We start from the raw sequence: 144,179 nt of genomic DNA, 5'->3' as shown, positions 1-144,179 counted from the left end.
TAAAACTCTTATTTTGAAATACATTTAGGTCCACAGAAAAGTTAAAAATAATATTCAATGTTCACGTGTATCCTTCATTCTTCTCCCCAAACACTTAGCCTTTTACCTCACTATGACACATTTGTCAAAACTAAGAAATTAACTTTGATTCAAAGGATTAGCTAAACTAAAAGCGTCATTCACATTTCACCAGTTTTTTACAATAGCATCCTTTTCTTCAGTTACAACATGTAGTCCAGAATATCATGGTGCATTTAGTTGTCACACCTAATTTTTATACTTATAAGTATAATATAATAATAATAAGTATAATAAGTATAAATATAATTTTATACTTATATTTGTAGCTTTTTCTCTCTTTTTTCTTTTTTTTCCTTTCTCTCTCATGCTCTTGAAACTTTTGAAGATACTGGTCAGGTATTTCCTAGCATGTCTTTAATTTGGATTTGTCTATTTTTTTCTTATGATAACACTGATGCTATGAATTTTAGAGACAATGCTCTTTAAGTGAATGCCCTAATAATCCCATCCTATCAGAAGGTAGGTGGCATTCACATGTGTATAATTGAAAATATTAAGCTCCCTTACTTGGTTACAGCAGTGTCTACCAGGTTTATCTACTATAAAATTATATTTTTCTAAAAAAATTGCTTACTTTGTTCATTAGAAAGGATTTACTAAATTCAATCAACACTCGAAGGGAAAACAAATCAACCTTCTGAAGTGAAGAGTAGCAAAGAATTTGTGATATGTTAAAATCGCCACAGTGACTAAAATATTTTTTGGTGGAATATTTTAGGGGATTTTTATCGGTACTTTGTATTCTTCATATCAAAATAAATTGGTGTGACTGAAACCCTTGTAACTCAAGGTTTTGTAAAGGCAAATGATGATTGTAATTGTTGAGCTTACCTCAAACAATTGAGGTTCTGTTACCTCAAATTTGCAATGTTAATAAGTAGACAAAAATAACAATAGTAAATAAAACAACCGCAAATTTGAATGCCCTGATTAAGACAGAAATTACTCCAATAATATATGAGTAAACATAAAATTCTGTGGGTATGAGTTTCTTTTGTATTGCAAAAGAAAATTGTGTTACAAAAATGGTGAACCTTGATGAAGTTAAAGGTTGTAGTCATTATTTTTATCTATGTGATCTAAAAGTTGTCAAAATGTTGAGTGAAAGAAAGAATGCAAAAAAAATGATTGATACAGAAATGAGACTCAACACATTTAGGTTAAATAGAGAAAATGGGTAATCAAAAATAAAAGAAAATGCAGAGAGGATGAACATTGTCCAGATTATTAAAATTTTAAAAAAATTAATTTTCTTAATTAGGATGCTATGTATTTTCAAATCAAATCAAGTTTTATCAATGGATTAAGGCAGCTGTAGATAATTTATGCAAAAGATGTGTGAATCTATGTGTGTATGTGGGGGTAAGTGTAGGGAGTAGTTAAGAATCCTCAAATGTCAATGAAGAGGAGGTTTTCAAATATCCCCTCACCATTCATATTTATTGAGAATTTATGATGTAAAATATTCTACATGTTAAGGACACAATAGTAAGTAAAAGAGGTGTGGCCTAGACCTGGATTTCATTGAGCTTCATTTCTCATCTGTTGAATATATTTGGTCACTCAAGTAACATCTAAGATATGTTACAAATACAAGCAATATATGTCATCGCATTGAGAGCACAACACTACATTCTTATACACCAGTAATACTTCAGCTAAAATTAGTTTTGTGAATAATCTTCAAAGATTCCTGCATTTATTCTTCTTCTTGTGATTTTCTACCAGAGCTATGTTAAAAAGACAGAATTTTTAATAATACCTGTGTCCTCATTTCCATAAAAGAGCAATGACCATTTGGGAAACAGTAAAAGCTGATGTTCCATATTGCTCTCCCTATGCTCAAGCCTTCCCCTGGGGGCTAAATAGATTTGCTAAACCACATGCTGTTTACCTAATTTTTGAGCCAAAGCATTAATGAGATTCCTATGGGTAATGATGCTTTGCCAAAATATTGGTTCTTCAGTTCAATATCACCTTTATTCTTGGCAATACATTTATTTTTGATCTATATTTAAAAAACAAGGTATAACAGCATAAAAATAATACTCAGAAGTTCTTGCTGAATTGCACTATTTTACATAGAATTTAAGTAAAAGTCTATTTCAGATACACATACTGAAAAAGAAAAAATAAACAATAGTAAACTTTGACCTATTCCATTCAGTGACAATGAGTAAAATATCCTGACACATTTGTCTCAATTCTAAATTTGTAATGTAAAAGCAAAAGAATAAAGACTTTTAAATTGCCTATATATTTGGATTACAAAGAATATTTAGGTTTGAATGATAAACACCAAATTTAATAACAAAAAAAGGAAATTTAATAAAGCTTAAATCTCATTTTTAATAATACATTTCTCTATATGCTAGTCACAATTCCAAAACCCCAACAGCTTTAAAACCAAGAGGTTTTTGTTGGTGGTGTTGGTATTATTGTTGTTGAAAGTTTTGTACAAGTTCATTTGGCAATTAAACTATTCCTCCATGGAACTGAGCCTTCTACTAGTAATTATTCAGCCCACATGGTATAACTATTCACATGTTATCAGCAATAGAAGAGAGTTCATTTCAGAGTGCAGACCTGGATCTTAATGTGTTTATGATATATATGCTATTTATTAACATGTTAAAATCTAAAAACATTCAGTATTATGAAACATCTGTGGCTTCAAGAGTTCTTAGAAGGGATTGTTAAGAGATTCTTAAAATGGATTAGAGATATACTTGATAAAAGACATTAAACAAACAAAAACAAACAATCAAAAAGTAATAATCTCCAGGGATTTCTTCGGTCTCCATAAAATTAATTCTGTAAGGTTACCTTTCAGTGAAGAGACGCCAAGAGGAAAGGAGTCTTGCCAGAGGATATCATCTTGTTGACTGTGGTGGGCTGTTCTGTAAACTCCATTCATAATTGCTAAACCCTTCTCATTTGGAAGCGAGTCATACTGAAAATGATTTGAAAATATATCTCTATAAATTCCCAGGGATATTATAATAATATTATTATATCTATGTGAAAAAAACAAAATAAAAAATATCATCTAAATAACAGCTCCCCAAATATCCCAAATGTTTTTGTTTTGACACAGAAAGCAAGTCACTTAACAAGACATTTATTCTTTAAAAGAGAGGGGGTGGAGACCCTGAAACTCAGTGATGAGTAGTGTAGATCGGATGCAATTAAGAGGTTGCACGAAGTGCTATACCACATGGGCAGTTCTGATGTCACGCTCAGACTCCACAAGAAGGAAGGTGAGCATCTATTAGAGCCCGAGTGGAGACCAACAGCACTTACTTAAGTCATCACAGACACAATTGTTTCATGATTACATCTAATTCTTTTCATTTTCTTTATGGATTTTTAAAACTGCTGGTCCACTTACAAGGTAGAAAGCGGAATACAACAGAAGATCAAAGGCATCATCATGAATGTGTTGTTTTTACAAATAAGGAAAGCTATTTTGATATCCTTGAGCATATATATTTCTAAAGACAACTCAAAGCTGACTTACTGTACCACCCCCTTAGAAGAAGCTTTTTTTCTTCATGATTGGAGTTTACTTTAAGACTATCCAAAATTGTTTCCTTTGTCTACAAATTCTTCAGAAAATTTTAAATAGCAGTTCTATTTGGCATAGTTTATATGCATACGCAAAAGGCCAAATATCAATTCTGTGTCTCTTTGATTACTTACATTCTAAATAAAACTCATTAGCTTTTTTGTTCTTTGTACAAATATAAAAAACTGATGTGTGATTCTATTCATGTCACTAAAAATAATATTGCCCTTTCCTTTAGTCCTAACAGAGAAAAAAAGGATTTAAATGATGAAAAATAGCAGAGAGTTAAAAGAATATTGTATTTCTTTTGGACAGAGAAACATATTGTAGCAATATAACATTGGTTTATATGATACTGAGTCAAAATTAGATCCAGAACTATGTTGTTTCTAAATGAATGATTACAAGTTACAACACTGTGTGTTCTTACATCAATGTGCATTTTAAGGATTGTTTGTTGAGATCACTAGGATACTATGAATCGAGTAAATATATCCTAGTGATTGAAAACCCTGCCATAGATGTTCCATAGACCAATTTCTGCTATTCAAAATGTTACATTGTGCATTCTCTGCATCTCCTCTGTGACATTATTCTTGACAATTAGCAAATCTGATAATGAAGGTTCACATCATGAATTGTATTTGAGTAACTATTGTTGAAATATTTTATTTGGCAGGTAACCCAGAGACTTCTTAGTTTATGGGCAACTAGATTCATAAAATCAAAGCCTGTGTCAAATGTTTTATTATTTCTAAAGAATAAACATTTTATAAATACCCTTAAAGGTCAAGGCTATAAAACCAAAAAATTATAAAATTCAAGGAAATAACATAAATGTGTGCTTTGGATCAAGCATACAACAATAATATATGATTGACTTTTCAGTTAATTGGAATACTCATGCTTTTCTAAGGACATTCATTCAAATGACATTTTATTTTAATTATGCTGCTCAAAAAACAATAAACAAACAAACAAAAATAACCTCTTGTACTTCTGTATCAGTTGTCTACTAATGCAATCATGCTGCGCAGAAAACAAACTCAAACCCTTCAGTGGCATGTGTCTTTAAGCATTTATTTAACTCACATATCTGGGGGATTTTATTAATTTCAGTTGGACATGTACCTTTGATCTGCTGATTTGGGTAGGGCTAGCACACATATCTATGGATTACGTGGCTCTCAAATGACCTAAAAGAGCCTTGCTCCAGCAGACAATTGTTGCCATACTTTATGTCATCCCAAGAGAAACAAGAAAGAAGATGGAAACACGTGGGTATTCAATTTTCTACACGCATCACATATCCATCCCATTGGCCTAAGTGAGTCACATGCCTGAACACAGAATTTGGGACTGGGGAAATAGACGCAGCATGTTTAGTGAGATAAACTGTAAAGTCATTTGGCAGAAAACATGGATACGAGGGCCGAGGGTAGAGAATGGTAGCCATGATTCCAATCAACCTCCTTTACTTTGCATGCTATCTTTAATAAAAGAGCGTCCATCCTTGGCCTCTACTATAGACTATAATTTTATACATTGAATAGTCATTTCTATCTGCTATCAGTGCTATGTAATCAAGGACACTTGAAGGCTATGAATACCACATAAACAGTTGCGGATTAAATTATAAAGATTGCACAGATATGAGTTATAATAGAATCTGTTCCTTTTATTTATGAACCATATTCTGTGTATAATGACACTTATGTCCCTATTTTTTTATCTTTGGAATTGGTACATAGAGTTCTCCTGATACATTTTATCTTTAAAAATAAGTCTGTTTTCATCTTAGGGATGGGAGGTGAAAATTAGCCCTAAGATGAAAACAGATTTATTTTAAGGAAAGTTAGCCAAATAGGAAAATTAGCCAAATTTATTTATTTTTCATAAACAAATGATTATGAGTTCCTAATCACTTGCTGATATAAATAAACCAGCAAACAATTAAAAACTGTGAAGTCAGTGTGACATTTAAGCTCATCTAATATTAATTTTAGGTCACCCACAAAGGATTTCTATATAAGACTGTCTCACTACCTTACCTCCTGTAAACAAGAATTGCACTTTTATACTTCTCCTTAACACAGAGAAGTTGCCATTAGTTTTTCAATAAGTGTTTGCTGACTGAATGGGATGAAATTAAGACCACGTAAGTCAATCAGAAATTCTCTGGTGCTTTACGTTTTTCTAAAGCATTATCTGAAGGAAGAGGGCAGCATGCCTACTCTCTTCCTTTCAATGTGCCATGGTTTGGTTTGGCAGTTTCTTCCCAGATCTTACCAAAGATGTTGGTGAAGATAAGATAAAAGACAAAAGCTAAGATGATAAGTTCTTTTTGGCTTTCCAAAGTGAAAGAGAATTGACTGGGACTAAGTTTCAGGGGTTCATATGTATGTTCCTACACACAGGCTGGCTATGGCTTATATGTGTTTGTATGTGTTTAAAATATTTTTAATCAGTATTGTGACTGCCATGTGAGGGTTCTATGTAAATCTGAGTGTAGATAATTCTACTCTCAGGCTAGTCTAGACTTCTCTCAAAATATATTCAACCAAAAGATACATTGTCTCTTTCAGAATGACTATTAAAATTAAATTACTTTCATGAATTTAATATTCTGGTTACCATAATATTGTTGTCACTAATAAACATGTAGGAGAAGTGAAAAATAATTAATGTGATAAAATATGCAACACAGATAGGTATTATTTATCATTCAAAATATATTTAGTTCTTAAAATTCTGCAAGATCATCATTACTAAAAATCTGCATTAATAAAACATGATAAACTAAGCAAAGTTTACATTACTACTGTCACATGAATGGTTAAATACCTGTCAAGATATATCTCTATTACCTTATTTTTAATAATAGTATTATCATCACAAATATAAGGAGTTTATATGTTAAGATTTGAAATATGACAAATCCACAAAGGAAGGAAAATTTAAGAATGACTTTTTGCACTAATTGTATGTTTAAGAATAATATTCTTACTAATAATTCAGTACACAAAACTATTTAGTAGGTTTTCAAATATAGTTAAATCCTGAGGAGTTTTTTATTTTAGATAGGGTTCCAGGTCCATCATGTTCAAATCTTACCACCATCTCTATAGGGTAAAGAAACTCTTTGCTAAAACAAATAATTTGTATTCAGAAGAAAAGGAGTAAGAAAGAGGTTAAATGCTATCCACTGTTGAGAGCCTTGGCCTGTTATTATTATTAATACGGATAAACCATTGCACACTTGACCTTTAGTACTTGATACATCATTTCTGTGAGTATTAATATCTATACAACAGGTGAATGCGTGTATCAGTTTATTGAATTACATATATTCACTGTTATAGTTATATTTCTGCAGAGCAATAGTTGCAGAACAAAAAAGTTTTACCTGTTTAGGAACACACTGTAGAATTTAAACAAATCACTGACTAGATAATAGATTAGCATTATATCACCCAATAGATTGCGCAAGTGAAGTTCCTGACCTGATGGATTTTTTTCACAGCATACCCACTGGAGAGTCATCAACTATTCTCCTTCCAAACTATGTGAATAAACTTAAGGCTTTTTCAAGGACCTGTCTGCTTCCTTACCCTGACTGTATTTATACTTAAGTCTGCTTTTGTGATGGCCACAAGTAACATTGAAATATTGAGGATGGTTACATTCTTCAAAAGAAAGGTATCTCTGTGGCATCCATTCTGATGCATTGTTTCACAGGGGATGTATTTTGAGAAAGGGCAGATGGTAGCATTTCCCAGAACATCTGTTACCCATCATTCTTTCACAGAGCAACCCAGATGCTGTTGACAACTTGTATGTAAATCATGCTGACAATTTGTTCAGTGTCTTTCCTGCTGAGACTGAGGTTGTCTTGGTCATACCATTTATCAGATATAGGAGATACTGCAATCCCACAAGAGCAGCTCCAACTGTGTTTTGGCCAGGAAGCTATAACAGCCATTAAATCAATGGAACAATTTATCTGCCTTACGGTTATCTTCATATTACAGCAAGGATTTCCTACCCCACCTTTTGCAGTTTTATCTGAAAGTACGCATTAGATACTAAACACCCTACAGATAGGAAAATGCCACATTGCTTTCTGATACCTGTCCTTAACTTCTACTATTATTTGTTAGGGGTAATCATTTCTTTGACCTTGCATTTTAAGATTACCTTCATCTCACAGAAATGACATAAGAGGGAAATTACGCATGCATAATTTCTATATAAATGTCAGATATTTTAGTTTGTAAATGCCTGCTATAAAATATTCACAGTACCAAAGTTGATTTATAATCCATTCCAGACTGAAATCTATCTTATTCTAATACGTACCTTGTATCAAAATGCATTTTTCACATTGTTAAAAAGAAAACAAAAAAATAATCATTTCTTTCATTAGCCTACCTGTACAAAGGATAAACTAAAACCACTGGCATTTATTAAATGATTATAGCTTTTATAAACAAATTTAATTAAACCATAAGACAGGGAGTAAAGAGGGAATATACATAATTAAATTTTAAAATACCTAAACTTATGAAGGCATTATACATAATGTTTCTTGTTAAAATAATGAAGATAAAAATTAAAAATTTGGTCAAGTAAGTTTAATACAAATTTTCACATCAAAATACCCATTTAATTTGTAACATAAATAAATGTTACATTGCAATGTTGATTTTCTGGATTTGATAGTAATTGATATCATCTCAATAATTTTTGTTAGATAATTACAGGTTGACTGAGGTAACTGGAAAAATATGTTGGACTATAAAATATTGCAAATGTATTTTATATTTACCTTTTAAAATAATAATATACATTGTATATTATATTATACATGTGTATATATATACAATTACAAAATGAAAACAATAACCATTAGGTTGGTGTTATTAAAATGAGCTCTGAACAGAAACAGTCATTCTTGCACTATAAAAGTAAGTAAAGAAAATTTCATGTGAGTTCTTTTACAGTCAGCCAGCTTATTAAATTATAATTGCTTTAGACTAAAAGCAATGTTATTTTTTCTTAGAATTTGAAATTACAGAATTTATTTTGTACAAGACACTGGCAACATTTTCTACCCAGTTCTTACAAATATATCTTACAAGGAATGGGTATTTATTGTATAGTCTATAATAAGTGGGACATGACCTCAAGACAGCCCTCAATCCCAGGGGTATTTTGGGTAAACAATTACCTTTTATGCAGGGATGTGGCTTGAATGCATTATTTGAAATGAGAAAGATGAAGGAGTACCATAATTGACTATAATGTGGCCAGTTACAATATAACATATGTCTCCTTCACCAGGAGATTTTTAATTAAGAAAATAACAACACATCTTTAAATTATACTAGCCAAAAAAAAATGTTTATCTTAACGTCTATCAGATATTTAAAGAGACTTAAAAGCATTTCGTTATATAAGAAAATTCTAAAGTAGAAGCTCAACACTATTAAGAAGAATCCCAGGCACCCTAATTTTTCTTTGTTTCTCAATTATCTGAGTGACCGAAATAAACTATGTATTGAATGATAAGATACAAAAGTAAGAGTTTATGACTCAGGCAACCTGGGTTTGAATGTTGGTTTTGCCATTTCATAACTGGGAGATATTGAGCTATTTACTTATTATTACTTCTACTAATTTGTAAATTGTAAATAATAATTGTCTACCGCATCAGATCCTTATGAGGATTGAAATAACTAATATAAATGGCCCCTTGTTCAGCAGATTTTATTCATTTGATGACTTTTTAGCATTCTTTTGCAATTACAGCAATGTAATGTACACATGCATCATTGCTCTAAATTGGAAACACACTGAATGGCCATCAGCTGCTGATACATCCATAGAATGGACTACTACTTAATAATACAAGAAAAAACTGATCAAAGTAACTGCATCGTTGGATCTCAAAACGTTGCAATGACAGTCAGAAGCCAGACTCAAAAGATTACACACTGTGATTCCACTCATGATGACCACATCTGGAAAAGGAAAAAGCATGACATAAATCACATCGATGTTATCTCAGTGGCCGTCAGAGGCTGGGGCACAGTATGGAGATGTTTGTAAGGGCACGTTAGAATTTGTTAGGCTGGATGAAGTAAGTATTCTGTCTTGGTGGCGGTGGTTACAAGACAGTATGTGTTTGCCAAAACTCACCAAACTATACATCTAAAAAGAGTGATAATTTACTGTGAAACACCAGTGGCACAATAACCCTGACTAAAAAACTGAGTTTCCAACTTATTATGTCACCATATTTTTTAATTTAAATGTTTTATTTATTATTCTTTCTGCTTTTTCATGAAAGAAATTTTTTCCAAGATTTTCAATTATAATACCTTGTTCAGTAAATTCAATCTCCTTTTTTGGTCTTTGTTTTATTTATATTTATATATTTGTTAATAATATTAATCTCTTCTTTTTTTGTAACATTCTCTCCTTCCTCTGCTATGATAACTCCCTATGCTGATTCTTTCTTTCTATTGTTGTTAGTACTGTTGTCCTGCCTTTTACCCCATTCCTCTCCCCTGTCCCACAGTCCATCCCTCCCGTTGTCCATGCCCATGAGTCCCCTATTCATGTTCCCTGACTTGCTCCTTCCCCTTCTTTCTTCTATTATCCCCCGCTCCTCTCTGGTCACTGTTGTCTGTTCTTTATTTCCATGCCTTTGGTTCTAATTTGCTCATTTGTTTGTTCTGTTGATTAGGTTCCACTTATAGGTGAGATCATATGGTATTTGTCTCTCACTGCCTGACTTATTTCACTCAGCATAATGCCCTCCAGTCCCATCCATGCTGTCATGATGGGTAGCAGCTCCTTCTTTTTTCTGCTGTGCAGTATTCCATTGAGGAAATGTACTACAGTTTTTTGATCCACTCACTTACCGATGGGCACTTAGGCTGTTTCCAGCACTTGGCTGTGGTAAATAACACTACTATGAACACTGGGGTGCATAAGTTCTCCTGCATTGGTGATTCGGGATTCTTAGTGTATAATCCCAGCAGCAGGAGAGCTAGACCAAAAGGAAATTCCATCTAAAGCACTGTTAAATCTTAATTGTACCTAAAATTGAGCCCATAACTCAGGGATGTTACCTATGTAACTACCTGACTCCATAACTGAGGGATAGCTAATCAGTGTAAAATATCATAGAATTTTAACCAGCTTCTTGGGTGGGTTTTTAAAAAAATAAAAGCTTTTATCAATGAAGAGTAGGAGTGAAAATAGTTTTATCTATAATTAATATTTAATATATACTACAATTTGTACATATGTAGAGCATCTGAAAGAATATTCATCATACAATATGTGCCACTTGCTTAAATATGTTATATAATAAAATTAAATTTTAAAAATCAGTATTTATTTTATATTCTATAATATTATATTTGTAATTATAGAAATATTCCACCAAAACATCTCAAATGTGATGGCACCATAACAAAGTATTTATTAAATAATTTTTATGTATGTTCATCATACAAGTCAATTAGTGAAATTAATTGGATCATAGAATTAAGAAGAGCCATGCTCCAGGGATTTATTTTCTTGCTAGTCAGGTAACCTCAAACCAACAATCTCTGCACAATTGTGCATATGTATCTATTAATTAATACACACACATGTGAGTACATACACAATTTTCAAACTATTGAATGAACTCAATTAGATCCAAGAAGAAGCCAGTGGTACTAGCATCATTCATTTGAATTTTGTGTAGCAAAGTCGATCTGTATTGAATAGGTCCTACAGTATACCTGTAGATCATATTGTAAAAAACAAACAAAAAAAAGTTTAACCTGAAAATCTTGATCTGATAAATATTTCTTCAAGACCTTATGGCTCTGTCTGTTGAAATGCAAAACATACCGGATCTTTCTTGCTATTGGCAGAATTCATGAAGTCGCAAATTAGATGACCACACATTTAGATATCCCAAGGTATTTCTACTGAGGCTGTTTTCCTGCACAATTAATAATGTTCCCATTCACTACAAAATGTGCAAGTTTGGATGAAAATTATATGGCCACACCATTTACTAACCACTCAAATGCATCATGGTGTTGGAACAACTCTTAGTGTCAGTCTGTATCTGGGAATCTTTTGCAGCAACTTAGTTTGTGATAGATGACTTGTACCTCTGGAGTGTTTAGGTCAATTTCCACAAACAGATTTCTGTGGCTCCTTCTTAGATATCTTTTAAAAGAACTACAGTAAACTCCAGTTAATATCAACTGTCACACTGTGATTCTAAAAGAAAACTGTAGCTGCCTCCTTATATACTGGCGAGCAGGGAGGCTTACTATTTTTAGGGTCATAGAAATAACTTTATAAAAGGAAGTCTGTTTTCATCAACCTGACTAGACTCAAAGACAAGAAAAAGATAATAGATGTGAAAAGTGTTTAAGTTCAAGGTGCTGCTCCACATCCTGATTTGTCAGGAGCTTTTACTAGTAAAAATGTAATATTCTAGTAACTCAAGTGGACAAGTTATTGTTCAAAGTTGGCCTACAAATGTATCCTGACATGAATAGAAAATCACCTTCTTAAAATTTGGTCATTTATACATCTTCTGCCTGAGGCAGATATTAGAGCAACTGATTTTATTTTGTTCCATATAGAAATTATTTTGCTTTTTTGGTTCAAATATAGAAAATATATCTGTTATATTGTGCATAAAAGTTCAAGATTCCTTGAAAAGCATCCATGTCAAAAATGAAGTCAATACACTATTAAATAATAAACTCTTCTTATCTAATTATTTCTCTGTTCTTGGCTAATGTTAAATCCATGGACATTACGTGTTACAGAAAATTCAAGTACATCACTTTGTACTTCAAAACTACACCTCCACTGATGCAAGTAGAGTGTGTTTTGAAATACCAAGAAATGGAGTGAAAACAAGGTGCTTCTGAAATGCTAGGGTCAGAGACTAGATTAAAAATGGTTTTAATCCCAATCCAGGTAGTTTTGGTTTATGACATTTATCAATTATTTAAATTAAAACTTTCTAGGGTTTATCAGTTTAAAGATGGTGAGCTGAGTACATATCATTTTTTCTTGTATATCAAATACATTTTTGAAATGATTTGAAAAAATAATAAATATGAACTATATATCTACAAAAGCAAGAAAAATAAAATTTGGTTCATCAGGAGCTATGAAAAATGTCTCAAAACTTAAATATAAAGGACAACAGAATAAAGATCAAAATTATAATTTGAGTTATGTGCAAATGTGTACCATAAAGTACCATACTAAATAGCTTACCATTCTAGGCATTGTGAGAGCTTTCTTCTGCCTTAGCAATGGCATTATATCAATGGTGACAAGTTAATCTAATTAAAAGTTTTAAAATAACTGTATCTTTTCATTTTATTGTGTCCCTTAGACGTAAAGGTATTATGAAAATTAATTCTTCCTTGGTAAATTGTAGTAAAGAGTTTCAATAATTAAGACTCTGATTTGTTAACTTTTCTTTTATGATGGACAATGACTTATGTACTAATGATAAAGCAGAAATATATAGGTATGTATATTTCCTTCCTAATCCTTTATGTTCTCTCCCCGTGTATCAGGTCTAAATATATTTTTGTCTGAAGTAAATGGAGTAAATCACAACAACATCCTTGAATATCTGAGATTGTTCACAAACAGTACAGTACAAGCTATTTCTCAAAATTGTGGATAAATTTCTAATGAGATAGAGATCAAAGTGTTCTAATATTCATATTTCCCTCAAAACTTGTCTGAAATCATTGCAGTTGCTTGACTTTACATCAGAAATCTTTCAAGATCTGAAGAGCCTAGTCACTCAACAACTAACGAATAAGCAACAAGACCCTGGATGTATATAGCTTTTCCAGAGCTCCACCCATATATGACCCAAAATAACAGGATCATTCCCCTATGGGGCACTGCTCTAACACTTTCTGATCAGACTCATGAGTCAAATTTAGAGGTGAATTTCCTTACATTTCCAAACTAAGGGTGATGCTATTATTGACTTAATACTTGGTACCTTTTAACCTATGGGCATTCTTGACATGAACTGTACTAGAATGATTCAATTATAAGCACTGTTTCTCTCTCTAAACACATTTTCTTTTATATAAGTACATGGTAAAATCAGAAGCAGAACAAAATTATTTATATATCCCAAACAATATTCTAGTACCCAAAAAGCAGAAAATGCCTTCATCTGAATCTTTTACTTTGTACTTTATAAAAGCAAACATATTGAGAACAATTTCATTAATACTTATTGTTATTATTTGTTTTGCCTATATTCATATTTTAATTCAATCTTATATTTACCAAAAAATGAATAAGGGCCTAATAATTAATATAAATTTTATTTAAATAAATCAAACAATAAACTACAATGAACTAATATTTGTCACTGACTGAACAGAAATAATTTGTAGGTAGACAGACCATTTCAGATATGACAAATTTATCTGCTCTTTATATTAGCCTAAGAATAAGTATAACAGAAATATCTTCTTGACAAAGAATGTAATGACCTGAAATATTTTAAAGAACGTTGTGTTTTGTTTTTGCAATTTCATGTAAGTAAGCTAATTCAGGTATTTTAAATACTTTATTAACATACAAACATCATCAAAAAAGGGAGACATACATCCTATATCCTGCATATGTGCATTTATTATGAAACAGGAATCAATACAAAAAGCAATTTTTTCTAGGAATGTAACTCATAAAATATAATAGCTTAGCATTGATTTTAATTAAGTAAATATTTTCTTAGTCAAGTTGATTAGTTTCTTAGGGATGCCATAACAAAGCACCAGAAACTAAGTGGCTTAAAACAACATAAATGTATATACACACAGTTTTGGAGGTTGGGAGCTTGAAATTTAGAGTCAGTAGGGCCATGCTCCCTCTGAAATCTTTAAGGCCACCTTCAGTGCCTCTTCTAGCTTCTTGTGTTTTGTTAGCAATCTGTGGTGCTCCTTGGCTGGAAGCTGCATAACTCCTGTCTCTGTGTTTATTATTACAGGGCATTCTCCCAGGTTTATCAGTCTTGGCAAGGCCATCTTCTTAAAAGACATCAGTCATATTGGATTAAGGGGCCACTCCTCTTCTAGTATGGCCTCACCTTAAGCAATTACATCAGTAACAGCCATATTCCAAAACAAGACCATGTTCTGAGAGGTATTTGGGATTAGGACTTCAATGTATCTTTGTGTGGGGGCGGGGGAGGGGGGAATCCAGTCCAGCCTATAACACCTAGTATTCTTTATTATTTTAAAAGTCAACATAAACAAACTCAATTTATCATGGAAAGTTGGATACATTCACCTGCACACTTTTTTGCTGGGGAATCAATCAAGCATTTCTGCCGCCCAGGGATATTACTCAATTGTTAAAATGGTAAAGAGAGGAATGCTCTGAAAACTTCTAAATTAAAATGTTTGCCATAGGCAATGTTTTACAGTTTTGATGTCTCAATCAGAATTTGCCCAAGGTAGAAGGTACACATAGCCACTTTTTGAAGAAAACCCAGATGAGCTCTATTAATGCGAACTCCTCTCTGGGTAGCAGAAATGACACTGTTCAACTGGAAGAAAGCACTTTTTTCTCATTCTAAACTTCAAAATACATTTTTTTCCCCCTCATTCCTTCTTGTAAGCATGAGATAAACAGTGGCCTCTATTTATCCTCTAGGTTGGTGTTTATACATTACAGTGGTTCTGGAGTGTTCAGTGCTATTCTAATGGAGTTGGAGGCATCACAAAGTTCCTACACCAGGCCGGACAGTGGTTTGTTCTCAAAGTTTTAGGCATGGTTAGTACATGTAATTTTATTTAATCCACTGCAGCACATAAGAAAATGTGAGATTTATGTAAATATTTTATAGAATAAATATTTATTGAGTAACTCCTCCTTGGGTGTTTTATTGTGTTTCTGCTCTGGTTGTTGCTGGTACTGCTTTTGCTTCCCATTCTAGCCCTTTAAAATGAGCTGTAGTCAGTTCAGAGGGGGCACTCGGGTCTTCCTGGTCAAGGTTAGCAGGACATCTGAGCTCCCATCCTCCTTCTTTTGTCTCTGAGGACAGCCATGTCAACAAAGGTAGGTTTAAATGAGAGTACAAGGTATTTTTCTCTATGATTTTTTAAAATATGCTTGTATATGTTGATATGTTTACAAACTTCCTGGCTAATGCAATTTGATTTCTCCAAATATTTTGTGTTTTATTTACTTATTTATTTTTGATTCAGAAGATGAATAATTTCAGTAGTTCATTCGTTAAAAAAATAGTTTTAAAGGCTATAAGGAATATTCTTTTGTTTACAAAAGACAGCTCAATGTACTTTTAGTGTGTTCTTTCAAGGTGATAATTAACAGAATTGATTGTCTCACTTAAGGCAATTATTCATTCTTAAATGACTTAAGGAGATCAGCACTGACCTCCCCCATGACCTTGCCTGGGAGTCCTAATGTCATCGAAGTGCGAAGACTGACATTACCTTAGAAAAAAATCCCCTCTACATCTCTGCCACCTGTTTTTGTGTCTTGTTATCCACTTTACCGTTCTACCATCTGTCACACCACTGAAGTGACCTATAATTAAGAACTTTGAAGAAAATCCACTCTAAATTATGATTGGACACAGTTTTGTTATGACTCTCAAAATATAATGTCGTTCCCCTGCTTAGGGTCATGGTGAAGACTTGAATGTGCACGGAATAACCTTGCTGTCTCATGACCTTTAATTATGCATTTGGTTTTCAAAAGGCAGTTACATGACAGCCACAGAGTTGTTTTGTTTTTTTTAAACAAGAAAAAGATTTTAAATTATATTTAATTATATTTTCCCTCTCAACATATAATACTTTCTTTTTATTTTTCCCAAATAATCTCCATGTACTGTACCATGAAGTTACTTTTCATTTTCTTTAAAAGCACATAATATAGTGATTCTCTTATTAGTATATTTTTAATGTAATATGAAACATTTTGGTCATATAAAATGTGTTTTGAAAAGAAAACAAGAATGGTTAATTTGGAAAAAAAATCTGCTAAAATGATCAATCATACATTGTGAGTAGTAATGTAAAATTTCATGAATTTTATTTTAATATCTGTATTCCAAATGCCAGATGGTCCCATAATGATAAATCTTATGAGAGGAGGAACATTTCTCACTTTATTTTTAATGATTTCAAAATTTATTCAACTCACAGATTTGTTAAAAACACTGCAGATATCTTCTTGATTTCCATATTTTCTAATTCTTAAGACAACACATTGCCATTTGGAGTAATTTTAGGGCAAATTAAACTATCATTTGGAAGTTTAATGTCAAACATCACTAAGTAAAAGGGAGCTAGAAATAAAATGTTTAGGTGAATAAAATCAAATTGAGAGTGAATTCTCAGTCTTATAAAGTCTTCTCTACTTTAGGAACAACATACTACCTATTTTAATAGATTGTTACCTAAACACATCCAACTTCTTACATGGGTGTTGCTTCAAGCCCCAGCGCAATCCCCAGCCCTGTCCTTCCATCCCTCTATAATCTATGTCCCAAGGCCTCAAATCTATTTTTGAATCGTTATTGTTATCATTGATAGAATGATCTTACTTAACAGTGAATCAAAAGCTGTTTTCCAACTCTCATTTTTTGTGTTGAAGTGTTAAACTCTTGGGAGATATATCTCAAAGCAAGCCCTCCTTCACCTAACAGTACACCAATCCTGTGAACACAAGTCAACCTCTCAGACGAAACATTTCTAACTCTTCACAACTCCTGATGTGACAAGAAAGTTTTAATCCCTTTAACATCCTGGTGGTATTCAAAGACATAATTTTTATTTTAATATGTTGCATAATTTTCATACTATATAAAATAAATTAATTTTGACCCACTATCAGTCATTTCTTTTGAACATCTGAGTGAATGATGGAGAATCTTATAATGAATAAGGCATACAGGATATGGAGAAATAACCTGAGTGGAAGCATTTCATTCCTCAGTGCCATTCAAAAAACATATAGGGTATTAAAATCACATTGACAGCCAGCTACCACAGTTATATATCAGCATCTGTGCATATAGTTAAGCTATATACTCTTGATATATACTCGAGAGGGACTGTAAATTAAACATGTAATACTATAGCTCTACTTTTCAAATTAATTGTAACTCTTTATGATATATACATGTGTTTACATATGTATATACATACATACATACATTCATGTAGTGAATTATTTATGTAGTCTGTTGTATGAGGAAGTTTCTGAGATATGGTCCAAAATATTCACTATCATGTTTAAATGTATTGATCTTTCAATGACAAAAACAATTAAATCTGTTGATCCCATTACTGTGAAAACAACATGAAGACACTTGTGTCCTCCTTTCCTTATTGTTTATTTTTCCTCACTTATTTTAGATAAATCAATGAGCAGAATTGAAATGATCATGTGAGACTTTAAAAGACCAGCTGCTGCAGTTGGCATGTAGCTGCAGCTAATGGCTAATCTTCAACTGCAGTGCCAGTTTTGTTAAAACCTGAATCCTCTTTCATCCTGACAGTCTATGTTTCTGAGCCAAAATCAGGGGACAGTTCTTGGATTCCTGAATCTTCTATTTAAGAGCAATGTAGGATAAACAGATGCAATGGAAGGAAGAAGAAAATGTTGTTTATCCTCATTTAATTCTGAATGATGCTTTATCTTTAATGTTATTATTTTAAGAGAAAAATGTAGAAAACATTTCCTATATATTATCAAAGATATGCTCTATATTTAGATGTTATATATATTTTACTTTATTTTATACATGAACCAAAAATATTTGAAATTACATATTAACAGCATTCCAAAACATTTTACTGATATGTACAATGTATTTGCTTGTTAATATGACTTGGCATTCTGGTAATTCACTAATTGATGTTGTGTTATTTTTCATTAGTTTTAAAATGGCATAACTCAGAAACTATAACATGGAGCCTTATTTTATGATAGTGAAGATATTTTCCCAGTTATAAAACTAGTGTTTTTTATTTGTTATAATTATAATTTGACCATGGTTTCCAGTTTTTCTGAATTTTAGAAAACATCCATCTAACAGTGTTCAAATGAGCATATTGAAGTAACGAATAATAAATTCTGAAATAAACAAATTGGGCAATTTAGTGAAATAAACTGCTCAAAGTATGGCTTTTTAATTGACCAGACATCAATTTGGTGAATTATGTTATGCAGGCTCTTTGACCTCAAGCTAATCTTCATTTTACTTGAAGACTAATATTAGTTGCCAAAACATTAAGAAATGTAGGTTTTGTATTAATGATTTAAGTATATATTATATATATTTATATCTTACATATATGTAAGATATATATGTACATTTGCATATTGATATCCTCATGTTTATATATGTACATGTCAGCATGTGTATTTATGTAATTGTTCCACACTTAAAACGAGATAACACTGAAGCAAAGAAGAAGGACAGAATGCATAGGTCACATGCATAATATGTCTATATATAAATTACATATATAATTTTATATGGTGAGCATATGTAAATACTATTCTCATTTTTTAAATCAAGTCCTCAAACCCTTCTATTTTAAAATCTTTACTGAATATTTATTTCTCTATATGAATAATATATGAATATATTATTCATATAGTAACTTATTAAATAATTCTCCATAAGTTAGTATAAATGTTTCTTATTAAAAATAATTTTAAAAACAATAAAATATTATTGGAATACTCCAGTCTTATTAAAGATTAAGTTGAAGTATTTTTATTAAAAACCCAAGTACATAATTATGTTAATAATGATGATGATGATTTTTCAGTAATATTAGCCCAGAGAATATAGATGTTATATAAATAGAAAGATGCAGAAATATATTTTTACAAGATTTACCTTGATGTCTGTAAAACCTGTGAGAATGATCAGGAAAACAGACAATTAGAATCTTCTCATGAAATGGCCATCTTCCCATCTTTGGTCTCCCACGGCCTGCTACCATGCCTCATAACTTCTCTATCCAAAGGGATTAATCTAACAAACTCCTGGACAATCAGAACCCTGACAGAAGAGTTCCAGTGTATATTGATTGTAGGAACATCAATCGTATTCTTAGCCTTTATATCTAAGCAATACACAATTAAAACGTCTGCTGAAAAATTACTCCTTCATATAATATATAGAAATATTTCTAACATAAGCATATTGATGAGATAAACTAGGAACCAGATGTTAACAGGTTGTATAATTGGAACAGATTAAAGCAGATAGGACTTTTTTATGTATAGGTAGATAACAGGCAATTTAGGATGTGATTATATGTAACTTGGGTTTATGTAGAGTGAGTAAATCAAGTTTATTCAAAAAAGAAACCAACGTAGGGTTGGAAAGTAGAAATTTACATGAGTCAGTTCATAAGTGGCTTATTATATCATATTATAGAAATAATCCATCCTCCTGTCAATGCTGAAGGAAATCGAACTAATGAAATTTGGAAAACTGATTTAATACAATCAAAGCTATATTCTAGGAAGAGGAAGACTAAAACAGAGGGCATCTGAAGACAGGGAAATCACTTCAGTATACTATATTTTTAAGTACATCATCTTATCTTTATGTTTAACAGACATTAAAACTTTCCAGTGAAGTTACTTTTGTAATCCACAGCCATTCAAGCAATGCTACCCTTAGATATGCATCGTGATAGTGTTTTCCTTCCGCATATTTATTTTTTGTAGCCTATAAACTTCTTCATACATCTTCTTGAAGTGGCAATCACCACTACAAAAATTCTCTTCATGTCTTATTAATATTGCAATAACCATTAAGACTATGCAACGTATATCTCAGTAATATAGCAATAACCATTAGCTTATTTTAATGCTAATAAAATATATAAACATATCACTGTGATACATACCGCTAAGTTCATATGCATTCATTGGTTGACGGCTTTAATAGTATAATGGAAAAGGAGATCCGTCTTAGAGTGGAAAGGCAGGGCCTTTGGAGTCAGAGAGACTGAACTTCATTCCTGGCTCAACAATTTTCTGAGAACCTAAATGAGTTTTTTTCCCCCCCCTCAGATTTAGTTTTTAATCTCTTTACAAACATGGATGGTAATGCCAACCACACAGGTGTTGAGAATATTAAATGACATATGTGAGAGCCCTAGCCCACTTACCAGCATATTATAGCCCTAAATAAAATGAGTTTCTTTTAAGTATCCCTTAACTCTACATAACACAGTAAGAGGAAAAAGAAAGTACCATAGAATGGCTCTGCTTTTGCATGTGTGCATGTCGTGGGTGGAGATGGAAACTTTCTGCTGGCTGAATAATGAAAAATATCAAAATGAGAACTGAAAATTAATTATTCATGCCCCATATATTCAAATAATTGAAAGCATGCCAATGATTGACTAAAAATTTTAGCACTTATTATAGGTCATCATTAATATCATGGTGGGTTCCTAAATGAAGTTCCTAAAAATAAACTCTGCAAAATGATACAAATATTGAGAGAAGTTAGCATTTTTCATGCTTATATTGGTCACATAGTAATATATAATCAATAAGGTATGTATCCAATTTTAGGTAACATCTGCTTTTTTATGGTAAATATAATATATATCTTTAGAATGACCTATATTTAAATCCCACAGAAACTTTAAGGAAATCCACACTGTGGCTCTTAAAAGAGGATGTGTGAGTCCATTTGTCTGTGTTTGCAGGGCACATGTGTGTGCATATTCCATTCAGAAGAGATGCAGAAATCAGGAAGACCACTGTAATTGACACAGCAAGATAATAGTATGGAATAGTGGCAATATGGATAATAATAATAGCCACACTAATGATTTTTGTTTTAACCAGGCCTGCAGGATAGGGACCAGTGGGAGCTAGAATGAAGTACTTCGTGGTCACCAAGCTCATGCCCTGCTGGGAACAGTAACTGCATCAGTCTGGATCAAGTTTTTATTCTGATGAGGCATTTATGTGCCATCAGGCTTGCTGATATTCTTACATACTACATGGCAGACCATATTTCAAGTGAACTACTGAGTTTATTCATGACACAGATACATGTAGTATTGTGTTGTTTTAGTTTGGGTCCACTAACAAGAGAAGACTCACTGGAGGGATGTATGTTGAAAAGATTTGCTGATTGAGGGGAGAGTGTGAGGAGCAATGAAGGGCGAAGGGTTCGGGAAGACGACCAAAGTGGCCTTGACATTCCCCCTCAGCTGGACTAAGCGTTAGACAGTTTACTTCCTGCTCTAGGTGTCTGATGCTTCTCTCACCCTGGCCCTCCCAGACTCCAAATGACAGGTCCACACAGGCCCTGCTGCATTCCCTTTTCTCAGAGCGTTCGCTTTCGAAAACCTGTCATTGTAATCCCTTTGCTGCTTTGAGCTGTAAATCCTTTAAATTGTTTCTTGCCTAATTACAACCCAGGACTGTCTTTCTCAAGGGCCTAGCACGCACCCCTTTGAAATGTAATCACAAAGGAAGGTAGCGCCCCTCTCTCTCAGGCTCCAAAGGAGGACAGGACCTAACTTCCACAGGCCCCTTGCCCCAAGCTGTAAAACTAGCTCCTGTCCTGAAGATAGGAGAAAGTTTACTTTTCTTAAATAACATCAATTAGCGTACACAAATGACTTCAATTCCCCCACCAAGGTGGCCATAAGAGGTGTCCTGCTTCACAACAGGCCGACCTTAATACTCTTGCCCTTTGTGATCACGGTAGTTAACAGGCAGGGTGGCCATGACCCAATGGTAGTTTTGGAGACGGATGGTCAGCCGTCATTTAGGATTCCACAGCCGGGGTTGAGCGGTGCCTTTTCATGTCTACCGTTGTCCATACCGTGTTCTTGTCTATACAGGTTCAGGGAGCACCCCCTTCGTGGTTCCTGTGGGCCTTTCTTCCAGGGGGACATGTGGAACGGTGGGGGGAGCTTCCTTCTGTTGGCCTCAATACTGTAACTGATATTTATTCTTACCTTCCTCCTCTGTTCATCCAAATCCTTCCTCATCTGCAGCTATCACCTCCTCTGGTCTTAACGGCTGAACTGATAGTATAGCCCACGTTTCCACTCCTGAGGGACCTGCACCCACAACAATCATACCCTTCTCGGGCCAGGGTGGCCGCACACACCGTTCACCGTTTCAACAGAACGAAGAGCTACCAGGAAGCAGGGAGTAGTTCCACTGGGTTCTAAATACGTTGCTCATGCATCTCCATTTTTTTTTTTTTTTTTTTTTTTTTTTTTTTGGCAGGAGCCGGGGACGGGGAAGGGGTGGGCCGCTGTAACAGATACAATATTCGAAGGTTAAGAAACAGTCTTAGCAGGACAGCTGGCTGAGAATAACGTCTCTGCATTTTACTGTTGAAAACTGTGTGGCTGGAAGAAAGAAGCAGACGAGAGAGTTCACCACCCTGATCTGAAGCTGCCCCACCCAACTTTGGAAGGTGCCTGCGGCTCCACCCTAACCGCAACCCGCCCCCCGCCCCCGCCGCCCCGGGCCCTCGGCCCAAAAGGGACCAAAGACTTGTTCATAGACCTCATCCAAGCTCAGGGATCTAAGTGTCGGGTCACAGGTGAGGTGCTCCCTAGGAAAGCGAGGTTTCTTGACCATTCCTGAGAGAACAAGGCAGAATGGCTCCTAAGCTCACACAGGTTTTCCTTGTCCCACCACCATTGGGTCCTGGTCCCGTTACCTTGAGGGTAAGAAATATCATTATTTTACCTCAGACACCAGTGCCAAGATGTGGCTTAATCATAGAGTGGTAATAGATGATGTTTGGAAATAGATCAACATGTAAAATAACAGCAAATGCCACCTTACTTGGAACTGACTTACAGGAAGATTTAGTGACGTATGTTTACACCTAAATCACACATATAAAAATAACTGTGAAGGATGAAACCTATGAGAGAACTCTTTAAATTTGAGATTAATTAGTATTTGGTTTGCTGTAGTGGATATTAGGCTAATCTAATTCTTACTAAAACAACAAGTAATGATAATTTAGATGCACGACAATATTTTGTATATTCTTTTTAGATCTTTTCATAGCAGTACTGGAATTTATTTAAAAACAGACAATTTAAAAATAACTTATTTTGCTTCTATCTAGTTTAAATCAGAATCTATAATTATTTCACAGACCACTGAGAGTATTATGTGGTGGAAACATCTGTGTATAAGGAAGAATTTGACAAATTTAAATTTGCTATTGTTACTTTGTCAAAAATGCTGCCAGGCTGCTGTGACAATATTAATCCATACTCTTGTTAAGGTGAAAACTATTTGTGACATTCACATTTACATTTCACACATAGAAATTAATTTGTTATTTGAAGAGAATTCTGGTCATTATTTATTTTGTTCATTCTCTGCCTTATATTTTTATAGATAAAATTAAATATATACATTACATTGGTCAGCTGCAATTGAAGAACAGGAAAAGTTGATTAGCGGAAAGAAAAAAAGCCATTTGATACTTAAGGAAATAATGTCTGCTCGAACACCTTTTCTTTAAAAGTATATATTAGCTTTCATTTGTATAACAGATTCTCAGTATTTCATTTTTCCTTTCCCAAGTCTTCAAATTTTGACCCTCGACTATAATTTCTTTATCCAATCTTGTGAGGGGAAGGCAGCAGGGTTAGGTTAATACAGTAACTCAAGACAAATGCCAAGTGCATGTCTTATGAGACTTATATTCTCCATTGAGAGAATCGCAGAGGCATGGAGCATAGTGATATATATGAGTGTGGTACCGAAGTTCTACAGATGGATGTAGATATATTGAGTTAAGCACTTAAAGCAATTGCTTTCAGTCACCTCAATGATAAGCAGTCACAGATGAGATGTGTGCATTTGAGATGAAAGAGCTTGGTGTAAATTTAAATCAAATCCAAAGTCTGACATTTACCTCATTTTAGTTGGAGAGGAAAGGGATATATTTAAAGTTGAGAAACGTATTTAAATACTCAAGATGAGTTAAAGAGAGCTGGAAATTCTGTAATAGAATCTTCACTTAGATTCACTGCAGAAACATGAGTTGATAACTACCTCATATATTTGTATTTACAAAAATAGAAGACTTCTTTGATTATGTACTGAAATAAGATTAATGTGTGAAGGCAAATTAGAGGGCAATCATTTGATTGTTTAATTATGAGAGAAAATCAAGAAAAAAAGACCATGATCATAAAAAATATACATAATATTCTAGGTTCACTCGATATGAATCACACTTCACAGAGAGTAGACAGAATGCTGTGAGGCATAAACTAGTCACTGAAGCCCACTGACTGTAACACACAGCAAAACATAAGCTGCTCCTCATCATAAATCACTGTGACTTTAGACTTTGCAAAAGAATTTATATTTTTTAATTATAGTATGGCCCTTTCAATGTAAAAGTCCTGAGTATCTTTTAATAGGTAAATCAGAAAAGAAAGCAGGTCAACGAGAGAGAAGAAATAAAAATATTGATGCAATATTTTAATTGCCTGTTAAATAGTACTGAGCTTTTCCCTCAACCCCTAAAATGGGTCATTTTTGTGCATATTAATATGTGCAGTGATTAAAGAAAGAATTACAGATGATATCCAAATCTATGATAACCAGTTTTGGGGGACAGGAGGCTTTCATGGTCTTTTTGCTTCCATGATGCATGTGGTTGGGGACAGAAGAGGTGGTGATGTCCCACACTTAACTTAGATTGTTTTGACCAATGATGGAAACCCTTTCTGGTTGCTTGTTCAAAATGTGGAGATAAAGAAGAAACTTTTATTTTATGTTCTTATCTAAAACAAAAAAAATCTGCAGGATGGTCACATTTTAATCTTAGCTTAGGTTTCCCAAGAACACCCTTCACTTTCTTACAGAAACAGAGGTCTTTTTATCTTTGGCCATTGACTAGTACTTTTTCCCAGGAAAAAGTAGATACTTTTTAACTTGTTTATCCAAAATAACTTCTTACTTAAAAACAAAGACTTTTCTTACTCAAGGAGGAAAGTCTTGAAATATTTAAAATAAATTTATTCTTCTAATCACACTTAAAGTCTTCAGACACATTACTTGTTTTTATTGGCTTGAACTTTCTATAGATTTGTAGCCTCAACTAAAATATATGCCTTTTCAGGTAATCAATATACTCTGTATGTGTTCTGTTTGTGCCATTCTTCTACATAGGAGAATTTGTCACTACAAATGTAAATAACTGTGAAGTTAAGCTGCCACAGTTTCACAGGTTCTGGCAAAGCACAGGAGATTCCTGGGCCACAGATAAGGAGTTTATTATTCACTAAACAGTAGGCAGCATGGCTTCCATTTGACACTCCCAGCCTTTACTGGGAGGCAACCTGGAAGTAAACCCAATCTGGAAGTAACCTCCCTGCACCTATAGGGAATTTGTACTACAGGTGAGGAGCTCCAAGCCTACAAAATGCCCTTTTTGAAGAGGTGGTTGCTTGCAAACCCACCCAACTTTTGCCTCATGTAGAGACATTATCTTTCTCAAACTCATCGTCTGTCCTCTGCTGCAAAGGGGGACACCGTTTCTATCCTCCAAGGCTCTTTGTCATACAAACATCCTTGAAAATAGACTTGGGAACAAAAGTTATCACAAGCCATGTAAAAATATTCTGGCAGATTATCTTAAAAAATTTAAAACAAAATATTTGAGAATCGGGTAACAGAGAGAAAGTAGAGTAAAGGTACATCCCAAACAAATATATGGAATCAAATAAAATAGGAAAGCTAATCCCTCTTAGCATTATATGTGCCAATTAACACATAACATAAATCAGTATTTTCTCTGAGGCAGGGCTTTTCCTATCATGTACTTTTTTAATAGTAATCTTCCTTCTTCTCTATTACCAGAATATCGGAGGAAAGTTTCTTCTGTTGACTTTCTATTTAATTGTTAATAATATTTTTTAACAGACACTAATTATAATAATTGATATACTTTGTGACTACTACATGTAAGGCAGAAATGGTATAGATGTAGTAAGCTAAGGAAATACTAAGCTCAATCATTTTTAAGAACTTTATTTTCCTTACAAAAATAAAACACAGTTACAGGTAGTTAAACATAAACTTAAAAGAATACTCAAAGAATGAAACTGATAAACTACAATATATGCCACAGAAAATAAGTTCTCATTAAATCACAGATTTCATCACTTTTTTAAAGGATTTTATTTTTTACAATAATTCTAAACTGGCTTTTTAAAAATTTTGCAATCAGACACATTATTTGTTTTTATTGGCTTGAACTTTCTATAGATTTGTTGCCTCAACTAAAATATATGGTCTGTTTAACCTTCATCAGCCTTATTGTAACTTTTTTCCCATGGTTCCCCAGAATAGATTTTCTGAAATTTACAGCTACTCTGCTATCAGTATATTGGAATAGACACAGTGTACAATATCTCAAACAGTAGTTCCCCATTACCTAATAACAGTAGAGGCCTAAAGTGTAACAAACCCATTGTCCCAATCAAGCAAAATCTCTCAGGCATCTCATGACTAATTGAAAGTCCTTACTTCAGTGTTTCCCCACAGCATAATCAAGAAATTTTTTTAACTGAACATACAATCAGAAAAAAATAAAATATTTGCTTTGTATTTTCTTAATAGGCTCTGATAGATAATTTATGGTTCTCCTTTTTTTTTTTAAACATTTGGCACAAGTATTTTTCAGCCTTACAGAGCAATCTATCACATTCAGAGACTTCCACTTACCACTCATTACTCTTAAGTGTACTTGTTTTTTCTTTCTTTTTCTCTTTCTTTCTTTCTTTTTCTTTCTTTCTTTCTTTCTCTCTTTCTTTCTTTCTTTCTTTCTTTCTTTCTTTCTTTCTTTCTTTTTTTTTTCCTGTGACTAGTTTGTATATCCTCTTGTTGTCCTGTTTTTTGCTCTCTTGATTATCATCCGGAAAGTTGAGTACAAAATAATTTTATGTTTAAACTTCTAAAAATAAATACTGATAGAACTGTAGATGGAGGGACATCTATATTGCTTCAATAACTAATTATATTATCTTCATGGCAAAAATTTACAAGATATAGATTTCATTTCTGCTGTCTCATTTTGATTTTGAGAAACTCTATTAAAAACCCTGAATATTTTTAAAGATTTTGTTAAGTACCTATATCTATACCAAACAAAAATACTGCTTAACATAAAATACAAAAGAGAATAATAAAACTGTTCACATCATTAATGAGCAGTTTTATTTAAAAACAATGTCAACTACTTTGATCTTTTTTCTTTTTCTTTTATTCCTCTTTCTCCCTATTTCATGTTGGCTTGATTGCTTATTCTTCTTCAATAATTAATTTTAAAATCTTGATTGATTATTTCCAGTGTATCACTCAGGGTGCTGCATGGTGAGCATGCAATCTGGGCCATGGGACAAGAGCTTTTCCTTCTTGCATCTAACACTATAGTGGAGAGAACAGACAATAAAAAAATAAACAAATACAATGCAGTGAAACCTGTACTAAGCGTTATATAGTAGCATGCCCCAATTTTTAAAAGATCAGGAAAGAGAAGTCTAGGCTGAGTCTTGAACACTGAAGAACTAACTTTCTTCCTCATCTTCTCATTCTTCTATATCATCACATTATCTTATTATGATAATATTTGTTATTATTAACATAATGTGTGCATCTTGACCTCTACAATTCAAGTAAGAGCTTAGCCTTATTTTTAACTTTATTTAAATACTATATCCATTCATGTGTCACTTTATAATCTGTGAATTCCTGAGACTTTCAGCAAAGTACAAATTATGAAATTCTTAAATTGTGATTTGTGTGTAATAAAAATAACCTAATTTTTACATAGGAGCATTTGCTAAGAAAGATACTACAAACATAATTTCATGTATCCAAATTAGATATAACTACTACAAGCAATGCATAGTGTTTCAACATTTATGCAGTGCAAGAATTCTTTACCATAAACTGGCTTTCCTTTTGATGATAATTCATTGTCATGTAGCACCTCTCTCCATATAACTTCATGTATAAAAATAATATTTTTATTATGCAAGTGCTAGGACTTATTTCAAAGGTATTGAAATTGGAGGGTATTTTTATTTTTTTAATATTTTATTTATTTTTAGAGAGAAGGGAAGGGAGGGAGAATGAGAGGGAAAGAAACATCAATGTGTGGTTGCCTCTCACGTGCCCCCTACTGGGAACCTGACCTGCAACCCAGGCACGTGCCCTGACTGGAAATCGAACTGGTGACCTTTTGGTTTGCAGGCAGGCACTCAATTCACTGAGCCACATCAGCCAGGGCTAGAGGGTGTTTTTAAAAATCACACAAGATTAATCTTCCCCAAAATAACTATAAACAATGTGTGATCTATTTCAGTTGTACTTAGTTTATGATGCATACATATACACATTATATATGTGTATGTTTATATATGTACATATGTAAACTTTTTTTACTTAAAGCTAATTCTAAATGGTTACATACTATAAGATTCCATTTATTTTATTTTTTTCCTTTTTATTGAATTTATTGGACGAGACACTGGTTAACAAAATTATACAGGTTTCAGGTGCACAATTCTCCAGCACATCACCTATACACTGGATTGTTGTTCACCTCCACCCCCCCGTCTAGTCTACGCCCATCACCATTTATCCCCCATACCCTCCTCCATATCCACCCACTCCTCCTTCCCCCAGCAATCACCACACTATGTGACCATGTTTATGAGCTTTTTCTCTTTTTTCCTCAAACCCTCTACCCTCAACACCCAGTGCCCTGCCACTGACAGCTGTCAGCCTACTCCCTATCTAAAGAGTCCATCTCTATTTTGCTTTTTAGTTCTATTGTGTTCATTAGATCCCACGAGTAAAATCATATACATACAAATATATGAACGTATACATTTAATTGACATGTCCCTTTTTATGAAGCTTCCCCATAAAGAAAATAATAGTGGAATGGTATGATATTACACTTAAGAAATTTTATATAAAATTAGGAAATAATTTTATCTTCAAACATTATTGTTATTTATGATTGTTTTCTTTTTCAATCAATATTTTTATTTTATTTTTTTACTGGAAAATTTTTATTTATAATTTTCATTCCCATTTAGCCCCCTTATACACTCCCCACCCCCGAGCAGTCCCCACACTGTTGCCCATGTCCACGAGTCCTTTTTCCTTTTTGCTCAATCCCTCCCTCCAGCCCTCCCCCCTCCCCAGTTTAGCTGTCAATATGATTTCACTTATATGTAGGATCTAACGAACAAACTGAACTAATAAGCAAAATAGAGCCATACTCATAGATAGCAGAATCTAATTATTTTCTTTAAAAATATGACCACAATGAATATGTTTTACATAATTCCTTCCTTCCTTTTGTGATGGTATATTCTTCACATTGGTGAATGAAATGAAGAAAAGAAACTTACACTAATGATGGAAAGTTCCCATTTTAAACATTCTACTTTTGTTCCCATTTTGCTAAGTTTTTATTTATGTAGATTAGTATTTCCACTAATACCAAGATTCTTGTTTCTGATGAGTTAGAATTATAGTTGAATAAGAGTGAATCCCCTATTTCTTAAAGCAATAACCTTAAAGAAAAAAGATTAATAATATTATCTCCGGTCTGAGATCTCTGGTCAGAAACACTACTCTGAAGGTTCCAAATCCTAGAACCTGTCTGAGACTTCACTGGTTGTCCCATGTCATAAATTTGGAATGCTGTAACAAAATGTCAAAAGCTGGGTGGCTTAAACAACAGACATTTATTTCTAACACTTCTAGAGGCTAGGAATTCAAGAGCAAGGTACCAGCATGATTGAGTTCTGGTAAGGACCCTCTTCTTGCCTTACGGAGAGCCACCTTTTGCTGACTTCTCACACAGCAGAGATTAAGAACAGGCTTCTGGTCTCTTCTTACAAGAATACTAATCCCACCATAAGGACTTCACCCTTATCCTCTCATCTAAAACAAACTACCTCCCAAAAGTCCCACCTCCAAATGCCATCACATTGAGTAAGGGCCTCCACATGTGAACTGGGGCAGGGATGACACAATTGATTCCATGACATCCTGACTCTTCAGATCTTTCACGGAAAATTACATCTCCCTCCCAGATGCCTGTAGGGGTAGCAGAGTGGCATTCACACTACAGCACAGGAGGAACCACCACCATGAGCCACATGGGCCCCAAGGCTGTGCAGACTGTTCTTAGACTCTATTGTCTCAAGAACAAATGTGGAGAAATGAGCAGAAGGTTACTTGAAGGCATTTCTTCTTTCATTATTTCCTCATCTTTAGTAAACAAATCTTGCTTTAAGGGCCTGAATGGAAAGGTTAGGAGAAGCAGTTTCTCTGTGTTCCTTGTTCAGCTTTATTCAAGAATCATCTATAATATCAAATCCAATCCTACCTCTTGTTTTTGAAGTTGACAGGAAGACTCAATTAGACCTTGTCTTTCTCTAATACAAAAGGTTTGCATACTCTAAGTGTTGTTACTTTATCATGACTCTAAAGTGTACTCCTTCAGCCTCAGCTTACTGCAGAGTCATTTAGTCATATTTGGATTAAATCAGCCAATTTGAGGAATTTATGACTTGTTCGCTTTCTAAAACAAGTCATCCCTCCAAGCATACATTTCACACTACTGTTCTAAAAATCAAGCATAAAGTATATTTCTAAACCCAAGAGTGAAAAAACACATTTCCCAGGAGCATTCATTAAATGTTCCTCTCATGATTTTTTCAATCCTTATTCTTCACTTTGTACTCTGAGATAATCTCCCATTTTTGTCAAAAATCATAAAAATAACAATGTTAATAACATTAACAATATAAACGTTGTATTTTATTATTTCCAAAGCAATTTCATAGGGATTAATACATTTGACATTCATGCCAGCTCTGTGAGATTTGGAAAAAAAAAGCAACAACATTCTATCCTCATACCACCTATTAGAAAGCAGAGGTATATTAAAAACATAGTATGTACCTAAGTCCAGAAATAACTAAAAGAAAGGGTCAGAAACTAAACCTGAAACTTTTCATGATAAGTTTTTTAAAAAATATGTTCTTAATATTACCCCATAGAGCTTTCTTTTATTATTTCTTGTTCCATGGACTGATGCTCTGACTAATCAATTGGAGTTAAAAGGAAATTTAACAGTTTATTTGTCTGAAGAATCTCAAATCATTATGCACTTCCATAATGAAAAATCATGTGTTTCTCACATGGAAGAGTGTTTTAATTTGTATCACATGAAGAAATAAGCAAAACAGTCAGACTTTATATGCTGATGTTCTGTTTGATAACAACTTGTATTTCAGACTTTCTTTTACAACTTCTCTGGAGTCCTTGCATTTGCACAAATCCATTTTCATTTTTTGGAATAATTAGGCATACATAAAATAGTTCATTAGTGGAAGAATTTTATGCTTCTATATTATAAATGACTCACAGCAATTAGTGAGATGCTTAGTTTTGCCTCAAGATAGAAAGTTTCCTTTTTCTTTCTTTTTGACTTTTGGGTCAAAGATATAAAGCTATGTAGAAATTTGTATAATTATCTTATGGATTTCAAAAGTTCTAGATTGTCTAATCAATTTAAGTCATGAATTAACTTCTTTCTTTTCTGTTCAAAATCTGTACATTCAGAAAAATATCAAGCTCTTCAGATGTAATTCAATCAAGAAATCATACTTTATCTCATTTTGCCTAACCTAATTCTTATTATCAACATTCTTAGCTAATATGCTAAAATTAATTTTCTTATTAATCTCTATATTGCTGGCATTTTAAAAAGCAAGACTTTTTACAAAAACTTACACTATTTTTCCTCAAACTTACTCCATTCATGCATTCATTTATCAAATATTCATTCTATGTGTCAGATATTGAATAAAATCAGTCAGAAACTGAATAAAAATAAAAATATGGCATGTCTTTATTTTGACTTTCTATATTACAGTTTCCTAAGAAGCAGCTGAAAGAGCTGAAGCTGAATGCAACAACTGGGGTAACAAAGGCACCTGCATGCGCTGCTTTGGTCACAGAGGAGGAGATGCACAGTGTCTTCTGGCAGGCTGGCTGCCAGGGGAGATTTCCCTGAGAAAGGTGCTTTTAATCAGGACCCTATAGTGTCTCAGACAGTTTGCCAGATGCACCAGGGAGGAAATAGGGAAAAGACACAAAGAATCTTAAAGTGCATGAATTTTTCAAGCAGAATGAACAAAGTGTTTTTGAGGGAGAGGAAAGTGAAGGGTATGAGCCAGGTACTTAGCTAGAGAAAGACTTTAATGTTAAACTTGAAGGGGGCCTGAAGTGTGGTTGAATTTAAAGTCTGCTTCGACGGTAATGACTGTTTCACCTTGGACAAATTTCTTGATATCTGTAAGACTTGGTTTTCACACTTAAAATATGGGGATAAATACATATACATTTTATGGGATTATCACGTTTAAATAACAAAATTTAAGTAATGAAAGTAGTACCTAATATTAGTCAAATTTCAGTTATCATTGTCGCTGTTGTTATTGTTGTTGTTGTTGTTGTTGTTGTTAGGGTTTCCTTCCATTGGAAGTTCATTCCAGAAGCTGTGTGGAGGACTCAGTGCTGCAGAGAGAGATTTTAAGAAATTGGCTCTCATGATTTTGGGGACTAGAAAGTCTGAATTCCCTAAAGTAGGTATCAGGTGAGAAATGCAGGCAGAATTTCTATGTCACAGTCTTCTGGCAGAATCCTTTCTCCTTCAGGAAACCTCAGTTTTTGCTCATAAGGCCTTTAACTGCTTTAACTGATAGATAGTCACGTGATAAAAGATATGCTGCTTTACTTAAAATGTACTGATTGTAAATGTTAATCACATAGTTTTTTTAAAGAACTTTGTAACACCATCAAGACTGGTATTTGAGCAGACAAGGGAGCACACAGCCTAGTCAAGTTGACCCGTGGAATCACCATGACAGTAAGGCCTGCGTAACTTAGACTTATTAGGCATCAGTGATAATTTGTGAAAGGTCCCAGAGGCAGTGAAAGGTGAAGCTGGCACCCTAGCACTGGATATCTGACCCTGTACTCAGAACATGTCGCCCACGTGCTCTGCCATCTCCTAACAGGAGCACATATGGAGGAGAGAGGGCCCCTGTCAGAGCTAAGTCTATTTGTGGGGAATGAGAAAGATGAGGGTAAGTAAAACCATTTCCTATAGTTTATTTTGAACGAATAAGTAGCCGGTAGATTCTGAAAAAGAATGGCTGTGGAGGATTAAGAAATGGTTCACTATGGAACAGGTAAGTTTAATTCTGCAAGACATTCAGCAAAGATCAACATGGTACCTACCACCCTGAGTGAAGATCTCATAAGAAAAAAATAATCCTTTCTTGCTTCCTTCCTTTTTGAGTGTTATCCTTGCTGTGGGAAGTCTCTCCACATTTATCCCTTCACAATACCCAACTTTCCCCTTCAAGTTTTAGATGGTCTAGTGTCTGTCTTTGAAGACTTCTATGAGTTTCCACACACACTGACTCATCTTTCCCTGCACATCTGTGAGACACAGCTCTGTAACTGCTGTCACCCACTCCAGAGTGACTCCCTTCAGCTGAGGGTGCATGTCTGACCTAGCTTTGTCTGTTCAGCAGCTAACGAAGTGCCTAGTTCCCGGCACTGGGCAATATGTTATTGAGAAATAAATAAAGATCAGTCTCCCTCATTTTATTTATGTAAATATGCATGTGGTTGCTCAGGAGTGTGAACTATTATGACAGATTTATGGATCCATTTAAATAGCCAGCTTAAGTATGAAATGATAGGTGGACTGCCCTGTAAAGTACAACTGACTTTGTAAAATTTTGTTCCGGGACTCATTTATATCTTTTCAGTTTGGTTTGTCCCATTGACTCCAAATTACATCTCTTTCTTATGCCTATATATTCATGGGGTTAGATAGGCTAGATTAAAAATGCTATTAATACATGGTAGTCCTTTTGAAGAAGGCTTTATCTTATTGAAATAGACAAACGAATTAGCCTTTTGTATTTCTCTTTTTTTTTGCATCTATCTTCACATGTGTCTTTGTTTTATTTCTTCAATTCAGAAAAATCAGGTGACTTTTTATTATGTTCATATAATTATATAACATTGTATATAACTCAAAATTTTATAATTAATTCCAATGAATAACTAAAATTTAGTTGATGGTGGAAACTTTAGAAGTCCATACTCTGTTCAAACTGTAAGGCACATGATTTTTTTTTCTTTTTTTTGAAGGAAGAGAAAGTTCACATGAAAACTGATGCCTGTGTTAACTTGTGAGGCCCTGGAATTCCATCTGCCTTTGTGGCATCAGGCCACATCATGAGGAGGTCACAATCTTTCAGGGGCATGTGGGTGTCCAGCAAAATTGCGGTTGGCAGCTAGCACACCCAGTAAATACATCTATGACCGAATGCAAGATCTCTCCTCTCAGTAAGAGCCACTTTCTTATTCATATTTGCATTTGTAAATGGTTTCAGGCCAAAAATGAGTGGCTGTGCAGTCATTCTGAGTAATAAAGAAACATTGGGCATATGCGTAGGATTATCTCTTGTAAAAACCTTAAATTTAAATAACATAAGCATACAAATTTCAAGAAAGAAAAATTAGAATACCTACTAACTTTCATTAAAAAATTCTGTTGTAAATAATAAAAATACACAGATACGCATTTATTGAACTAGTTACTAATTGGTTCCAGATAAAATGTTTATTTGTTTATCTTCCTCTGCTTTTACTACTTCATTGTGTAATATGAGTATTCATGATTTTAAGCCTCTAATTAAACATAGAACTACTAACACAATAACAGTCTGGGAAATATAAAATATAAAATATAATCTATGCAGATCAAAACCTCATATTTTCCCTACTACATTTTTTCAATTTACATTAATCAGTTACAATTTATAATTAGGTTATTTTACCCATTTAATCCTAAACATGTTTCGTTTATTAATCCTATTCTTAAAATGTTTCTGCATATTTGAATTAGTTTGCCTTATTCTGAATCTCCTGTTAGTCTTAAAAATTCAATAGATTTGTATTAGTTTCCCAAATCCAGCCCCTTCTCCCTATCTTACCCATAGTCTTAAGCATTTTAAGATACTTTACATACTTTACTGACATTGCCCTCATTTCTTTCTCTCTTGTATTTTCATAACATAATTCAACAAGCATTTAGTGAGTGCCCACTAGGTGTCAGACAATCTCCTAATAATTAAAAAAAATCGTCCCTGATATTTTCACAAATATGGAAAGACCAGGACAAGAAAGAGCACAATGTGAGAGAAAAGTAATTCTCTATTTTCTCCTTGAAAATCATACTGAAGTAGCTAACTTACTGAACATTTCCAAATTAAAGCTGATTTTACTATTGATTTGATTTTAATATTATATCTTTAAATGTGATTTTTGAGAAACAAGTTAACACAGTAGGTAATTGTTTTCTTAAAGACTCATTTGTCAATATTGTATTGTTCCCACAGAAGACTCTATTTTAAAATTTATAAATAATATTTTAATTCATTAATTTATAAAACATTTTTGGAATGCCTACTACATGGTAATCCCATGCACAATTTTTGTGACGAAAACACAAATAAAAATGGTGTTTATCTCCAAGGAATTTACATTTAATGAGATAAATTAATATCAAAATAATTCAGAAATGTAATTTGGAATGTGAATTCTACTTACTCAATGAGCAGAGACAGAATTTAGGTGACAATAAAAAACATAATATTCCATTATTATACCTTTTGGCAATTTTCACATTAAAAATCAATGGCATGAACTAGACTTTATTAATTTTAATTGAGGACATATAGTCTTAAAACAGAATAAAATTTCAAATTCAAGAAAATTTTGTTGAGTGTCTTAATATTATGTTGCAAAGAAAGTTCATTTATTTCTCTTATTCAACCAACAATATTTTGAAAATACTTAGGCATACTTTTAACTGAAAAGGCACTTCAAGAAACTGTAAGGTAAAGGCAACTACTTTATAAAGAAATAAATAAATTTTCACCATTAAAAGAAGACAGTTATTTTAACTGATATGATACACATAATAGAAATTTACATTATTTTGAAAATAAAAATTTAATCTCCCAGTTTACTGGTTATTTTTTTATATATGTAATATCCAAAGATGTTTCTCTAAAGATTTTTTTATTGAACTTTTATTGTATTTTTTTCCATTCCCATTTAGTGCCCTTATACTCCCTTCCCTCCAGCAATCACTGCACTGTTGTCTGTAGACATGAAGATTATATTAATTATATTAATAATATTAATTCTAACATTTTCTATTTAATATGTTCATAATGTTTAATTCTATTGGTTTAATTTGTTGCTTTAGTCTCATTATAAAAGCAGGTCCCAATATTTTGGTGACTTTTATAAAATGGACAGAATGTACTGCAGCTACTGAGAAGTATGTACCAGGGCCAATCTTCCAGATATGAGCTGTTCCCTCTCTCCTGGTTATAATTAGCTCCCAAGAACCTTTCTCTTTCTTCCTTCTCAGGGCTGACACTGCTCCAGCTCAAGATTAAGCACCGCTACTGCAAATTCTGAGAAGAAATTCTAGGAACTCAAATGGTCTAACTGTTTCAAATCTATGTTCCCCATTAGTCTCCTTGACAACAAATGTTTCCAAGTTCAATACTGCATCTTTCACGCATTGACTCAGCCTGGCACGCTCTACTGTTCTTCCCACTTTTGCAGAAATTATCTGCTGTCTATGTTCTGGAAGTGGTTTCTTCACACTTGAGATCTGAGTATGTCTACTTTATACATTTTAGAGATCTCTTTAGTATTTTTGTCAAGTGACATCGCTTTTCCTTGTTTTGTTAGACAGCTACAGATTTATCCTGATTTTTAAAATACTTTTTGGCCTATTCTTGGGATGTTAAGTGAGAGATATAGTATGTGTATTTCTGACTTTATTATTTTGTTGCAATATTTTAATCATCTTCACCTTTTTATTGTTCATGTTGTAAGTTCATATTTATCTTTTGATACTCTGAACATTATACTTTTTTTCACATAATTTGTTGTATAATGAGATTTTCATTTGAAAATGGGCTTGTTTTCTTTATTCTTTGTTTCTTTTCACCAGGAAATGGCAACAATATTTCCCCAATATCCTCATACAAAACTTCAAAGTTTTCTTTCTTGTCTCTTTTATTCCTTTTCCCTCCATTTGAACTATACACCGAGGTTTCCTTAATATAATTGTTTTACTAAATTTTTTCCAATTTTTTAGTTTCCCAACTTTTTAAATTTACTTATATATTGTTATTTCCCCCATACTTTCTTCCACCTCCACCCACTCCCACTTACAATCACCACACTGTTTTCCGTGTCTATCAGTTCTCTCTCTCTTTTTTTTCTCCTCTGTCCTTCCACCTTCCAAGAGCTGTCAGCCTGCTATCGATGAGTCTGTCTCTATTTTGCTTGTTAGTTCAGTTTGTTCATTAGATTCCACATATGAGTGAAATCATATGGTAATTTCCTTTTTTCTGACTGGCTTATTTCACTTAGCATAATATTCTCCAGTCCATCCATACTGTCACAAAGTGCCAACTTTTCTTCTTTTTTTATGGTGAATAGCATTCCATTGTGTAAATGTACCACGGTTTTCTGATCCACTCATTTACTGATGGGCACTTAGGCTGTTTTCAGCACTTGGCTATTGTAAATAATGGCACTATGAACATAGGAGTATATTAGTTATTTTGAATTGGTGATTTGGAATTTTTAGGGTATATTCCCAGGAGTGGAATTACTGGGTCAAAAGGCAGTTTCAGTTTTAGATTTTTAAGGAAATTCCGTACTGTTTTTCACAGTGGCTGCACTAGCCTTCATCCTTATCACCAGTGCAATACTTTAATTAGATTGTTTCTTTTCTTGGTGTTAAGTGTTCAAAGTTCTTTTTTTAAAAAACAAAAATATTTTTTTTTTATTTATTTTTAGAGAGAAGGGAAGGGAGAGAGAAAGAGAGGGAGAGAAAAATCAATGTGTGGTTGCCTCTTACACACCCCCAACTGGGCCTGCAACCCAGGCATGTTGCTCTGACTGGGAATCAAACCAGTGACCCTTTAGTTCTCAGGCCGTCACTCAGTCCACTGAGCCACACCAGCCAGGGCTAAAAGTTCTTTATAAATTTTAGATATTGACCTTTTATCAGTTGTATCAGTGAATATATTCTCCCATTCAGTGGGTTGTCTTTTCATTTTGTTGATGATTTCCTTTGCTGTGCAAAAACTTTTTAGTTTGATGTAGTCCCATTTATTTATTTTTTTTCTTTGGATTCCCTTGCTCAAGGAGATGTATCAGAAAAAAAAATGTTGCTACAAGAAATGTCTGAGATATTACTGCTTATATTTTCTATTAGGATTTCTATAGTTCTGAGTCTAACATTTAATCTTAAATTTATTCCAATACTGTATATAAAGAACCCTAAAGAATCTATCAAAAAACTACTGTCAGTGATAAATAAACTAATAAAGTAGGAGGCTACAAAATTAATTTCCAGAAATCAGTTATCTTTTATAAGACACTGAAGACAAAAATTGAAGAAGATGTAAATAAGTGGAAACATATACCATGTTCATGGATAGAAAGAATTAACATCATTACAATATCTACATACTCAAAGCAATCTACTGAGTCAACAAAATTCTTGTCAAGGTACCAATGGCATATTTCACAGAACTAAAACAAATATTCAAAATTTTGACCTGACTGGTGTGGCTTAGTGGGTTGGGAGTCGTCCTGCAAGCTGAAAGTTCACTAGTTCAATTCCCTTCAATTCCCAGTGAGGGCACATACCCAGGCTGTGGGCCAGGTCCCACCTTGGTGGGTATGTGAGAAGCAACCAATCGGTATTGCTCTCATGCATCAATGTTTCTCTCCCTCCCTCCTTACACTTTTCTCTAAAAATAAATAAAATCTTTCATGAAATTATATGTAACCTCAAAAGACCCCAAATAGCTACAGTGATCTTGAGAAAAAAGAACACATTTGGATGAATCATGCTACCTAATAAACTATACTCCAAGGCCATAGTAATCAAAATAGCATGGTATTGGCATAAAAAGAGACATATAGATCAATGGGCCAGAATAGAGAACCCCGAAATAAACCCACACCTTTATAGTCAATTCATATCTGACAAAGGAAGAAACAACATATAATGGGCTGAAGATAGCTTATTCATAAATAGTGTTTGGAAAATTAGATATGTGCAAAAATGAGATTTGTCTACTTTTTATTAAATATTTTCAAAATTTTCCTCTATTTCTACTACCACTCTTAGGCTCCATAGTTGTTACTTTTTAAATATTTCTTTATCCTCACTCAAGAACATTTTTTTCATTGTTTTAGAGAGAGAAGTGAGAGAGTGAGAGAATAAAAGAGAGAGAGAGAGCAACATGAGAGAGAAATATTGATTGGCTCCCTTCCCACACATACCCCAAATAGAGATTGAACCTGCAACCTAGGTATGTGCCCTGACCTGGAGTCAAACCTGTGGTGTTTTGGTCTATGGAACAATGCTCCAATCAACTGAGTTCCCCTGGCCAAGGCCATAGGTATCATTTCTTGACTGTCTTATTGCATTCACCTCAGTGGCTCTCTGTAACATGCCCAATTAATTGATTTATTTCAAAGCAGACACAAGTATTTAAAAACTGTAAATAAGATCTCATTTCTCCATGAATTACCAGTGACTCTGAAGAATGACCTCTCCTTTCAGGGGTGTACAGCTTGCAGCCTGTGGGCTGCATGCACACAGAATCGTAAATTTATTTAAAACATTATGAGATTGTGTGTGTGTGTGTGTGTGTGTGTGTGTGTGTGTGTGTGTGTGAGATTATGTGTTGCAATGTATCTTCTGTATGGCCCAAGACAACCCTTCTTTTTCCAGTGTGTCACAGAGACACCAAGTATTTGGAAACCCCTGTTAGATGGAGCACAAGATTCCTCATGGTTTTCAGTTCTTCTCTCTCTGACTGGTTCCCAGAACCATTAAATTTGGAGTTCTCCTTTCCTCTGGTTTCCCATGCTCATTCTTGTATCACTGAGCATGCATAGCTCTCAACTGAGCCATCAAACCACCCTCCTGCAAAAATGAAGCCTCTTCAGAAAAATATTCTGTAAGTATTTCTTGAATAGATAATTACAGAAACCAAACACTGGACAGGTGGATTCTTGATGCTATTATCTGTACTCTTACCTTCTCTTTTGTTTTCCAGCTATTTCACTTGTGGCCCCAGTCTTCCAGACACTTCTCAGTAACCACCCAAAAATAAAAATAAAATAAAATAAACAAACAAACAAAACCTTTTCCAGCAAAGCACAGATACTCTCCTGGACTAACTTTCTTTTGAGCCATTTTACTGACAAACAACCACAAGGAATTACACTGGTCCCCCACCCTTTTATAGAAATCACAAATTAGTGTTAAATTTCCAATATTAGATTGAGCCATATAGCATTAACATTTTTTTGGTCATGAAAGTCAGATTTTGACAATTTTGTATGATTTAATCTAACATGCACAGTATACCACTCTAAAAACTAGTGCTAAAATGATTTTCTCTACTTTGTTACATTTCCAGTGATAATGATACTGTTCAGAGTTTGTTCTATCAGGCATCTCATATGCTGATCCACTCGTTAAAGTGTATTTGATCCAGGTAAGATATGCTCTCGAGCAGAAATAGTTTTAACACTTTAAAAATAGACTTTATTTTAAGTCCACAACAAAATGGAGCAGAAATTACAGTTTCTACATATACATGGAGGATAGGTTCTGCCACTATCAACATCCCATGGCCATTGACAGAAATATACTCACTCAAAGTCTGTAGTTTACCTGAGCATTCACTCTTGGTGTCGTCCATTCTATTGGTTTTGACAAGTGTATAGTGACATGCATCCACCAGTATGGTATTATACAGAATAGCTTTACTGCCCTCAATCTTCTGCTCCACCTGTTCACCCTTCCTTCTGTCACCCCAGCACTTAGCAACCAGTGATGGGAACCACTGAACATGGTTTTGCCTTTTCCAGAATGCCTTAGAGTTAATATCATACAGTATGTAGCCTTTCCCAATTGGCTTCTTTCACTTAGCAGCATGCATTTGAAGCTGCTCTGTGTCTTTTCATGACCTGATAGCTTTTATTCCGCCCCCCCGCACCCCGGATAAGAGTCTATTGTTTGGATATACCACAGTCTATTTATCCATTCACTTACTGGAAAACATCTTGGTTGTCTCCAAGTTTTGGCAATTATCAACAAAGCTGCTATAAACATACATATGCAGGTTTTCTTATGGACATAAATTTTCAGCTTACTTGGATAAATACCAAGGTCGTGATTGCAGGATCATGTGATAAGAGTATATTTAGTTTTGTAAGAAAATGCCCAACTGGGCCCTGTCTGTAGAGGTTCAGTTGGCTGGGTGTTTGTTGTACCATAGAGAGGGAGGTCACCTTTAGGATCCTGGTCAGGGCACATGCCTGGTTGGGGCACGTGAGAGAGTCAGCAGACTGATGTTTCTCTCTCACATCATTGTATCTCTCCCTCTCTTTCTCCCGCCCTTCCCTTCTCTCTGAAGAGGAAGGGAGGGAGAGTATGATGGGGCACCCTCACCCGGGAAGGTACTGCATTGGTTCAGGCAAGAGTGACTGGGCCCCAGATCCTTCTGTGGCTGCGCACTTTACTGGATGTGCCTTTGGGCTCCATATTTCAAAAAATTGCTACTGTCTTCTACAGCAGTGGTTCCTTTCTGCATTCCCAGCAGGATTTACAGGGTTTGATTGCTGGGCCACTCCTTGTATGCTATTCAATTGGAGTCTGATTATTTTCTTTAGGAAACCCTCATCATCTTCAGGTAAAACTAGGCATTTTGTTCTCCATTCTACCCTAAGTCTTACATTATTTTAATATTTCTTCCCCTCAACACTGCAGTAGCAGTTGGCAGATTGGGAACAGCAGAATGACCCCACACATAGTGTTTCCTGTTAGGGACAAAGCTCAGAAATGGTAGAAATGGAAGGGGTTGAGATTTTCACTCGAGGAAGGGATTGTTTAGTCTTAGTTTCATCCTGTCTTAAAAACCATGACCTTTAAGCAAAATTTTTAAGGAAATTAAGACCAGCACTTAGTAATGTCCAGAAATCAGTTGATTTGTAAATCATGTTTAAGGATTAAGGGCTAACAAAAATTACTCAGGGAAAGGAATCATTAGGGGAATAAACACCTTAAAATTAGTAGCAGGCCAGTACCATCTTAATGAGGTTAATAAGATAAATATGAAAAAGAATCTACTAGTTAAAGGAATTATTAGTGATCAAATGAAATGATGCATATTATTATATTTTGAAATAACATGCTATACAAGTTAAAATATTGTTTATTATAAAAATAAGTGTCTTTAAACTTTACTTTGAAAATAATTAAAATAACTACATTCTAACACAGTTAATTTTGGGGGGGTGAGATTGATATAGGAAAAAGGCTCAAAAATGATTTTATTTAATATGAAAATACAAAAGTACTCATTCATTTCAATTTTATATTTTCTGTAATAGTATGGTATTTTATCATTGCCATTACCAAAGAAAATAAAATGTGTTCACATACTGCAGTAGATAACTGGCCAGAAGAACCAAAAATCATTCAACGATAGTCCTCAAGAGCTGACCTATTACAATTCTTAACTTTCCACATTAAAAAAAATGATCATCATTTGATCATCATCATATTTTTAAAGTATATTCGCTGTTTAGATGCTTGCCAAACCGATAGTCTTTAAATATTCTTGTTTTTCTCATCATTAAACCAATTGAAATTGATAGGAATGAGGATCTCTGCCAAGAAGAGACACTTGTTATTTCTTGCATAAGAAGGTAATTGATATTGGCTGCCTCAGTTCCCCAAATGCTCAGACTTAGCGATGATTTTAGAAAGAGCTTGGCCTTTGGTAAATTGTATCATTTGAAAATTTTAAAGTGCTTATGTAATTTAATTTGTAACCTAGATTTTTATTGTATGTGTTTTCTATGAGAGTGATAAATGATTGTGTGCTTGTGATTGATTAGAAAAAAAATATTGTGAAATATAGGAGTGGTTAAGAGCATAGATTTGGGCATTAAGTTTACAATATCAAATCTTATTTTACAAATATCTGTGTGACCTTGGGTACTCGCTCAATGAGATGTTTGTTAATGGAATTAAACAAGTTGACATGTATAAAAGATTTAGATAATGTGTTCAACATTTAAAATCAATTAATGTGACTTACTGCATCAACAGAATAAAGAGTAAAATCAATATGATCATCTTAATGAATGTAGGAGAAACATTTGCCAAATTCAAAACCTATTCATGATAAACACCTTCAGTGACCTAGGTCTAGAAGGTAACATCCTTAATATGATCTATGATATGCATGAAAAACATAGGCACCATAATACTTAGTCGATGAAGCAGGAGCTGAGAAACAGGGCATTGACGAGAATGTTCTGTAAGTTAATTGTGGCGGGTATTATACTTTCCATATATTTGTCAAAACCCCCAAAATGGGAGCAGACAAGAAGCCACACATTAATGATAGAAGACAGGCTGGAGAAATGATATTATTTGTGTCTTTGCTCCTTTGCAAATTGACAAGAATTATCTTAGCCTGCTTGTTGGCTCAGTGAGAACAAGAAGAATAGTCAATGCCATAGAACAAAGAATAGAAAATCTCTGCAGTGCATATGGATAACAAAATACCAGCAATGTGTAACACAAATTATGTCTGTATGTTCCATCTCATTAATCCCAATCTAGCTGCCAGCATGCACCAATTGCAGGGTGCTTGTCAATTACAACGGACAGTTGCAGGGTATGAGTTATATAGTGCCTGGAACAAAGGTGATGAGAAATTATTCGGAGTTAGAGGAACACCTTTGGAAGAGAAACCAGATTAAGCCCTTTCTCCCTCACTGAAAAGGAGGTTTCCAGAATGCTAGACATAATTTACTTGTAATGAATGGAAACATCAATGTATCACATGATGTACCACTTGACTGGTGTAAAATGTTAACCACGTAAGAACATAGATGTTGGTCTCTTTTGCTCAGTCCTGATACCCAGAAAGTCAGACTGCATCAACACTTGATATTTTATAGGCACTCCATAAACATTTTTTAGTAAATACAAGTATTGCTACTTTAATAAAATATTTTATAAAAATATGTTTTCATGGTAAATTGCAATAAAACAAAAGTTCAAAGAAAGAACACAAGATAAGTCTTACATTTTTATTCCTCTTCTAACCCCACTTAGGTATTATTAGACTAAAATAAAAATCCATAAGCATTAAAAAAATGAGCACATGAGTATAAGGAAAACAATCACAGTAAAAGATGATGAGGAATGTAAACCACCAATTGAAAAAAAAAAACAAGTAATGTGAATATGTGTGCATGCATCCATGTGTAATATTGGAATAAAATAAAAAGATTAATTCAAGACATGACACAAGAACAAAAAGCAATTTTAGAAATAAGAAGCAATTAATGATATTAGGCATATAACTACAGTTGTTGAAGAGCGATCATCTAGTTCAAAGCCCTCTAATTCAAAGTGGAAATTGTGACTGGAAACTGAGGTAAGAAATAATTGTGTCATGTTTGCATGATCTTTTGATTAATATATAAAAAGAAGAATTTGCATATGATATTTTGTTTTGCTTTTTTGCTGCATCTGATATATTCTAATGATAGGAATTCTATTTAGTTTTAAAGAAACAGTTTTGTTTTTCTAAATAATTTTATTTTAGCCGGTTTCAACAAGTACTTAGAAGTTAAAGAAATAAAAAGTGACTGTACAGTAGGGTTTGTCTCTTAGAAAACATTAAAAACCCTGTTACAATCCATCTTCACTAGCCCTCTGCTTTACTAAGCAGTAGGAAAGTTTTAGCTCTTTAGTTGTGAAGAATGATACACAAGAGAACCTTGGCTCTCAAGGAAACTGTTTGCTTGAATCTGATTCTCTCTCCATATTCTTCCCCCAAAAGTATAATAGCAACGAGTGTGAAACACACACACATTCCATTCCTTCAGTATAACTAAGAAACAGTGAGTACTACAGAACTGTTACTACCTGTAAGTAGAAATATACTGAGTTCTTAAAACAGAATGAATATATAAAGCTATAATGCAAAAACTACTTTAGACATTTTTTTATAAACCTTCAATATATCTATTGAACTTGCCCACCATGTACCAGAATGGGTTGAGTCTTGCTTGCAGTGGACCACAGGAAAATGGCATTAAGCTGGAAGCAGCTTACTCCCTCTCTCCCTGGTGGGAACCCTGCACGGGAGGGGTCCGCCGCTTGCTGGTGTTCAGCTGCGCAAGCCGTGAGAAAAACAACTGGAGGCCTTCTAACCCGCGGAGCGTTGCTCAGTGGGGCTGGTTTCAGGGGCACGGGTGTGTTTCCCAACAGTGAGCACCCTACAGGGGTTAAGTCCCCGAGGGGGTGATGGGCTTTGAGTGTGTTTCCCTACTGTAAGCCAAGATCCGGCTGCCGAGTGTTAGGAACATTGGCTACGATTTTCGCAGGGTTTGTTCGGTCATTCAGTGGCCTGGACACACGAGTGGCAGTCTCTGCCCAGCTGTGGACAGCTGCGGGGAGGCTCCCGGCCGTGCGGAGGGACACTGCCCTGCCCTGCCCTGCCCTGCCCTGCCCTGACGGCCGTGTCTCCAGCAGCAGCAGGGCTCTGGCTCTCACCAGTACGACGGGGCACCCGCACTCGGGAAGGCACTGCATTGGTTCGGGCCAGATCCTTCCGTGGCCGCGCACTTTGCTGGATGTGCCCGTGGACTCCGTGTTTCTAAAACGGCTGCCAGTGGAAATGTTCCCCAGCTTCTTTTTTCTTATTATAGGTATGGATGCTTTTGCCCAGCTACATGCTTGGTGGAACAAACCCAAATTCTTGGCCTTTTGTGTGTGGCGGAGCGGGGGTGCTGTGAAATGGGAGCCTGTCTGACTGTTTACTCCAGTGAACACAGTACAACTGAATGGCATTAAATCAAACAAAGTATAGAGGGTCTTCAGACCACCGGTAGAGATAATGCCGACACGGGGGTCTTCCGGCTCACATCTAACCTTTCAATAGCCTTATGTGGCCAGTGTTGAACCTGGCATCAATAAATGAAGATTAACAGTTACTATCCAAACGTAAATGCACAGGTTCCTGCTGTGATATTATTGAGATGATAGCTGAATCCAGGAAGCTCAGGGCCCCTACTTTGCTGTCCTAGGTCTAGACAATATGTTTCACTCAGTCCCAGTATCTGAAGACTCACAACCTCAGTTTGTTTTAGTTTCAGGGGCACCCAGGACACATGCAGCTGGCTGGCTGTGGATTATCTAAAAGCGCTTAATCTAAATTCACTCACACTAAACCACTGCTGCCTTTGCCATTGTACAGGTGATATCCTACCATGGGGCTTTCTGAGGATGCTGTTCAGGAATATTGCGTTACACCTCCTAACACAACATCCACAACAGAGAGGGTGGGCCATTGTCCCCAATAAGATCCAAGACCCAGCCACGGAGCTCAGCTGACATCAAGGCGTGGTCAGCTGAGGTCTCGGGGGGCAGAGGGCTCCCTGGCTTGGCTCAATGAGCAGAACTGGCAGCAGTACACCTGGCCCTACAGCAGGCCTTGAATACGTCCTCCCAAGGGCATGCATTTTTACTGTCTCCTGGGTCACAGCCAATGGGCTCGCAGTACAGTACGGACAATGGCAGAGGATAATTTCATGATTTAAGGAAAGTGTCGCTGGGGAACCTCCGTTTTGAAAGAGATAGCAAACTTACATGTGCTGATGGCCGGTTACAAACACCAGAAGCAAATTATAGTAACATGGCAGCCTCCCTATGCAAATTGCATGTCTGTTTGAGGCCCCACATGAGCCACCTCCTAGAGTTCCAGACACAACTATTCCCCCAGAGATGCCATACCTGCTAGCAGAGCAGTCCCATGTTACATCAGAACATAAGGCAGTGACCGCACTCGCTGACTGGGAATACAGGCACGGAGACACCCGGCTGTAGCCAAAGCAGTGGTAGGTAATTGCCCTCTTTGCTCCGAAACAAGAACCCTGGAAGGCTCCCAGGTGGGAACCTGAGCCGTAGGTGTGACAGACCCTATTCACAAAGGCAAATAGATTTTATCAGACCGCTGCTGCCCTCTGCTGGAGCCGGTAGGTATACAACCACTATTATTGATAACTTTCCCTGGACTCCTGGTAGCTGCTCCGCCAGAAACGCTGCATCCTATCTCGTAACCTTCTTAACCAGATGTGCACTCATCCCCTTTGGCCCACCAGACATTACAGATTTAAATCAAGATACACTTTTCACCTCCTAAACTGTTTATTCTTGGGCTTTAGAATGTGGAATCTGGTCGAACTTCCTGCTTGCTTACCAGCCCCAAGAAGCCAGACTCACCTGTCTACCGAAATATATTGTCCTCAAACTTTTACACAATAAGTTGTCCCCACAAATGGACAGATATTGTACTCCAAGCTCCAATGCTACTTAACTTCTGGGTCCGCAAATCCACCACACCAACTACCAGTCTTTTCCAACGACACTCTTGCCAAGGCTTCAAGGAACCCACACTCCTTGGACAGTAGAGAGAACATAATTCACATCCTCTCACCCTTTACCACTGATTTTTTTATCATCTCACCATCTTCCACGCTATATTTTTTTAAAGTAAAAATTTGATTCTCCACAACAACACTGTTGATATAAATCTTCTCACTATCATTACTCCCAGAGATACCAGCATTTATTATTTTATCCTTATCAATAGTAGGGTTGGCTTTAAGAATGCTAACCTTAGAATTGTGTCCATTGTGTCAAGGGAGTAGAAACTTGGGCAATTTTATTTAAACTCAGCTGTATTTTCTTCATATGTAAAATAGAGATAATAAAAGTACTTCCCTCACACAGTCATTATGACAATTAAATGTGTAAATATATGTAAGACACTTTGAACAATGCCTGGCACATAATAGGCACATACATTTTAGTTCCTGCCATCATCTTCATCATCATTATCATATTTTATTGATCCCTATTATTATCATAAATTAGACACAATCTTACAATTCCATGTATAAGTTTTCTAAGAACGAACATTAAAGATAGTGTTAATCATTGATATTTTCTGTCCTTAAATTTAGATTTTGAGTGATTGGGAGAATAACCTTTGTGTTTGTATTTTCTTACTTTTTAACAAAATGGAAAAATCTATACAAATGAATGTATCAAATACAAAATTAATTGTGTTCAATATGCCATGCACTGAATAATGAATGCACTGAGTAATAATGCACTGAGTAGTAATGCACTGAGATTTTAGCTTCACAGACAGAAAAATTGAGACATAATATGGTTATCTTTAAATAAGTTAAATTATTCACTTTGACAATAAATAAACCAGGAATTGAATTTCACCTTTCTATTTCTGGCTCAAAAATAAAGCTTTTAGAAGAGTGCATCGAGTTTGCATTTCCTTCCAGCCACCTAAATGCTGTCTGCTCAGGCTATCACTTTTGGGAAGATGATGTAAGAAGGTTTTAATATATAGCTGGCATAATTGTGCATAGCTGCTGTCAAGAATTCCTAGGCAGAAACCGTCATCTTAAAAGGTTACTGTGACATTTCTAGAATATGCTTTTTCAAATATGAATGAAACATGTTGCCTTTTTGGTTGAGGATAGGAAAGGCATGGATTCTGACATTTTCCACAGTGCCAAAATTAGAAAACAAAGTATTAGAATGCCAAGATTAATCAATCACTCAAAAAGTATTTATGTAATACCTTCTTAGGTGTCCTATGTCTTGCTTAGAACTAGAGTTTTATCAGGTTTAAGTATCTAACCAAATGTAACCTAAAGTCAAAGATTTGCTTTAATCTAAATTACATAGATCTGCCAAGAGAATCTTCCATATGTTGGAACTACATAAGTACCTATGTCCTTTTGAATATTTTCTATGCTCAGTTATTACAAATGTATACTCATATTCTGCCTACCATAAAATTCAACTCTTTGAAGAAACAGTAATTATCAAGTTATGTAGTTAGATATGTTTATGTATCAAATCATGATTGTATGCCTTACTCCTGTATAGTGTTATATGTCAATTATATCTCAATAAAACTGGAAAAAGATAAATATATTTTAAAACAAATAACTTTCTAAAGTTAACGTCTTACTCTTCTAAAAAGAAAAAGTAGAATAGTCTAATTCATCACTAAGTTTGGCTGTTTTTCACAAAGGCACATTGGCAAAACCATTTAAGAGAGATTTATTTTAAGTTATATTACTAGTGGAGATAATAAAAATAGATGTAAACTGTAACACAATGGCATGGATTTTACACATTGATTAAAAATCGATTAAAATCCTCTTGATTGAAAAAGCAGAAGGAAAGATCATGGCAAGAGTCATAGGAATGTTTTACATTGTGTAGGAGGTTTGTTCAAATAAATTAGGGAATGAAGTTGTTGTGCTATCCTTCCTGTGTAGTTGTAAATGTCATGTTCCAAATTCAGAAAAATTTCACAGCTGGGAAAGAGTTGCCACATGCTGATTACTAGTTTTCTATTATGCTCTTATTAATCATTAATTTTACCCAATATACTTCCTTTAATAAAGAATGTCCATGTGCTACTTTGTGCATATGCTAAAACAATTCCATTTATAGTGATAGTAGGTAAAAAGATTGTACAAAGTATCTTTATTTGCCTTTTTTGTTTGTTTTGCTCTTCCTAATTATAATTGTGAAAATTCTCTTTCCCTTTCTTCTTGTGCTTAGTTGGTTTCCACATCTAAAAATGAAATAATGAGTTCAGCATGAAGGTAAGTACTATATTTATAGTCTTAAAGAAACGATAAGATTATCAGAAAAATTGGATGCAAATTATAATGTGTATAATAGTTTGAGTAACTTAATGTATGTGGTAAGGCTGGCTTTTTGAGGGGTCATGGAAGAAAAAAGTACTATATATTAAAAGCTTAAATAACTTATTTTCATCACCAAAATTTACCTTTGGTTCCAGTTACTATGGCTCATTCACACCAATTCTCTCAGCTCCTTTTCTTGGTTTTGATGTGGGTCCTTGGTTCATTGATTTCTCTAGGGTCCACTAGGTAGTTTTGAAGGCTGTTCATCTTTGTATATTGACAGTAATCTCAACAAATACGATTCCTTTAAGGTAGTCAGTAAAATACAAACCTAACTCTTTATACACAGTAATTACTGCCTGTAGAAAACAAACAAAAAGAATACAAGAAACAAATACATTGAAAAATTGAATGCCAGCGCCCCTTAGCAAGGAAGCAGGCGAGTTTTCCTTGGGGCTCTCTGCTCTTCTGTTCTACTTCAACATTCCCTTTCATCCAAATCTTTCTCAAAACCTTTCCTGATCAACACTCCCTTTATCTGACCCTTTCAAAGCATTATTAAGGTCTCCAAAATCATGACCCATTTCTCAGCCACACCAGAACAGAACCCAAAGACATAGTCATTCTGTGTCTGCAGCATTTGTTTTCATTTATTTTATGTCAGTTTCCACTGTCATAATCTCTGGTGCATTGCAAACATTCCAAACACATTTTTAATATAATTTCATTTAAAATAATGTTTGACCTTTCAGCTTTGTATGTTCTTTGAGATTTATCTCTACTTTCTAAAAACAATTAGCCAAAATGATTATTACTGAATTTCATTTATCCTGTACCAGTCTGGAAGAAAAAGATTTCCCAGAAATTGAACAAAAAAAATCATAAAGACACATCCTATAACTTTGAGTAGTTTACCATCTAAAAGAAGCAGGAATATCATATGCATATGTGTATATATTTATATATATTTACTAATTTTCCCAACAAATGTCTATTGATCACCTAAAGAGATAGACACAGTTCTGTTTATTGGGCATCACAATGAACAAAATTGACAAAAATCCAAGTCGTCATGAAATTCAGCCTGTTTGAGAAAGAAAATAACACTTGCAAGCAAGTAAGTCATATACCATGTTGAAGATGTGCTAGTGTTAGGGAGAAAAATGCAGTATAAGAGCAATGGGCAGTCTAAGGAAATACTATAACTCTAAGTAGGGTGGAAAGGGGACACCCAATTAAAACAGCATTTGATAAAGAACTTGAAGGAGGTCCGAATACAAACTGGAGGAAGAGGGGTGGTCACTGTAAACACATGAGGGTAGAAAGAAGCAGTAAAGAGCCAGAGACTGAAACCAAGTAAATACATCATTATCCTGAGTACAATGAGGATATAGGAATAACCTTTAAAACCAGGGAACAACCTTGGCTGATGTGGCTCAGTGGATTGAGCCCTGGCCTATAAACCAAAGGCTCACTGGTTTGCTTCCTAGTCAGGGCAACGCCTGGGTTGCAGGCCAGCTCCCCAGTAGGGGGCGCTTGAGAAAAAAACCACGCAGTGATACTTCCTTCTCTTTCTCTCTGCCTTCCCCTCTCTAAAAATAAATAAATAAAATCTTTAAAAATTTGTCTTTGACCTCAGTGCTGATAGTGGAGTGTAAGTGGGGCGAAGTGACAGGAAAAGGACCGGTTTGGAAGGTAATTGCTCCCAATTACGGTGAAAAGGAGTGCTGGTGTTTTGGGGCTAGGGGATGCACGTGGAGAGAAGTGGTGGGATTCCGTAATATATATATATATATATATATATATATATATATATATATATATATATATATTTTAAAAGTGAATCAGTTCCAATTCTTGGATTTGGGATTTGAAAGAAGTAGAATCCAGAACGACCACAAAGTAAGTCGCGCTTGAACATAACGTTGGAAGAAAAAGGGAAACACTGGGTTCTCTAATGTGCTCTGATCAAAATAAATAAACTAGATGCTACTACCCTACACTCTACAACCTGTCGGCTGACTTGGTGAGTAAAGGGGGAGACCTGAACCCTCTCTGCGGCCCAATAAGCCTTCTCTGCACTCTCTGAAAGCAACGAACGGTCCAGCCGACTGGCCAGGGAACAGAAGAAGAAGGGTTTATTTTATTTCAAGCTAGGGGACAGGCAGATCTGGAGACGTGAGTCGGGGAGGTTCCATTCACTGCCGCCAGTAGCTGCCGCTGGCCCAGGCAGTCTTGCTGCGCCGTCCAGTGGTGTCTGTGCAAATGCAAGTCCACAGGCAAGGAAGCTGCCACAAGTGGTAAATCAGTGCCATGCAACAGATGGCCAGCAAGGTGCGTCCTGGCTGGTGAAAACATAGAGACGCTTAAGTAAATATGTTAATAAATGAACCCAGACGTGCTGATATACCTAAGCCTCAATTCTAAATCGTAGGTTTATTTTAGACTATCCTAGACTTCTAATTACTCATAATTTATTATGTTTAAGTCTAAAAGAAAAATGTCTGGAACTCTTGCATTTGTGTGATTGTATCCACTTGACATGTATAGAAAAACCTCAGCATAAAAGCACAAATTTATCATTACATAAACTTTTCTTGATATTTTGTTGACAATAGAGCCAATAAAATTGATGAACTTAATCGCCATTTTAAATGACGGAACGTTTAGAAATAATTTTATTTCATTTATCTTGAATATTTAAAACGTAAAAAGAATGACTTAAAAAAAAAGAAGAGGAGGAGTCTTAACTGGTGTGGCTCAATGGGTTGGGTGTCGTCCCACAAACTGAAAGGTAGCTGGCTTGATTCCCAGTCAGGGCACATGCCTGGGTTGCAGGCCAGGTCCCCAGTTGGGGGTGCCCCAGAGACAACCACACATTGATGTTTCTCTTGCACATCAATGTTCCTCTCTCTCTTTCTCCTTTCCTTCCTTTCTCTCTAAAAAAATAAATATTTAAAAAAGTAGTAATAGTAAAAGTTAGATGCTTTGTTATAAATTCTGTTTTGATAGCGATTTTGCCATTTTTTTCATTTTCACTAAAAGAAGAATTACGTACACATACAAAAATTATATATGATTTATTTTTACACCTCTAGGGCCTAGAACACCCTCTGATTTTTTTTTATGATAGATGCTCACAATGTCTGATGAAAAGGAATAAATGGATGAATAAATAAAAAGTCCACAGTTGTCTGATGAAATCAATAACATGATACTGAGAAACATTTTCCCCACTCCCCAAATTTAAAAAAAATATTGGACATAGAATAATATGTATATTGGGCATTTCTTTGGGAGAGTATCATGCAAGAAAGATTATAAGAAAGTTTGAACAGGTAATTATAGGCATACTTTTTAACTTCAGAGTGTCAAAGAAATTAATTATATATCACTTTCATTAAAAAATATTAGCTATCTGTTATCGAAGACTGTTTCATGACACTGAAAAATGATTTCTATACAATATAGTTTTACACCATGAAATAAGTCTGCTAATTAATCTCCTTAAAGAGAAATTTTGGAAACATGGTTTGGATGATACCAGAATTAACTACTAAAATTCTTTAAGTTTATAAAAATGGATGACAAATAAAATAACAGAGCAAGTTAATGTCAGTTTGAAATTATATGACAATAATTAAAAATATCCAAATAAGAATTTTATTTACTAGCATCCAATATTAATAAAAATAGCTAATGACAGAAACTTGGAAAACTAATTTTCAATCAAATGGATATTATATTTTGAATCATAACAATGTGAAATGCTCATTTTATATTCTTTTATCTTTTTCATTTTTTGCTATTTGAATGAATAACCTTATGAGGATATTGAGGGTTTTCTCTTCCCTCATTCAGTATACATGCTCAAACCTCTTTTTTTCCTTAAACTTTGAACTTTTGACAGCATTCTGGGAATATAAATGTATTCTTGAAATACAGGGAGTAGACCAAGTTAAATTTTACTATGGGCTGGTGTGTCATTTAACCTTATAATGTGACTGTAATTTTAACTAGACCACATGGGTCGTTTATCTTTCATAATTAGATTACTATGCAAACTCATATGTCTGTGGTCAGAAGGATGTGTATCTTTTCAGCCTGGAAGCTGGGGGAAAGAAAATCATTCAAGAAGATTGAAATAATTAATTCTGCATTAAGTATATGCCAATATTGTTCTCTGACTCCAAAAACCTGGCATTCTCACTAATTAGAGTGAACATAAGTCCTTGGTATTGTTTACCATATACTCAGGAGGAAATGCAAATTCTTAGTGTAGGCCCAACAAAGTGGTCCGTTTATAAATAAATCATTTCTGGAGCTTGTGAAAGGAGGGATCAGTGTGTGGCTGTTGGCCTCAGGGTCTCTGAATAATTAACTGTCAGTTAGGGTTTTGTTGTTCTTATTGTGTGAATCATTCATTGACAAAAAAAAAAAAAAACTATTGAAAATAAATAAATAAATATGTAATGCAGTTTTGAAAAGGGCATAATTTCAATGCTTCATCGTAATGGAATATTCCGCATTATTACTCTCATTACTAGGCATTTTTGATCACCAAGGGAGGTGAGTATATTGTCCATTCAAGGATTATTTCGGCCTGAGATCTGTCTGCACTCTCTTGCCTATAAACCTCAATAGTAAAAGCGTCATATGAAAATTAAATGTTTTATTTTTTCAGAAATTAATTTAGGAAACATGAACAGAATAAAGTAACTGCATTGCTGGTGTTTTGGGATATTTAACAAAAGGATGGCCATGTTCTAAATTTGCCTAAATGGTAATATTTTAAGTGGTCTATAAATGATTGTCATTTTTAATGGGATGCATTGTTCCCATATCACAGCACAACAAAACTAAGTGGAAAAATAATCTTTCCCTAAATCGTATTAATTTGGTTAGAGCGCTCAACGGTAATTTAATGACTTTGTGTCCTTCTGTGTACTCCATGTACTTTCGTACCCAGATATTTAGTCTATGGCAAAACTTTTCTTGCTGGGGGGAGGGAAAAAAAGCTAGAGACAAAGTAGTTGTAAAAACTGGTTTATTTTTTAAAAATAAATACAAAAATATAAATATAAAACATTAGCAGATAGAATTTGATGAAATGAAATTGCACAAACGTTTTGTATACCAGTTTGCATATCACACCTACTAACACCACATGTACATTTTTTTCTTTTAAATTTAATGTACAGAACAGGATATACCTTAAAATTTTTCTTTACCTTTTTTAAAAGCTTCATTTGCAAGGGCAGGGCATGTATCTAACAGAAGCGGCTTGCTTGTGAGGTTGCGTAAGGGAGAACTATCCTGTTCGTATTTCTGAAATTATCTTTTATTTCTAAAATGGATAACACTGAATTTCCATAGCTTTGGCTCTTGGAAGTGATTAAATAAAATGTCGTATATATTCCATGAGACATCCTACAGGGAAGAATTAATGCAATTAATGAACAAATTTAAAAGTAAATTGGTAAAAATAGTGCTGAGTGGCAAGAAAATTCTCCTCAATGTCAAATATTGTAAAGTGGAGATGGGGTTGGTAAAGTTACTTCCTCTTGTTTAAACAGAATATATAGCGTAGGTTAAGAGTCTTTGTCACTTTCCCCGCCACCATACATTTCAGCCAGCTTGTTAAACCGAGGGCCCCACTCCCGGAGGTAATCATAGTTTTGGTCTCCGTCAGTAGTGCCAGATTCTAATGAACTCAGCGATTCCGCGATGGAATCGTTTCCTTCGTAGGCATAGGTTGCAAGTGAGTCGTAGGGAGGTGCGGTGGGGTCGAGATCGTGTTCTTTCAGCCTTTCATTAATGAAATCCCGGACATCCGTGTTATCTGGAGCCGTAGGAGTCCTCCGGGGAATGAATAAAGTTTCCGGAATAATATCTCGTCGCAGCTTCTTTTCCTCGATAGCTGCGGGATTCCTCAGGGTGCCGATATCAAAGGCCTGGGTGTCCTCCTCTCCGCCGCCCTCGTCGTTATAGCTGACAATGTTGTCTCTGATGTCTTCTTTAGACAAGATCAGAGGCTCTTTTTTTCGCTGTCTTTTCAGAGCTGCAAACAGTACTACTATAACTTGAAAAAAGAAAGATACATTAGAGATCCTTCTACAACACTGCATAAATAACGAGTGGAAGTACTTCAGAGCAGTTTAAGAAACAGGTTTCCCAGGACAGGTTAGAATTTAAGATTAATATTGTACTTAGATCAATATGGGGTGGGGCACGGGGGGTGGTATTGAGGGATTTAACCAGGATGGGGAGAGTTTAAGAGCAGAGTATTTAACTTATTTTTAAAGCAATGTGGGATATTCCTCAATTCTAGTGGCTTCTAAGAATTGTTTAAAGATAGTTTCTGATTGTACAGACTTTATTTGTACTTTGCATTACATAGTGACATAGACGTTATATTAAAAAATGACACAAATTGAATTTAGCTTCAAATAAAACAATTAGGAGCTAAAAATATGTACACATTTCTTACACCGTTATAAAATATTAAAAGAGCAGCATTCTTTACAAGATATGGAGTATTGGTTTCTGTTAAGTAGCTTTACTGAAGGATTTGCATAGATTTTTTTTCTTACATTGTTTAAAGAAAGCCTTACTGGGGGGGGAAGGCCATATTACTTGACTTTATTGGTTTAGAAATTTATGATATTTTCCATGGAAATATATTATTACATATGAAATCAAAAATAATTGTTGGATTACATGAGGGCAAATAGATCATTCAAACTAATACACTGAATTAACTACAAAACTCATGTATGTACCTTGGCTAAATGCATGTAAAGTATAGCTCCACAAGTAGAAATGTGTATCACTCCAAGGATATTTCTTTACTTCCACAACAAGGTATCAATACTAATAATAATTTTAATTATAATAATGACAATTGAATAAAAGATAGAAGAAAGATAATATTAAAATCCATCTGGTTGTATTTAGTTTCCCGTCCTTATTTTGGTCATGATCCTTTAAAATATTGATTTGAAAAAAACAGAGATGAATTCAATTATTAAATATATATGCAGAAATATGTTTTTATTTAGCCTCTTAAGAACAAACACTTAAAGAATATGGGATTTATTATTGTTATAAACTGAATACATCCTTTCCAAATTTCTATGGTAAAGCCTAAATCCTCAATGTGATGATGTTTGGAAGCAGGGTCTTTGGCTCCAAAAAAGAGAATTCATTTCACTGCTTCTTAAACATCAGATGTAGTTTTTGTTTGTTTGTGTGTTTGTGTCTTAGGAGGGTCACAGGAATACTCACATAGTTTGTTCATTCATATATATATATATATATATATATATATATATATATATATATATATATAGTTAGTTAGTTACTTACTTACCTTGTTTCAGACACTCAGAAATTGTGTAATGTTAGAAAACAGTTTTGAATATCTTTAATTTTCACTTTCATTTAAAAAAGGAAGGTAATAACTCTGATCACATAGAAATATTTTAATATGAACACCATTCCATTGTTAACTTATGCCTATCTTAAAGGTCGGGGTTAGTTTGAGGGAAAGTATTTTAACAGCAACATTTCTTATTGACAAGCACACTACAGTAAGCGACCAAAAGAGAGTCCCATTTTCTCCGAAGCTCCTTACCCAGCAGAATGATGATGCAGAGCAGGATGGCGATCAAGGCGCCGGTGCTGAGGCCGGCGGGCAGCAGCAGGGCCTCGGCGCTGCACGACTGCATGTTGCCCTCGCTGTCGCACGCGCACACGCGGATGGTGAGCGTGCCCGTGCTGCTCTGAATCGGGTAATCGTTGTCTGATATCACCACGGGCAGGAGGTAGCTACTTATTTCATGTCTATTGAATCCATTTTTCCTGGTTAAAATTCTGGCAGTATTATCTAAAATAAATTTTAAAATATTACAAATGACGTTGAACAGTAGATTTGTCTCCTCCTGATCGCCATGGTTTTGGCATATAAACAAAGTGATGTTTATGCAAAGTATAAAACTGACATCAATTTTCGTATAAAATGCACACGATGCACATAAGATAAATAGTTTGGGGAATCTACTACTCTGCTTATAGTTAGATTTTCAATAATTCACAGATGTTTTCAAAACAGTAAATTTTTGTAAGTGAATCATTTATCAAGACTACACAGATAATAGCATATTGTTTTCAGAAACAAATATTCTGCATACCCAGTAAAAAATTACAGCAATTTTTTTTTACTTACAAACGTGCATGTGTGTCTACACTCACACATATGTACACAAAACACTAATTCAATATTCATGCAGAAAGATATGACTGGATAAATTTTCAGTATAGTTGCACTTTTAAAATCAATAATGTAATCAAAACTCCATGCGTCCCAGTATATGAACAACAGTAAACAAGTTCCTTAATATTTCTGAACTTTGATTCCCACCCATTAAAATGAATATAATGTATAACATAAAGTATTGGTATAAGTCAAAGACAACTGATGTGGAGTGTGTGATTGAACATACAGGGAAAAGTAGGGATTTAATAAAGGCCAGTATCCCACTACCAAGTACATTGCTACTGGTATTTCTTTATCTGATAACTCACCCAGTATCCATGAATGGAGGGAAAGGGACTGATTAAAAAAATAAAAAAAAGATATCTTCTATCCCTATATAACCAACACGTATTAAAAAATGAAGTCAATACACACTTAGGTAATCATTTCCTACTAGGTTTACCCAATGCATTTAGTCTAGTTTAGTCAATCCCACAGGGCTCTTTAAAATGCCCACATAGGGAAGGGAGTGAGTTAGCCAATAGTTAAATCAAATAAGACGGGGGTTGCGGGGGGAAGGACAGTTTTTTGCAGGTACAGTGGTTCAACTTAAAAAAATCATTTTCTAAATTATTAGTGAGAAGTTAAATTCTACTATATCAGTTAGCTAAATAAGCTATGAAAGTACATTAACAAAACAGATGTCCATAAGCAGACTTTTAAAATAAAATGAAATCTTGATAATTTCACAATTTTGACTTATCTTTCAAGAAGTACTAGGATACAATTCCTCTATTCTCAAATCTATATTAAAGTAAAATTTATGTACATGTAGGTATTTTTAGATTTTTTTTTACCTTATACTTTAACTTTACAAAAGTTTCTAAATCTTAATTTTGTCTTCAAAAGCTTTGATATATTAAAGAACCAAAGTTTTACCCTCAACTAACCATTCTATGTAAATCATTTAGTAAATACTCAGAAAAGTATCATATAATAGTGCCTTTGATCTAAAGTTAATGGTAAGTAAGGGAATCATAAGAACAAAAAACACCAAATGTGGTATCACAGAAGCAGGAATTTTTTTTTCCAAAAAAATGAATGATATCATAGAATTAAAGACTTTTAAGTTCAACCTATAAATAAATGCCAGGATATTTTCTCAAGAAGAGCAACATGAAGGTAATGTCTATGTCATTGGAATTTCTTGCAAATCCACTCAATAACAGAAAATAGTAATTTATGCAGTATTAGGTTAAATATTCCATCAGACTTTAGTGGTATTCTGTGTTCAGGTTTATATTCACATAGCTTTTACCCTTGATTTGAGTAACAGAGGGTCATGAACCCTTCCTAATATAGGAAAAAATGGCCCTACTTGTCAAAAATTAAGATTAACCTTGAGTTGCTTTCCCAATAACTGTGAAATGCTGTATAAGACATACTGTTTAAAGTCTCCATTACTTTCTGAAATTGAGAAGTGCTGCCCTGGCTGCTGTGGCTCAGTGGACTGAGTGCCTGACTGCAAACTAAAGGGCTGCTGGTTCGATTCCCAGTCAGAGCACATGCCTGGGTTGCAGGTCAGGTGCCCAGCAGGGGGAGCACAACAGGCAACCACACATTGATGTTTCCTCTCTTTCTCTTTCTCCCTCCCTTCCCCTGTCTAAAAATAAGTAAATCTAAAAAATAAAATAAAATTGAGAAGTGCTTGTTGGGACCCAGGGCTCAGTGTAAAAGGAACAACAAAAGAAATTAAAATTTAATTAGTTATAATATGTCCAGTCTAAGTTTTATGTTTAGGTAGCCAGATTCAGCAAATTTAAATGATGGGTGTTGCTTTTATGATATTCAGATATAATTAGGTTTTTTTTTTGTATTTTGAATGCCAATTGTATGTTAATTTTTCAAGTCACATATATTTTAGGTGTATAGAGAGATGGAAAACTTAGACATTACAAAAAAGTGAGATTTAGCAAACATTTTGTGCAAAGTTCCTACTGCATCAAATATCACGAAAAATATTTGGCTCAATATAAAACTATTCATTATCTTAAACCAGTTTCTGACATTCTGAAAGCCACCCAGAAGTACTATAGCAACCTGGCTCCTCCAGCATAAATACACTATTATGATGGTATTGTAAATATGCCAATGTAGTTAAGATTTAAAGAATAACTGTATCTACAGTTGCTGTAAAACAAATATATCTTTTAATAAAAACTAGCTGATGTGATTAGTTTAACATAAATTTATGATAGAAAGAAATGCTCTAATTACATACTTCTGTTTAGACTAGACTAATTATCACATATATTCTCCAAAGAAAAAGCAATTAAACTTTTTAAAAATAGTACCCATTTACATATCTTTTTCTTCTAAAATATGTTTGACCTTTTTTGGCAAATACAAAAAATATTTAATTTTGGTGTTTTTGATTACAGAGACATAAAATGTATGCATTATGCAGGAGAATAGTGTATTTTGCCCTTGCAACTATAGTTTTTAAAAAATAGTTTATTTTTCATTGTACTTTTCCATTACCATCTCTCTCCCCCATACCCTCTTCTACCTCCACCCGGCTCCTGCGGTCTTTAGTGCTTAATCCCATCACAAGCTCATAGGTTGCCTTCCTTCTTCTCACTCCTCTTCTTGTGTCCTACGTTTTTTGTTGAGGGAATCGATTATTTCCAGCTTTTCTAATGTTTTCAAGATTCAATCTTTTAATTAGGTGCCATATAAAGACTTCTTCATATATTGTATTATTTTAAAATTTAAGAAAGTAAACACTATCAACCAAGAAATTGCCATAGTATTTCATTAAATATCTGACAGAAACAAAAGCATGTAAGGTAGATCAGTAAATTAATACATCATGTATATGGTAATTGTTACTTTGGGGGAAATGTCTTGTATGTCACCTTAAATCATAATGAACATATTCTATAATTTACCTTCATTGTCCTGTACTGTGAAGTTTGGATTGACAGCAGCTAAACTGAAGAAAAATTTCTGTCCACCTAAAGGGTCATCTTTGTCTACTGCACTTATAGTCTGTATTAGCTGCAGGAAAGAGAAAAATCATGTTTATCAAACTTCCATGGATATAATCTGCTTTGTAATATGTAATTTTTTGACATCTAATTTTGTCTAAAAATTTTGAAAGGCAATTGACTTTCTTCCTCATGCATTTATCTTTATTAAAATTATTCCACCCTTTTTATTATTACTTTGATTTTAACGAAGTCCCTATCTTTTTCTTTCTCACTCTCCCTGTCTGTGTTACTCTGTCTCTATTTTTCTTCTTTCTCTCAATTTTTCTTAAATATTAGTCATTCCTTTAAAATATCAAATGGTAATATATCCTTGAAAATGTTATTCATTTAGATATAGGATTTGAACTGCGTAAGTTATTTCACATATATTTAAATAATGATCTGGGAGACTTTATCTAATGTAGGAAAATTTTACAAAATTATTTTTATTCTGGTTTTATCATTAAAAGTAAAGCAAAAACTATTAAAAAATGTAGAGATTCTACAGAAAACATTATACATAACTTTTGAAGGAAAGACAAACATTATATTATGTTCTTTAACAGTAAGATCTCACTTTATTTGCACTGTCAGTAAAATTGTGTATTTTTAATTGAACATATTCATCCTATAAGGAAAGGTTATTTATCAGAGTCAACTCTTTGATATTATTAGGATAACAGAATATAAGAAGCTACCTACTAACAAAGCAGAAAATTTAACACCTTATACTACAATCAGATAATTGCTTTCAACATGTTATGTGATTTATATATATATATATATATATATATATATATATATATATGTAACATAACTATGTCCTTTTGGCCTATATCCCTTTTGTCTATAACTTACAACATTCTGTATACTTTTTTTACATATTTTAATTTTGCAAAAGAGCTTCCGAAGTGGTTAAATATATGTACTGATACCTATATAAGTGGACAAATTTATGTGTAACTAAAAAAATAAATACTTTTTACTGCATTCACTCAGTTTAACAATGTATGGATCATTAATGGGAATATTTACTTCTGATGTTTCGTTGACTGAGAGATTTCAAGTTTAAAACATGATGTAAAATAATTATGAAAAATGAAGAAATTATTTTAACTATACTATATTGTTATTTTTCTCTTAAAGCCTCTTAAAAAATTAAAATGTGGTAAACTTGAGGAAATCCCTATTTAATTAGAACCCTAACCATTTATTTCTAAATGATACAAGAGATATAATCATACCAAAGACAAATGTTTATTGTCTAGAAACAAGCAGAAAAAAACTGTAAATTTTGAATAATTTTAACATATAATTTCAAATATAACTACTTTGTGAATGTTGGTAGGAATTTAAATTTAAATAGAAGAAAATTTATGGCTAATGTCTTATTTGTTCAGTAAAAAAACTGAAAGATGGTACACATATGAAGGAATTAAAGAGAAAAATGTTAAAATATTGTTAACTAATAATCTTTAAAAGGTATAGATGTAAATACTAAAAAGTTTCTTGGCTGACCTGTTTGTTGAGCAATCTAAATACTTTTATTTTTAAATATGGTTTATAAGAATAAGTAGAGGAGAAAAAAATGGATAAATGAAATAACATCAAGAAATATAGTAGACTAATGGAAATTTGTTAACATTACTATATTAACACTCACATATAGACACATAAATGATAAAAATGTGACAGTAAAGGTAATGATCTTTTAAAATAAAAACTACATCTCATAATAAATATACACTTGCAACTATGATTACAAATTACAATTATAGTTCATTATTATGGACCAAAATAATATATATAAGAGAAAAAATGGCCACTTATTTACATATATCTATAAGAAATTATAAAGACTTACATAAAACTTTTAGACTAAAATATATTTTAATAAAAGATGGTAGCATTGTAGATTTCAAAATCAGTGATTCACTGATACATTTTCAATAAATTTTATGGAGGAAATAAGTGAAGTTCATATTAATAATACAAATGCAATAGAATCACATGTCAGAAATCTTTATCAAATTATAACATATTTTTATGATCCCAAGACTTCTTTATTGCAGATGAAAGCATTTACTTCTTTTTCATAATTTTTTCTTTGAGACACAAGTTGGTTTCTAGTGTCCACCTGCTCCATATCCAGCATTTACTTTTCAATCTAGTGTTCCTTTTCCATTTTCAGTCATACATTAAAAAAATCACAATATTTTGTGTTGGTATATTACCATAAAGCATTGCAAAATAAATCAGAAGTTGACAACAAGAGGGATATAATGCTGTTTCCCTGTCTCTCTATAAAAGCACTTACTATTTTATTTCTACTGAAGACAAATTCATTTTGATCCATTAAAAAAAAAGTTTGCCACAATTAGGGAAAAAAGTAACTACTGATGTCCAAGATTCATTTTAGGCATATGAAAAATAGACACAGATAAGTCACTTATATTTTATCTCACTAGCAGTTGTATAATTTGTTTATATGTTTGCTGGGCTATTCTAGAATAACTTTAAATCAACTTGAAGGGTGTTTTAGTGGTCATGCTATTGTATAATGGCGCATAGGATGATGAATGGGTTTTAAGATACTAAAAGTTAGAAAACTGGTTGCTAAGTTTTGGTATAGGAAGACTAATAGTTTCTGTTGCTGAAAAATTCCCTTTATTCTGGTAAAGAGACACTTTTCACTTGTTAGGGAAGAAATTAAACACTGTTTTAAGAAAAATACATACAGGATATTCTGGGTTTGAAAAGGGCCCAGAGTTTTGATACTATGAATGGCTACATGGAAGCAGCCCATTCTTTCCTGGGAAGACTGCCTGGGAAATCTCCTGCGGGAAGGAAATAGAATTTCCCATAGAGATTAAATATTGTTAAAATATATTTTATTGACTGGAAGAGTGGGGCAGTGTCAGGGAAAATGGGAGAAAATAAAAACAGCAGACCTTCTCTTCTGACCTTTTCTAAGCTCCCCTACCCTCCCTCCGAAAGCAAAAAAAAAAATGGAGAGTCAAGTGGCCTAGTTCAGAAACAGGAAAGGAAGATTAATACTACATAAATGGTGAGTTGTATCTTTTCCCAGAGGGAAAGTCTTCCGCCCTCAGGCAAGAAAGGAGTCGTGGGTGGCAATTAACTACTTCTGTCTTCTCATTTGGTCCACACACCAGATGAATGGAATTATTTTCCAGGTTGTTGTTCTAAATGCTGCTCTTAAAGAACACTTAATGCAGACGAGTATTGGGTGGATTGAAATGCTCCATAAATAACTAAAGCTCACCCAGAAGTCCTAACAAAGCTCTCACTCCCTTGGAGGAGGAAGGACAGAGTTAATGAATGAATTTCAAGGAAGTATCAGGTAGAAGGACTTTACCAAAGAACCACTTTGATTTTTCCTGCTAGGATGTCATGATCTGGAATTCCATCGCTGGGTATGTAAGTTTAGTTTAAGCAATCATTTTTCAACCTGTGAGACTAAAATGACATTTAACAAACTGCTCTTATTAAAAATAACTGCCACGAGAGACTATTGTACATGCAGCTAATTAGACAAAATTTATTAATCATGTTTTTCTTATCACATTTGTCAGAATAGGCTACCTTTTATTAAAATTGTCTTTTATTTGATGTTTTTTCTTCAGTATGACAAATGGTGCTTAAAACTCCAAAAATATAAACTTACAGAGCCAGATAAAGTTTTAAAAGGAATTTTTTTAAAAAAAGGAATAAGGAAAATAAACACAATCGTTTATTTTGTATATTTTGAATACATTTCAAAATCAAATGCTCTGAAAAGATATGTCTTGAAAAATCAAATAAAATAACCATAGAAGAAGCAAAATATGCAGCTGTTGCCAAGTGGGTATTTTATCTTTTTGAGAAAAAGCTTCAACTTATATCATGCTGAGCCTGGCAAGCAGAGGACTATTTGGAATGGTATTTTCAGGGCACACACTGTTTTATTAAAAAGTAGGTCGTAAGTAGCTAAGACACTTAAATATTCCACATTAAACATTTCTATAATATTTTCAAATAAAAAAAGAATCTTATTGCAACAATTTTACCATTTCAAACAATAGACAGGCTATTGAAATCCTGTTACAGTCTGTAGAAGATCTGAAGTTATTCCACAATGTAATTTACATAAAAAATATAACAATGACATTGATGTTTACAAAGAGCATTGAATGATATCAAAACGCCATACAGTTTTATGATGGCTCCTCTCTCTTTAGTAAATCTTTGATTCCCAATTATTATTTATAACATGCAGCTTCCTTCTGTGAAGATAGCACTCAAACTAATTAAGAGCATTTCATATATACGCTGGAGGTTTTCAAACAACAAAATGAGTCCACTGAGGAAAAGACTTAAAGAGTTATAAACAAAGCTGATAGAGGAAGAATGTTTTAAAGGACAAAAACTAAGTCATTAAGCATTTTATGTGTTGCTATAATAATAAAATGCAAGCATAAACATAAGGAGCAAATTTTGTAGCCCCACTTCTGAACCATGTTTGTATGCATTGAAATATTGATGGATTGTTTTTGTTGATCCCATGTATTTGTCTGTTTTTCCTAACTTTTATTTCCTATCTATCAGTTATCTATCTTAATCTAATGGCACACCTGAGGGTTTTCCTTTTGTTTAAGTGTTTATTTGTTTTTGTTTTGGAAATTTTAAAAATTATTCTCACACCTTAATTTTTGTGGCAACAATGAAGTCTTATATACATTAGACATTCACAAAAGACATATGAAATTTTTTATACCATTATTTATAACATCTTCAGCCTTAAAAAACACCAGCATGTGTTTGTTAGTTTGCTTTTAATTATATTACTGGGGCTTTATGTAAGTGTTTTTTATCTTTATTTTCTCACTCTTCTCAAGATTAGGAAAAGAAAATATTTAACCATGCTGTTAAAATCTTCCTATTCTTTTAAATCCTTTCAGTACTCACCTGTCCTGGTCTGGCATTTTCACATACAAAAGTGTCATAGAACACAGCAAATTGTGGGGCATTGTCATTAACATCCAAAATTCTCACAAAAACAGCCACACGGGTCATCTCTTTGGGATTGTCTAGAAAAGGGAAAGGAAAAGTTTAGGGAGACACAGTTTGTCCAAGATTTACTTTATATAAGCATCTGTGGCTATTAAGTGCTCACACACAAATAAGCAGCATGGCAAGTCTACTAACATAATGAGCAAATGCAATAAAGACAATTACTAAGAGCCTAATTAAGTCATCATGAATTCAGTCATTGGGCTCAAGAGTACTATTATTATTTTAGAAAATATTTTTAAAAGCGCTATCCAGTGTAAATGAGTTCATATTATATTTGTGCCCTTACTGTTCAAATATATATAACACAAAAACAAATATTTAATAAAGCTTTGTTATACATCATTACATTACTTAATCTTTCCTGATTTTATTAGACAAAGAAGCAGTTTTTAATAAATTAGTAACACTCCTGAGTTCATTAGCTCCCAAGTGGTCGTTGCTCTTTTACGACCTACCCTCTGACTACTTTTATCACTGAAATGAATTCCAATACTACTCTTAACTCTCCTTGTGGAAATTTTAATATGCAGCTACTAATTTTACAAAGTGGATAGAAATTTACAATGGAATATTTTCATTCATATAATTGTTACTAGTAATATTTCAACATTCCAGGCAAAATTCTGTGCAACAAAATTAGCTTTCTAGTAACCTATAGTATAACAATTATGATTTTTGCTATAAATGCTAAATACAAGAGCATCAAACTTTTCACATAAAAAGATTCATTTAAAACTTGTTTCCATTGATAAATGGAATTTTAAAATAGAAATATCTATGTAGCTTAGCCTTGGGTAACACCTTAATATGAATCATAATTACATTATCTCCACTATGGATTTTTCTAGGCATTTATACAGATATCTGAGACATTTTAAACTCAGGTTATATTTATCAGCCTTCATGATATCAAAATCTCGGTCTCTGGATAGAGTTCAACTTCTGTGTGAATTTTGGTGAATTCAGGCTAAAGATCAATAGAAAAGGGAAAAGGAGACAATTAGTTAAAGCAAAACAAACATACAAAGAGCATGTGAGCTGAGGAACAGAAGCAATCTTATTTAATGGTCTCTACCAATACAGGTTAGGAGTAATAGCATTTACCCTTGTTAAATTTATCTAACATTCTAATGTTATTCAAGTAATTTTTAGATACAAGGGTAAAAATCTTGCCACATGCAAATAGGGAGTGTGTCACAATTCAAAAGAATGTAATTCTTCTCTTTTCTCTGCGTGTAATTATGTTACTAAAATAAAGAGATCAGTACTTTTAAAAAATACCATGTACGAACCAGTTACTCAGCAGGAGCATTTACAAGGCTGAAGTAGTATGAAGGCAAGCAGGCAGAATTCTAAATCCACTTGGAAGTGTATTTACCTTCCCTTCCTCTTTTCAAAGGAAACTTTCAAATGCCTGTCCACTTTAACACTCCAGTCTTTCCTCAGTCTTCTTAACCCACATGTATTCAGTTCTCAGGTTCTGATTTCCTACTTGCTCATCTATCTCTGCATATTGTTCACTTCCTAATGTGTCAGGTGATTAAACAGTGCAGACCGGCGAGTCAAACATAGAGCTGCTTTGACGTCCAGGCCCACCACTCATTTACTATATGACTTTGGTCAATTTACTCCATCTCTCTAATGCTTCGAGTTACTCAATAGGAATCAAAATAAAATTTCTCACAGTTATCTGAAAAATTAGATGAGTTAATGCAGGAAAGCTTCTGATCAAAGTATCAATTTTTTGGTAAGTATACAATATGCGTTGCCTTTAATTATTATCATCTTTATTATCATGGTCATATCTTCTTCATTTCCTTACATTATTTAAGAGTTTATGTTCTTTCTCCACAGAAAGCATCCACACAATAAAAACCTGTTAACTAGCTCTCCTGCAATGCACGAGGATCTGAAGCAGGGCACATACAGGAAGAAGCGGAGAGAGGGGAAAATGCTCTTCACAATTCTCCGGCCTCTCCTACTTCCAGGCTGTTTGTCCCCATGCAGATGCACAGTGTCCAACTACCCATGACCCCTCGGCTGTCTAAAGTTACTTGGAGAAGACGGGGAAGGTATGATTCTTCCATATTTTCTAGAACATGCTCTTAACTAATTACATAGTTAGTGGATATAAGCAACATATTTTCTTTCATAGAAATTCTTGACACAAAATAACTCTTTTGTGGGTAGCAATTCACTTTCTAAATATGTCACAGAGTGGAGAGAGAGAGAAAAGTCTCATATCTAAAAAGCTGCAATGTCAGTCCTTCCTCTAACAATAGTATATAGAGATTCTCGAGCCTCCTTACACATAAGTCAAGTCTCTTCAAATGAAAAGCTAAGTCCACAGGGATAAATGTACTTTATAAGGCATCAAGTCCGGAGTCACCTATTCAAAAACCAATGCCTGCACTGATCTTTTTACGAGCAGGTACTGCAGCCAATGTATAAATAAAACTATAAAGCATTTCAAGAAATCATCACACTGAATAGTAGCTGGCATGTATTTACCACCTACCTGAGTCTTGCTCAGAGTTATCAAGGCAAAGTCCTTCGTAGCAACAATGTATCAACAATAAAGAATCCTAAAATTATGTCCAAAGATGAATCTGTGCCTCTGTCTCCACAGGCTTTTCCCTACCTCCCAGAAGAGGACATTAAACCATTTTCTAGGAATCTTAGGCTTTAGGAAGACGTACCTTTTTCTCTCCTTATGTTAAGAATTTCCACTACTAAGGAACTAGACATAGATACAGAGTCAGTCTTTACGTGTGAACTTTGCTCAGCTGTCCTCAAAATGCATGGCAATGTTTATTGTTAAATTTTCAGGTGTGGGGGAGGGACTCATGGGTATCCACAATGATGTGTCTGACAATCCATGATTGTGACCTATTAATGTTAGATTTTTTTTATTCTTCACATGGCATTTAAAATGTTTTTTTTAGAGAAGGAACAGAGTATTTGTTCAGGGTCTTCTGCACTAAATAATCACCTGCAGTGGTACTTGCCACATGATGTGACATACTGCTGTGGAATGTAGAATTAAACTGTTAGAGGCAGGGCCTGGAAACATGTCAATCTGTCCAGCTTAGGGCTTGGTATAGACACGGTAACCATCAACCCAGTGTTTAAAATCTAGTAAAAACAATTTCCTGTATGCTCTTTGCCTCTTACCCTCATTCCCTGGAACACCCAGAACACCATAATGGGCCCCTGACTGCTTGTGGTTTGGCAGGTAGACGTTCCCATCAGTACCCCACAGACTGATTCATTTCAGGGTAAGAAATAGGTTTAGTTTTTAAAAAGAACATAATTGGCTTAGCTTTTCACAGAATCATAATTACTTCAACTAGCTTTAGAAGTTAAATTTCTCAAAGTATCTGAAATGGAAAATGCAGTTTCTAGCTCACTGGATTAAATAAGGATCTTGAACCAAAGAGAGCACAAACAATCATGGTTCTGGAATGACCACATTGGATCCTGTCAGGCACTTCTTTTACCCATGGTGATATGGAGACAGATAGAGAAATCAAAGCTCTTTTTAAAAGGAAAACTCAAAAAATCTTCTGTTAGCTTTAAAAGGTACAGCCATTTATATCTCACTATGGAAACACTGGATCATTTGGACCATCACATTAATCCATATTTCTAAGTCAGATTTAAGGAGGAAGCTGAATCTTTTACTTTATCTTGAAGTTTTGAATTCATTGCTGATGGTCTGTTTAGCTTAGTTCCCAACCTTTGAGACTCTCCGTTTTCAGCCCCAAGGTTCTGCCACCCAAATCCTGGAATGGATACTTCACATACCTTGACCTTGATACATGTTTGTGGATTCAGGTTGGTATTCGGGTCTGGAATCTATAGGCTTAGTTTTCCACAATGGTTCAGTCCCTAATCAATGCATTTTTTTTAAGCAGTTAAAGAGTTGCTCTACTCCATGTGCGTAATAATACAGGTATCAGAAACTGTGAACAGGTTTGCGTATGTTGACAGGGTAATGCACAATTAATTGTACAGGGCCTCATGCTATTGTTTTAATGCTCTGCTGTTGCATGTTAAATTTCTTAATCATTTTTAATAAGAAGCCAGATACTTCAATTTACTCAATGGGCTCCCCAAATATGTAGCCAGTCCTGTGTACAGGCAAGAACTTTTGCTATTAGAGGCAGATGTCGTTTTGAATCTTTGTTTTGCTCACTACTGTTTGGATGAAATTTTGTAAATTAGGTAGAGAATTAAGTATTTGATCTGGAAACAAAATGACTGGTTTCAAATTACAGTTTTATTACTTCTGATATTGTGATTTTGGGCAAGTTACTAAAACCTTTGGAACCTTATTTCCTTCTCTGTCCAGTAAGGTCAATAAAAATATAACTAAGAGAAAACTAAATTTAAATTATTAGACTAATACCTAGCGCAGAGTGTTCATTAGATATTATTATAATTACTTTTATTTCCTTACTTGTAAAATAAAAGTAACAGTATATACCTGCATGTTTGCTATTAAAATTAAATGATATATATCCAGCATCTAGCACAGGTTCTAATTCTTAGTGTCCATGAAAGAAATATAACACATGTTATTTTCTCAGCAGAGCCAATCTTTAATTCCCAATTATAGATTTTTAATTAGTTAATATAAAATGTAGATTCACCTAGACCTATACTTATCACTCAGTGTATATAAAAACTGTTGAAAATTATAGACATTGAAAGTTTTTTAAACACTTAGATTAAAACATAAATCTTGTGTGCAATAAAAAGAAATTATTTTAATATAAAATGAAAATATGTTAAATGCTATACACAAAAAATTCATCTTACTGATTTCAGCAGCTATGACAGTAAGATTGTGCCATTGAGACAGTTCACGGTCAAGTGGCTTTGATATATAAAGGGATCCATTTCCAGAATGTATATTAAAGATTCTGTCAAGGTCAGTATGGCGATCCAAGGAAAACCTGAACAGAGAGACCCAAGAAAAATACATGGCAGTGTTATTGATGATATGTAGAATAAAATGATAAAATGCAAAGATACATATCTATGGATATATAATAGTTTCAGGTATACATTGTAATAATCTAGAATGCAGATAATTTTATCAACTTATCTCACACACACACACTTCTTCCCAAGGCTTGAGTTGGCAATTTGTTTTGCATTCAAATTCTAGTCTTCTAAATTTTGTTATTATCATTAACTATTTCTATATTCAATTGATTTTGACGTATTTTTTTTTTCAACGAGACAGTTGTTATTACATGTGGTTACATTATCAACTGGCAACCTTGTAACTGAGAATTCTCTTGAGGAACTATAAGATCTAATGCAACAGATCATTCCCAGAAGCAACATCTTTTTCTTAGTCAGAAAGTTGGAGACAACATTAGTTTCCTCAGAGTAGTATGTCAGCAATTTATGATGGTGTTTACTGGCTTCATGGTATGAGAGCTATGTAGCTTCAGTTTCTTAACTGAATGTGTCGTTGTAAAAGGTACGTATTTTAACCAGAGATGTTTTAAAAATAAAAAAGTTTAGGATAGGAGTTTTTATACATTTGTATAGTTTTATACAGAATGTATAAATAAGAATTTAATCTAAGAAAATAAATTCTTAGTATATGTATAAAAAAAGTTATTCTGCATATTGATTAAAGGCATTGTGTTGGATGCATCATGCAAATTGATTGAAGGCATTGTGTTGGATATATCATTCTAGAGCCAAACACCAGGTTTGTCAATCGGGTTGATATACTTTAGATAAATACTGTTATTTGTGGGTTTGTCAGCCAAGGCTTAAAATAGCTATATTTTTCATTCGTTGCTCCCACTTCGCAGACATAGTGGCTTACAAATGTTTCCTACTTCTTGAGTTAGCAAGCATAAGCTTCAAGTTATATGTAATTTTCATATTAGAAAACAAAGTTAAACAAAGTTGACAAGGCCAGGGGAAACATTGAGTTATAGTATATCTTTTCCTAAGCAACAGCTATCATTTATTTTAACAAAAAGTATATTAAATAGTATTTTTAAATTGGGTTTGTGAATAATGCAAAAGGTGCCATAAAAATCTCTTGTAGTGTTTCAAAATTGTATATTTACAGAAATCAATTTAAATTTATTTAAATCAGTTCTAAATAGAATTATACCAGTAACCTATAAATCTTCTTAATAACTCTGGTTCTTTTTATTAACATAATATGAATTCAGTTTTGTATTCAAACTACATATCTTATCATTCACAAATAAAGCAAAAAATTGTATCTCTATATGTGGAATAAGTCACAAACTCAATGACAACTTAATAAAATGTTTTACTTCTGAAAGACTCAATATAAATTTTCCTCCTTGGAGTGTTCTGTTATCACCTGAAGCATCATCTCTTTGCCCCTTCTATCATAAAGTACCTTTTACCACTCATCCCTGTCATTTACTACACTGCAATAGGGATTTATTTCATCTCACATCACAAACATGAAATGAAACACGAAAATGCCAAGCATCCTATATGGAGTCTAATAGGCAATCAATTAATACTATTTCTCATACTGAATCATCTTCCTTAAAAGAGAGAATTCCTTGAGAAACATGTCAATATAAGGTGTGGTGATCCACAAATATTAGTTAATGAAAGAGAGAATCACTGAATTACTTGACATTTTGTCAAATGATAGGGTTATTTCTATAGAGATATTACATGAAGTTTCAATATGTAAATAAATATAAAGCATAATTGTGTTTACCAAATCAATTTATTCATGTTTTGACTCAATTATTTCTTGTAGTTTAGTTTAAAGGAATAATGACAAAATCGAGAGGATTATGGGAGATTATCTGGAAGATATAAAGACTCTGGTTCTTATTCAAACTTGATAAAGTCTATTTTTAAATTATGTATTGATAAATTGTGTGTTAACTTGCATCCTCCTTTTTAAAACCATTTCCAAAACACATTTTAAGTAAATCTCTTGGAGTACTGCATCAAGATTTATAATATATGACACTTTACAACATGCCAAATGGTATCATCCCATAATTACATTGCATTAATAAAGATACTTTCTTTAAAAAATATGTTTTAACTTCCATATCCTATCAAGAGTAACATTCTGAAATGTTCATTTGCATTTTCTAAATCACGGTAGCATAAGATCAAATATATATCAAACTTCATGGTATAGACACTACAGTAATAACCAGTGAAGTTATTAATTCTATTGTGCATGGTATAGACAAATGGATTCTTTTCTGCTGATCCTTAGACTTGCATCCTGGTTAACATTATATATTATATAAATTTATATATATTTATTCCTTACCCAAGGGCATGCCTACAGACTTGAGAGAGAGGGGAAAGGAGGGAGAGAGAGAGGGAGAGAAACAATGATGTGAGAGAGAAACATTGATCAGTTGCTTTTTGTCTGCACTCCAATTGGGATCAAACCTACAGTGTAGCATGTGCCTCAACCTGGAAATGAACCAGTGACGTTTTGGTTTACAGGACAACACTCTGACCAAGTAAACCACACTGGCCAGGGCTAAATACTGTATTTTTTTTTGTTTGAAAAAGCTACAGCCATATTTTTGACATAAAGTCATCATAAAATTATGAGAGAATGAAAATGTATTTCATTGTGTGGAGAACTATCATCACATCGCTAGCTAACAATGCTATTAGATTTAAAATAAACTTTTTAATTAAAATATTATATTTCATTTTCTTAAAAGTTCATGTTAAAATCAAAAACACAACACAGCCTGTTAAAGCCCATTGGAACATATGCCAAGAAAATGCTGGGTAAGTATTTAATGGGGAAATTAAATGTGTATATTGGTTATTTAAAAGTCTCAAAGGGAAGAAAATCCAAAGAATGCAGCAATTTCAATGAAGATAAATGGATTGGAGGAGGGACCTTTATGGAAACATGATGCCGGCAGATGGGAGCTTACGTGATCCCCGTGTACACACGTTTGTTCTGCCAATATGTAACCTCCGATTCTGTATGTGACCAGAAGAAAATATTTTGGTAAAATTATATGTACCAAATAGTAATTTTAATGTATATAAAATATGACTTCACTGAAGATATTGCAGAACCCACAGAAGGTTTAAGGTGAGCTAGAATCACATGGCATATAAAATTAGAGGTTCCCTAGTTGGCAGAGAAGAGTGCACTTGGAAATGGTCCAACCATTTGAACTCCTACTGGCCTGGTTCACATGGAACAAGGGGTAAACCAAGTCAGCCTGCTGAGAATTAATGAAACAAGTGAAATCCAAAATACATGACAGACCGACAATTTGAAGTGAGCAGTCATTTGATGATATATATATAGATATCTGTATTTCTTTAAAATGATACAAGTAATAGTGAAAACTTTTTGAGTCTTTCATATTTTGGAGGGTTTATCACATCTCATATGTTTTCAGGCTGTCACTTACTCTTATCTTTTTGGAATAGTCTAATATGTTCTGATTAAGCCAAAACAACAGCAGGGAAAAAAACACTTCTTTGATGGCAGGAGTATGGGGGGAATTTCTAATACCATAATGTAACTGCCCTGAAACATTATTATTATTACATTCTTTTTAGCTGTTAATACTCCTCTCAATCCCATGTATTATTTCAGAACCTGAAAGCACAAATAAAATGATTTAATTACATTTTAAATGTATAGATGAAATAGTAAAATAATGTCCTTTATTTATACTAGTGATCAGAACGACAAATGCCTTAAAGAGGCAGGCAGATGATACAGAGCAAGTTTCATGCTTAAAGCCATGAATAGAACTAAAGCAAACTATGAAACTTATGTGTGTCCTGCCCCAAACAGAGACGACTTTACATACAACTTATTGAGAGACCCTCTTATCTTTCATTGCATTAAATACTTAAGGGGAATTTCATGACATCTATATATACTTCAATTATTCTTCTTTTCATCTTAAATATAGGCATAATTACCTAATGGGGCTAGAAGTAGAATCTGGGTCCCTTGCCATTACAGTTCCAATAATTGTGCCAACTTCAATGTCTTCATGAACCTCAAACAGATAGGAGGACCTGCTAAAAACAGGAGGTTCATCCACATCTTCTATAGAGATTTTCACAATCGTCGTATCTTTAAATGGTCCTAGGTAATAAAAACGTGGATCCACGTGGGTATTTTCTGCCTCTACCTTCAGGGTGTAAAGTCTTCGGCTCTCATAGTCAAGTGGCTGTATTAAAAAAAAATAATTAGAATAAAACATGAAATTCAAGTGACGGAAACTGGATTATATGTTCTTTCCAAGTTATAGTATGATTGTTAAAGCCCGATTTAGTTCTAAGGTGTCCATTAACTGTAAATAAATAAAAATAATAATGTAATAGTTACATGCCAATAGGATTCAATTTATTTATTTAATATACTCAATGTATGATACTTTAGAACACAGGAAAGTGAGATTTTAAATCTTGGAAAAATTAGAAAGGATTAAAACCTAAGGTGATGACTCATTACAAAAAAACGGGTTGATGAACCATGCATATGTGTGTGCGTGCAGAAGTGTTGGCTACTGCTAAATATTTTGCTAAGAAAAAACTCAGTTATCTTTTTACATTGTGATATTGCTATTCAGTTTAATGGGCTCTTGATATTTTATGAAATTAAACGTTCATCAGCTCTATGATATTTAACTTGTATGACTATTATTTCCAGTTATGAAAAAGAACAGGGAAGCTGCTTTCCCCTTTGCTGGTCGCTCTCCATTTAAAACTGGTTGTATACGCTGGGCTGTGCAATAGAATCTCAGGGCAATTTTGTGATTAGCCAGTGCTTAGGTGGCTACTTTATACACACAGAGTGTTCAGGATATTTCATGAGGACCTAAATTTTACTATGCCTCATTTTTTTCTTATAATGATGGTGCTGACTATATAATAAAAAAATTAGTTACCTTTAAACCATATCAATAAACATGTGTTAGCAGAAAAGTTGAATTTATGTAGCAGAAGGGACAATGTGAACAATTAAATTATCTTCCAATCCATGCTGCCTCTTTTTATTAGCAGCTCTAATTATTCCTTCATACATCTGGATACATGGTATGCTACTTTTTGTGCCTCCGACTGTGATGACATATTGCCATGATTAGCTATTAACTGTTTTCTTTAAGAAAACAGTTTTATTATGAAAGGCTTTTATTAATGTGGCTCAGACGTATAATCACACTTGCAGGGTGAGGCAAAAATATTTTACAGTCGTGAGTATGTGAAATGCAGAGGTTATTCTTATATTATTATTTATTAACTATTATTTTCCTTATGAACAACTGTAAACCTACTTTTGCCCTACCCTGAATATTAACTTGCCTTGTACATTTTGTGAAATCCCAGGTTTCAAGCTTCAATCAACAAAACATTGGGTCAAAATGTCCAAGATCTTAGGCTTTATGTTTCTCAGACTACACACGATATAAGTTACATTTGAACACGATTGTGGATAATTTATGAGCAGAGAGTACATATTCAAATCTCTACTGTCTAACAGTCAGTTGCTTATTTATGCTGATGCTGTGCACCTTTTTCACAGTTATGATGCCTTCCTGTGTGTCTTTCTCAGTTATGATGTCAAACATGTCAGTCCCATCCCCATCAATAATTCGGTACTCGACTTCGGCATTCTTTCCAGTGTCAGCATCCGTGGCTTTCACACTCCCAATGGCTGTGCCAACTGGGGAGGACTCCAGTACTCGAAGATGGATGGTGTCTGCAAAGAATAAAGACAATGAGAGAGGGGGAGAGAGCAGTTGCTCAATATTCAAAGGTAAATGTATTAGGAGAGGACATTATAAGTCTTAAACTCTGCATTAGGTGTTGACTAATTGTTGACTAGTTAATAAGTTGAATACACATAATAAAAATAATATTAAATTAAGCTTAGGGGCAGAAAAAGTGGAACTTTGGGGTGTTTGTTCATGCATTGTATGAACAGTGAGTACCAACCTCTAATCGTATTAGGAATTCTGGTTTTAAAAATGAATATGTTGTCTTTTTTGCATTTATGCAAATAACTAGAGATCAGCTTTGAGTGCAGATATGTACTGTGTATTTATGCAGTCATAACAAATTATAGAATAAGCAATACGTATTTATATTTAATTGTTTTTCCTTTGTTGTACTTATATACTTCTCAGCTTATTTCTGCTGCCAGGAAGAACATTACAAAATTCCAAGACATCAACCATAATCAGGAGGGATGTGTTTCTATTTGTGACAGGAGAAACAAAGGATAGTCTGTGGGAGAAATACAAAGATGCCCTTCACAGTGTCAATATAAAAACTCTAAATTGTGACAAAACCCCCCTTCATTCCAGAGCAAAACTAGAATTCATCCAAACCCCTGGTGCACATAGATGTGTTTCCAGCATGAACAATCTCTACTGCTAATGAGATTTATGTTTTAGCACTTGATCATAAACTATATGTCACTGACAGATTAATAGACCTGAAGCACCCTTCTGATTATCGCAACTTCTTGCTCATAAACCTTAAGTCATTCTCCTTAATATACATAATAAAGTCCAGAACTCTTAAGTAATCATGCTGTCTGAGTATATCTTTTCTAAAGATTTTTCCTTCGGTCAATTCCATTAAAGATTTACACTAAACTGGACTTTTCTAAGTTTTCTTGTCAAAACTTAATGTCTTACATCTCTCTATATTTTTTGCATGTCAGTTCCCTCATGTAAAATTATTCTCCCATTACCCTCATATAACCATAATACAATTACACAAATCTGAAAAATGGAAACATTATGGCCTGAGTATTTGATGGCTGTGCCTCTCAAAGTAACATGTGGAACCCCTAACTTACATTCAGTGCCTCAGAATGTGACTGCATTAGAACACAGGACATTTAAAGAGGCAGTTAAAGTTAAATGAGAACATTTAGGGGTGGGCCCTCATAGGAAGGGGAGATTTGGATGTAAACTGTCACAAAGAGAAGACCATGGGAAGACATCAGGAGAGTACATCTACAAACCAAGGAGAGACCTCAGAAAAAATCAATCCTACTGATACCTTGATTTTGGATTTCTAGCTTCCAGAAGTGTTAGAAACTAAGATATTGTTGTTTAAGCTTCCAGTCCATGGTACCTTATTATAACATGGCGGTCCTAACACACTAATACAAGCACCTCACACCTACACCTGCTTAGTCATGAAAGAAAATCATTTCTTAGGAGACGCCATGGAGACTCAGTTTCCACCACACTGCAGTTAGTCAGCCTGTATTTTTTTATTCTTTTGTCTGTAATTTTCCTCTCTGCATTTGGTAAGAGTATTGAAACCCTCAATTCTTTCCTTAGCTATTGCCTTGTTGGCTCTCTTTCCTTTTGCTGGGTCTCCTGGAAATGCCTGTCTCTGGATAGCCTGATGCTCTTTCAGAGGACTGCTTAACTGTGACCTCCTTGAATGCTTCCTCCAAACATCTTAATGAAAATGACATTATTTAGAATAACATCACATCACTCTTGATATAACTTGCCACTACTATGCATTATATTACTTACTTATTTATTTGTAGGTACCATGAGAATGTGCTATAGAACAGGTACTTTTTTTGCCATCATTAAATTCCCACTGCATTTCTTTGAGTAATCACTATATACTTATTTATATACTGAATAAATGAGTATCTTCCTAACTATTCTACTAGCTTCTACACTTGGCCAAATGAAATCTCACAGATTCTGTACACACGACAGCAATATTAGCCTTTGGAACACAATCATTTTTATCAGTAATTTCTCAGAGCTTCCAAACATTTTTATGGTCTCCATGGAGCTTAAAATACAGCAACAGTTACTTGCTCAATAAACTTAGCAAATACACAGGGCTACAATAAAGGTGACTGTGAGAGGGCTGGGCAGGCCTTCCCTAGGGCCGAGAGTGCCCGCTACCAGACTGGAAGGACTTCTCCAAGGCATCTGTGTGCTTTGCCCTAACTCCTCACTCATGAAGTATATGCCTCTATTGACTGGTATGTGTCATGGCTGGAGACAAAAACAAACAAAAAGCATATACAAGCTGGCCTACCATAAGTTGTCTCCTCTTTCCTGTCATTCTTTCCCTTATTTTTCTTCGTATAACTGGTCTCCTTTAGGTTTTTCCAATGTTCTTTTCTTACTTCAGCTTAATACATTTTCCTCCCTATGAAAGATTTTCCATACAACTCTTTGCCTGGCAACCTCTGACTCTCCTTTTCGATATATATCTATTTCACTATATTTCTACCCCAGAATTGTCAAATCTAGCTTTCTTACTGCAAGAACTTTCTTTTAAAAATTAAATCACACAGAAGTAGAACTTCAATACATTGATTTATTATACTGTAATGGAATTAGTCTTTCTATAACACATGAAAGGTATCCTGTTCTATTGTAAGCACTTGTCATTAGGATAAATTCTTCATTTTTCCATTTGGCACTGTAAAATCTGGTTTCTATTAAAATTTTCGGTGCCATGATTCTTTAATCTCAAATCTAGAGTACGTGTGAAATACAGCCACACTGTTTTCCTTTTCCAGTTAGTAATCAACCAGAATGGAAACATTATAAATATATGTACTATTTAGCAAAATAAATAAAGGTAATACAAATGTGAAGGATATGTATAAAAAAAACCTGCAGGCACAATCTAGAGAATAAAGTTTCTCTTCAAGCATGCATGAAGCAGTAGACCCAATTTTATATAGTATTAATTTCTTAGACAAGTTTGAATAAGTCAGAATCTCTTATATGTTTGAACATGCTCCAATTAAAATAGAGGTCAATACAAAAAAAGATAACCCCAAATACTCATATTTTTGAAAGCTTAGAAAAAAATTAAAAATAACTTCTATGTAACTGATGGTTCAAATAAGATGGAAACTTGGAGACTTAAAAAACTGAAAAAGCAATGAAGAGAAATTAAAACAGACGATGCAGAGAAAATGATTCTACTAATTTAAAGTAATTTATAACTTCATGTACAATGTCTTTTGGAGAAGAGAGAAATGTTTCCCAGCTCTCATACAAGATCAGTACACCCTGGCTCCAACACCTGGCATTATGAGCCTCATGGCTGGTTGTACAGTGAATGAGAAACTCTACTTTAATCATTTCACTATTAACCAAATTCCAGACTTTGTTGGAACTTCGCTAGCTTTCCCATTAAAGTCTTTCCAGAGACCCCTCTTTGCATCTGCTTGTCAAGTCTCCTTATTCTCCTCTAATCTGTGAGAGTTCTAAAGTCTTTCCTTCTCTTCCATCAACTTGACTCTTTTGGACAATACCGGTCAGTTAATATGAAAAATTATCTTTCTGTTTGGGTGTATCTGATATTTTCTCAGGGTGAGATTGACATTATGCAATTTTTGCCAAGGGCTTCACAGAAGAAATCTATTCTCAGTGTATTAAAATCAGGGGTGCCAATATGCCTTATGACTGATCATGTTGACCTTAATCACTTGGTAAAGAAGGTGTTTTTGCTAGTTTTCTCCTTTATTAAGTAAATACATTCCTTTATAATTAATGTTAGTTGGGAAACATACTTTAGGGTTACGCAAATATTCTGTCTCACTTCAAAAATGTGCCCATTAATTTCCGCATCACTCAGTGGTCTTGCCTGTAGCAATTAATACTGTGGTTTTCTAATGGCAATTTTCTTCATTATTTCTATATTTATTATTGGGAATTCTTCTCCAAGAAAAGCTACTCTTCCCTCTTATTTATTTGTTTGTTTGTTTATTATATATTTATGTCAGGAGTCGAGGACATTTATTTTGTGTTATGATCCAATAATATAGTTACTTATGCTTTGTGCAAATTCTTACAGGCTTAATCATTGGGTGATATTTTGGGTGGCTAAGGTGCCTTTTCAACGTACATTCATCATTTTTAAGTACTTCCTTCATTCCTGACATCACAAAATATTATGGATTCACTTTGTATTTTCTCTGCCCAAGACCTGAAATCAACAATGTCTCCAACTAACTCCTTGTTTTACTGGAGAAAGTATCATACTTTTGAATAGTGAATGTATTCAGAATTTTTTAATAAAGAGAACTATTGCTTCCTAATGTGCAAATATATCAAAATGCTAAGAAGGTAACTGTTTTAGAATTAAGAAATCTAATTGTGTCTTTGGTATAAAAATTTAAATAACAGTAAGTTGTTTTCTGTTAATGTGTTAACTGATCTTTGTTTTAGAAATAAAATATCTGTGTCTTTCAAAAGGAATTTAGAGTGCTGTGGTTTACAATATTAGTATTTAAAACTGTCCAGCATTAAGTAAAGCATATACAGTAACGGAATAAATTACTTAAGCAGGAACACTGTTATTAGAACTTGTATGTCACCTGCACAATTTGTTTTAATTATTGTCACTCAAAAAGGCCTAGAATTCCACTTCACTAGCATGAAACAAAACTCTAATGCCCAAACACTGGTCAGCAATACAGGGTTTTACTAAGTCTTCTTGGAGATCTGTTGTTTCTAAGTCTGAAGAATGAAAAGAAAAATTGAGATTAGGATTTTTTGAGAAAGAAATTATGTACTCTATCAAAGATTAGTGGGATCATAGAAAAGTACAAATAAACCAATCTAATTGTTTCTCTTTGCCAGAATTTTGAAAATTTTATCATTTATAAGAAAATTTAGTTGATGAAATACATTAAATCAGACTTGATTTCTGGCAACGCAAGCTAGATAATTCAGTTCAACTATTTAGCTTATAAACAATATTTGTGGATCATGGATAGAGACAAAGATGCAATGTTTTAAAAATAAGTAATTTAGAGTACAGACTCCAAATTAAAAAGAAATGAGAACTGATAGAGAATGAGAGAGAGAGACAGGGCAAACAACAAAAGAAACATATTATTGTTTAATTTTACTGTCACTTAGACTTCACTGTACTGTCTCTGGGGAATTATTCTCCCACTTTTTATTTTTAGTTGGATTTTTTTTGAGATTGCTTTATATTTTTAGGCACATGCTTAGATTCTGAAATTCTGTCTGCTTATTATAGCTCTGCACAAAGATCCAAACTTATTTATCATTTCATTTTATTCATTGGTTGGTACAGAGACTACTTTTATTCCAAAGTTTATTTCATTTTGATCAGGGTAAGTTTTATCCAGCTCAATTTTCCTTTGAACACTTAACCAGGGAAGTAATCATGCTCATTGGTTCATATTTAATAAGCCTTAATTATGCATCATTTGTCTTCCACAGTAATTTCTTGGAAGGGACGTGCACACACAGTAGTTGAGTTGTATGTGTGCATACGTGCACACACATATGTCTATTTTTACCTGAAACATTAATATAAGTGTTTTCAAGGTATCCACATTTTTCAGAGAAGCCATGATTGATCCATTCATCAAAACAGTGTAGACTTACTTCTTCTGTTAAGTAATTCAAAAAGCTATATTATATAGATATATGTTGTACACACATATACAATACACACATTCATGATTGCTCTGTTTATATGGCAACTTTACTGATTAATTCACTCAACAAATATTTATTCAGTGCCCAAGATAAATAATTCAATCACATTCTCTGGAATTATGCTCATAAACCAATTTAGGAGGTAAGATTTTTGTTCTATTTCAAAGTAAAAGAAAAAGGTATATTTCTATATTTTAAATGTATAAGAGAGCTATTCATTCATATTTCTTTATTTATTCCCAAGATTAGTCTGTTGAACACAACTATCCTAGTTTTTCAGGCAAACTGAAATTAATTAAGAGCCGGAAAAGGTGTTCACCATGTTGAGCAAGCAGCAGGAGGGGAAGCAGAAAGCAGACAGATTGCTATGCGCACACTGACAAAGGAAAAGTAGTGCTTGTCACCCATCTTATTTTTTTTATCTTACAGTTGATGAAGCTTTAATTATGTGGTATGCTTTCCGTTTTCCTCTCAATTCTAATTTACAGTTATATTAAATTTATTCCCAGGTGTCAGATTGAATCATCTGCTTCTCTTTTAATGTTTAGGGGAGATAAATATTTCTTCCTAGTGACTGTGTTCTTAGTTTGGTTGTTGACGAAAGTACAGAAGCATAAATATGAGGATGAAAGAGGTAACTGCCATTTCTGTAAAACATGTGAAAAGTTACATTTAGAAGTAAACATCTAAAAAAGTAATATTGCAACAGCTTTTTAGAGATTGAGCAAAACATATGGCTCTTTATATAAATGCACTTGGCAACTGTTACAACCTCGCACATTGGAATTCTCATTAATAAAGGTCTCAAACAATTGTGATGCCTTTTTGGCTTTTTAGGAAAAAAGTCTAAATATTCCAGATCATTTGATCTACCCAAAATTTTATCAATAGGACCTTTGCACTTGAATATTAAAAACACTGCAGATTTGTGTACCAGAATTAGAAGAAATTGCCAGCTCAATGTAAGAGGATTTGGAGGAAAAATATGACAGGCATAGTAAGAGATGTGGCAGGCTGAGTTTCTCAGGAACAAAAAAAAGTGATGCCGGAAAACAACAGAGAGGGCAACAAGGGCAAAGTCAGGTTTGCAGCTTTGCTACAAATAGCTGCTGTTTTGTTTTATTGATAAAACAATGAGGTTTAAAGAGAGATAATTTGTCTTTTTTCCTTTGTTCCTGCCCTTGTTTCTATTCACATTTGCATAAGAAATCTGCTTTTCCAGAGTTGAGATTTAAAAACACACACACACATATATGAATCAACGCAATAATTTAACATTAGCTTAATTTTTAAAATTTGCTTTATATGTAATCTTATTGTAAAATCTCTATGCTACATAATAATCTCAAACAATACTTGCTTTAAGAAAAATGGCACAATTATGCACGTTTATAAACCATTCCATTGTATAATGTTTAAAAGATGTTTTTTAATGAGCTTAACAGGAAGAAATTAAAAACAAGATAGAGCTCCTTGGAGGAAACTGCAGAATAGTTAAGGAAATTATGCAATGCTAAATGGGCGTTTAGGAGAAAGGAGAGGAGAGCTCAAAGTCACACCAGAGACTGACAAAGGATGCAGGCTTTGCAGCTGAAGACGCTCACCAGAGAAAAGATAGAAACCTCAATTTGTGGCACTGGAGACATGATCACCAACTTAGCTTTGGGCGTTTAATTTAAATTAGAGCAAAACGAGCTGCTGCACCATGTCTTAGTTTCCTGTTCATGCCACTGAGGAAAGTAACAGGCCAAAGTTTTTAAAGAAGCTGTCATTGATCACCAGAGACCAGGGAATCTGTGTTGGTATATTTCTTTGAAATTGTCTCCCAGTTGATGGGCATCAATAGATAAACACAATTGCAGTGTGTAAAAACGTATGTAGACTTGGGGGAGGTTAACATAACCTTGAATGAGTTATTCATAAACATTTTAAATTGTATCAGGTACTCAATCCCTTTGCAATGCGTCTCTAAGTAGGCATAGTAAAGACGATAAAAGCAGTCTAATTTAGCCTAAACATATTTGCACAGTGAGTTTTATATCTATATATCTATATCTACCCAGGTTATTTCTTTCCAAGTTTGTTCCAGAGGAAGCCATGATAAAGAAGAACTTTAAATCCCATTGTGCAAAATGCCAAGTAGTCTAGTCTAAGGGAGTTTTCCACTGGAATAACTGGAGAGTCTCAAGTGGATTTTTGTATAATTTCCATGCAAAAGTAGGTTGACAGTCATGAGTATGGAAAATTCTTGTATTATTCTTGTATTATTATTACATTATTTTTCAAATAAACAACTGTATACCTACTTTGCCCCACCCTGCATATTTCATTATACTGTCAAGATTGTATATTTCCCTAGTTATGTCACTCTAAACGCTTGGCCTGATATCACACATGTCTATTTTCACGTATATGCCATGTGTACGCCTCATTTCATGATCTTTAGATATTTAAACCCCAGTATCTTTCTACACACATCTCAATCCAAAATATTCAAATCAAACTAAAATCCCTGTGTCCTCATACAAGCTTCTGTGGCAGAAAGCCAGAAAGTATCTTTTGCTCTCCTGTCTTCTTCACACCTTTTGTCGACCTTATGAAGCCTTGCGTGTCACCCACTTAAATATTTCTCGCATCTCTCCTCTCCTCAGCATTCCTTCAGACTATCATCAGCTCTTTGGTCCAAGCATTTTGCTTGATCAGAATAATTAGTTGCTGCCAGAATAATTAGTCAAATTGAACTAATATGCCTTGTGCTCTCTTAAAAAATTGTTCCTTAAAACTGAACTAACAAGCAAAACATAGGCAGACTCACGGGTGGAGGGCAGATGACAGCTAGTTGGAGCGGGGAGGTGTTAGGGGGTGGAGGGATTCAGCAAAAAGGAAAAAGGACTCATGGACTTGGACCACAGTGTGGCAATTGCTGGGGGTGGGGGTATAAGAGAACTAAATGGTAATGGAAAAAATACAATAAAGATTAAATAAAAAGAAAAAGGAAAAAAAATAACTCATGGGAATGAACTGTGTAGAGCTCTACCGTCATCCCAGGAGAAGAAAATCTGAACTTGTTTATATCTTTTCATAAATCAAAAGGATATCAAATATACTCGACTGTCTTGCTTTTTAACTTTTATTTTGGGAAAAAAAACTAGTTTCTTTCATGTTGTGCAGCTAAAGAAAACACCTGTTAGTAGCTATAGTCACTCTGATGTTATAATAGTTTTCAGAGAACATTTTTAAGTGAAATATAGAAATCCACTAATGTTTCACATGGGATTCAAACTCTTGGGCATTTGGGACAAGGGGAGAAATCCAAGTAATACACTATTTGTGTTCAGATAAAAAAATGGTTCCTTAGATAATATGTGGCATTTTATTTTTGTGTTGAATCCATTTCCTGATGTTAACAGTGCCTATATTTCCATTCTCATCACTCAGAGTTACTGCTTCAAGCCCAGGTCTAGCCACACCACATCATACTCATCTCCTTGACTGCCACCTTGCGCCACCTGTTCCCCTACCAAAAACATCTCTGTCAATGCCCCTTGTTGTCCTAAGTAGAAAATAATGTCACCTTCTTTCCTAATCTTCCTACATCTGAAAAGTTTATCATTTCATGATTTGAGTTTTAACTCAGAATTACAGCATATATGATATTGCATCATTCTCCAATTATATATGTGTACATATGTTTATATACATGTACCTACAGATATGTGTATATATATATTTAATTTTTCATAATATACACACAACCTATATTTACATACAAAAAAACAAGAAAAAGTGAGAGACAATGTATATGAAAGAAACTAAAAACTAAAATGTAATAAATGAAAGGTGTATGTGTGAATGATAGAGAGAAAGAGACAGAGAGACTGAGATTATGTCTGCATAACCTTTTAAAATGCAAACCATTTATGGATGTACCTTGTATCTTATTTCTTACCTTAAGATTATTAGTTTAGTATTATTTCCTAGCATATTTCCTGCCATGTAGTAGGGCTTCAGTCAGTATTTAATAAATCAAGGAATGCTTTAATAATATCATTTCTTTGTAATTCTCACAAATTCTAGGTGTTGAAACCATGGCAAAAAAAAAAAATCCAAACATTTGAAGGTATTTTAGAACATTTGAGAGTAAAAATCACAGCTATATTTAACCCATATAAATTGTAGGACAGTTTGAATATAGGGATTTTTTTCCTGCATAAAGGGGAAAAAAAGTGACATTTTTAATACCGTTCGTTCTTTTCTTTCTCATGCTTTCTCATGTCAAGTATCTTCCTTGGGAAATACCTGACTATTGCTGTAGGTGAAATGTGCTTGATAGTTTTGAAATATGCAGATCAGCCTGGGGCCTACATTACCTTGGAATCCCCAGAAGAGGAGAGGTTGACTCTATTTACAGAGTGAAAATCAGCACTTATTAAATCAAATCTCTCTTGTACCAGACAGGGATTAAGGTAGTCTCACAGCTCACTGAATGTACGTGTCTTAAATCCCGATGTATATCATGTAGACATTTCCTTGATATACATTTCCTCATGCAAACTTGTTTATTTTTTGGCCCAAACTTGTTTACATAGCTGATCTGGGTAGAAGAACCACTTGTGTTTGGTCCTAACGTATTGTAAAAACACCAACCAGCCAAAGTTTGATATTTCTCTGTTTGTACCAAAATACATAGATGTTGTAAGCATTCAAAGCCCAAGCTAAAGTTGTTTCTGTTATAAACTCACACACACACACACACACACACACACACACACACATACATGCACACACAGACAAGTGGTAAATCATGAAATAAACTAAATGTGGGATATACAGAGGAAGATAGAGTCTTTGAGGTACCAATCTCTTTCTTGGTGTAATGGTTAGAAACACAAATTTTTAAGCCAAAGAACCTGGGTCCCCAACCTCTCATTTATTTTCCAGCTGTAGAACCATGGACAATCAACTTAAGTTTATTTGTTTCAGTTCTTAAATTTTAACTGACAAAAAAAATTTCTCTTGTAAAACTTAAATGAGTTGATGTTTATATTATATCTTATAGTGTTTAATGCATACTCTAATGCTTTATTTTATTTAAGATTGGCAAATGAGAAAATCTATTATTTATGTAATTTAATGCACAAAATAAAGTCAATCAAGGTAATTCAGATTTAAAAAAAAAAACACGTAGATATGAAATATCTTTCAGACTCAGAGTGACTGCAGAATTGCTTCCTCTTGCTTGTAAAATGGTTGTAGTTGTGTGTAATCTTTAGAGACAATTTGGTGCAAAATATAAAGACATCACATCAAAATACTCAGGCAATTAGGATCTCCATAAATGTATCTGTACACCCAAAATGTCCCATTGCCTATTATTTATCATAATAGAAACTTCCTTCAAGTAATGCTGTATTAATTTTCACAACTAACAATCAAATGGTAAGAACTGATTTTTGTTTCTATAATCAGTAACTGAAAAAATTGCCCTGGTTGGTGTGGCTGAGAGGAGCAAGTGCTGGCCTGCAAATCAAAAGCTGCCAGTTCAATTCCTAGTCAGGTCCCCAGTTCGGGGAGGCGTGAGAGGCAACCTCACATTGATGTTTCTCTCCCTTTCTCCCTCCTGTCTCCTCTCTCTAAAATAAATAAATAAAATTTTTTTTAAGAAAAAATATAGTAAAAAAAAAAATTCTCTCTTTTGAGTGTACTTGGGGTAGACCTGGAAGTTTACATACTAAATATATCAAATTCTCATAAATTTGATAATACTTGTATACAACATATCCTGAAACATATCATGAGGCAGTCAAAGAGAAATAAATGCAAATTTATCATCACTCAATGACATGATAGTTTGCCCCCATTTATATATTTCTCCCCTGTCCCCATAAAGTCTCAGCTCAGCTGACATTATGCAAATGTAGTTGTTACTCATCCCTGACATTCACTTGTGCAGCTAAGCTGTGTGCAAGCATGTCTGTGACAATGCTAATAGACCAGGGACATGGTGCTCAGGGAGCTGTTCCTCAGGAGCCCATAAAGACTGTTAGAAAGAATGAGAAAACTCATCTACCCTTTTTGTCTTCTGTCTCTGTAATATGATGTTCTGGAAAGCAGCTAAATGTGAATGAATAGCAGTGGTCTCCCTGAACCAGGTTGTAAGTTGTAGAATTGTCTCATTTGTGGGTTAGAACTTTGTGTGTATGTGGCAACTGCTTACTTTTCTTCCTTCTCCTGGAGTACTAGTAAAACATCACCCCAACTGAAGTACTAAAGCCAAGTCCTCGGCTCCAGCTAGTCAGCTGGAACCTTGGCCATCTGCTCAGCTGCTTTTGTAAACTCCTTTTCCCTAGACCTGGACTTTCTTTCTGATGTCTATTGTTTTTCCAGTTTTTTGTTGTTTGTTTTTTTGTTTTTTAATAAATGGCTTTGCAAGTCTTATCACATAGCATTCTTTGCTCTACTAAGGCAAAGATGTCTGCATTGACCTGGGGCTTCTGCATATCAAATAATCTTAATTACTGACCATTATCTGGGTGAAAATCAGTATCTTTGCATTTTCCCAGAGATGTTTAAAAAAAATAATAAAGGCCTCTTGGACATAAATCTTGTTTTCCAATTGGTTTTGCCATATCCTACAATGATCAGGTTCCAGTAATTTAACATTTTATAGACTTCTTCCATGGGACCCTATTTTGTTTGTCTGATTTTAGGGAAGGAACTTGAAAGAAGGAACTGAAAATTAAGTGATCAAGACTAAAATATTCATTTAGGGGTATTGGTAGTTAGATTTATGCTAGGGACTATAAAGTCTTTCTATCTTAGCACAGTGAAATAAATTAACATTTAAGGACCATTGAATGTTTCACTGGTTAGAGAGCAGGAAAATTTGTTCTGAACTCTTCATGCATAGAAGCATTCATTCATTTTTTCATACATGGTAAGTACATTCATGTTTGGCCACTGAGATAATAAGTCTCTCCAGACTTAAGCTACTTTTATTTAATCTTTTGTTGGTCATAAAAGAATAACAGCATAGTATTAGCACAAGGAAAACAATAAGCTTAGAAATATTAAACACGCTTCTTTAAAAGGAAAAGAGGAGAGGAAATCTACCTATGGAGAATGTATTATATATTACAATTATTGAAGGATATATTTTATATATGCAAACATGTTTCTACATTTTAAGGGTAAGTATTGTATACATAGCAACTGAGGTCTGGAGATGTTAAAGTGCCCAGTTTTTGAAATTTTCAGGCTTCCTTAGACAAGTCTCCCTTATTAATTCTTCTTGAAGTTACACTCTTGTCATTCTCTAGACTCTTTCCAGCACTTATCACAGTGCCAGATATCATATACACATTCATGTGGTTATAATGTTTTGTCTACACCTTCGACCAGGAGCTCAGTTCCCTTGCAGACCCCTGTGGCCTAATTCCTGCTTAGAACCTGGGACGTAGGAGTCTCTCAAGAATTAGCGAGTGACCCATGTCTAACGCAGAATTCTTTCTAATACAATATATCATTTTTCTATTTTATTTTATTGTACATTTCAGCTTCCTAACGTGCAGGCATTATTTGTTCCCTTCCCTTACTGTCTTTCTTTTATTCCTCTACTTGTTATCCTGCAGCTTCTTCCAAAATGGTTTCTACTAAAACTAACTGGGATAGAGCATCCACAATCACCCACATTACTGTCAATTCCAATAGCTGTGATTTTCAGTGTTCATTTTATTGTCAGTTTCGTCCTTTCCATCCCATTATTCTGTTTTTATTAGAATGATCAAATTATGAAAAATATATAAGAATAGAAAACACAGAAAAGCAAACATTAAAATCATCTGCTATTTCATCACCAGAGATAATCCCCACGATCACTTGGAAGTGTGTTCTTTTTAGCCTGTGCAGAGTATGTCCACTCATAAGTAGGGAATTTTGCTAATTTCTAATTTCTTGACCTCTCATTTCCTATTTTTATGGCTTACAGTAGTTTTAAGACAGGATTTAGGTCAAGCGACTGGTTCTCCAAAAACAGCTTCCGCTGTAAAGGATGCAGTCAGTTCTCTGTGCCCCTGTATTGGGGTCAGTGCTGGTCCTCGGCACCCACCGCACTGTGCGTGGTTCCATTATCACACTTATCATTTCAGGCTGAAATATTCTGCCAGACAATAAGCCACCCATAATCAAGAATTGAGACTCATTAATCTTCATTTGCTTAATTGGAAATAAAGTGCTTTCTCCTGGAAGGTAACAAATAGATTTTCCCCTTCACTTATTGTTTTTAAAATTAAATTAAAGCACTTGAGATAACTAAGGATTCTGAAAGAGTTTCAGCAGAGATATCTTTTTGGGTTTGAAAAATTGATACCTAGAGCAAAAGAGTAGAAAATGCTTTGGGGACTCAGTTTTCAAGTGCCCCCCAGCCCTTGGCTCATTGCATTTCTTTTGGTATCATACTATGGTGCACAAGTTACATTAATGTTCACCTTTAAAGCCACAGCATCATAACGATAACTTAGAGCAGATACACAGTTATGTGTTTGGTAATACTGATAAAATTTCACTATCGTCAGTGTTCCTGTGAGTGAAGTGTCCTGTGATCTAATCTCCCATCTACGTCCTTGTTGTTTGGCATGATGCAGCCCTACTTGCCTTTAGGTCTTGACATATATCATTCAGTTGCCAACCTCAGGACTTCTCACATGCTGCTTCCTCTGCGTGCAGGAGTTTCCCATCTCTCTCTCTGGCTGGGCCTATTTTATCCTAAAGTCTTTTGAAGAAATAGTACCTTTTGAATGAGACATCTCCTTATTTTACCCACCAAACATCATCCTCACACACCTTCCTCCTTTATCTGGGACTGAGCCAATACCCTGTATGTATACGGTGCTTCTATTTTTGTACAGTCTGCCACCTCTGCTTTAATGAAAGGCCACAGGGACGAAAAAGTATTTTTTTTCTTTTTTTTTGAAAAATTCAAATATTTAGCCCAGTAACTCTTCATCGTGGGAATTCTAAGGATGTTAAGCAACATTCCTGGCCTACACCCACTAGACGCCAGTAGTAACAACCAACTCAGATAAGCAAAAATATCTCCAGGCATTTGATCTGCGGGGCAAAACTGCTCCTGACTGAGAATAATTGTTACAGATCCACACAATTAAATAAGGTAAACAATGAAGGAAGACATCTGAATTTTCTCCTGCCCCTTTCCCTTCCAAATGACTAAGATTTTTTACCTCCCCTGATGTAGCATATTGGGAAATGTTGAATCTGGGTTGACTGGCACACATGGAAGTTCAAGTTCTGACCCCACTTTTATAATATTGCATAACAACAATGATGATGATAAAGCAGCAGGTGCATAAATCAACATTCCTGAGCACATCAATACACTAGAGACAGCCACTAAGTGTTTCATAGGTATTAGACTATTTAGCTTTATAGCACTCCACGGAATACACATTGCTATTCAATTATACTTAATTGACGAAGGTGACAAGGTGCCAGGTGAACAAGGCAGCACTGGGACTCATGCAGGATGGCTCCAAAGCTGTCTTACTTGACAGCCACCAGCCAGGCCACCGACTCTCGTGTAGCTATTCACGGGAAATGTGGTAAGTCTGAACTGAGACTTGATATAACTAGACAATACTTGATGTAAGTGGGTATTTCAAATGATGGGAGGAAAGAATGTAAAATATTTGAATAAGTTTTACATTGATGATATGTTAAAAGGTAACATTGAGTTAATAAAATATATAATTATGTAAATGTTCTCAGCTTTAATTTTTTATGTATGGCTGACAGGGATTTTAAAATTACATATGTGGCATAAACTTTGGTTTGTATTATGTTTCTATCAAGCAGCACTAATTTGTTTTTGTTATCATTTCCTCTCTGAACCTCCTTTACTTCTTCCATGCATTGGGTATAATAAAAATAGCAATGTACCTATACAGGTTAGTTGTGAGATTTCAATAATGTTCCATGTGAAAGGCCTCATAAACTACAGAATCATCGACAAACCTGGTCTGGTTAATGCCATGATGTTAAAAGCTAAAAACGAGTGTTCCAGGTGTTAGATGACAAATTATTAACTAACATTGTAATTGCTGTGATTGAATGTTTCCAAGAGTAAGATATGGTTGCAAATAGTCACAGAAGAAAAAGGAATTGAGGAAATAAAAATCTATAAGTTATGGATTTATAGTTTCCATCTATGATTAAAAAATAATGAGACAAGCTATAGTATACTCTTAAATTACTGTAAATGTATTGGTTTGTACATGTCGAGTTGGACTGATAGCAACCCACATCTTCCATTACTTGCCATGCAGCCCTTATTTACTCATTTGTAGAATGGAGGCCACAAAACTCAACTGAATGAGTTGGTCTAATTACATTAAGTAGCTCAGTAAATATCTTGGTACAGGGCTCAATAAAAATGCTATTTAGAAAATATAAATTATGATTTATTATTATCATTGTTTCAGGGCTTGTATAATGCGCCTCTCAAATACCAATCACAAATTCTGACTTAAAAGGAAAAAGAATAATTAGTGAATGAATTAATAAAGGTGTTATAACAGATCAAAATAATAAAATATATGTTCATTTGGTATTATGAACTTTCAAATCTTCATTTTTTTTCATTTAATTAGAGTCTAATTTGCCTAATGAATGCACCATTTTCAAATGGACTGCCTTTAAGACACATGTGTATATATGTTCCTGAGCACTTAAAATACAGTATTCTTTTTTAATGGTCCATTATTATTGATACAATACTGTTTCAGAAATATTTTTGGTCATTGTAGACTATGCAATTGGTAGGTTTTGTTTTTTCCTCCATTTCATGTCCATTCTACTGGTAACACACTAAAAGATGGTCAGGAAGATTTATATATGATACATAGAATATACATGATATATATAAAATATATATAAATATATAAATAAAATATATATTTATATATAAATATGCATGACATATCATATATGTGATGCTTTTATCATATAATAGATATGCTATATGTTATATATGATATATCATATATAAAGTAAATATATAAATAATAAAATATATATTTAACTATAGATATATATCATATATCTGAAATTTATATTTTATATATGATACATATATAGCATATATTTATATATCATATATAAAATTTTATATATCATTTATCATGTATCATATATAAATTATTTATATATGACATATTTCACATAAAATGTGAAATTTAAGTTTAATGTAACTGGACACATCTTTAGACCTGTTCTGAGACAGTTATAAAGGATTATAATTGGTTTCCTTTTCCCTGCCAATAGTAAATGTAAACTGGAGCTGAAGCCTTGTTATTGGAAAGGAACGTAAGCAAATGCCCTTCTCCCTGTATTCTGGGCCAGACACCGCAATAGTAGACTGATGGTCATGAACCTAAAATATCCAACAAAAGAATCATCATAATTCACACTATTTGTCTGTTCAACAACATTCTACTTGAATTTTATAATATTTCTACACCCATGACTTTAAACAATCAGTTCAAATCATGCACTATGAATAATAACTTTGAAGTTAGAAAAAAAATAGCACAAAAAAAGAAGTAAAATGATTTATAAAGAGTCCAAATAGTACAGTGAATTCTTAGACCATAATTTTCTGTGCAATGATCTTTGGTATAAAAATATAAATATCACAAGAAGTGTAATTTAATACTTTGTCACAAAGGTACACATAAAATTAGGGAATTGATTCAGAAGTCAATGCACAGTAAATGCTAAAAATTAAGTACATAGAGCACACTAAAGTCTACCTTTTTATGCCACATTCCTAACCATGTGAAATTTCAATTTGAGTATAAGGGTCTTTTAGATTAGCAGGGAATTGGCTAAGTCTTGGGAGTATCCATTGACACCTAATAGATTCCTCTCTAGTTGCACATCTACCAAAATAGTGTAAGAATACTCTGGGTTCTCTTCAGATCATATAAATCTTTCGCCTTTTACAAAATAGTGTAAGAAAATAAAATAAATACATGTGTTATAATGTCAGAAGCTAATGTTTTTTAACCTATTCATGATCTATTTTGAGAATTTGAAAGTTAATTCTGTAACGCAAAAATAGATCTATAAATAGGAATATGAAATGTTTTATGATTCCCACTCCAAATACAGACATATTTAATGCAAATCTGATTAGTTTGTCAAGTTCTCCCTATGTAGCACTTTCTAATATGTCAAATTATATCATTTATTGAAAAAAATGTACCCTCAAGTTAGAATCCTCCTTATTAAATTTTAAGTGAAAATAAACAAATTTGTTATAGAATATGACTTATGTTTTCCAATAAAACATTATCTCCTTTTGCTAACTGATATAAATACTTTTAGATTACAATTATAGATGAAGAGTAGAGAGAGAGAGAGGTTTTTGAATCAAAGATCTGTTTCTGAATGAAATGTCTGAAGTATTAGGTTTTTAATCTTTAAATAACAATGAATTCAACAGCATAGACATCTATTTTTTCATTTCTGGAGCACCCTTTTGATGTGTTTTAAATTAAATAACTCACAATTTTTTTTTCCTATTCTTCTGTTTTTTTTTTCTAAATTTCCTGCCCTGCAGAAAGACCGTGAAAGGCAGCTTACTCTGGGGGAAGCGAGGCGGGTTGTCGTTGACGTCCGTCAGCGTGATGTTCACTGTGGTGGTCCCAGATAGTCCTCCCATCTGGCCGCCCATGTCCTTGGCCTGGATCACCACTTGGTACTGCTCCCTGTTTTCTCGGTTCATGTTCGGTAAAGCAGTCCTGATGATGCCTTGAAGAAAAATATTAAAACGTTTATCATCATTAAAATACCAGTTATTTGTTGATTAAGCTCACAAATTATATGTCCAAACTAGTGACTTTTGAAAAACATATTTTTGTTATGAATTTTTACTGTCTAGAAATTGTAAAAGTGACTCAATGCAGAAATTTTACAATTTGTGTTGATTTTTTATTTCCTTAAAAAATAATATATGTGCTGTATAGTGACCTAAACCCATATGTAAAAACATAAAAACAGCTATATTTTCATTAGCTCAATCATTCAACTCTGAGTTTGTAAATCTCTTAAGTGTGGCATCATCCCTCTACCGGGAGTAGTAAGGTTAATGTTTCATTCTTATTTTCCCACCTTTGATCTACTTATAAAGACCATAAAGACTATTAAATTAACAAACCAATTCATGATTCCTGACCTGTTTCAGGCTCCACAGAGAAATATGGCTGCCCTTGAAGTATGCTGTAAATGACTCTGGCGCTGTTCCCATAGGAAGGGTCATCGGCATCTGTAGCTGTGACTTGCACCACAGAAGTACCTGAAGTATCCAAATTCAGCTTAGTTCTGCACAGTACCAGAAGGAGGAGCAAAAGCACTGGTTTTCATGGAAGACTTGAATGATTTTTGGCTTTAATAATGACCTCTTAAAGAAACATTTATTGATAGTTTAGATGAAAATTATATATAAAATTATTATAGGTAAACTCTGAATTCAACAACATATTTACTTAGCCAACAAGTGTATTTTTATGCATAAGTTACAGATAATGCTTGAGTTATCAGATTATTAAAAAATTGCAGTCACTTTACAAATGCTCAGTTTTGATACTTAAATTCATTTTCACATAATAGACTTGTTTCATGTAAAGGGCATATCTATCTAATCACAAAGGAGTAAGTATGCTCTTCTTTCCCCCTCTCCACTAATTAACTATAAAAATAATTAACATCTGCTCTAGAATACAATTTTATGAATAGATTAAAATTTAAATTTAGAAACAATCCAAGAAGATCCCCTGTTGCATGAACTATTAAAAGCTATTTAATAATGTTCAAGATATTTAAAAGGGCCTTATAATAAGACAACTAGCAAAAGTTCTTGGGATTTAATGAAGTAAATATTAAATAATAATCCCAGAACAATGCTTTTGAGAAATGCAGTGTTGAAAATTCACAACTGTTACAAGAAAAAAAAATTGCAGTTGTTTAATTGGTTAATATAATTGTCCCCACATTTGAGAATGAGTCTATTTTACTAAATCCAAACATATATCTAAAACTGATCACTATTTTCTGATGCTTTTGATAACCCTCTATTTCATAAAACATAATGTAGTCTATGTTAAGTAAATTGATAATCTCATCAATTCCATCATGCATACTGTCAGGAAAATGCAAACAAACTCTAGGCAAATGACTAGGGTATATATGCAAAGACTCTACATTATATATATATGTACTTATGTACTTATAATATAATTGGTGTCAGACTATTACACAACTATTATCCAAATCCATATGAGAAAAAATGTATTTTCATAGTGTTTTACTGAGGTAAATGGTATTTTCTTGGATTTTTGAAGAAGACATCTGCTTTATTTGTTTTGTAAGATTTACAAATGCTTAGGGACTGGAAAATGTACTAATTTTCTTATTACATCCTAAATGAGGACATGATGAATGTATTCTTAGTAGGGAATCAAAGGTAATTTCAATGAATTGATCATAATATTTTAAGAATTTCTCTTTTTAAATACTTTTTGAATACCATGACAAATGTTGCAAATAAACTTACCTACAACAGACATTTCAGGAACACTAGCTGTATAAATTTCCTCTGGGAATGTTGGCTCATTGTCATTGATATCATGGATTTTTATCACAAACTCAGACTCTGGTTCCACTGGCCTCAAAGTTCTTCTGTTAATAGCTTGTGCACGTAGAGTATAAAAGGCCTTTTCTTCCCTATCAATTCTTCTTGTGGCATGAATGTCACCTGTTTTTTCATCAATAATAAAAAGAGTGCCAGCTCCATCTCCAGATAAAATATATTTGAGTGATCCATCTCCTTTATCTTGGTCCGAATGAAGCTAGGGGGAATAAAAAAGAGTCTATCCATGATAATGTCTAAAGGTACATAATGCTGAAAGAATTCAAAGAAGGCCTCTCATGTCCCATCACTGAATAATGGGGTCAGTTTTCTTAGTTTTTCAAATGAGAGTTGAATAAGTATGATCACACTCATGTATATACTGTAAATAATAGGTCTAGCCTTTCACATATTAGGGTTACTTTTTTCTAAATGGTAATAAAAATAAACCAAACACTCTTCCCCCTTCTGCTTTGCTTAGTGAATAACCATTTTCATAAGAAAAAAAGTCCTGGCTAACACGTAAGTCATCAGTCTTAATGTGGTAGTGTAAATATTGCTTCTCTTGTTTCTTTCTGAGTGGAAAATTATTTACTCTCATATTGTGCAGGCAATTTATGTCCTATAAACTTACTAGTTACTGTATTTCCATTAGGAAAATTAGTGATATCTTAAGAGTGGCAAGACAGGCAAAGTTGCATGAGACATAGTTCGTATGTTAGAAACACCATGCATCATTTTGGGTTCATATAAAAGTGACTGCCCCACAAGTATTCGTGAAGCTCAAAGCAAGAATACAAATAGATGTCTATATAACAATTGTCTATATATTTTAAAGTTATAAATTGAGTTAATAAACTATAAAATAAAATATGTTGTATCTAGCTTCCTACTTTGTCAAATCTAGGCTCTCAATAACCTTAAACGAGAATTCTGTGCAAGAATACAGCAATGCAAGACAAGCCTTTTTCTTACCCCCTGGCTTATGTTCACAACAGCTACCTTCCAGAATCAAGTCATCATGTCAGAGAGCTTTGCTCACATCCATGTAGATATCTCAACCTAGTGCACACCCTATTTAAACTGCTACCCCAGGAGCCCATGTGTCATGGGCAAATCCCACCTATGTTATTTTTTTAACACATGCACGTCAGGCCAACCCCCAGGATTAGAGGTGCATGTAACAGTCGACTAGCCAGGCCTTCAGATAGCAGACCTGTAAAAGAGACCGCTGAGATGTAGGAAAAACTCTGGGATGTTTGAGTAGGGCATAATGGGTTCCAAGAATCTCAGTGCGGCCAGAAACGGACGTATGGGTTCCAGATGTGAACTCCTATTGCCTCCTTTGGAATACTTACTCTGCAGGGAAGGGCTCAGTGATGGGAGGAACACACCATGTCTTTGTAAAACACAAGAATTTTAAGTTTCTGTTCAACTGAACGATCCAAACACAAACATTTTCTATGCTAGGATCATAGTTTGATTATTGGCAATAATTATACTTTTTAAATTTTTATATTTTTTTAGATAAGAAATATAAAAACAATGTGTGGATTTTCCAAATTCCTATACAGCATTTATAATAACCTAGACATAGGCATCAACATGTTTTGTTAAAATTCATATAAAATGTGTTAATAAATCAGAGTAGGCACACTGACCTGCAGCTTAGAAAATTAAAAATTGGAGTTTGCATTTTTCAATTATGCAAAAAAATGTAGAGTTTGTAGAGATATATTATCTAAATAGGTTTGATATTCTTTAGATGACATATCAACACACATTTTCATCTAACTACATGTAAAATATTAAACAGATTATTTTTAATTTAAATAGAATTTTGTTTATTTGAAAGACTTTTTATGGGAGCGTATGTCAACGAATGTAACTGTGAAAATATTTTTATACAAACATCAAAATTGTTTAAATTAAATATTCTAAAACATATATATACCTAATACATTGTACTACTGGTATTGTTGGTTTTTCAAAAGCTGTCTAATTTTTTGACAGTAGTGCAGTAATTAGCATTTGGCCAGGAACTTTGGACCAGACTCCATTTTTTTGATTTCTGGACAAATAACTCATTATTGCAGACATCATAGATAAAGAAAACCTCAAATGGACATATATTTGGAGAAAAAGAAGTCTGATGACAATTTTTTAGCTTTTTTTTTGCCATTCATAAACAACAAAAGCAAGATTGAAAAATTCCAGAAACAGCTGTTTTTAACTAAAAAGCTCTCAGAAATAACGTATAACTGTGTTGTAAAGGGAAACGTTCTCAAAAAGTCAAAGGATTGATGCTTTTTAGTAACTGAAATTGCACGTAGTTGCCAGGAAACTTTCCAATTATATGGATGTGAAACACAGTGACAATTTTCCAAATGGCAGGCATAAGTGTTGCATATTTCTTACTCTGTCTGGAAATCAAAATAGTTCAAGAATGATTATTGATATTATTGAGTTGGCCAACTAGTTTGTTTTTTCCCTCAGATGGCTCTAATAGCACTTAGTTGTCTTTAACTATCTGCATGCACACAAAAAAAAGGTAAGTATTTGTGTAGCCATTTTAATATCGAAGATGAAAGAAAATAAGCAACATTTTTGGCATATGATGTTTTATTATTTTAAGAAAGGTAAAAATGCAACTGAAATGCAAAAAAAAAAAGTAGGTGTCATGTATGGAGAAGGTGCTATTAATGACTGAACAAGTCAAAAGTGGTTTGTGAAGTTTCGTGCTGGAGATTTCTCGCTGGACAATGCTCCACAGTCAGGTTGACCAGTTGAAGTTGATAGCAATCAAACTGAGACATTAATTGATAGCAATCAAATAATAACATGGAGGAGATAGTCAACATACTCAAAATATCCAAATCAATAAAGTTACTGGTGAAAGTGAAAAATGCATCTTTTATTTTATGGAAATAAAACCACAGAAACTTTTTGGCCAACCCAATATTAGTCATTTGATCATATAAGTTTGTGGTTTGTAGTAGACAATTCTGATGTTGAATGTCTATCCTTTCAAGTTTAAACTGAGAAATACATGCTTACTCTTCTGAGTATCAGGTACTTCTAAAATCAACAATTCCATTCTAGTGCTATGGAAGATTCAAACACTGTGTGTAATGGAAATTCACAAGACAACCCATAAACTAGCCCACAGAAATTAGTGAGGGTTTCTTAAGTATATAACATTTATATTACTTGATCAAGATTAGGAAGAGGTTTAAACTTGGGAATTTTCTTGCACCTTACAAATTTTATATCTCATGGGGAACAACGGATGAATATAGAACCCAGCTTCAGAGTAGAGAAGGTGTAAGGCAAGATAGGAATCATTAACACTAGTTCTGTTATTTTAATCAGTTAATCATGCAAAAAAAATATTGCCAGTATTGTTGAGGTTTTAATTTTAATAAACCTCAGTTCTGGAATATGAATCACAGCAGGAGTTTTACCTTCACTTATACTACAGAGTATGAAAATTAAATCTCACATCCTGGGAGTTTCTGTTGGATTAGAAAATTGAACATGGTGTTACAGAATCAAAAAGATGAGGATTAGAAGTTGGACTGTGGTTTTGAGAATCAGAAATAAAAGGATATTCTACCGTCTCATAACTAAGAACAATAATTAGACCTACGAATTTGTAAGTTTTGGTCAAAAAAAGCCAGATGTACAATAAGGTTTTCTTGGACCATCAGAGCTTATATAAAAGTGCCTTTTTTTCTTACTGAGGGAAACAAGACCATGGATGCTAGTATAAAGGGCCAAATACCACGTCTGGGCACTTGCCATTAGCTTATATTTATGAAACACCTTATTTAAATAAACATATTTGAGAAAGGGACAAGTAAAGAAACAGCAACTATAAGAACAGAGCGGTGCATTTAGAGACCTCATGCAATTAGGGGAGCTGCTCCCTCCTCCACAGAAAATAGATGGAAGACAAGAATTTATAACAGGTCCCTATGTTGATATTGATGATTTCCTCACAGTTAAAGAAAAAGAGCAATGGACCAAGATCTTTAATTACAGTTTCCTACCGAAGCTCCCCCTCTTCTTTTTAAGTTTCTTTTTATTACTTTAATTATTTCTTCTTTTGTATATTTTTTTCATCCTTTCCTTGGTATTTTCTCTCTCCCTCTTTTCTCGCATGTTGATAGAATTTTATTTCTTACTTTAACTCATATACTAAGTAATTATCAGATGAGCAATTGTCTCTTTCTTGCTAATCTTCACTTTTATATTTGAATGTTAGTAATCAACATGTGGATTTATCAAAAATTTACTTGAATAAAATCAGTTGTATCTGTTACTGAGAAGCGGGATTATGGATTATGTGTCAAATAACTTCCAGCATCTACTTTGAAATAACTTTTATATTGATTTGACCTTGTGCTATTTTATTATGTGAGACATTAAGTTTTCTTTAAATGGAGAAAAATGTCAGATTATTGAGGCTTTAGTTCCTCAGTAACACCTGTTCTTTGGTGTGAAACATTTGTGCCACAAATCTTTAAGAAGAATTTTATGTTAATACTGACCTTTTCTTTCCTTGAGGAAAACCTATTAAAAATTCACAACCTGCTATGTTCCTTGTAAATTCACAAGCAGATAAAGGACATGGCAAGATACAAGACAATTAATGAAAACAGAGTAACGGGCTCTGCGCTGCACATTTAAAAGTCATTTTCCTGCTATTTAACTTTTTCTTTAGAGGTGGTTAATTATAACTCGCTGCTTATGTTGAGGAGGTTAACACTTAAAACTAAACAATCCATTGAATTTAAAGACATATTTTAAGTGCAGAATTTAAAATGTGGTAATTTGACATGCAGCAGGCTTCTGATAATTTTACAACATTTCATGCCAAGCATTCATCTTAAGATTTGTCTAAAACTAATTTTATACTCTAAAAGTGGTCTTGTGGCTTAAATAGTTTAAGGCCCTCTTAATTTTCTTTTTAATTTTTGAAATGAAGGAACAGATCCAACTAATTCTTTAAATCACAGAAATTAAAGTAAAAAGACACTTCAGGATAAGTATTATGTTGGTGGAAACTTGAGCTGTAGTATCAGTTCATTTTTATTTTTCAGTTTCTCACATTAAATGGGGACTTACTATAATCTGTTTATGAAGTGCAGGGAATTTATTACAAAAAGGATAACCTATAAAAATGTTACATTATATTTTCACCCTGTCTGGATGAAAAATGAAAAGCAAGTTTTAAAAAGTGAAAAAACATCTCTGTCCATTCTCCTGTAGACGTCTGATTATGACTAGTTCAAAGAACATATTTTTGTGGGAGATTCTTCCTCATTCAGAATACTGATGCCTATGGATAGTGGTAATTGTTGGTATTTGGTTCTATTTCAGAAACTGGGAAAAGGTTATAAAGAAAATTGGAATTATATTAATAGAATTATATGATAATTATATTTTTAATCGTTGAAGTAATTCTTTGAAAAATGAATCTTGATGAATAAATCACAAGGAGTATAATATTCATTCTCTGATTTAACAATTTTGCATTTTCGTGTGTGTTCATTAACATAAAAGATCTAGAAATTGTGAAATAGATTTACTAATGCAGTTATAATTTTATGCCTGCTGTTCTTCCAAAGAGCAAATAAATTTTATATTTGTTTAAAAAATCCAGATTGCAGCAAATATGCTATGCTATTCTGGTAGCATCGTTATTAGCATTTTGCTCTTATTGCTCTAGTGAGTGGGATAATATCAAGTGGAAAATAAGGTATTAAATCAAATAACTTTAAATTTACATCCAATAAAAAATATTAGTGAAGTGGCCCAGCATCAGGAAGCAGCTGAAAGCATGTTAAAGCATGTAAACACAATCTGGTCAGAAATAAATAGTAGTTACTCATTTTGTTAAGACTGGGAAAAAAAGGAAAAAGGGATAAAACATCTTAAAATGGGGTATATGAAGCTTACAGAGAAGACTGAGCATTATTTTAATTTTGATAATATAGAAAGTAATAGACGAAATTGTATGAATTGAAATAACATCATTTTTTCCTTCAAAAATAGAAATGGGGAAAACAAAGTTTGACAATGGAATGGATTGTAAAAACAATTATGACAATTTTAGAATACTTGCTAAGTTGACAAATCCTTTTCTGAACACTTTCTTTCTGGGGCCAAAAGAAAGCATAGAGGATTAAACAATAGATGGACAATGATGTCTATATAGCTTAGGGTCTGGCATAAAAATTAACAGACTTAATTTCCGCATTTGAGACAGTTGTCTAGAAATCTCCACCAAGAGGATAAACCTTAATGGGGTCTGGATTTAATTAAGTAGGGATTCCTCTTCCCATTTGATCTTCCAAAAGTGCAAACAGCTGAAAATTGGCCACTCTGACTGGTGAGTCCAGTCTGGGATTGTCCTAAAATATTGAGGGTATTCTCCGATGACAGTGATTATTCAAGACCTTATAACAGTGCGGATTTCTTTATGGGGTGCTGTAAAATTCAAGAAAGCATCCATCACCACTTAAAATGTCTCAAGAGGGCACATCTCTTTGCTCATGCTGTAGAGATACTAATATTACATGGAAGCAATTTTTTTAAGTTTTTTATAGACATCTTTTTACAGGGCATTGTCTGCTTCGAGGCCTTAAATGGTGTGTATACTACACAATAGAAACATTCTTTCTAATGATTAATTTATTCTTTCTAAAGAGAGTTATTAGGGAAATATTTTAGAGATAGTTCATATTCTTCTAGAAGCCTAACATCTTCCTTCTTACTGTTTTGAAGATCACTATATTATATCAAGTATCCCCTTGGGGATTGAAAATGACATTGAACATTTTATGCCTCTTTTTCCCCCAAAATTTCAAGAAGTCTTCTTAAGTATCTTGGACTTAAAATATGGGAATATATATAAATACATGTCTAAAAAGCTGTTAAGTAAATGCAAAATATTTAAAACCAAGAGATTTATTTTGAATAAAAAGATGAAAATAAATTAGAGATGTAAACCTGATGAATGATCACCTCTTTTCTATGGGCTACACAGGCAGCTGAGAAGCTTTCCTTCTTCCTTTTTGCCAAGAAAGATATAGTGATAGGAAATGTGAAAGGAAAGAGGGTTAGGAATAAGTATTTATTGAAAGAGTTTATTTAAATAAATATTTCTTGATTTGGATTGAATTAAACTAAATGAAACTGAAGAGAGTGATGAGACTTCTAAGTGTCATATTTTAGGACTTAGAAATTTTAGAGACTTTTGCTACAGAGAGGATATTGGAAGCTGTTAGTTTTGTATCTTGAAAGCCATAGAGTGACAAGTACATGATTGGATGCCCAAAGCGAGAGGACCAGGCAGCTGCCTGCTCTCTCTAGGGGTTACAGCCAATGCAGAGAAAAATCAAAACAAGTTTGGTTCTTTACATTTACTCTATTTTTCAAGGCGCTGGCTGAAATGAGAATCTAAAAAAGGCGTATGAACACTATCCTAGAAAAAAATACGGGTGTGAGTGTTGTCTCTGTGTAAAATACAATGTTTTCTGTGATATCAGGGAGTTCAAATGTCCTCTGAAATATAGCACAGATCACTAAGTTTTAAAAAAGTCCCTAGTTTAGGCTGACTTTCTATGTTTTGCCAAACAGAAAAAAATAAGAAATCAAGAAAATGTCCTCATCAAAAAGGAGATTGCTCCTTTGGTTCAGAGACATTCATACTTTCATTAAATTATGAGACCTATTCCCCAAACTTGTCAGACAGTATCATGCCTCCACAACTTGTGTCTTTCCCCACAGTCTTGATTTAAACACCCTGCAAATTCTCACTCATCTATCAAATTCCTACATATGCCTTATATCCTATACGAAGTCTTTTTTCATATACTTTTGCAAAGTTACATTGACCTCTCTTCCCTTTGCACCCCAATTCTAATATGTGTGTATGAATATGTATAAATACATATAATTTTATAACACCTGTACAAATATTGAACTATTTTTTATGTTATTATGGAGCTACAAATACATTTATTTTAATGATAAATCAAATGTTCTATTCTTTTGGACTCCTAACATTTCACAGTACACATTTGTAGAAGGAGTGTACATCAAAGTCAAATGCCACAGACAGGATAAAGAGTTGATTTTGTACTATGTCTTTGCAAAAGCTGAGAATTTTGGATAAAGTAAAATGGAATTAGAAGTCTATAATAAAAAGTAGGGATTGTACATACTACATTATAGGTATAAATTTACATTTAAAAAACATTCTTCATATTAAAAAACATTGGGGTTGCAACTTAGAAATTCCAGTTAATTATGAGATTGATTCAGTGGAATATACTATGTACATGAATTACCAGGGTACACATTTAATTTTTTCAATAGTAGACAGAGATAGAAATATAAATACAAATTTGTCTCTGAAACTATATGATAAGACATTGTAGAGGTCTGCAATTTATCTTAAGAGTAGGATAAGATCGTTAGGAAATAGCAATAGCAGGACAACATCCCCACTAACAACATATAGATCAGCCTGATGGATTACCAAAATAATCATACTGCCAAGGCCAAATTGCTGTGTAAACCACAGGAACGGAAAGAACCAAAACCTGGGAGGAGAGAACTGTGCAAAGGTCAACTGTGGATTGGCAGCTGCTCTTTCCCTCGGGGAATTTGCCAGTTCTGGGCCTGGACTTGGAGGTAAGGATCTGTGATTGTCCCAAAAAGAGCAAAAAAGAAAAGAGAGAAACATTTAGAGCTCACATGGAACTGGAATGAAAATATTAAAGAAATGATGGTCTTCAAAAGCACTGCCAAACTTCTCATAAGACATGTGTTGAATTATTAGTGTATAGACTAACTTCCTAGTCTTCTGTGTTTTTATTTCTTTATATAAATTAAACCACAAACTCTTGCACAGCTGCCTAAATTTCTTCCCAAGCTGCTGAAGCTAAATGGTTTCGCTTTTCTGAAGACAATCTCCCAGAGCCCTCCGACATGCCCCACAGGGTCTGTTTGAGGTTCAAACTTTATTTATAGCTCTTAGCTTCTGATCATTTTTCAACAGAATCCTTGCCTCTCTAAACTACAGTATGTTTTCCTCTTTTTAATTTGCTACTCTTTGATTTTTGTGTGACATCCAAATACTAGATATACATATATTCTCCTACTGGGCAAAGGAGTTATGACTGGATATTATTTTTTGAGAATATGGAATATGCTACTCCATCATCTTCTAATTATTAACAACAATTAATACTGTTGTTAAGAAATCTATAGTCTTTCTGATATCTGGTCTTTGAATAAGACTCATGGATTTATTTTCTCGGGGAGCTTGTAGAACAGTTTCTTTATCCATATCTCTTAAAATGTACAGTATTGTTCCTTGGTTTATATATTTTTTTAATCAAAATTGCAGGATACTCACCAGGCCCTTCATTCTGCAATCTCATGCTGTTCTGTTCTGGGACATTCTAATGCATTTTGCATTGATATCTCGTCTCTTCCACTTTTTACTTGTTCTGGAACTCTTATTATGCAGACATTGTTCCTTATTGTTTTTTCTTTTAATATCATTGTTCCCTATCTTGAATTTTCCATCTTTGTCTTCTTGCTTTAATTTCTAGTTAATAATTCTAATGCTATTTTTCATGACATCCATTGAGATTTTTATATTTGGTGTCATATCTTTAAATACTACAGACAAATTTTCTCTGTAAATTTATCTTTTTAAATTACATACATCTAGCAGATAGTGTTCCTATGGGTTGCTGTAACAATATTTCCACTCTATACTCTCTTCCTCTAACCTGTGATCATCTAATCAAGAGGAAGAGCTCAATACTTCCCTGGAATCCCCATCAAGAGGCAGCATTCAATTCCTTTTCCCTTGCATCTCTCATAAAGGACAGAAGGTAGCTAAGGTGATGCTGCAGGATTTTGGAGGCTAGGTCAAAAAAGTAAGGACCCTTGCTTTTGTGAACTAAAATATGGGACGATAGACCTCCGCCACTGTGTAAACTGTCCAGCTGTTCTGAAGCTCTCAGGTTCTGAGCAATCCCAGCTATGCAGGGGAGGGGATGGCCGGGGGGGGGGGGAAGAGAGAAAGAAAGCGAGAGAGAGGGAGGGACAGAGAGAGAGAGAGAGACACCATGGCAAATAATAAAATTATTGTTTTGTGGTTAAATCATTGCATTTGTGGTGTTTGGCAGCAAAGGCTGACCAGAAGAGCAATCTAGTTTATTTTTTTAGTGCTACACATATAAATTAATATTGCATTCTATACTAACATATATTTATCTTGCATACCTGTGGAAGGTATTTTTATGAGGTTTTTTAAAATATATTCTCTAATTCCTTCAAATTGCTTTTTTCTCTATAACTCATAACAACAGATTTATTCAAATGTTTTGATTGATAATTTAACTGGATATGTGATGTTTTGTTCCAAATACTTTTTCACAGAAAATTTTAGAAATTGTTTCATTTTCTTCTAAAATCCAATTTTGTTGAAGATTTCCAGTCAAATATGATTTTCACTTGATTATGGTAAAAAAAATACATTCTCTGGGTATAATTATGCTATATATCTTGTACTTGTGGTGTTAAAATCTCATGAAAATAATTCCAGAAATTAAGCCCCTTCATTTTAATGTTTTATAGAGTCCTTTGAGTTTGACCATTTTATATCTTTCATCAGCTTTGGAAAATATATTGTGATGTTTTATACTGGATCTCCTTAGCACTTTCTGTTCTGATGTTATTCTCTCTCTCTTTCTCTTTCTTCTTTCCTCTCCCTCTTCCCTCCTCTTTCTCTAGGTTTCCCATTAGAAGCTTATTAGACCTTCTGGATGTATCTTTGACTCTTTTATCCATATCACCCCCTTTTAAAATTTTCTTTGACTATTTATCATTTGAAATAAAATACATGTTTCAAATGATTCCTTTTACAAAAATGTCCTGCATTTTTTATTCTCTTAGAAAATGCAATTTAATTTTTCTAAAGTTCTTTACTCACTGTGACTTATTTCTTGCTACTCCAGAGAGTGATGCTCTATTTATTAAATGAGGTGCTTCCTTTTTTGTGCTGTGAGATTTTCTACAATGTTAGAGACATTTTGTTATTCCTTTACGTTTGCCGAAAAGGTTCATTAGGGGCTTAACTGATTTTTCTCCTTCCTTATAAGCCTGGCCATTAAATGATCACGAGGACTGCACACTGTTCAAACAGGATCATCAGGCAGGCTCTAAATAGTGCATGATGGCAGCTGCTAGGTTGGCTTGCCACACTTCCGTAGATTTGGCCACGAAAGACACACTGAACCCAAACAGATGTAGACAGTTTACTAGGCTAATCAGAGCAGATGGCCTAAGCTTCATGTTTTAACAGTCTCCCTTGTTCCCCAAGTATCAAGGGGGTGATGCAGCATCACAGACCCACTGTGTATATGTGGCTGTGTCACAGATGAGAGACCCTGAGCCCAGGAAACCCCCAAGGGAATTTCTACTGTAATTTTTATTTCTCTGGGATATAAGCAAATCTTCCTGGGGTTTCTACTATCCTGAAATATTACTGGGTAGTCACTAGTTTCTATTTGTACTATTCTGGAATGTAAATTAATCTAAGCAAGTTGGTTTTTAATACTTAGAAGTGAAAATATGTGAGAAATTTATTAAAAATTGTCCTCCAACAAGAATACAATATGTCTATCGGAATTGAGGACTTCAAAATAAATTGCGCAAATAGGAAATGTGATCATAATGAGATCCCACCTCCACTATAATGCACATGTGCTGGTATTAGTAACGCTCAATTTGAGAGCCATAATTTCTTCCAGAAAAATGTCTGCTTGAATGTTTTTCTTATGCTCTTAATAGGTGGAGAGGTAGGAAGGATAAGCCAATTAATACAGCTGATTGTTGAGGGGGAAGTAAACTAAATAACCAATGAGTCCAAATTAAAGCTGAAAATAATGCTCACTTCCATCTCAGCTTTCTCTTATACTACTCTGTCTACTTTTGTTCTGCAGGTTGGTGTAGCTATCACAGTGACCCATTCCACTGGAAGTGCCCAGAAAGCCTCCAAAATTTTTGCTCATGTGAAGTCTTACCAGTTAGTTCCCTGTGCTTCTAATCTATTTCATATTCCCTGTGCTTCTAATCATTTCCCTGTGCTTCTAATCTATTTCATATATATATATCTGTGTGTGTGTGTGTGTGTGTGTATATATATATATATATATATATATGTACTGGAAGTATATATATACTGGAAGTAATACAAAATTATACTAAATATAAACAGTAATTGAAAGATATTTTTAAAAGTTAAAAAAGAAAAACAAAGTAAAACTAAAGTAACAAAAAAGACCAACCAAAAAAGGACTTCTCTATAAGGTTTAATTAAAAGTCTAAACTCCCCTACTGAAAAATCTATCAAATTTCCCTTTACTACTAATGATTAAACAAAAAATCTTAACTGAGCATTAAATGGTAATTGCCTGGGTGATTTTTTTAAAAAAAATTAATGACTATACAATTGGAAAAAATGATTTAAAGTAAAATATTTAATATATTTATAATAGAGATGAATGCATGACAATGTGTGTGACAGCCTATAAGGAAATTAATTGAGCATAACATTTTCTTTATTATTACATATTGATAATTGTTACACATTTACCTGTTTTCTAGAGTTATTCACAAAAGTATTTTATATACACTCACATATTTGAAATGTTTTTGAAACAAAGTTGATAAATTTTAATCTCATGACTTTTTTCAGGTTTTTTATTAAATATCATAACTACAAATTATAGTTCTCTCTTCAAGTTTGCTCAGACCAGCTTATATCCTTTGCCTGAATTCCATGAACATTGTTGACGTGCTCATATGTGGCAGCATTATGAGGAGTAGGCGGATTTCAGTGTTGCTGGTTCTATGCAATTTGAAGACAGATAAAAGTAGGGTTATTAAAATCCATTCCTTTTTTTTGTATTTACTTTTTATACTTCAATTTAGATACTTCCTATTTACCACTGAGACTACTTTGACAATTTTTTAAGTTACAAGTTTTTGGGTTTGTCTGCATTACCTATAATTTGACTTCTTATTAACTATGAGAGTCTTGATATTTTTCTCCCATTTCAATATCCTTAAAATTATACTTATTTTTCTTTTTGTCCTTTTAATTTTGTATCCATTCTTTTTTTAACCCTTTAATAAAAGCAACTATTTTTCCCCCTTTCCTTTCCTTTTCCCCCGCCCCCCCTTTCCTCCTTCTCTCTTGTCTCTGTTGGTTTCTTTTCCTTTCAGTGTTGCTGGTCTTATTTTCCTTGCATCTTTGTATTGTTCGTTAGGTTCCACTTATAGGTGAGATCATATGGTATCTGTCTTTTGCCCCTTGGCTTATTTCGCTTAGCATAATGCTCTCCAGTTCCATCCATGCTGTCACGAAGTTTAGTAGTTCTTTTTTTCTTTCTGCTGCGTAGTATTCCATTGTGTAAATGTACCATACTTTTTTGATCCAGTCATCTACGGATGGGCATTTAGGTTGCTTCCAACACTTGGCTATTGTCAATTGTGCTGCTATGAACATTGGGGTGCATAGGTTCTTTTGAATTGGCATTTTGGGAATCTTAGGGTATAGTCCCAGCAGGGGAATCACTGGATCAAAAGGCAGTTCCATTTTCAGCTTTTTGAGGAAATTCCACACTGTTTTCCACAGTGGCTGCACCAGTCTGCATTCCCACGACCAGTGTACTAAGGTTCCCTTTTCTCCACAGCCTCGCCAAAACCTGTTGTTTGTTGATTTGTTTATGATGGCCATTCTGACCGGTGTGAGGTGGTACCTCATGGTGGTTTTGATCTGCATTTCTCTGATGGCTAGTGATGCTGAGCATCCTTTCAAATGTCTCTGGGCCCTCTGTATCTCCTCCTTGGAAAAGCGTCTGCCCAGGTCCTTTGCCCTTTTTTTGGATTGGATCGTTTGTCTTCTTGGAGTGGAGCCGAGTGAGTTCTTTATATATCTTGGAGATCAAACCTCTATCTGATGTATCATTAGCAAATATATTTTCCCATATGGTTGGCTCCCTTTTCATTTTGCTGATGTTTTCTTTTTCTGTGCAGAAGCTTCTTATTTTGATGAGGTCCCACTTGTTTATTCTTTCCTTTATGCCCCTTGCTTTAGGAGACGTATCAGTGAAAAAATTGCTGCGTGGGATATCTGAGAGTTTCCTGCCAATGCTCTCCTCTAGGACTTTGATGGTGTTGCGACTTATATTTAAGTCTTTTATCCATCTTGAGTTTATTTTTATGTATGGTGTCAGCTGATGATCCAATTTCAACTTTTTGCATGTAGCCGTCCAACCCTCCCAACACCAGTTGTTGAAGAGGCTGTTATTGCTCCATTTTATGCTTCTGCCCCCTTTGTCAAATATTAGATGCCCATAGAGACCTGGGCTTATTTCTGGGCTTTCTATTCTGTACCATTGGTCTATGGGTCTGTTCTTGTGCCAGTACCAGATTGTTTTGAGTATAGTGGCTTTGTAGTAGAGTTTGATGTCCGGTATTGTGATCCCTCCTACTTTGTTTTTCTTTCTCAAAATTGCTGTGGCTATTCGTGGTCGTTTATGGTTCCATATAAATTTTTAAAATGTCTGTTCTATTTCTGTGAAATATGTCAATGGTATCTTAATAGGGATTGCGTTGAATCTATAAATTGCTTTGGGTAGTATGGACATTTTGATGATATTTAATTTTGTATCCATTCTGTTTTCAGTAAAATAGAACCCCTGCTGGTTGAAAATAATAGTTCAATATATTTTCATATAATTTCATGCTTTCTTTTATTAGTGATCCTCTTCACATAAATATAAAGACAAATATATCATTAAAATTCAATAGCCTAATTTCACTTTTCAGCTAAGTTGTTTAACTGTATTCTTTAATCTTAAGTCAAGAAAGAGGAAAATGAGATGGATTTCCATTTAGTTAGGGAAAAAAAACAGGTTGTCAGTAACTATATCTATGAGAACAAATAATTACTTCAGTTTCTATAGCCTCTGATGACAATTCAACTAAATTGTCCTTGCTGAATTTAACAATTACTTAAAATTTGGCATAGTCACTAAGCAAAATAAGATGAATAGAATAGATTGAAGATACAACTAATGATGCCTATCAGTTTTCTCAAGCAAGAATTAAATTTAATTGTTTTTTTTACTCCTTTGAGAAATCACTACAGAAATTTTACATATTTGTTTGAAACTTTAACCACCCCCAAAATTCAAATTTTTTGAAATAAGGCAAATGTATAAAAATAAAATACTTGACCCTATTACAATTTTATATGATATAAAGCAAAATAATCATAAGAAAAAAGGAAAAGACAATTTTTTAAAATAGAGTAATAAAGTAAGTATATTATAAATCTTAGATCATTTAAGTGCTGAAAACCTGTAAGATTTTCAGAGAGTAAATGATGAGGATTACTTAAGTTTTGGGGTAAATTTTTGTAAGTGAGGATGTTTAATACAAAGCTATTTTATTTCATCATTTCAGAATATTTGGCTATACAGAAATTACATACAGAATCTACATTATTAAATTTGTTGAGCTGCACATTATTATAAGCTATGATTAAAATTCTGAATATTCTGCAATATTCTGAACATTCAGAATTTCAAATATTCTTATAAACTATTATTTATATTTAGGAAGCAAGGACATTATGACAAAATAATTATAAAAATATAGTAAAGTAATAATCCATTGGAATGGAAGTTTGAAAAATCATAATTAGTCTAGAAGACTAATTTAGAAAACTATATTTTTATCTTATATGGAAAAAAACTATATTCAATCCTAAAGGAATAAGTTTATATTTTAAGAGACATTAAAATTCATGGCCTTTCTCAGGGTATACTTTTGAAATTAAAACAAAGAAAAAATCCAGAGTCAAGATATGAGATGTCAGCATAAAAATGGAAAGAGAAAAAGGAACAAAGAGTAAAAAAAAATCAAAGAATATTGTATGGAAAAATATCTAGATTATTATACTTTATATCAGTTTGGTCCAACAAACACTTAGAAAGCATATACGCTATGTCAGAATCAGGTGTTCAATGATGAAGAAGTCTTTGTTTTTACGTTCCTGTGACCTGCCAATATGTTGTGGTCTGCCAATATGAAACTTAACATTTCACATTAGTTATTGAAATATGTTACAATCACATGGCTTAAAATCTAGGATATATTCTCATGAGCCTCGTTTTATCTCATTATGCAATCTTATTTAAAATTTTTATTGATTTTTAAAAAAAAATCTATTCTTTAAAAGCAAACATTCTTACCTAGGGGAGTGTGGTGGAGGCGGCGGCAGAGTGGAAGCGGAGGGGTCTCACAACCGTGAGTTATTTGTTTTAACCGGTTTCTTTACAAGCACAATTCTTCTCATAAAACATACATTTGTTTCTCTATTTCATCTTATTAGTTCACACAAGTATACATTCCGTTAGGAAACAGGTTTCAAAGGAATTAATTCCTGCTTGTTTAGGTAAAGAAAATAGGCTGCCATCATTTTACTCTTTAGGCAGATCATCCTATAAACCTTTAGCCAAGTTATGTATCACAGACAATATTAGAAATGAGTAGATATCAGTTGAAATTCATTAGTTTGTGACTTTTTTGGCAATTAGTTTTTGTACACAAATGTATGTCTGGGCACATAAATAAAACATTCTTAATAAATTAACTTTTCTTTTAAACCAACCTAATGTATAGCCTCAGTATGCATATATTGACCCTAGATCAATGTCAAAACAACTCTTCCTTTAGACATTTCACTGCTGGATGGATTCACGCTACAATATTTTCTTTACCTTAAAAAAATGTGTTTATTAACAGAGAAAATCTCAAAGGTTTCTGGCTGCCTGCAAACATACTTGTTAGGAAAGATAAAATGATATTTTTAATAAAAGGAAATTTGTAGTTAAATATTATACAAAATGGCTGCATCTAAAAGTAAAACATGTGAAACAGTAATTGATAAGGTTAAAGAAAAAAAGTTTTAAAAAGATACTTTGAGAACAAAGTTCAAATTTCATAAGACAAAAATATTGCAATCTACTTAAAATTGCTATTCAAAAAAACAGAGAATGAACATTTTTATCTACCAATTTTTAATGATTAAAATGAAAAAAATCAGTTTATTTTATAGGACAGATTTCAGTTGGTACACTGCTTTTGGCCCTGGCACAAATTAAATGTGTAGTATATTTTCCATGTTTTAAAGAGTGACTTTTTAATATTTTGCTATTTTCATTTCATTGCTCTTAAATGACTTACTAGTTTTCATTATTTTTATTTCCAAATTTGTGAGCATCTGATTATTTGTGTTTTGATTTTAATTTAATAATTTTGGATGATTTTTGTGTAGGTAATCCATGATCCTAGTTGCCCAAGCCCAACTAAAAGCAAGATTTTCTTAATTTCTCTTGATTAAATTAAAATAAGATAATGGTGCTTCATTTAGAAATACTTTCAATTCTATGTGTGTTATATGTGTGAATGTGCATATTTGAGTATGTGTTTCAATATTCTATGCATTTCCTTTCACTTACATGATATGATTCTGGCTTTTTAAACAGGTCAGTAGGAAGATACATTGATAAAGAAGGCCAACCATCAACACAGTACCTGACCAACACATAATTATTACCTATGCTGCCACTTCCATTTCTGAGTATTTCCTTTAGATTCCTCTTTTAATTTGTATAATTAAAATTGCATTGAACTAAATATGCTTTTTGTTAGAAGCTATTGTGCTTTTTTTATTGATGTGTGCCCTAAATTATAATAATGCTGTGCACTTAGATAGGGCGTGGTAGATTTTAAAGAGTTTGCATATTCATCACCTAATTTTTATTTCGAAAATTACAACTTGCATGAATACATGTTATTATTTTCTTTAAACATATGGAAACTAAGACTAAGAGATTAGGTCGTAGTTTCACAGAATTTGGCTGCTAATGTGTGCAAAAGTTGAAAATTCAGGGTTCTTTAAAAGTGGTTGTCAGTATTTTAAGAGTAAAAGAATTTCAGGTTGAAATGTATTGCTGATAGATTTATGTATCCAATAAGAATACTATCCACAAACTAAAATGAAATAAAGAAAAGTTGTGCTTTTCTGTGATGCTTTATTTTCTAACATGCTAGTGTACAATAGTCAATAATTAAAATTTCCTGGTAACATTGTACTAGATTTGAATCCTAGTTGTATAATCGTTTAAGAGCTAAGTAACTGAATATAATGGCTACCTTCTCTAAGCTTCAGTTTTCTCTTGGTAAAGTAGGAATAGCAATCTTTATATTGTAATATAGTTGTGTAAATTATAGCATCTACGGTGCCTAGCAATCGCTGGCACACACTGTGCCCTAAATAAATGGTAATTAATATTACTTTTATTACTACTGTTTAAAAGTGTTATATATAATTTTTTTTACATACATAATTATTTACATAGTGCTAAATAATTTACGTCATTTCCATTAAAAATAATACTAGAGATCTTAATTGTTGCAATTGATATATAAAAATACAATCACAGGTGTACTAATTAAAATTTGACTAATATAAATTAGACTATTATTTTATATATAGTCAAAAATATAACTGGAACAGAGTACTTATGAAATTTGAAAATAGAAATTTTAGGGGATTAACAAATTTCATATTATGTATTAGTTACTTCAGATATATGTTTTTGGTACAGATTGCATTTGATAAAAATGGATCACAGACTTAAATATAAAATGCAAAACTAAAAACTCGTGATAGATACCATAGGAGAAAATCTAGAGCAAACTTTCATTATACAAATTACATATTAGACACAAAATCAAAGGCATGATCCATGAAAGAAAGAATTGGTAAGCTAGATTTCATTAAAATCAAAATCTCCTGTTTTGCAAAAGACAATAGAAAGAGAATGAGAAGACAGACCACAAAAGAGAAAACATTTGTATAGACACTGATAAAAGACTGTTATCCAAAATGTACTAAGAACTCTTAAAATATAAAGATGGAAAATAAGAACATAAAAAGACTTTCTACCTCAAATATCATCAGGGAAATGCAAATTAAAATAGCAGTGTGTTACCACTACACATCTATTCAAATATCTCCAATATGGAATATTGACAACACACTTGCTGGCAAAGTTGTGGAGTACTAAGAATTCCCATTCATTGCCATTGGGAATGCAAAATGCAGTAGCCACTTGGAGGAGAGTTTGAAGGTTTCTTACAAAACTAAACAAACTTTTACCATATGATCCAGCAATTGTGCTCCTTGGTATTTACCCAAAGGAGCTGAAATAAATTAAGTCTCATCATTCTCGTTTCCATTAAAAATAATACTAAAGATCTTAATTGTTGCAATTGATAAATAAAAATACAATTGCAGGTGTACTAATTTAAAAAAAACAAATACCTTTTAAATGTTACCAGCTAGGAACAAGGTACTTTAATGAATGCTTTGAAATTATTTTGGCTTCCAGAGGCAGCTTTTTACCTCACTAGACTCTCTGCAGTGCGAGATCAACAATGCATCCTCATTTGCTGGCTTTGAAGTTCTACTGGTTTATTACCTATTTTACTAAAATTTGCTTCCTAACAGCTTTTTTTCCAAAATTTGATCTGAAGAAAGAAAATAGTGTCATTAACTCTTCTTGTAGAAGTTGCATATTATTGAAAATGGAATTTTGTGTCAGTAAATGTCCAATTGAAAAGTTTTGAGGGAGAACCAATCCTCTCTCAATTTATTGTGACATCCCCATAATCAGCATCTCAAGAGTTATCAATTGTGTATATAGGATGTATTAATAAATAACTGTTATATTTCAGTGCATTCGATAGTGAGATTCATGATGAATCTTGAAAACTGTGCAATGGGGAAATTTTTAAGAAGTTGAATATTAACATAAAGAAATAATTTTAAAAAAAACCCAGAAGGTAAAAATAATAGAAACTGCTTCCATTAAACTAAGACTAATCAATGTTACAAGCCACAGAGTTCAGCCATAAGAAAATGCCTCAGAGAAAAAAACAAGGGAGGAAAATGTGACATGGAAATAAATTAAGTCAAGGGTCAAGAAAGCATTATTATTCAGTTTTAGGTCAAGGTCAGTATAAGAACAAAAAGAAAACCAAAACAAGAAATTCCATGAGAACTGAAGTTAAGACACTGGTTAGAGTAGATTAGCAGAAAGGCACAAAGGGGAATAGATTATTAATTTTTATTGACTATTTGCAGTATGTCAGAAGACATATTTATTCCATAAATTATTACATTAAATTTTACCAATATCTTCATGAAAAAATGCTAATATCCAGTGGTGAATTGGCAAATTATTAACAACTAGCTCTCAGAGGCAGGAGTCATGATTTGTAGTGTCTGCCAATTCCTGTGGTGTAACTCTCACACCATACTCAATTTAAAACTGTCACCATGGCATCAACTGGCATGCCAACATCCTGAAAAATTAACACCAGGCTTTTACAAGCTGGCATGAGCAAGCTACAGTGGTCTAATAATGCTATATCTAGTTTAAAAATAAAGACACTTATAAAAGTCATAAATTCAGGAAAGAGAAGACTCAAAATGATACAATGTTTTTCTGGTTCAAAAATACATATAAACTAGCATTCAGAAAACAAAACAAAATGTTATCTGCAAGGGCTACTGAGAATTTTATCCTAGAGCGCTGAACTGGCCAAAAATCAAAATTTATTTGGAGCTAAAAGGATCTATGAAAACCAAGTGGCAGAGATAGAGGAATGAAGTTTACCATTCTGTGGACATCTAGAAAAGAGCCTCACAAGTTGAAACTTGCCTCAGTTAAAAAGTAAAAATATACCTATAGAGAAGGTATCCCTTTTCCTCTTCTTCAAAAGACTTAAAGGACTTTAAGAGATTAAGAGAGAGAAAAAAGAAAAACAACAATCTTTGAAAAAACCCAGTGATACCCTGAGGCTACTCCCATGCAGTGAATTTTAAAAGAGCAGCAAGAAAAGACACTAAGAGAGGCCACCTGGAGCTGAGGATCTAAAAAAAAAGTTGTCTAAATTCAATTTGACACAATACTTAGTATGACATGGCAAGAAAAATCAACGCTGTCTTATTTAGGGAAAGGAGAATGGTTATGTGGGCTAGTGGCAGAAGTAGACAGAATCAATTTTGGAACACACATGGCAGGGTAAAATGACTCACACAGAAAAGTCATCATTTGCAGGAAGTTATGTTAGTAGGAGACTGAGCGAGATTAAAAAAAAATTCTACATTTTGAACTGCCCTAGTCCCTCTAATCTTAGCTGACCGCAAAGAATTAAAATCAAACAAATATCTTGCCTCTAGTCATACCATATTCATGTCATATTTACACATTCAGCGAATTCTTGTCCTGCACTCTTGTCTCCACTTCACATGCTGCCTGGACAGGGCACAACTGGACGTGGACAAAAACTGTATTCAATGAATGGATATATTTACTCATTGAATCCAGACAATGGACTACCATTCAGCAATAAAAAGAAATGATCTATGAAGTCCTGAAAAGGAGGAATATGAACAAAAGTTCTATAAAAGTAATAGAGACAACACAAGATGATAGAAAAAAATCTAATTAGAAGTAGAAACCTCGATTACTAAGTGAAACAACAGATCACAAAGCTGCTTCTTCTATGATAATACATTTATGAGGAAAACCTTACTTTTCAGCACGTTTTGTCCTCTTGAGGTAACAGGTATACAATTCCAGACCAAAGATGTAGACTTGACATGCAAACATTAAACAGTAAAACCAGCTGCTCAAGCTAGGGATAAAAATTATCTCACCATAAGGAAAGCTAGAGAAATAAAGGAAAGAAAGTGCGTAAGTACTAAAGGTAAAGGGAGAAAAAATTGACAATGAGAAGCTGTGACTGCAGTCGGGAGCTCATGAATATTTTGAGCCAGATTAAAAATAAGTAAACTAGGGAACCCAAATATAAAAACTTGAAAAAAGTTAGACAAAAAACAGGTTGATTTCTCAAAAGCAACAATATTTTAATGATACAGGAGAGAGAAATGTTACCTGATGTGGCTTCCATTCTTAAATTCCATACCCACAAAAATTAAATTTTTAACATAATGCCAAAAATATCTTTAGATAAACAAAGCTGAAGAGGTCATTGCCAGCATATCTTAATATACTTATTTTATAACAAAAGCAAGTGATTCTTGATTAAATTTCTGAGATGCAAGAAGAATCAGAGGGAAGAGAATGCTCACCTATCTCAGATGCAGAAGCTCATTCATGATTCACAAAGCCATCCTGCTCTGCTGCACTCAGGACAAGAAAACCCGTACAAACAAAATTTGGTGCTAGATTTGAAAGCTGGCTTGTAAATAGTGACTGAATGGGTATCAAGAAAAGTTGAAAATCTCAGTGGTCTTGGAGATTTTTTTGGGGGGAGGTGATACTTGGAAAAGACACCACTGAGCAGAGAAATCCAGTAATGCAATTTAAACTAAGCAACAGCCAAAAGAGAAAATGTTCCTTTAGAAAAATTTCTATCATGGCACACATTCTTAAAGCTCTATTTCCTACATGGTAAAATAAAGTTAATTCTGGGCCAAGGTTTAACATCTTAATTTAAAATTTTAAAATTAATAGTCTTATATAATCTATAAATACATATAGTTTTAATGTGAAGCTAGTAAAATAATTGTACAGAAGAGGGAATCTGAAATTTATATAAAATGTCCTTTGCCAATTAGGGTCATAGGAGAGAATCGAAGGTCTATATTTTATATTCCAACAAAATTAGTGCTCCTGTTTCTAGATTTTGTTCATCAACCTGGTAACTTACATGATTTTCTTTTGAACTTTTATTTACAAGTACCAGGAGGAAAGGAATGCAGCTATCCAATTAGCAACATAATAATATAATAAAATATTAATATTAAATATTATTTAATGAATTGGTTGTTCAAATTTAACTGTTATTTAACTGTGAGTCTTTTAAAACTCACTGCAGGAAACTTACTAAAGTACTCCCTCCTCTTCCAGCCATGCCTTCAAAAGAAGCAACTAATATGAACATATACCAAGGAGACATTAATGACCAAACACGATAGCATACATTTCATGTTTTCATTTTCTTTTCTGAAAAGAACATTATTCTTTACTACAATGGGGCAAAATTTAATTCAATACGTAATTATATATTGTCTCCAAGAAAGAAAATAAGAGGGCTTCCGTAGAAATTCATAATACCATAATAATAATTTCCCATGTCTCATGGCCGTTAAACACACACCTGTTACTGATAAATTATATTGAGATAGTTTCTGCAGAGAAAATTTAGACGTGATTTAATTCATTGTATGCTATAGAGGTTTATTTTGAGTTTTTGCTAAAAGTCATCTACTCAATTTTCATATAATCTTCATTATAAAATGATTATAGTTCCTAAAAGTTCTATATTTGACAAACAAAAGGTTAAACTGTAGATTAAAATTTTTATTTGAATTTGGCTATTTTAAAATGATAGGTAAAGTGTTCTAAATTTATTTGGCAAAGGACAATTTTTTAGTCCCTTTTTATTATTATCAGTATTATTAGCAAGTCCTATCTACTTCCAACTATTACTAGTTTTTTTTCATTCATTGGCCTATAACTACAAAAATGCTGGCTACTAAAAGTAAACCCATAAATACTCCTTATCTAAACATATTCCAATAAAAATAAATTCAAGGTGCATAGCATAAGGAGGTGGATTTTAAAAGAAGCTATGTGACAAACTGAAGAAACAGAAACAGGAGATGAAGAGGCTTCTGGGTGGAAGGATTAGTAAAATGGTAAATATAGGAGAGACATATACAAAATAAGGCTGTGATGGGAAAGAAAAGATGACAACGCCCACAGCATGTCTGGGCTAGTAATTCAAGGGAGAAAAGGGAAGAGTGGGAGGGCCAACAAACATCCCACAAATCACTAGAGCCATGGGGAGCGGAGTGCGGACACGGGTTTGGGCGCTATGTGTACATTAGTGTTGGTTATTATTACTGAAGGTTCTAAAGTGAACTTGTCACATATATATATACATGAATAATCTTGATATTTGATAGCATAGTACGTAAATAACCTCATCACAGAGTTTAGAATCTATTTGTTATCACTACTACACATAGAACTTAGAAGCACAAGATGATGGTGGTTATTATTTCTACATGAGCATCGCATTTTTAATTTCCTTTATACATTTTTGTAACAGTTCATATTTGACATTTTGCTTAAAATACTAACAGGGAGCCTATGTCTCATAATTTTAAATGAGAAAAATAAAAGTTTTGCACATTATACCCAAATTCACAACCAATTTCCTAAAAAGTAACTGAAACCCCATAAAATATCTATATATGATTAACAAGCTATATGTTCGTATGTAAAATGCTTAGACCAGTGTTGCCTGATTGCTTAAAGTTTAAAGTTACCTGTTAGAGTAAGCAGAGGTTAAAGTCCTTGCCCTACTTAATGACTGTTCTCTTTGACAGCTTTTGTTATCTTCAAATTATCAGTAAGCAATTTTGAGGTTCTACCAAGTATACCTAGAATGCAACTCAAGATCTTCCTGATTATTACAGTACGCAATGAGGATATAAGCATATTTTCCCAATATAACTGCTAGCTAAAATATAATTTTATTGAAGGATATAAATATTGTTATGCATTTTGAGAGTTAAAAACCAAGAGGTGCTCTGCCTAGAAAACATCAGGGCTCTGCAGGGCATGCTTCTATTTTAAAAGGCTATTATTACCCCTTGCTTGTCGACTAAAATAAAAAAGTCCCGCACAGGTTCACATTACTTTGAGGTCTTTACCTGTCAGTGAATAATGTGTATAATCATCTAAATGTTTAATCGTCTTCTCATCAGGAAGGTCTTTATAATCATCCTGATTATTTTCTTCCAGAATTTTTCTAATTAAAAATACCTACTATGCTTTTGTTTCATGCTCCATTCTTTTTATAACAGTAATTAATTGGCTTCAAGTAGAAAATAATGGTATACCAACACGCCTCCCATCCCAATTCCACCACTAAAATAAGGTTTACGTCTATTGGGTAGCTAAATGGATTTTTGGGGTTTTTTTGTTTTGTTTTCATTTTTTTGGTCATGTTGGGGTTTTAAAGTAAGTTGCCTGAGAATTTTTGTTTCGACATTACAGTTTTTAAAATACCCAAGAGAGGTGTTTCCAACTCTCTGAACCGAAGTTCCTCCCATGCTTACTTGAGATCTGGTTCACCCTAGGAAGACTGCAGGAGGGAGGACAGGACAGCTTCTTTTCTCCATCCTGCTTCCAACTACTTACATTGCCATAGCCGGGTTAGGCTTGTACTCATTAAGAGCAGAAGGGATGCATTCTAATGTAGTGGGCGCAGTTGGTATTTCTGGGATCTGTGACTGTTTGAAGTTGGGTTATTCTCTCATGGACCGTGTTTTTACAGTTTCTGGGAGACTGGGTTTCTAGAAATTTCTAGGGATCTCATCTTTATGAAACATCGCACATGAAGAACTCTTCCAGCTCCTCTGACAACTTTTAATTGGATTGTTTGTTTCTTTTGGTATTGAGTTGTATGAGTTAATTATAAATGTTGCATGCTAACCCTTATCAGATGCAGTATTGGCAAATATCTTCTCTAATTCAGTAAGTTGTCTTTTTTGTTTTGTGACTGGTTTCCTTTGCTGTGCAAAAACTTCTTATTTTGATATAGTCTCATTTGTTTATTTTTTTTTTGTTTCCCTTGCCTGAGGAGATATATCAGAAAAAAATATTGCTAAGAGAAATGTCCAAGATTTTACTGCCTATATTTTTCTTCTAGGAATTTTATGGTTTCGAGTCTCACATTTAAGTCTTAAATCCATTTTGAGTTTATTCCTGTATATGGTGTAAAAAGGTGGTCTAGTTTTATTCATTTTCCATGTACCTGTTCAATTTTCCCAATACAATTTTTGTAATAAGCTGTCTTTACCCCACTATATGTTCTTGCATCCTTTGTCATATATTGATTAACCATGTAGGTATGCATTAATTTCTGTACTCTCTATTCCATCCCTTTCACCTGTGTGTCTGTTTTTATACCAGACACTTCTCCAAAAAGGCCATAAAAATGGCCAATAGACATATGAAAAGATGGTCAATGTCACTACTCGTCAGAAAAAATGTAAATTAAAGTCACAACAAGCTATCACTTCATATCTGTAAGAATGGCTAACATCAATAAATCAATAAACAAGTGTTGGCCAGGATGTAGAGAAAAGAGAATCCTCACATAGTATTGGTGGAAATGTAGACTGGTGCAGCCACTATGAAAAACAGTATGGAGGCTCCTCAAAAATTTAAAAATGGAACTGCCTTATGACCCAGAAATTCCACTTCTGCATATATACCTTAAAAACCTAAAACACTATTACGGAAGAACATGTGCACCTCTATGTTCATTGCAGCGTAATTTACGATAGCCAAGGTATGAAAACAGCCCAGTGCCCATCAATAGGCAAACTGATCAAAAAAATGTTGGTACATATATAGGAATGAATATTACTCAGCCATGAAGAAGAATGAAATCTTCCATTGCGACAGTATAGGTGGGCCTTGAGGATATTATATTAAGTGAAATAAGTCAGCCATAAAGAATCCCATATGACTTCACTTATATGTAAAAGTTAAAGAACAAAATAACAAACGAAATTGAAATAGATTCGTAGATACAAAGAATAGAGTAATGGTTGCCAGACGGGAGGGAGTAGAGAGACTGGGTGAAAAAGGTAAAATAATTCAGAAGTACTAATTGGTAGTTACAAAATAGCCATGAGAATGTAAAGTGCAGCACAGGGAATATAGTCAACATTATATTAACTACATATGGTGACTGGTGGGTACTTGAAATATCAGGGGATCACTTTTTAAAGTATATGATTGTCTAACCACTATACAACTGAAACTAATACAGAATATTATTGGATGTAAATTATAATTGAAAAATAAAATTTAAATTAAATAAATCCTTCCAAAGAAATAAACAATAAAAAAAACCGAAGCCTATAGCTTGATTTTCCAAACTCAACATTTAGTAACATTCATTCATGTAATGCAAATCTCAAAACTACTTCAATTGCATCTTACTTCCAAGTACCACAGAGATAGGACATGGAAGATTTAGTGTTTACTGCCTTGTTCTTGACTTTTGTAGCTTGTGCTGTAGCTGAGACAAAAAGAGCCCCATAATTTCCTGTTACCATTATTTACTATTTTCTTCTCTTAAAGGCAGGAACTTTGTGGACAGAGAAATTATGTTTTCATCATTATATACATAATACCAGAGTAGTACCTAGAAAGCCCATTAGATATAGAGAGATTAAATAAATACTTCATTAACAGTGGATATATATGGATCTAAAATTCTACGCAAAAGGATGATTCAAGAGGCCAAATGCATACCTTAAGGATTAAACAGAACCTGAAGAAGAGTTGTTATTGAGAGAAATCCAAGCCAGCTACACCAAATACTTATGGCAACTTGGAAGGGAAGAAACATGATTATAATTGAGAGCAGTTTTAGAAGCAAGAATCCTGAAAGAAGTAAAATAAAAATCAAGTCTGTGAGGAAAATGAAGAGGGCTCTGCTGGCAAACTGAGGAGGCGTGGGGCAGGGTTTTTCCATCTTTGCACTATTGACTTTTAGAACCAGATGATTTTATAGAAATATCTGCTTTGTGCATTGTGGGAGTTTTCACAGTGTCCCTGGCCTCTGTCAGCTAGATGCCAGCAGCATCCCCTTTCCTGGGATGTGACACCAGAAATGTCTCCAGACATAGATGAATGTGCCCTTGGGGGTCAAAATCACCCTCATTCAAAACCACTGATCTAAGGCATTTTGAAGGTATCATGCCCATTTTGGGGATTTGTGGGCAAACTTGACAGTACTAAAGGTATAGTGTTGAGATAAACCAGAAAATATGTGACTCATTCTATCATTTTCAATAATTGGACAGTTTAGAGTCAGAAAGCACAAAATGAAATATTTAAAAGTCAAGTAACGAGCAAGATGCTTGTGCAAACAAAAGTAGTTGTTTCTTAAGAGGAGAAGCTTGACAGAAACAGGGAAAAAGTTTCCACTGGCTACTCAAGAAAGGGCATGAAGGTTTATCCTGGGTTATACTTGTAAATTGTGGGAGGACAAAGCCATTGTAAATTATGGGGGATTACGTATCCCTGGGTAGAAGGGCAGCTGAGGTAATCATGTGAGGAAAGGAGAACTATAAATACCTACACTGTTCTTCATCTGCTAGAATAAAAGGCAACCATGATTGTTCTAGCAGTTGGAAGCCATCAATTCTTCAATGAAAGATGGTTTTGACTTTTCAGTAATGCTAAACAATTGAGAACTCTGCAAAGACTTAACAAGCAGCAGTTTGAGAACGTATGTGTTCTATGTATTCTGTACTCGGATGATATCAATGAGATGCTATTAGGTCTGAATAGCTTGGAGGCCCCATGAATGTTTCATGTCTCTGGATGGTATAGGTTTTCATTATATCAAAAAAATATAGACAGATGCCGTAGTTATTTAAAAATATATAGTATGTGTTTACTACCCTGAGAAAATTAATTTACTGCACTGTCTCAGAATCAGGTTTATGGTTGCCCAATTATATTATAAATTTTTTGGTGTTTGGAGATTTTTCTCAAGCTCTGGTTTTGATTTAAAATTTATTTTTAACATGCTTTTCTTCACTTGACAATAATTATATCAAATGCAGACAGATTTTGTGTAGTAAGTGAAATTGGTAATTGACTTACAACTTTATATTTGTTACTGCTAAAAGTAAATTCAAGAGTACCTTGTTTAACATCATGTTTAACTATTTGAATATTTAGAAGCCCCAAAATTTTAAATTATCTATCCAGCACAACTGAATCAGGCAATGGCAAGCTGAGATTAAAAGCCACATATAGAAAGACAGTAATTTAATAAAAATAATTTATAATGATAATGTTTCAAATCTTGAATTGAGAATTTTGAATATGCTTATATAAGGTTTGCAATATGGGAACAACAGTGCAAAAGTGATTACTTGAAGTTCCACTTTTAAGCCACTTGCTTTGGAAGATGAAAAAAGGGGAGCAGGTATAACCTTCTAAGAAATTTTTTAAACATCAATATTGTGATTATCTTGCCAAAAGGCAAAAAAAAAAAAAAATGACTTGAAACAGTGGCTTAGAATGTACTTCATGGGATTATTTAGATAAATTGCTTTTTGGGCACTGGATGCTGAACAAAGAAACGCTTTGAGTTCATTACCGGTTGGCTTGGTGTCTTAGTAACAGTGTGGCAGAAAGACAGTTAAGTTCCTGGGCTTCCTTTCTATTTGCGTGTCTCTCTGTCTCTCTTTACTTCTTCTTTTATTTTCCGAAAAAGGTTTTAAATACTCATATAATCTATATGTATGATGTAATCACATTAAGAATTTATATTAAATACATAACACATTAAATATGTATATATATACTACTGACATAACAATGCACTTTGATTTCATAGATGACAAAATGAGGGACAAGTAGTTTGTTTAACTACTGACAGAAAATTAGTGGCAGAAACAAGGTTACATATCAGGTCTTCTAATTGGACATTATACTCTTTTCCTAACTTTGTTTCTGCCTTGGCCCAAGGAGAAGTAAGTTGTTTGTTTGCGTTTTTTCCTTTGCTCTAACACCTTAAGCAGGAATAGGCTTTTATCTGAAAACATACAGCATTCATTATTTATAGGATTTGGTTGGCTAAATTTTTGGTATTTTTAAATCCTTCCCCCCCTTGATGCATATGCCATTTAGTCTTGTTCTCACTCCCCCAGCGTAATTCTCTCCACTGGCCCTACTCAGAGCCCAGCAGATATTTCTCAGTACAATGGGGTCTATCACCTAAATAGTGATTGGGACATGCATTATTGCTACGTCTAAACTAACCTGGTGACATTGAATCACTTACATCTACTATATCACATGCCTGCACTAAAAGAGATAAAAATTGGAAGCAAAATTCCTGAAAAAAAAAGATGAATGTAATAAATTCATTAGAAATAATGCTGAAGAGAATACCTAGGGGATTTTACATTTTTTACACTTCATGTAGAAAATATGTCTTAGCCCCCACTTATATCTATTAGAGCATATATTTATTAAAATATTATATATTACATGTTGCCTTTTTGGCATATACACATTTACGTTTATATCTAAAATAGGCTTTTAATTATCTAAGTTACTAATGAAATATAAATACTTTATAATAATTAATATAAGTATATACTATACTATAGACAAGCAAAATTTTAAAATAGCTATTTCAAAGGTCATGACAAATGATAGAAATAAAAAAATGGACTTGAAACATAAGCTAAATATATACACTGTGTACATTAGCTCTATAGCATCTAATATATTTCTTTAAATTTAATAGTTGAGCGTATACTGTATAGAAGAAAACTAGTGAACACATTTCATAAATTCCTTATGCCCATCATTAAAGAGATTTCTGATTTGCTTTTGTAAAGCAGAATAACAAAGTACACAACTCGAGTTGTATATCAAGATGCATAAATATGAAGTATTTACCAGCTTTAGTTGCCCATAGTGATTTAAAATTCTAGACTAGTTTTCCCTACCAAGAACCAAATGGTAGCATAGCAGATAACTCGGGGAATCCAATTCAATACAAATCAGGTCAATAAAATCAACTAAATAATGAGCTGTACTCTGACAGCTAGAAAAAAAGAGCAATGAAATTCTTGATTTCAAGGTGATCATATTCTTGGAAAGAGAACAAATGAAAGTATATAAGAAGTAGCTTGAATATCCTAAGACAGTATATAATGTAATGATAATTCATTTTACCAACATTCAGTAAATCCTCATTAAGGGCTACATAAAGAAAAATAGATGCAAATAAGCAAATAACTGCTATGTCCAGGAAGAAGTAAAGGAAACTACTTACAGTTTCTATGGTTCAGGTTTCTATTATTATATTTTCATGTGCTTGGTTTCATAAACTAAAGCATGCCTATTTCAGCAACCATAAAATTTACTTTAACCCTCTGATCTTAGTCATTCAATCAGATAAAGCCATTTATAAGTCTGCTTCTGTGTAATTTCTGGTAATATTGCTGGTTTTTTTCCTCGTAATAGTCAACATAAGATTTAACCTTTAATGACATTTTTATCATAAGGCTACACACTTAAAAAAGACTAAAATAATAGAGACACAAAAAAGTACCAAAGTGTTTTAAAACCAGTTAGCATCTATTCCCCCAAAATGGTTTTTCTTACAACAAAAAAAATTTAACACATTTTAAATTATTTGAATGAAGCTATTAAACTTCAGGTTAATGCAAAGTCACCAAGTCATAATATATCTACCATCATTTTATAGTGTTAACATGTGATTATATCTGTTTTCCTTTTGTTGATGTGTTTAACTTCTCTCCTTTCTTTGACATATTTTCATAGACTGTCCATAAAAAAAAACCCTGAATATAAAAGTGACTCCTTTCTTAAAACATATTCTAACATCGATTAGATTCTGAAAGTGCCAACAAAGAAAATTGGAAATTAATATAGTGTATAAAAACATTTATTGTTATAGCATTTGTATGTTACACTTCTCATACCACTCACAACCACAAATAATTTTCCTCATTAACTTTTATAATTAAATAGAATAATTCATATTTGTTCACATCATATCTCAATAAACTATTTTTGCCTGCTTGTCTTCCTATTTATTTTCCCTTTTTATAAATGTATCCATTGTGGGGCTTCAGAAAAATAAATAACACTCATATCAGGGAATGTTTTCTTATAAATGAATAATTTTGAAGCCTTGGGTCATATATTTTAATGACACTTGCTTTCTCATTCTGTAGCATATTAAACAACTTTTAAACATCTCTTCTTCCTTACTGAGGTTGACAGCAATGCAAACTATATATATTTTATATTGTATATATGCATTGTCATTCTAACAATTGTAGAGACATAGTCTTCTCACTATCACTGATTTCTAGCTACAAAATCTACATTGCAATTTTTAGTACTTCTTTAACCCATGAGTTAGCGGACAGAATTCTAGTATATGAATTCCTACATTTATCATGCTATATTCATTAATTCTACAGTTTTTCAAATTATAATGTGTATTCCATAAACAAAAATTGCTTTAGAAATATTGAGAGAATCAAATTTATAAGTAATGGTCTTCATGTCCTTCAAAATTTCCTTAACAACGCACACAAGGAAAGAATGTAAATATTTGCCCTTTCAATACAGACTTACCTTGCCTACATATTGATAATCAGATCCCGTATATTCCTCCAGTAAGAAAAACTGATTCCACATCCAACCACGTTTTTGACGATGCAGAACTTTGCCATCACTTCTAGGTGCGCGGGGACCTGAAATCCTTTGCTGAGGCACAGGAGTCCTTCTGAACATTATCTCTGGAGAAGAGAAATGTGGCAGGCATACCCAGAGTAGAAACGGTAGCAAAAATTGATATATTGTCATAGTTCACTTCTTGAGAATTCCCAGCGTGAATGAAGAGAAAGCAGTCTTATTTTATTGGGTTGAATTTTACTGTGTTTCAACTGGTTTCCAACATTTCATCAATGTTTTTGACATGTTTCCAAAAGCTTCAAACAAACAAACAAATAAAAAATGTCAGTTTACAACATTATGAATGTTACCTATCATTTTCAACTTCATGTGACAAAGATTACTGAGTAATACCAACCAACATATTTATTTTTCCCTCTTTTATATAAATAATGATTAATTTTGAGATCCATTACTTGTCTAGTAACATTCAAGGAATGTTTTCCATTCAAGGAAAGATCATGGCAAATAATTTCTTTCAAACACATCCTAAAGAAGGGGCACATTAAACTTCATTTCTCTTTTATGTGTTGGCACTTTAACTTTTCAGAAATTATGATCTCTACATAGAGTAAAAATGTAGTTAATTTTGCATATAAATTTTTCCAGAGTCATTTAACAAATTAAAACATTAAAACAAAATGGTGATGCAAATTAACTATGGAAAATATGCATCTGTTGTGCAATACAATGTTACATGTAAATGTTTTTAGAACAGTGGCACCACTTCTTTTAATTTAATCCTGCTGGCACAAGGAAAAAACAAAACCAAAGCAGTGGTGACTTCGGCTGGACCTCCTCTCTCTTCCCCATATTTTGGTCTGTGAAAGAACTAGAGTTTCCTACAGTAGATAAAGAAAGCACTATACAGCAAATCAATTCGTAATATAAATAATACTATTGTGTAGAATAATGTAATCATAGTGAGATGTTTGGGAAATTTGTCCATTTCTAGCCACACCCCCTGTTGTGGTGCAAGACTACAGCCCCATGATGTTCCTGACTGCTCTCCTCCTCCCTTCCTGAGCTGATTTTCTCAATAAAACATCCCAGGTACAGTGTTAAAATGTCAGCCAGCCCGTGTCACTTCTCTGCATAAAATACTCCAATGACTAGTCATCTCACTTTGATTAAAAGCCGAGGTCTGACAAACATCTACTATTCTGTACTTGGTTTCATTAGTGCCGGTCACTTCGCTGACCTCACGTTTTATTTTAATCTTCCACACTAGTCCCCAAAAGTTGGCCTTTCTCGCCAAAGCGTTCTTTTTACTTCACCCTGCAACACATGTCACATGCTTTGCTCCTCAACCAGGACCGACTACTAGTTCCCTCTGCCTGGAATGCTTTTCCCTGTAGATACCGACTCCAGCAGGCCCCCTGTTTCCATCAGGTATTTCTTGAAACCAACATGAATATGTCATATATACCAATATACTACATGCGTTTTATTTATTGTGTATATATTCTGTCTCCCTGCATAATCCCCTAAAGGAAGGGGATTTTGCTCTTTACTTTGCTACAGTTTTCACAGTGACTAGAACAGAATATTGCCCCTCGTAGGTACTCAATAAGCACTTTGACTGAATGAATCAGTGAATATATTATAAGTTGATTCACACATCTGAGTATCACACTTCCTTTTGTAGTTACGTCCCAACACTTACGTACAAAAATACATATTTTAAAATTATAATTAGTTCATTTTATTCTTCATTTATATTATTGTTCAAATATTTTTTATTTTAAATGCTTCAATTTGGGTTTGATTTGGTTTTGTTTTCTGTTAGGCATGAATTTTATTTCAGGTTATAATAAAATATTTGTTATATAAAGTGGTTGGGGACCAAAAGGATTGAGCTCTACTTCTCTATTATGACAATGCATTCTCAGTATTCCAGCACTGACATTTATGATTTAATCCAAAATGATTTGTAAGCAATCTGTTAACTTTTTTGTTTTATTATTAAGAATTTTTAAAGGTTAATGTACACATGCTTTAGAAATAAGATTAATGGTGAAGCAGCATTTCTCTTGAATGTATTAAATGGTAGTGGAGCTCTCCATAGCATGCGAAGCATACATATTAAGTGATAGCGGAGCTCTCCATAGCGTGTGAAACATACCCCATGACAGATGCAAACTGTATTAAAATACATCGTGTAATGCCATGTTTTGAGCATGGAAATAATCTGATGGATAAAACAGTTTTACATCACAAAGCCCAGACTTTATAGGAACTCAGATTGATTGAATTGTAAGTAATGGGAAGATTTACCAAAATGATGTTTGTCTTTTAGCAAGCTTTTTCAGGAGATGCTAGACATTATTTTCTATAAACTTACACTGTCCCTAAGAGTTACTGGAGAGTTTGTGTAATTCAGGGTATCTTCTCTCTTCTATAAAAACTTTAAAAGTTATTGAAGCAATGGTTATTATTTCATCTCTTTTTTCATTTTAAAAATATTTGCCAGTAACTATGTATCTGTGGTAATTTTCAATACAATTATAGCATTACCTATTATTTTAGAAGTTTAAGCACTGATGTTTTTGGAATTAGTTGGTAGAAATTTTATTTGTAAAAGTTGAGAGTAAATAATTGGCAGGCATTCCATATATGCATGGAATCTTTCTGTACTGTTGTTTTTTTTTTTTATATTATTTAATGATCAATTTCCTTAAGGGTCTATAGCAAAATACATTATTTAATACTGATGCAGGATCATTAAAATAAGTTTAAAATATATTTTATATAAATATTATTTGATAAAATAATTTTAAATAATGACAAGATTTTAAAAAGATAAGAAAAGCAAAACATTTTCAATTTTGATTAATTTGATTTAGGATTATTTTCTTTAATTGATTGTGCCTAATTTAAGTTCAAAGAGATTGTCTCTTGTTTCCTTTAGAATTTTTATGCCCTATTTCTTACATTTAGGTTTATGGTCCATTTTGAATCAAGTTTTGTATATGTTACCATATATGAACAGAAAGTTCCAATCTTGCTTGTGAATATCCAATTGTCCAAGTACCATTTGTTGAGAAGCCCATCCTTTCTCCACTGAACTGCCTTTATGCCTTTGTCAAAAATCTGTTCTCTATATATACATGGGTCTATTTTTGGACTCTGTAGTCTCTTACGTTCATCTCTTCGTCAATACTAGTACCAATAGCACATTGTCTTTATTACTGTAATTCAGAAATCTTGAAATTGGATAATGTTAGTCCTCCAACCTTGGTCTTCTTTAATTTTTTTAAAGTCTTTTGCATTTTAAATTTAATTTGTATAATCACCCTTCAATTTATATATAAAAGCTTGTAGGGATTTTGGTTGAGACTGCATGCATTATTGAGTTCTCAGTAATATTTTAAAGATTTCAGTATACAGGTCTTGCTGAGCTATTTTTAGATCCATAGAGATGGGAAGACTCCAGACAAACTACTGCTCCCAAGACTGGAGGAGCAGACAGGTGGGTAGAGGGAAACATGGCTTACCACAGAGACCCATGAGCAGAAACCACTCCAAAACCAGTAAAGGGGTAGGAAAACTGAACTGAAATTAACAAATTGCTGGAGGCTCAGTGCACACAATTCTGAAAAGTAGTAACTCCAGCAAGGCCCAATTAGGGGCAGGGGTGCTCCATATTGAGATATACCTGCAGGAGTTTGACCTGGTTTTCACAGTAAATATCTGAGAAAACCTCCTTCTTCCCACAAGGAGAGGAGAAAACAACATTTTGAAATAGCTCAGATCACTCTGTTCTTAACCAGGGCTGCCCTTAGAAAAAACCAGTTAACCAGAGCTTAATCTGCTGAGTATTATCAGAGCCCAACTGACCTGGAGAAAGGGAAATTAATTCAGCCAACCCCTTCTAGCCATTCCATCCCAAGAGAGGAGGGAGAAAATCTGAGTAACCCTTGTGAGTTTCACAGTCCAGAGGCATGGGCTCCCTAGAAGATAGCTGTGTTAACCATAGGCTATAAAATGCTTCCCCCTGCCCCCACACCTAACCCTCACATTAACGAGAACTATTACAGCAGTCCCATTTCCCAGGACATCATGTCTGGCTATCAGGAAAAAAAAAATCCAAGGAAAACCAAAAGGCAAAATGCACAGATTGAAAAGGAAGAGTAAGTATCAGTCTAGACATAGTAGGAGAGCTGGAATTATCAGACTGGGCATTTAAACTAACCATGAGTAACATGCTAAGGATTCTAATGAATACACAGCACTCAAGAACAGATGGACAATGTAAGCAGAGAGACAAAAATCCTAAGAAAGACTTAAAAGCAAATGCTAAGGATAAAAAACAATGTAACCGAAGTGAAGAATGACTGTGATAAACTCATTAGTAGACTGGACATGGTTGAAGGCTCTCTGAATGAGATGATATATCTACAGAATCCTCAAAAGCTTATATGTTCATCCTTATATATTAGTCCAAACCCATAGAATGTTCAAAACCAAGACTGGACCCTAAGGTACACTATGGACTTTGGGTGATTATAATATATCAATGTATGTTTTTTGATTTTTTTTAAAAAGTTGCATTCTGATGAATAATGTTCATAAAGAGAGAGATTATGCATGTGTGGGGGCACTGGTATGTACGAAATCTCTGTACCTTCTCAATTTCTTGAAAACCTAAAATTACTCTAAAAAATTAACAACTGATCAACACACACACACACACAAACACAAAGAAAGAAAAAAAAGAAAATAGTGGAACTAACAAACAATTAATTTGCCCTATGTTAATTGTTCCTCGGTATGGTCTGTTGCCAGAAACCTATTAATTAGCCTTTTCAAAACAATGTTCCTTCATTATAGCTACCACAAATAATAGTCTTTCCAGTTACCTGACTCAAAATACAAAACATCTTTGATACTTCCATTTAACCAAGTAGAACTATTACATCATGAGTCAATACATTCCCTTGCATTTATTTATTTTTCTTCTCCTTCTTGGCGGTCAGCTCTTTTTTTTTCTTATTATATACCCCATCACACAATTTTAAGTCACTGCCATTTCATGCAAAAGAGTGTACAGTATCTACTAACAGGTTTTCTTAACCTTAATCTTTCTTATTTAAAATATATCCTACAGGGTCTTAGCTAAATTAATTTCCAAAACCCACTTCATCAAAACCAAATCAATTAAAATTTTTAAACATGTCTACTACTGGGAGATTAAATCTGAACTTTTAGTTCATTGCATCTGAAACAAGGAGATTTAAAAAAATATTCTACATACTTCCTTCTTTAATTTTAAGCTTGACATGTAACTTCTTATGTGTGTAAATTCTTTTCTCATTAATCTATAATTCCAAATCTTGTCTAGCTGAGCTCATTATACTTTGTAGAATTTCCCTCAGTAGAGAACACATTGTTATGCATATATAGGTGTCAGTAAACCTTTTTTGAATTAAGTAATTATTATGTTTAGGAAATAATTGTTCTGAATAGGTTTGACTACTTATGGTAAGAAATAAAAGCTAAATTTTAGAGTTTGAAAATATTATGTAAAGGAGATTACTTGTTCGAAATTGCAAACAGAATCATAATTAGAAAGAATCAAGTGGGCTGAGACTAGTTAAAATACCTCCTGGAATTAAAATGCAAAAAAAATTAATAAAATTCTATAATGTCAATTCCAGTAAATAAATTTCATTTTCAAGAAATCCTTTCAACACAACATTTTCCTTATTTTAGTCTCAAAAATAATTCAATGTGAATACTACAGGAAGTCAAACGATTATTAAACCATCCCTTAACACTCTACATTCCTGTAATTCCTTTAAGACCAGTGCTTTTCAAATGTTAATATATATTCACATCTCCTGGGGCTCTTGTTAAATATCTGTGTTCTCATTCAGTCAGTCTGGAGTGGGGTCCAAAACTGTGCATTTCTATCGAGCTTCCCTGTAATGCCAATGAGTCTGGATGACATACTTTGAATTGCAAAGCTGTAGACCTCTCCAAACCTAAAATATCTTTTCTTATTTTGTGCCTCACAGTTCAGGTGTGTAGCTTATTGTGCTGATGGGAAAATAAAATATAAGGTGACTAATGTGGGAGATCAGAACATTATTTCTAAATAGTCTTTTTCTAGAATTTTTTTTAACCAGAGGAATCTTTCTGATTCAAGCCAGACCACATTACATCAGTTATTCTCCTGCTTATACTACAGACTGCATTTTCCTTTATGTGTGCATTTTAAATCATTTGTCTCACTGAATTCTATTTTATTTTTACAGTCACAGGGATTTCATTATCTGAAATGCTTATTTCATATTCTGAAATATTTATCACAACCATTGTTTTTTGCTCTGTAATGTACTAATTTTATTACATAAAAAGGCAAGGACAGTAGATTACAGATCTATTATAATAGACATTTTGACACATCTTACTTATTAATAAAGTCTCCACATACCACAGGTGATCAATTAAGCTATAATACACCCTTGGCTAATAAAAGGAATTAGTCATTCTTCAGTCAGTTGATTATGTTGATTAAGATCTTAATGTGCCAGCTTTTTTTCTTTAATTTTACCATTTATAATCATAACAGAAAATGCTAACGATTACGGAGCCCAAACCCAAGCTTCTATGGATGAACAATTTTAATCCTTTTAGAGATTCATAGCACCAATACAGCCTAATGAATTTCAACAGCAAGAAATAAAGGTACATTTTTCAGGTGTGTTTATACAATTAAAATGAGCCAGCGCATACTAAATACTTTCTTTTATGCGCTGATACCTTTTTATGCATCTAGTATAAAGCACCATGCGACATAATTGAATCAAAGCATTCCACTAAGGACTCAAATAATGGGGGTCCATATGCTTGATTATATTTTCCAAGAGTTCATTACACATTACCCACTGTGCTCTAATCTCATAGCAAATATATAATTCTACATTTAATATTTATCACTCTATTTTAAGTAGGCATTTGCATATGAACCTCGTTCTAAACTGTAAATTTAAAGCTGGGTCTTGTGTCCTGCATCCAAAGTTGCTAATATTGGGATTTGCTCATAGTGCTCAATCAATATTTTTTTTGAATTGGATTAAATTTTGTTATTCTTTCTAAAATATTTCCATTAGAGGAAAATTTGGTTCATTTCCCTAAGAAAGCACAGCAATGTGTCAAGGATCATTTACCCTATTTTATGCTTATATCCTGTTTAAATATAATATGACAGGCCTCACACAAAGTATTAGTCAAATTTGTAATCAATACATCACTGTTGAATAAAATACAAAAACCTAAGGTTTGCTAGTTTCAGATGTTATGACATATTGCTAATATCATTACCCATGTAGAGAGAATTCCAAAAATCTCTGAGCCTTGCTATTCTTTTCAGATTAAAATTCCCCTTCAAGCAAAACCAATTGAAATTAATTATATTCTCCACAAATGTGACCTGCACACAAACCAGTAATATGTTTCTGCAGTTATGCTATGTGCTAACATCTTAACATGGTAATTTGCAAAACCAAATATAACCCATAAAAGTTTTGGGTGGTGGGTGGATAAAGCACATGGCAGCGGTAAAGAGAAGCATTAGTAAGACACACAGCTTGGTGTGGCCATTTTCTCTAAGATCCTGCTAATAAGCTAAAGAATGGCACCCGAGTGTTCTTGCTACTCTCTGAGCAGCCTTTTTAAATGACAGCAGTGAGTGTCACAGTCCCCGAAGTAACTTGATCCACAATCAAGCCAGTAGTGCTAATACAGCTGTGACATTACACCTGCTGTTCCTGGAAGTCTCGTTCTACTGTAGCCAGGATTTATTTCATTATGTGGAAACTGGTAGCACGAATACTCTCAGCAAGCATGGTCTCCTAACTTAAAGACTTTACAATAAAAGCCATCTGGTACCCAGTTTCCTTTGATCTCGGACTTCAACTTCTTCTGGATATCAATTAAGGAAGAGATAGGAAGAGAGAGCTTAAGAGTTTTATGAGATACTCCTAACCAGGATGAGGTTTCATTTCTCACTTACTGTATTATTAGTAGAACATCAAGAAAAAATATCCACAGCTGAAAGAACTTGTTAGAGATCATTTCCATTCGAAGCTATTTCTAGGAAGAACTTCTGTGCATATACTATTACATAGTGTGTAAACAATCACTATACATTTTAGAGTGTTCTACTGTGTGTGTAGAATATGCACTAAACTGGGATTAACTGTATTATAAAATTTGCTGTTGCTATTATACCTGAAAGGGCAAAAAATATACGTGACACTCAATTGTGAAAAACAACAAAGGCACAAATGTGGATATATTACTGGCCATTAAAAATCTACTTAAAAGTATAAATATAGTTATAACATGAGGATAAACAAAGGAATCATAAGCCATCTTTGTAGCATGAGATGGTCAGGCTTAAATAAAAGCAGAAAGTTTTATCAGCACTAATTTTTAATTCTAATTATGCTCCAATATTCACACAATACAAAAAAGCCCATTTGTAGATAGCTTGTCTTATCTCCGTGTGAGGCCCTTTGCCTAAGAAAGGATTAATTCCTGAAGGATGTCTGCAGCTGAAATATAAAATTGGAATAGCATTTTTTTTGGTTAAATTTCATGTCCTTGAGGGCAGAAAGGGACTAGATTGTAACTTATTTTCTACTTTTCATAATGCTTGGCTCAATGTTAAATACTTTTTTCATCAGTTTTCATTTAAAGTAAAAAAGACAATGCAAGTTTTATTTTTTCTTTATTGTCTAATTTTGTTTTTAATTTTGAGAAGTAGCAATACCTAGGTAAACCCCAGACTCTAAAACATGCTATTAGCTTTGTAAATACTAAGAGAAGTAGGGTATATTATAATTACTTGTTGTAGGGTAAACAGAGGCAATCTGGCTCCCTCACCCAGATGTCCGGGGAACTAAGATGGGTAGTGTTCTCATAGCCTTGGGACTGGCGCCTGCCCCCGCCCCCGCCCTGCAAGTATTCCCGTATCCTTGAGTTGGCTTGCATGCACAAAATCTCATTCTGTTATAAAACCTGTTGCCTCCTTGCCAGCTTTGTCTGTTTCCAGTATATTAGGGGGCAGGGGATCCCCGCTAATGCAGGCAGACACAAGAGAGAGGGGAGAGGTGACATGCAGATGGCACGAGGGCACACACAGCTTTCAGGGTACATGGCTTGCCCACCCTGAATAAAGGCATGTCAAGCATCCCCATGGCTCCGTGACTTTTCTTCCGTCTGCATGAATCCTGAGAACCTGCCCGACCTTGACAGGCTGCAACACACTGGTACATCACTGAGTGTGTGTGACCTTTTTCAGTGGAGCATGTTTAGAATTTTCCTTTGGTAGACGGGGTCACTGAGACTCAGAATCGTTCTCTTAGTGATGTGAACGGAGTGCTGTCCCTGTGCCACATTGTCTTGCCATACGGAAGCTTTCAAGTGTGAACAAAACAAATAATTCTCCACATCTAAGAATTAACCGTGTGAATGGTCAACAGATCCCCTAATGCAAACATAGGTGGTCTGAAAAATCTTTTTTGGGGAAATCATGTGCCAGGTCACTTCAGGTAAGAGGAGGCAAACTACTATAGTGTGTCTGCGTGGGCACGTCATGTGCAAGTGAAGAAGAGAAGCAGTTAAACTGAGTTCTGGCAACACAATAGGATGCAACTGTGGTCCATGAATTGGAATAATAGATCATGTGTATGTAATGTGATATAAACAGGGAAAAGAATGCGCAAAGCTGAGGGGAAATACAAAGAGCACCTGCATTCACAAATGGAAATAATTTCCATTTGAATTTATGACACAGTCTAAGAAGTCTGAGCTCAAAATGAAATTTAGGCCCAGTCTTATTACAAAGTGGAGTCCAAATCATCCAACCCTTCAGCCATAATTTTGTGTCTTAGCCAGAGCTGTGTTATGACCTTCACTGGCCCTCGGTAGTTTGTCTTTTTAGGTTTTTTCCTTGATAAAACAACAGAAAGTGTATTTTGCAACAGCGTCCATATACAAATATGTTAATGTTGATATTATGTATTAAAGCATAGCCTTTGACTTCAAAACTCATTTATTTCCTCTGATTTTTAAAGATATTAAACCACTTTCATGGGCACCTGCCTAAAAGTATGGGCGGCCCTAAGCTTTAGGCCTACTCAGTCTAATGGAGAAATTGGCCCTCACCTTCACAGCAAACATATGATCGCATATTTTTAAACTGAGCTTCAGAGATGAACCTTTTATCCTATAACTTAACCTGACAGTGAAGAAAACAGCTTCAAGAGTAATGTTGGTGATGTGCTCAGTCTCAAACAGTGTCATAACCAGAAATATAACCCAGGTCACCAGGTTCTGCTTGCAGTGCTCTGAAATGTCCTGCATAATTTAATACTGAATCAATGTGACTATTGTTCAAACTTATACTTTAATGCTCTTACCTAGAAGATCCCGGCTAGCTTCCAGTTTGCTGAGCACAAAATGGACCTATTGGAAGTGGGAGATTTCTCACAGACGGGAAGTGTCTGAGTTCAGACTACAAATATATGAGGACACTTATAGTAAAGTTCTGAGTGAAAAAAAAAAATCCTTGAAAACATTAATGAAAATGTCTTTAGACATGTAAATGCCATGGATAACTTCTGACTTGAAACCTATCACTGATGTGTTGAATTTTAAGTATATATTTGTTATGCAAGTCCCTTTGAGAACAAAGATTCAGTAATTTTTCCTTTTTAAGAATTGTGTCTTTGGAGGAAAAGTTGAGTGTGGTTAAGGTTATAAATTACATTATTTAATAAAAAAGGATTTTAAAAATGTCCTCCAAAGGTATGTTTACATTAAGTGGTCCCTGTCCCCTACCCTCACTAACTTCACACACTGCCTCTCCCTAACCCAGCCAATCCCCTGCCATGCCTTGCAGAATTCCCACTGAAATACAGCTTCAATCTTTCACGTGGCAAATTGTATGACCATCAAGTTTAAAAAAAACTTTGGTGTTCATGTATGTGTATCTGACAATTTTTTTGCCGTTTATACACAAATGGGAAAATCATTACTTGCAATTATTTTTAACCTTAAGAAGGTATTCTAGTTTATAAGTGTGATTTACTAACTTACTTGGTTCCCAAATCCAGTGTAGTACAACAACACACACTCACACAACACAAATCTACAGTTACTGGAGGTAGTGGAATTTGTAAGTGCTCAGATACCAAAGGAAATTATGCATTGGTGTCTAAACAATTGCATACCTGACTTGTATTCAGTTACAAACACTATGGGTACTAGAAAAATGCGTCATTTTATAACAATGTAATGGGTTAGGATCAGTACAAGATACAATTCCAGATTACAACACAAGCAATAAAATGCCATTCGCTCAGTTAACTGCAAACTGCTATTTCAAGCAAAGTCCTGCTCAGTGTTTGGTAGCTCCCTTGGATCAGTGCACCTCCTGTCCATGTAAACAGAGTACCTTTCCCATTCCTGCATGGGGATACTTACTACTTAATCTTATATCCTGACCTCTTCGCTATTCCTTCAAACATGCATTCTGCATCTTGGAGAAAGGCATCCTTTTATTGATCTCTCTTTGTGTGTATCAAAGAAAGTATTATATAATTTGAATAAGATGGACTCCTTGATACATGTGCATGGGGAGGTGGGGTAGGGTTCAACAAAAAAAAGTTAAGAATATATTTAGATTGAGTTTTCTCACTTTCTCTCTCCCATAGGTCAGCTATAGTATGAGAATAAACAGTCACAATAAAAGAGTATGTCTCAAATCCTAATTTTCTAGAATGAAAGTCTTCTGTATTCCTTCAAGATTTCTCTTGATTTCTTTTATATGTGTTTAAAAGCATATATATTCACCCTTTTAAGCACAGCCCCTTGATCACTTCCATAACTTATCTTGGATTGCAGCCAGTTTCATTTGATAATGAAACATTAAAACCTTACTGATTTTTTAAAGAAGGAGTAAGAATAGCAGGGAAGAAATCAGACATCTGTGGTATAGGAACAGAGAGCACAATGCAATAAGGAATGATGGGACTTTGCCCTCTTCAGGTTTAGTTGTAAAAACTTTCAGTTCAGCTTACCCTTTTTGTCTGTGGATTCTAATACAAATCAAGCAAGAAATATTTATATAGCTCTATATCTACACACACTCAAACACAGTGTGTTCACACTTTTACACTGAATTTATTTTAAAGCTCTGAAGAACAAGAATACACAGAGTAGGAAAAGAATGACAAAACTATATGATAAGACACAAAAAACAAAATGTCATTTACGATCACGAAGCTTACAGTTGTCCTCCCAGTTTCTTCCCAAACATTTGGTATGTATGGTGTGTAGTAGAAATGCACATATTAAGTCTGTACTTGTAAAACATGATCAAAAATCATAATTGGAAAGAAATTGTGCAATTTAAAAAAATTAACAAAAAAACAGTATAATTACACTTCTCATGGTACTACATTTGCCAAAGTCCATGCAGAAGGTATATAAATATAAAAATAACATTTTAATTTTGATTTTTGGTTTGATTAGGTAGATTTATCATCAGAAAAAAACATGATAAAAATGGGACAAACTATAATAAGCTTACAATAAATCATATTTTTAGAGTTAATTACTAGGATAGTTAAATTCTTACAAATACTAGGAAGCTTCGTATCCTAGTTTGCAGACTACAAGAATGGGTAACAAAGTACAAATTACATATTTTTTAAAACAAATTAATTCTGAATAGAAAAATAAAGATAGGTTGAAAGTAAAATAAGGTATAATACAGAATAGGGGAAAAGCAGGTTTAAGGTTGTTCATATGGAAAATAATACAATAATTAAGAAATAATGATAAAAGAATAAACTGTGCTTTGTGTACACATCTGTAAAACTTCTTTTGCTCCATCCTGTATGATTAAGGGACAAATCTCATAGAAAATGTATCAATCATAAATGTGTATAAGATCTTCAAAATACTTGAAGCAAAATTAATGGTACTGAAGAGAGAAATAAAAAAAAGATTACACAATTAGAGTAGGGATCTTCAACATTCTTCCCAAAATATCAGAATGCACGTTCTTTTCAAGTATACATATGAGAACATATTCTGGACTATTAAACAAGTCATAGTATATCTAAGAAGATTAAAATCATACATTTCTGACTCTAACATATTTAAATTAATAACTAATAAGAGAGATCTGAAAATCCATAAATATTTGAAAATTTTAAAAAAACCTTTATATTGCTCATGAATCAAAGAAGTCACAAGAAATAAAATATATTTTTAAT

At 33.7% G+C, this 144,179-nt stretch overlaps 1 protein-coding gene across 2 annotated transcripts; it reads right to left on the bottom strand.

Moving 5' to 3' along the window:
* Positions 1–56,379: 56,379 nt before the first annotated feature.
* On the bottom strand, positions 56,380–131,013 carry LOC129074391 (cadherin-10). 2 transcript variants are annotated; one of them, XM_054578196.1, is made up of 11 exons: positions 130,783–131,013; positions 98,264–98,558; positions 96,887–97,006; positions 96,295–96,462; positions 77,716–77,903; positions 76,118–76,371; positions 71,975–72,111; positions 67,043–67,164; positions 61,997–62,105; positions 58,425–58,676; positions 56,380–56,870 (listed from the first exon to the last, which is right to left on the bottom strand). In XM_054578196.1, exons 1-11 carry the CDS (start codon positions 131,011–131,013, stop codon positions 56,380–56,382), a joined length of 2,367 nt encoding a protein of 788 aa, XP_054434171.1. The 2 variants fall into 2 exon arrangements, with proteins under 2 accessions (XP_054434171.1, XP_054434172.1); XM_054578197.1 differs by having other exon boundaries at positions 56,380–56,864.
* Positions 131,014–144,179: the final 13,166 nt, after the last annotated feature.

The sequence above is a fragment of the Pteronotus mesoamericanus genome, unplaced genomic scaffold (genome assembly GCF_021234165.1).
Source record: "Pteronotus mesoamericanus isolate MK-2021 breed Mesoamerican mustached bat unplaced genomic scaffold, CSHL_Meso_final contig_50, whole genome shotgun sequence".
Lineage (NCBI taxonomy): Eukaryota > Metazoa > Chordata > Mammalia > Chiroptera > Mormoopidae > Pteronotus > Pteronotus mesoamericanus.
This window is presented reverse-complemented; position numbering and strand designations above follow the sequence as displayed.

Coding starts and splice junctions, on each gene's coding strand:
- LOC129074391 (XM_054578196.1), bottom strand. CDS start 131,013: ATGACAATATATCAATTTTTGCTACCGTTTCTACTCTGGGTATGCCTG. Junction 97,007..98,263: donor TCCTGAAATGTCTGTTGTAG/GTAAGTTTATTT, acceptor TGGATACTTCAG/GTACTTCTGTGGTGCAAGTC. Junction 62,106..67,042: donor AAAATGCCAGACCAGGACAG/GTGAGTACTGAA, acceptor TCTTTCCTGCAG/CTAATACAGACTATAAGTGC.